Consider the following 144,179-nt stretch of genomic DNA (forward strand, 5'->3'; position numbering starts at 1 on the left):
GAGAAACACTAACAGTGATCACAGGCTGCACTGCTGTCTATAGGAGAGAGAAACACTAACAGTGATCACAGGCTGCACTGCTGTCTATGGAAGAAGAAAGACTAACAGTGATCATAGGCTGCACTGCTGTCTATGGGAGAGAGAAACACTAACAGTGATCACAGGCTGCACTGCTGTCTATGGGAGAGAGAAACACTAACAGTGATAACAGGCTGCACTGCTGTCTATGGGAGAGAGAAATACTAACAGTGATCACAGGCTGCACTGCTGTCTATGGAGGAAGAAAGACTAACAGTGATCATAGGCTGCACTGCTGTTTATGGGAGAGAGAAACACTAACAGTGATCATAGGCTGCACTGCCGTCTATGGGAGAGAGAAACACTAACAGTGATCACAGGCTGCGCTGCTGTCTATGGTAGAGAGAAACACTAACAGTGATCACAGGCTGCACTGCTGTCTATGGTAGAGAGAAACACTAACAGTGATCACAGGCTGCACTGCTGTCTATGGGAGAGAAACACTAACAGTGATCACAGGCTGCACTGCTGTCTATGGGAGAGAGAAACACTAACAGTGATCACAGGCTGCACTGCTGTTTATGGGAGAGAAACACTAACAGTGATCACAGGCTGCACTGCTGTCTATGGGAGAGAGAAATACTAACAGTGATCACAGACTGCACTGCTGTCTATGGGAGAGAGAAACACTAACAGTGATCACAGGCTGCACTGCTGTCTATGGGAGAGAGAAACACTAACAGTGATCACTGGCTGCACTGCTGTCTATGGGAGAGAGAAACACTAACAGTGATCACAGGCTGCACTGCTGTCTATGGAGGAAGAAAGACTAACAATGATCACAGGCTGCACTGCTGTCTATGGGAGAGAGAAACACTAACAGTGATCACAGGCTGCACTGCTGTCTATGGGAGAGAGAAACACTAACAGTGATCACAGGCTGCACTGCTGTCTTTAGGAGAGAGAAACACTAACAGTGATCACAGGCTGCACTGCTGTCTATGGTAGAGAGAAACACTAACAGTGATCACAGGCTGCACTGCTGTCTATGGAGGAAGAAATACTAACAGTGATCACAGGCTGCACTGCTGTCTATGGGAGAGAGAAATACTAACAGTGATCACAGGCTGCACTGCTGTCTATGGGAGAGAAACACTAACAGTGATCACAGGCTGCACTGCTGTCTATGGAGGAAGAAAGACTAACAGTGATCACAGGCTGCACTGCTGTCTATGGTAGAGAGAAACACTAACAGTGATCACAGGCTGCACTGCTGTCTATGGGAGAGAGAAACACTAACAGTGATAACAGGCTGCACTGCTGTCTATGGGAGAGAGAAATACTAACAGTGATCACAGGCTGCACTGCTGTCTATGGAGGAAGAAAGACTAACAGTGATCATAGGCTGCACTGCTGTCTATGGGAGAGAGAAACACTAACAGTGATCACAGGCTGCACTGCTGTCTATGGTAGAGAGAAACACTAACAGTGATCACAGGCTGCACTGCTGTCTATGGGAGAGAGAAACACTAACAGTGATAACAGGCTGCACTGCTGTCTATGGGAGAGAGAAACACTAACAGTGATCACAGGCTGCACTGCTGTCTATGGTAGAGAGAAACACTAACAGTGATCACAGGCTGCACTGCTGTCTATGGGAGAGAGAAACACTAACAGTGATCACAGGCTGCACTGATGTCTATGGTAGAGAGAAACACTAACAGTGATCACAGGCTGCACTACTGTCTATGGAGGAAGAAATACTAACAGTGATCACAGGCTGCACTGCTGTCTATGGGAGAGAGAAACACTAACAGTGATCACAGGCTGCACTGCTGTCTATGGAAGAAGAAAGACTAACAGTGATCATAGACTGCACTGCTGTCTATGGGAGAGAGAAACACTAACAGTGATCACAGGCTGCACTGCTGTCTATGGTAGAGAGAAACACTAACAGTGATCACAGGCTGCACTGCTGTCTATGGTATAGAGAAAGACTAACAGTGATCACAGGCTGCACTGCTGTCTATGGTAGAGAGAGAAACACTAACAGTGATCACAGGCTGCACTGCTGTCTATAGGAGAGAGAAACACTAACAGTGATCACAGGCTGCACTGCTGTCTATGGAGGAAGAAATACTAACAGTGATCATAGGCTGCACTGCTGTCTATGGGAGAGAGAAACACTAACAGTGATCACAGGCTGCACTGCTGTCTATGGTAGAGAGAAACACTAACAGTGATCACAGGCTGCACTGCTGTCTATGGTAGAGAGAAAGACTAACAGTGATCACAGGCTGCACTGCTGTCTATGGTAGAGAGAGAAACACTAACAGTGATCACAGGCTGCACTGCTGTCTATAGGAGAGAGAAACACTAACAGTGATCACAGGCTGCACTGCTGTCTATGGAAGAAGAAAGACTAACAGTGATCATAGGCTGCACTGCTGTCTATGGGAGAGAGAAACACTAACAGTGATCACAGGCTGCACTGCTGTATATGGGAGAGAGAAACACTAACAGTGATCACAGGCTGCGCTGCTGTCTATGGGAGAAAGAAACACTAACAGTTATCACGGGCTGCACTGCTGTCTATGGGAGAGAGGAACACTTACAGTGATCACAGGCTGCACTGCTGTCTATGGGAGAGAGAAACACTAACAGTGATCACAGGCTGCACTGCTGTCTATGGGAGAGAAACACTAACAGTGATCACAGGCTGCACTGCTGTCTATGGTAGAGAGAAACACTAACAGTGATCACAGGCTGCGCTGCTGTCTATGGGAGAAAGAAACACTAACAGTTATCACGGGCTGCACTGCTGTCTATGGGAGAGAGAAACACTTACAGTGATCACAGGCTGCACTGCTGTCTATGGGAGAAAGAAACACTAACAGTTATCACGGGCTGCACTGCTGTCTATGGGAGAGAGAAACACTTACAGTGATCACAGGCTGCACTGCTGTCTATGGGAGAAAGAAACACTAACAGTGATCACAGGCTGCACTGCTGTCTATGGGAGAGAAACACTAACAGTGATCACAGGCTGCACTGCTGTCTATGGGAGAGAGAAACACTAACAGTGATCACAGGCTGCACTGCTGTTTATGGGAGAGAAACACTAACAGTGATCACAGGCTGCACTGCTGTCTATGGGAGGGAGAAATACTAACAGTGATCACAGACTGCACTGCTGTCTATGGGAGAGAGAAATACTAACAGTGATCACAGACTGCACTGCTGTCTATGGGAGAGAGAAACACTAACAGTGATCACAGGCTGCACTGCTGTCTATGGGAGAGAGAAACACTAACAGTGATCACTGGCTGCACTGCTGTCTATGGGAGAGAGAAACACTAACAGTGATCACAGGCTGCACTGCTGTCTATGGAGGAAGAAAGACTAACAATGATCACAGGCTGCACTGCTGTCTATGGGAGAGAGAAACACTAACAGTGATCACAGGCTGCACTGCTGTCTATGGGAGAGAGAAACACTAACAGTGATCACAGGCTGCACTGCTGTCTTTAGGAGAGAGAAACACTAACAGTGATCACAGGCTGCACTGCTGTCTATGGTAGAGAGAAACACTAACAGTGATCACAGGCTGCACTGCTGTCTATGGAGGAAGAAATACTAACAGTGATCACAGGCTGCACTGCTGTCTATGGGAGACAGAAACACTGACAGTGATCACAGGCTGCACTGCTGTCTATGGGAGAGAGAAACACTAACAGTGATCACTGGCTGCACTGCTGTCTATGGGAGAGAGAAACACTAACAGTGATCACAGGCTGCACTGCTGTCTATGGGAGAGAGAGAAACACTAACAGTGATCACAGGCTGCACTGCTTTCTATGGGAGAGAGAAATACTAACAGTGATCACAGGCTGCACTGCTGTCTATGGGAGAGAGAAACACTAACAGTGATCACAGGCTGCACTGCTGTCTATGGGGGTGAGAAACACTTAACAGTGATCACAGGCTGCACTGCTGTCTATGGGGGTGAGAAACACTAACAGTGATCACAGGCTGCACTGCTGTCTATGGTAGAGAGAGAAACACTAACAGTGATCACAGGCTGCACTGCTGTCTATGGTAGAGAGAGAAACACTTACAGTGATCACAGGCTGCACTGCTGTCTATGGGAGAGAAACACTAACAGTGATCACAGGCTGCACTGCTGTCTATGGGAGAGAGAAACACTAACAGTGATCACAGGCTGCACTGCTGTCTATGGTAGAGAGAGAAACACTAACAGTGATCACAGGCTGCACTGCTGTCTATGGTAGAGAGAGAAACACTAACAGTGATCACAGGCTGCACTGCTGTCTTTAGGAGAGAGAAACACTAACAGTGATCACAGGCTGCACTGCTGTCTATGGTAGAGAGAAACACTAACAGTGATCACAGGCTGCACTGCTGTCTATGGGAGAGAAACACTAACAGTGATCAAAGGCTGCACTGCTGTCTATGGTAGAGAGAAACACTAACAGTGATCACAGGCTGCGCTGCTGTCTATGGGAGAAAGAAACACTAACAGTTATCACGGGCTGCACTGCTGTCTATGGGAGAGAGAAACACTTACAGTGATCACAGGCTGCACTGCTGTCTATGGGAGAAAGAAACACTAACAGTTATCACGGGCTGCACTGCTGTCTATGGGAGAGAGAAACACTTACAGTGATCACAGGCTGCACTGCTGTCTATGGGAGAAAGAAACACTAACAGTGATCACAGGCTGCACTGCTGTCTATGGGAGAGAAACACTAACAGTGATCACAGGCTGCACTGCTGTCTATGGGAGAGAGAAACACTAACAGTGATCACAGGCTGCACTGCTGTTTATGGGAGAGAAACACTAACAGTGATCACAGGCTGCACTGCTGTCTATGGGAGGGAGAAATACTAACAGTGATCACAGACTGCACTGCTGTCTATGGGAGAGAGAAATACTAACAGTGATCACAGACTGCACTGCTGTCTATGGGAGAGAGAAACACTAACAGTGATCACAGGCTGCACTGCTGTCTATGGGAGAGAGAAACACTAACAGTGATCACTGGCTGCACTGCTGTCTATGGGAGAGAGAAACACTAACAGTGATCACAGGCTGCACTGCTGTCTATGGAGGAAGAAAGACTAACAATGATCACAGGCTGCACTGCTGTCTATGGGAGAGAGAAACACTAACAGTGATCACAGGCTGCACTGCTGTCTATGGGAGAGAGAAACACTAACAGTGATCACAGGCTGCACTGCTGTCTTTAGGAGAGAGAAACACTAACAGTGATCACAGGCTGCACTGCTGTCTATGGAGGAAGAAAGACTAACAATGATCACAGGCTGCACTGCTGTCTATGGGAGAGAGAAACACTAACAGTGATCACAGGCTGCACTGCTGTCTATGGGAGAGAGAAACACTAACAGTGATCACAGGCTGCACTGCTGTCTATGGTAGAGAGAAACACTAACAGTGATCACAGGCTGCACTGCTGTCTATGGAGGAAGAAATACTAACAGTGATCACAGGCTGCACTGCTGTCTATGGGAGACAGAAACACTGACAGTGATCACAGGCTGCACTGCTGTCTATGGGAGAGAGAAACACTAACAGTGATCACTGGCTGCACTGCTGTCTATGGGAGAGAGAAACACTAACAGTGATCACAGGCTGCACTGCTGTCTATGGGAGAGAGAGAAACACTAACAGTGATCACAGGCTGCACTGCTTTCTATGGGAGAGAGAAATACTAACAGTGATCACAGGCTGCACTGCTGTCTATGGGAGAGAGAAACACTAACAGTGATCACAGGCTGCACTGCTGTCTATGGGGGTGAGAAACACTTAACAGTGATCACAGGCTGCACTGCTGTCTATGGGGGTGAGAAACACTAACAGTGATCACAGGCTGCACTGCTGTCTATGGTAGAGAGAGAAACACTAACAGTGATCACAGGCTGCACTGCTGTCTATGGTAGAGAGAGAAACACTTACAGTGATCACAGGCTGCACTGCTGTCTATGGGAGAGAAACACTAACAGTGATCACAGGCTGCACTGCTGTCTATGGGAGAGAGAAACACTAACAGTGATCACAGGCTGCACTGCTGTCTATGGTAGAGAGAGAAACACTAACAGTGATCACAGGCTGCACTGCTGTCTATGGTAGAGAGAGAAACACTAACAGTGATCACAGGCTGCACTGCTGTCTTTAGGAGAGAGAAACACTAACAGTGATCACAGGCTGCACTGCTGTCTATGGTAGAGAGAAACACTAACAGTGATCACAGGCTGCACTGCTGTCTATGGAGGAAGAAATACTAACAGTGATCACAGGCTGCACTGCTGTCTATGGGAGACAGAAACACTGACAGTGATCACAGGCTGCACTGCTGTCTATGGGAGAGAGAAACACTAACAGTGATCACTGGCTGCACTGCTGTCTATGGGAGAGAGAAACACTAACAGTGATCACAGGCTGCACTGCTGTCTATGGGGGTGAGAAACACTTAACAGTGATCACAGGCTGCACTGCTGTCTATGGGGGTGAGAAACACTAACAGTGATCACAGGCTGCACTGCTGTCTATGGTAGAGAGAGAAACACTAACAGTGATCACAGGCTGCACTGCTGTCTATGGTAGAGAGAGAAACACTAACAGTGATCACAGGCTGCACTGCTGTCTATGGGAGAGAGAAACACTTACAGTGATCACAGGCTGCACTGCTGTCTATGGAGGAAGAAAGACTAACAGTGATCATAGGCTGCACTGCTGTCTATGGGAGAGAGAAACATTAACAGTGATCACAGGCTGCACTGCTGTCTATGGTAGAGAGAGAAACACTAACAGTGATCACAGGCTGCACTGCCGTCTATAGGAGAGAGAAACACTAACAGTGATCACAGGCTGCACTGATGTCTATGGTAGAGAGAAACACTAACAGTGATCACAGGCTGCACTACTGTCTATGGAGGAAGAAATACTAACAGTGATCACAGGCTGCACTGCTGTCTATGGGAGAGAGAAACACTAACAGTGATCACAGGCTGCACTGCTGTCTATGGAAGAAGAAAGACTAACAGTGATCATAGACTGCACTGCTGTCTATGGGAGAGAGAAACACTAACAGTGATCACAGGCTGCACTGCTGTCTATGGTAGAGAGAAACACTAACAGTGATCACAGGCTGCACTGCTGTCTATGGTATAGAGAAAGACTAACAGTGATCACAGGCTGCACTGCTGTCTATGGTAGAGAGAGAAACACTAACAGTGATCACAGGCTGCACTGCTGTCTATAGGAGAGAGAAACACTAACAGTGATCACAGGCTGCACTGCTGTCTATGGAGGAAGAAATACTAACAGTGATCATAGGCTGCACTGCTGTCTATGGGAGAGAGAAACACTAACAGTGATCACAGGCTGCACTGCTGTCTATGGTAGAGAGAAACACTAACAGTGATCACAGGCTGCACTGCTGTCTATGGTAGAGAGAAAGACTAACAGTGATCACAGGCTGCACTGCTGTCTATGGTAGAGAGAGAAACACTAACAGTGATCACAGGCTGCACTGCTGTCTATAGGAGAGAGAAACACTAACAGTGATCACAGGCTGCACTGCTGTCTATGGAAGAAGAAAGACTAACAGTGATCATAGGCTGCACTGCTGTCTATGGGAGAGAGAAACACTAACAGTGATCACAGGCTGCACTGCTGTCTATGGGAGAGAGAAACACTAACAGTGATAACAGGCTGCACTGCTGTCTATGGGAGAGAGAAATACTAACAGTGATCACAGGCTGCACTGCTGTCTATGGAGGAAGAAAGACTAACAGTGATCATAGGCTGCACTGCTGTTTATGGGAGAGAGAAACACTAACAGTGATCATAGGCTGCACTGCCGTCTATGGGAGAGAGAAACACTAACAGTGATCACAGGCTGCGCTGCTGTCTATGGTAGAGAGAAACACTAACAGTGATCACAGGCTGCACTGCTGTCTATGGTAGAGAGAAACACTAACAGTGATCACAGGCTGCACTGCTGTCTATGGGAGAGAAACACTAACAGTGATCACAGGCTGCACTGCTGTCTATGGGAGAGAGAAACACTAACAGTGATCACAGGCTGCACTGCTGTTTATGGGAGAGAAACACTAACAGTGATCACAGGCTGCACTGCTGTCTATGGGAGAGAGAAATACTAACAGTGATCACAGACTGCACTGCTGTCTATGGGAGAGAGAAACACTAACAGTGATCACAGGCTGCACTGCTGTCTATGGGAGAGAGAAACACTAACAGTGATCACTGGCTGCACTGCTGTCTATGGGAGAGAGAAACACTAACAGTGATCACAGGCTGCACTGCTGTCTATGGAGGAAGAAAGACTAACAATGATCACAGGCTGCACTGCTGTCTATGGGAGAGAGAAACACTAACAGTGATCACAGGCTGCACTGCTGTCTATGGGAGAGAGAAACACTAACAGTGATCACAGGCTGCACTGCTGTCTTTAGGAGAGAGAAACACTAACAGTGATCACAGGCTGCACTGCTGTCTATGGTAGAGAGAAACACTAACAGTGATCACAGGCTGCACTGCTGTCTATGGAGGAAGAAATACTAACAGTGATCACAGGCTGCACTGCTGTCTATGGGAGAGAGAAATACTAACAGTGATCACAGGCTGCACTGCTGTCTATGGAGGAAGAAAGACTAACAGTGATCACAGGCTGCACTGCTGTCTATGGTAGAGAGAAACACTAACAGTGATCACAGGCTGCACTGCTGTCTATGGGAGAGAGAAACACTAACAGTGATAACAGGCTGCACTGCTGTCTATGGGAGAGAGAAATACTAACAGTGATCACAGGCTGCACTGCTGTCTATGGAGGAAGAAAGACTAACAGTGATCATAGGCTGCACTGCTGTCTATGGGAGAGAGAAACACTAACAGTGATCACAGGCTGCACTGCTGTCTATGGTAGAGAGAAACACTAACAGTGATCACAGGCTGCACTGCTGTCTATGGGAGAGAGAAACACTAACAGTGATAACAGGCTGCACTGCTGTCTATGGGAGAGAGAAATACTAACAGTGATCATAGGCTACACTGCTGTCTATGGAGGAAGAAAGACTGACAGTGATCATAGGCTGCACTGCTGTCTATGGGAGAGAGAAACACTAACAGTGATCACAGGCTGCACTGCTGTCTATGGTAGAGAGAAACACTAACAGTGATCACAGGCTGCACTGCTGTCTATGGTAGAGGGAAACACTAACAGTGATCACAGGCTGCACTGCTGTCTATGGGAGAGAGAAACACTAACAGTGATCACAGGCTGCACTGCTGTCTATGGGAGAGAGAAACACTAACAGTGATCACAGGCTGCACTGCTGTCTTTAGGAGAGTGAAACACTAACAGTGATCACAGGCTGCACTGCTGTCTATGGTAGAGAGAAACACTAACAGTGATCACAGGCTGCACTGCTGTCTATGGGAGAGAGAAACACTAACAGTGATCACAGGCTGCACTGCTGTCTATGGAGGAAGAAATACTAACAGTGATCACAGGCTGCACTGCTGTCTATGGGAGACAGAAACACTGACAGTGATCACAGGCTGCACTGCTGTCTATGGGAGAGAGAAACACTAACAGTGATCACTGGCTGCACTGCTGTCTATGGGAGAGAGAAACACTAACAGTGATCACAGGCTGCACTGCTGTCTATGGGAGAGAGAAACACTAACAGTGATCACAGGCTGCACTGCTGTCTATGGGGGTGAGAAACACTTAACAGTGATCACAGGCTGCACTGCTGTCTATGGGGGTGAGAAACACTAACAGTGATCACAGGCTGCACTGCTGTCTATGGTAGAGAGAGAAACACTAACAGTGATCACAGGCTGCACTGCTGTCTATGGTAGAGAGAGAAACACTTACAGTGATCACAGGCTGCACTGCTGTCTATGGGAGAGAAACACTAACAGTGATCACAGGCTGCACTGCTGTCTATGGGAGAGAGAAACACTAACAGTGATCACAGGCTGCACTGCTGTCTATGATAGAGAGAGAAACACTAACAGTGATCACAGGCTGCACTGCTGTCTATGGTAGAGAGAGAAACACTAACAGTGATCACAGGCTGCACTGCTGTCTATGGTAGAGAGAGAAACACTAACAGTGATCACAGGCTGCACTGCTGTCTATGGGAGAGGGAAACACTAAAAGTGATCACAGGCTGCACTGCTGTCTATGGAGGAAGAAAGACTAACAGTGATCATAGGCTGCACTGCTGTCTATGGGAGAGAGAAACACTAACAGTGATCACAGGCTGCACTGCTGTCTATGGTAAAGAGAGAAACACTAACAGTGATCACAGGCTGCACTGCCGTCTATAGGAGAGAGAAACACTAACAGTGATCACAGGCTGCACTGCTGTCTATGGTAGAGAGAGAAACACTAACAGTGATCACAGGCTGCACTGCTGTCTATGGAGGAAGAAATACTAACAGTGATCACAGGCTGCACTGCTGTCTATGGGAGAGAGAAACACTAACAGTGATCACAGGCTGCACTGCTGTCTATGGAAGAAGAAAGACTAACAGTGATCATAGACTGCACTGCTGTCTATGGGAGAGAGAAACACTAACAGTGATCACAGGCTGCACTGCTGTCTATGGAGGAAGAAATACTAACAGTGATCATAGGCTGCACTGCTGTCTATGGGAGAGAGAAACACTAACAGTGATCACAGGCTGCACTGCTGTCTATGGTAGAGAGAAACACTAACAGTGATCACAGGCTGCACTGCTGTCTATAGAGGAAGAAATACTAACAGTGATCATAGGCTGCACTGCTGTCTTTGGGAGAGAGAAACACTAACAGTGATCACAGGCTGCACTGCTGTCTATGGTAGAGAGAAACACTAACAGTGATCACAGGCTGCACTGCTGTCTATGGTAGAGAGAAACACTACCAGTGATCACAGGCTGCACTGCTGTCTATGGAGGAAGAAAGACTAACAGTGATCATTGGCTGCACTGCTGTCTATGGGAGAGAAACACTAACGGTGATCACAGGCTGCACTGCTGTCTATAAGAGAGAGAAACAGAACAAATTTCCATCCAAAATGTAGAAAAGGAGGTAAAGTTCTAGGGGTCAGACCCTCTAATCCCAATGGTAAATTCCAGGAAACAGATGAGAAGCAGTGATCCTCCTCTCCAATTAGATGTTGAATAAATATTTTCAGCCATAAGTGTAAAAGCAAAGCTTCAGGTCTTCAGCAGAGAAAGGTTTTATTTAAGAACTGAAATGTCGCTGTCACACTGATGTGCGAAGACATTTCTCCATGTTTTAATTAAGAGATGAAGTGCTGCTTTTTATCTGTTTGCTAGTGAATATATATATATATACAGGATCAGTATTTTCCTCGGGGAGAGGACGCCACTCCTGACGTGAGACGGAGATTTAAGTAGGCACTCCGCGGGCACCTGGGTAAAAAAATATTCAAATGAGCTCACCACACTCCCTATACAGGTAGTGTGTCCTGCAACCAGCTCCGACTCCAGTTAAGAAGTCTCAGAACTGATTGGGATTTTATGCACAGCCAGAACTCTCTCCAGAAGGAAAGAGAACCCATCTGCAGAACGGTTCTCTTTCCTTCTGGAGAGAGTTCTGGCTTGGCATAAAATCCCAATCAGTTCTGAGACTTCTTAACTGGAGTCGGAGCTGGTTGCAGGACACACTACCTGTATAGGGGGCGTGGTGAGCTCATTTGAATATATATATATATATATATATATATATATATATATTCAAATGGAAAAGGGGATAAGTATTCTCCTTAGGGAGGAGCATCACTGCTATTGTATGGAGATTCCAAAAAGGGCATTAGCATTCCACGGACTAATGGCCTTTTTTTTTTTAAGCTTAATTTAACTTTCCTGTAATTTTTCTACCTATAATGAACTGGTATACCAATACATTATAGATAGAAAAATTACAGGAAAGTCACATTTTGTATATGCAAATAAATGACAGCACAAAAACATTAGCAAAATAAAGCATTTAAAAAAAAAAAATTTACTAAACAAAACATAACAGGGGATATTCATGAAAAGCGGAGTAAGTGAACGTCTTTTTCTCCATGAATTCATTTGGTGGAAGCTGTTTACCTGCACAAAATGTGCGACATGGTGCAGGGCGTGTGATCAATCTGGTGCTGATCACATTTTCATACATCAGTAATCCACTTTGTATTGTGTTTTTGTGCGACTTTTAACCCGTGTGACAATTACGGTCATCATGGCTGTAAATGTTGGCACCCCTGAAATTTTTCAAGTAAAATGAAGTATTTATCACAGGAAAGGATTGCAGTAACACATGTTTTGCTATACACATGTTTATTCCCTTTGTGTGTATTGGAACTAAACCAAAAAAGGGAGGAAAAAAAGCTAAATTTTCAAAATTTTCAAAATTGTGGAAAAATAAGATTGTTTCAAGCATGTGATGCTCCTTTAACCCCTTAAGGACTAATCCCTTTTTGGCAATTCTGACCACTGTCACTTTATGCATTAATAACTCTGGGATGCTTTTACGAGATTTTTTTTCGAGACATATTCTACTTTAACATAGTGGTAAATTTTCGTTGTTACTTGCATCCTTTCTTGGTGAAAAATCCCAAAATGTTTGCATTTTTCTAACTTTGAAACTCTTTACCTGTAAGGAATATGGATATTTCAAATACATCATATATTGATTCACATATACAATATGTCTACTTTATATTTGCATCATAAAGTTGACAAGTTTTTACTTTTGGAAGACATCAGAGGGCTTCAAAGTTCAGAAGCAATTTTCCAATTTTCCACAAAATTTTCAAAATCTTAATTTTTCAGGGACCAGTTCAGGTTTGAAGTGGATTTGAGGGGGTCTTCATATTAGAAATACCTCATAAATGATTCCATTATAAAAACTGCACCCCCCCCCAAAATATTCAAAATGACATTCAAAAGGTTTGTTAACCCTTCAGGTGTTTCACAGGAATAGCAGCAAGGTAAAGAAGAAAATTCTAAATATTCGTTTTTACACTCGCATGTTCTTGTAGACCCAGTTTTTGAAATTTTACAAGGGTTAAAAGGAGAAAAAGCCCCCCAAAATTTGTAACCCAATTTCTCTCGAGTAAGAAAATACCTCATATGTGGATGTAAAGTGTTCGGCGGGCGCAGTAGAGGGCTCAGAAGGGAAGGAGCAACAATGGGATTTTGGAGAGTGAGTTTTTCTGAAATGGCTATTGGGGGGCATGTCCCATTTAGGAAACCCCTATGGTGTCAGAACAGGGAAAAAAAAAAAACAACATGGCATACTATTTAGGTAACTACACCCCTCAAGGAACGTAACAAGGGGTCCGCTGAGCCTTAACACCTCACAGGTGTTTGACGACTTTTCATTAAATTCGGATGTGTAAATGAAAATCTTTTTTTTTTTTTCACTAAAATGCTGCTTTTACAAGGGGTTATTCGAGAAAATGCCCCCAAAATTTGTAACCCCATCTCTTCTGAGTATGGAAATACCCCATGTGTGGACGTCAAGTGCACTGCGGGGGCACTCTAATGCTCAGAAGAGAAGGAGTTACATTTGGCTTTTGGAAAGCAAATTTTGCTGAAATGGTTTTTGGGGGGCATGTCACATTTAGGAAGCCCCAATGATGCCAGGACAAAAAAAATAAACACATGGCATTGTATTTTAGAAACTACACCCCTCAAGGAACGTAACAAGGGGGACAATGAACCTTAACACCCCACTTGTGTTTGACCACTTTTCGTTAAAGTTGGATGTGTAAATGATTTTTTTTTCACTAAAATGCGGGTTTTCCCCCAAATTTTACATGTTTACAAGGGGTAATAGAATAAAATGCCCCCCAAAATGTGTCACCCCATCTCATCTGAGTATGGAAATACCTCGTGTGTGGACGTCAAGTGCACTGCGGGCGCACTACAATGCTCAGAAGAGAAGAAGTCACATCTGGCTTTTGGAAAGCAAATTTTGCTGAAACAGTATTTTGGGGACATGTCGCATTTCGGAAGCCCCTATGGTGCCAGAACAGCAAAAAAAAACATGGCATACTATTTTGGAAACTACACCCCTCAAGGAACGTAACAAGGGGTACAGTGAGCCTTAACACCCCACAGGTGCTTGACAAATGGACGTGAAAATTTTTACTAAAATGCTGGTTTTTCCCAAAATTTTTCATTTTCACAAGGCGTAATAGGAGAAAAAGCTTCCCAGAATTTGTAACCCCATTTCTTCTGAGTATGGAAATACCCCATATGTGGATGTAAAATGCTTTGCGGGCACACTACAATGCTCAGAAGAGAAGGAGCGACTTTGAGCTTTTGGTGAGAGAATTTGGTTGGAATGGAAGTCAGGGGCCATGTGCATTTACAAAGCCCCCCGTGGTGCCAGAACAGTAAACCCCCCAGATGTGACCCCATTTTGGAAACTACACACCTAACGGAATGTAATAAGGGGTGCAGTGAGTATTTACACCCCACTGGCGTTTGACATATCTTTGGAACAGTGGGCTGTGCAAATAGGCAAACCTCCAGCTGTAGCAAAACTACAACTCCCAGCATGTACTGACAGACCATACATTCTGAGACAACAGAAAGAGGAGAAGAGAACTGTCTCAGGACTTGAGAACCAAAATTGTGGAAAAATATCAACAATCTCAAGGTTACAAGTCCATCTCCAGAGATCTAGATTTGCCTTTGTCCACAGTGCGCAACATTATCAAGAAGTTTGCAACCCATGGTAATCTCCATGGGCGTAGATGAAAGAGAAAAATTGATGAAAGGTGTCAACGCAGGATAGTCCGGATGGTGGGTAAGCAGCACCAAACAAGTTCCAAAGATATTCAAGCTGTCCTGCAGGCTCAGGGAGCATCAGTGTCAGCGCAAACTATCTGACGACATTTAAATGAAATGAAACGCTATGGAGGAGACCAAGGAGGACCCCACTATGGAGGAGACCCAGGAGGACCCCACTATGGAGGAGACCCAGGAGGACCCCACTATGGAGGAGACCCAGGAGGACCCCACTATGGAGGAGACCCAGGAGGACCCCACTATGGAGGAGACCCAGGAGGACCCCACTATGGAGGAGACCCAGGACCCCACTATGGAGGAGACCCAGGAGGACCCCACTGCTGACACACAGACATAAAAAAGCAAGACTACATTTTACCAAAATGAACTTGAGTAACCAAAATCCTTCTGGGAAAACGTCTTGTGGACAGATGAGACCAAGATAGAGCTTTTTGGTAAAGCCCATCATTCTACTGTTTACCGAAAACAGAATGAGGCCTACAAAGAAAAGAGCACAGAACCTACAGTGACATATGGTGGAGGTCAGTGATGTTTTGGGTTGTTTTGCTGCCTCTGGCACTGGGGGCCTTGAATGTGTACAAGACATCATGAAATCTGAGGATTACCAACGGATTTTGGGTCACACTGTACAGCCCAGTGTCAGAAAGCTGGGTTTGCGTCCAAGATCTTGGGTCTTCCAGCAGGACAATGACCCCAAACATACATCAAAAAGCACCAGAAATGGACGGCAACAAAGCGCTGGAGAGTTCTGAAGTGTCAGCAATGAGTCCAGATCTAAATCCCATTGATCACCTGTGGAGAGATCTTATAATTACTGTTGGGAAAAGGCGCCTTCCAATAAGAGAGACCTGGAGCAGTTTGTAAAGGAAGAGTCCAACATTCCGGCTGAGAGGTGTAAGAAGCTTATTGATGGTTATAGAAAGAGTTATCCAACATTCCGGCTGAGAGGTGTAAGAAGCTTATTGATGGTTATTGGAAGCCACTGATTTCACTTATTTTTTTCCAAAGGGTGCGCAACCAAATATTAAGTTAAGGGTGCAAATAATTTTGTCCAGCCCATTTTTGGAGTTTGGTGACATTATGTCCAATTTGCTTTTTTTCCTCTTTTTTTTTGGTTTAGTTCAAATACACACAAAGGGAATAAACATGTGTATAGCAAAACGTGTTACTGCAATCCTTTCCTGTGAGAAATACTTCATTTCTTGAAAAATTTCAGAGGTTCAAACATTTATGGCCATGACTGTATGCTACATTTTAATCATGCTGTCCACAGTTAGTTTGCATGCATTTTTTTTTTCTTTTTTGTGGTGATTTGTACCCTTCTTGGGTGCTTTGTGCCAAAGTATGCAACTTTATTAAAAAGTCGCAGTTTCATAAATCCCTGACCACTGCAAAAAGTCAACTTAAAACAAAAAACACTTAAAGGGGTATTCCAGGCCAAAACTTTTTTTTATATATCAACTAGCTCCGGAAAGTTAAACAGATTTGTAAATTACTTCTATTAAAAAATCTTAATCCTTCCAATAGTTATCAGCTTCTGAACTTGAGTTGTTGTTTTCTGTCTAACTGCTCTCTGATGACTCACGTCCCGGGAGCTGTGCAGTTCCTATGGGGATATTCTCCCATCATGCACAGCTCCCGGGACGTGACATCATCATTGAGCAGTTAGACCGAAAACTTCAGAAGCTAATAACTATTGGAAGGATTAAGATTTTAATTTACAAATCTGTTTAACTTTCCAGAGCCAGTTGATATATATAAAAAAAGTTTTTTCCTGGAATACCCCTTTAAATGAAAAGTCACACAAAAAAAGCCAAAATATTGCGACAAATTTACCCAGGAAAACCTGAGTAAAAAGGCTTCATAAATACCCCCCAGCAAATATACTGGTGCAGAGAGTCCAAGAGAGCGGCTGCTCTTACCAGACGTAGTGAAGGCTCTATAAAAGTCACTGCATGGATCCCTATAATGTCCTGTATTACTTTGATTACCTCCTGATGAAGGTTGCATACCGAAACTCACGTCGTGGTGGCATTATTCCAGACCTCACATCTTTTTGATGGGTGTATGTTGATTATTTGCACTTTTCTTGTATTTTTATCCTCTTGTATTGGTCAAGCTATTGCTACTTATTGCATTAAGAACTTTATGTAGAAATAAAGATTGTATTTCCATTGTACAGTGGTCCCTCAACATACGATGGTAATTCGTTCCAAACGAGCCATCGTTTGTCGAATCCATCGTATGTTGAGGGATTCGTGCAATGTAAAGTATAGGAAGCTGTACTCACCTGTCCCCACCGCTCCCAATGGTGACCCCGGGCCTCCGCTGGCCTCTCCTGGTCTTCTCCGGTCCTCTGCTGTCTTCTCCTGTCCTCTGCTGTCTTCTCCGGTCCTCTGCTGTCTTCTCCGGTCCTCTGCTGTCTTCTCCGGTCCTCTGCTGTCTTCTCCGGTCCTCCGCTCCTCTGCTGTCTTCTGCAAGGCCTTACTGGGCCTGCGTAGCGACGTCATTACGCCGCTGCGTACGCCATTCCTATTGGATGACGTGCGCAGCAGCGTATTGACGTCATCGGAGAGGGCCGAGAAGACACCGGAAGACCAGCGCTGGATCCGGAGGGCACCCCGGAGCATCGTGGAGGGGTAAGTAATACTTACCGCACCACACAGGGAACATTAAGCTGCTATTCGGCAGCAGCTTAAGCATTTATGCTATACTTATGCTATACTGCCGGATAGCACTTAATGCGATGGCCCCGACATAAAAAAGCATCGTATGTCGATTTCATCATATGTCGGGGCCATCGTAGGTCGGGGGGGTCACTGTATTACTGATGTTACCTGCATGAAATACTGATAGTAAACCGTATACTCTTTTCTATTGACTATTTCCTGTCTGGTGGGGCCAGTGATGCTGCACTATTTTTCCTTGTTATGCAGCCAGATGGCTTTACTGTCCATAATATGGTGCCCTGTGGAGGATTAGGTTACCATAATGTCCCTCAACCTTCACCACTGCACTAGTTTCTTGCAATGCATAACTATGGAGGAGGCTGAGCGACATCATGGTCCCACAGACCCGGGAGAGCCATCTAGCCACACAGCAAGGACAGGTGACCAACATGGGCCAGAATGAGCCAAAGCTCTTATATTGGACAGTACTTAAGTGACATAACATTATCAATTATACAAGTTTCATTAAAGTGACAGAAGTAGTCATCCCCTTTAAAGACAAGCTCTTTTTAAAGGGATATTCTGCTGCCCCAAAGTTCAGAACATTTTGTTCTGAATGCTTGGACGGGTGGCAAGGGTCGTGATTACAGATAGGCACATTTTTCACAAATTCGATTCGGGCGATTTGCTGAATTTTCCGAAAAAATCTGTTAGATACAAATAAATTTTCAGCAAATTGCTATTAAAAACATCTATTTCTGGGCTACAGAGAGCCTCAATAGTAGTGTTGAGCGGCATAGGCCATATTCGAATTTGCGATATTTCGCGAATATATGGATGAATATTCGTCATATATTCGCTAAATTCGCATATTCGTAATATTCACATTTTATTTTCGCATATGCGAAAATTTGCGTATGCGAAAATTACCATATGCAAAAATTTACACAGACAAAAATTTGCACGCCAGTCTCACACAGTAGTATTAGAGTCTTCTTTACACCACACAAGCTGGAAGCAAAGAGGGATGATCACTGTCATGTGTACTGTGAAAAAAAAAAAAAAAAATTAATATTCGTAATTACGAATATATAGTGCTATATTCGCGAATATTCGCGAATTCACGAATATGCGATATTCGCATGCAACGCTACTCAATAGGAGTGTAGAGTCTGGATGTGGCAGCAGGGTCAGGAGACCATATGGCGTCACAATGGTTGCTTGCAGTCTTTGAATGGGGAGTGCTTCCTGTGATGATCTCAATTGGCAGTGTTATGCCGAGCGCTCCGGGTCCCCGCTCCTCCCCGGAGCGCTCGCTTCTCTCTCGCTACCGCAGCGCTCCGGGCAGCTCCACTGACCCGGTGCGCTGCGATACCGTCTCCAGCAGGGATGCGATTCGCGATGCGGGTAGCGCCCGCTCGCGATGCGCATCCCGGCTCCCGTACCTGACTCGCTCTCCGTCTGTCCTGTCCCGGCGCGCGCGGCCCCGCTCCCTAGGGCGCGCGCGCGCCGGGTCTCTGCGATTTAAAGGGCCACTGCGCCGCTGATTGGCGCAGTGGTTCCAATTAGTGTGTTCACCTGTGCACTCCCTATTTATACCTCACTTCCCCTTCACTCCCTCGCCGGATCTTGTTGCCATTGTGCCAGTGAAAGCGTTTCCTTGTGTGTTCCTAGCCTGTGTTCCAGACCTCCTGCCGTTGCCCCCGACTACGATCCTTGCTGCCTGCCCCGACCTTCTGCTACGTCCGACCTTGCTTCTGTCTACTCCCTTGTACCGCGCCTATCTTCAGCAGTCAGAGAGGTTGAGCCGTTGCTAGTGGATACGACCTGGTCACTACCGCCGCAGCAAGACCATCCCGCTTTGCGGCGGGCTCTGGTGAAAACCAGTAGTGACTTAGAACCGATCCACTAGCACGGTCCACGCCAATCCCTCTCTGGCACAGAGGATCCACTACCTGCCAGCCGGCATCGTGACAGTAGATCCGGCCATGGATCCCGCTGAAGTTCCTCTGCCAGTTGTCGCCGACCTCACCACGGTGGTCGCCCAGCAGTCACAACAGATAGCGCAACAAGGCCAACAGCTGTCTCAATTGACCGTGATGCTACAGCAGCTACTACCACAGCTTCAGCAATCATCTCCTCCGCCAGCTCCTGCACCTCCTCCGCAGCGAGTGGCCGCTTCTGGTCTACGACTATCCTTGCCGGATAAATTTGATGGGGACTCTAAATTCTGCCGTGGCTTTCTTTCCCAATGTTCCCTGCACTTGGAGATGATGTCGGACCAGTTCCCTACTGAAAGGTCTAAGGTGGCTTTCGTAGTCAGCCTTCTGTCTGGAAAAGCTCTGTCATGGGCCACACCGCTCTGGGACCGCAATGACCCCGTCACTGCCTCTATACACTCCTTCTTCTCGGAAATTCGAAGTGTCTTTGAGGAACCTGCCCGAGCCTCTTCTGCTGAGACTGCCCTGTTGAACCTGGTCCAGGGTAATTCTTCCGTTGGCGAGTACGCCGTACAATTCCGTACTCTTGCTTCAGAATTATCCTGGAATAATGAGGCCCTCTGCGCGACCTTTAAAAAAGGCCTATCCAGCAACATTAAAGATGTTCTGGCCGCACGAGAAATCCCTGCTAACCTACATGAACTCATCCATCTTGCCACTCGCATTGACATGCGTTTTTCCGAAAGGCGTCAGGAGCTCCGCCAGGATATGGACTTTGTTCGCACAAGGCGTTTTTTCTCCCCGGCTCCTCTCTCCTCTGGTCCCCTGCAATCCGTTCCTGTGCCTCCCGCCGTGGAGGCTATGCAGGTCGACCGGTCTCGCCTGACACCTCAAGAGAGGACACGACGCCGCATGGAGAATCTCTGCCTGTACTGTGCCAGTACCGAACACTTCCTGAAGGATTGTCCTATCCGTCCTCCCCGCCTGGAAAGACGTACGCTGACTCCGCACAAAGGTGAGACAGTCCTTGATGTCTACTCTGCTTCTCCACGTCTTACTGTGCCTGTGCGGATATCTGCCTCTGCCTTCTCCTTCTCTACTATGGCCTTCCTGGATTCCGGATCTGCAGGAAATTTTATTTTGGCCTCTCTCGTCAACAGGTTCAACATCCCAGTGACCAGTCTCGCCAGACCCCTCTACATCAATTGTGTAAACAATGAAAGATTGGACTGTACCATACGTTTCCGCACGGAGCCCCTTCTAATGTGCATCGGACCTCATCACGAGAAGATTGAATTTTTGGTCCTCCCCAATTGCACTTCCGAAATCCTCCTTGGACTACCCTGGCTTCAACTCCATTCCCCAACCCTGGATTGGTCCTCTGGGGAGATCAAGAGTTGGGGGCCCTCTTGTTTAAAGGACTGCCTAAAACCGGTTCCCAGTACCCCTTGCCGTGACTCTGTGGTTCCCCCTGTAACCGGTCTCCCTAAGGCCTATATGGACTTTGCGGATGTTTTTTGCAAAAAACAAGCTGAGACTCTACCTCCTCACAGGCCTTATGATTGTCCTATTGACCTCCTCCCGGGCACTACTCCACCCCGGGGCAGAATCTATCCTCTGTCCGCCCCAGAGACTCTTGCTATGTCGGAGTACATCCAGGAAAATTTAAAAAAAGGCTTTATCCGTAAATCCTCCTCTCCTGCCGGAGCCGGATTTTTCTTTGTGTCCAAAAAAGATGGCTCTCTACGTCCTTGCATTGACTACCGCGGTCTTAATAAAATCACGGTAAAGAACCGCTACCCCCTACCCCTCATCTCTGAACTCTTTGATCGCCTCCAAGGTGCCCACATCTTTACCAAACTGGACTTAAGAGGTGCTTATAATCTCATCCGCATCAGAGAGGGGGATGAATGGAAAACGGCATTTAACACTAGAGATGGACACTTTGAGTATCTGGTCATGCCCTTTGGCCTGTGCAACGCCCCTGCCGTCTTCCAAGACTTTGTTAATGAAATTTTTCGTGATCTCTTATACTCCTGTGTTGTTGTATATCTGGACGATATCCTGATTTTTTCTGCCAATCTAGAAGAACACCGCCAGCATGTCCGTATGGTTCTTCAGAGACTTCGTGACAATCAACTTTATGCCAAGATAGAGAAATGTCTGTTTGAATGCCAATCTCTTCCTTTCCTAGGATACTTGGTCTCTGGCCAGGGACTACAAATGGATCCTGACAAACTCTCTGCCGTCTTAGATTGGCCACGCCCCTCCGGACTCCGTGCTATCCAACGTTTTTTGGGGTTCGCCAATTATTACAGGCAATTTATTCCACATTTTTCTACCGTTGTGGCCCCTATCGTGGCTTTAACCAAAAAAAATGCCAATCCCAAGTCTTGGCCTCCTCAAGCGGAAGACGCCTTTAAACGGCTCAAGTCTGCCTTTTCTTCGACTCCCGTGCTCTCCAGACCTGACCCATCTAAACCCTTCCTATTGGAGGTTGATGCCTCCTCTGTAGGAGCTGGAGCGGTCCTTCTACAAAAAAATTCTTCCGGGCATGCTGTTACTTGTGGTTTTTTTTCTAGGACCTTCTCTCCGGCGGAGAGGAACTACTCCATCGGGGATCGAGAGCTTCTAGCCTTTAAATTAGCACTTGAGGAATGGAGGCATCTGCTGGAGGGATCAAGATTTCCAGTTATTATTTACACCGATCACAAGAACCTCTCCTATCTCCAGTCTGCCCAACGGCTGAATCCTCGCCAGGCCAGGTGGTCTCTGTTCTTTGCCCGATTTAACTTTGAAATTCACTTTCGGCCTGCCGATAAGAACATTAGGGCCGATGCTCTCTCTCGTTCCTCGGATGCCTCGGAAGTTGAACTCTCTCCGCAACACATCATTCCTCCTGACTGCCTGATTTCCACTTCTCCAGCCTCCATCAGGCAAACTCCTCCAGGAAAGACCTTCGTCTCTCCACGCCAACGCCTCGGAATCCTCAAATGGGGTCACTCCTCCCATCTCGCAGGTCATGCAGGCATCAAGAAATCTGTGCAACTCATCTCTCGCTTCTATTGGTGGCCGACTCTGGAGACGGATGTCGTGGACTTTGTGCGAGCCTGCACTGTCTGTGCCCGGGATAAGACTCCTCGCCAGAAGCCCGCTGGTTTTCTTCATCCTCTGCCTGTCCCTGAACAGCCTTGGTCTCTGATTGGTATGGATTTTATTACAGACCTACCCCCATCCCGTGGCAACACTGTTGTTTGGGTGGTCGTTGATCGATTCTCCAAGATGGCACATTTCATCCCTCTTCCTGGTCTTCCTTCAGCGCCTCAGTTGGCTAAACAATTTTTTGTACACATTTTTCGTCTTCACGGGTTGCCCACACAGATAGTCTCGGATAGAGGCGTCCAATTCGTGTCAAAATTCTGGAGGGCTCTCTGTAAACAACTCAAGATTAAATTAAACTTTTCTTCTGCATATCATCCTCAATCCAATGGACAAGTAGAAAGAATTAACCAGGTCTTGGGTGATTATTTACGACATTTTGTTTCCTCCCGCCAGAATGATTGGGCAGATCTTCTACCATGGGCCGAATTCTCGTATAACTTTAGAGTCTCTGAATCTTCCTCCAAATCCCCATTTTTCGTGGTGTACGGCCGTCACCCTCTTCCCCCCCTCCCTACTCCCTTGCCCTCTGGTTTGCCCGCTGTAGATGAAGTGACTCGTGATCTTTCCACCATATGGAAAGAGACCCAAGATTCTCTTTTACAGGCTTCATCTCGCATGAAAAAGTTTGCCGATAAGAAAAGAAGAGCTCCCCCCATTTTTGCTCCCGGAGACAAGGTATGGCTCTCCGCTAAATATGTCCGCTTTCGTGTCCCCAGTTACAAACTGGGTCCACGCTATCTTGGTCCTTTCAAAGTCTTGTGCCAAATTAATCCCGTCTCTTACAAACTTCTTCTTCCTCCTTCTCTCCGTATTCCTAATGCCTTTCATGTCTCTCTTCTTAAACCACTCATCATCAACCGTTTCTCTCCCAAATTAGTTTCTCCCACTCCTGTCTCCGGTTCTTCTGACGTCTTCTCAGTGAAAGAGATACTGGCCTCCAAGACGGTCAGAGGAAAAAGGTTCTTTTTGGTGGATTGGGAGGGCTGTGGACCTGAAGAGAGATCCTGGGAACCTGAGGACAACATCCTAGACAAAAGTCTGCTCCTCAGGTTCTCAGGCTCTAAGAAGAGGGGGAGACCCAAGGGGGGGGGTACTGTTACGCCGAGCGCTCCGGGTCCCCACTCCTCCCCGGAGCGCTCGCTTCTCTCTCGCTACCGCAGCGCTCCGGGCAGCTCCACTGACCCGGTGCGCTGCGATACCGTCTCCAGCCGGGATGCGATTCGCGATGCGGGTAGCGCCCGCTCGCGATGCGCATCCCGGCTCCCGTACCTGACTCGCTCTCCGTCTGTCCTGTTCCGGCGCGCGCGGCCCCGCTCCCTAGGGCGCGCGCGCGCCGGGTCTCTGCGATTTAAAGGGCCACTGCGCCGCTGATTGGCGCAGTGGTTCCAATTAGTGTGTTCACCTGTGCACTCCCTATTTATACCTCACTTCCCCTTCACTCCCTCGCCGGATCTTGTTGCCATTGTGCCAGTGAAAGCGTTTCCTTGTGTGTTCCTAGCCTGTGTTCCAGACCTCCTGCCGTTGCCCCCGACTACGATCCTTGCTGCCTGCCCCGACCTTCTGCTACGTCCGACCTTGCTTCTGTCTACTCCCTTGTACCGCGCCTATCTTCAGCAGTCAGAGAGGTTGAGCCGTTGCTAGTGGATACGACCTGGTCACTACCGCCGCAGCAAGACCATCCCGCTTTGCGGCGGGCTCTGGTGAAAACCAGTAGTGACTTAGAACCGATCCACTAGCACGGTCCACGCCAATCCCTCTCTGGCACAGAGGATCCACTACCTGCCAGCCGGCATCGTGACAGGCAGACTATGAAACAACTTCTAAACTCTCCCTGCCTGCCTGCCTGCAGTGATGCGGGCTTGAGGTCAATGGATTATGAATTGTCAGTAACGGTGATTAGTGTGCACACACAGTCTCTGCTCTCCAACACTTATGGGATACAGATGGATAGCTGAGGGCAAGGCGATCCAGTGTCTAGTACTACTGTATGGTCTTTTTCAAAACAGATTCAATTAGTGAATAACATTTTAAGTATAAGCGAGACATTTTAAAAGCAATTTGCCATTCCTCTGTGGTAAAAGAAGTGTTACGCCGAGCGCTCCAGGTCCCTGCTCCTCCCTGGAGCGCTCACGGCGCCTCTCTCCCTGCAGCGCCCCGGTCGGTCCCGCTGACCGGGAGCGCTGCACTGACATGGCCGTCGGGGATGCGATTCACACAGCGGGACGCGCCCGCTCGCGAATCGCATCCCAAGTCACTTACCCGTCCCGGTCCCCTGCTGTCATGTGCTGGCGCGCGCGGCTCCGCTCTCTAGGGCGCGCGCGCGCCAGCTCTCTGAGACTTAAAGGGCCAGTGCACCAATGATTGGTGCCTGGCCCAATTAGCTTAATTGGCTTCCACCTGCTCCCTGGCTATATCTGCTCACTGCCCCTGCACTCCCTTGCCGGATCTTGTTGCCTTGTGCCAGTGAAAGCGTTTAGTGTTGTCCAAAGCCTGTGTTACCTGAACTCCTGCTATCCATCTTGACTACGAACCTTGCCGCCTGCCCCGACCTTCTGCTACGTCTGACCTTGCCTCTGCCTAGTCCTTCTGTCCCACGCCTTCTCAGCAGTCAGCGAGGTTGAGCCGTTGCTAGTGGATACGACCTGGTTGCTACCGCCGCAGCAAGACCATCCCGCTTTGCGGCGGGCTCTGGTGAACACCAGTAGCCTCTTAGAACCGGTCCACCAGCACGGTCCACGCCAATCCCTCGCTGACACAGAGGATCCACTACCTGTAAGCCGAATCGTGACAAGAAGATTGCAAGTCCCTGTACCCAACTGCGTAGTGGATGGGATTTCACAAAGTTGGTGTGTTGAAGTAGGGCAGTATAGAAAGGTTTCAAACCCTTACAGGCATTAGATATGTGGAGGAGAGCAAATTTATTAAGCTTGAGTCCTGAGAGCACCGTTCCCTTCAGCAGGTGACAAACTTTTAAATATTAAAAAAAAAATCAATGGTAGGCAGTGAAAATTTGGTACATATATCTTGGAAAGGTAGAAGTGAGTTAGAAAAGATGTCCTCTATTGAGTTTACACCACTCGCTATCCTCCCACTCAAGTCAGTTTGTGGTTGCAATGCTTGAAGGAGAGTAGTTGAGAGACATGAGATATTGGGTGGAGCGCCTGAATATGATATCTTATGAAATGTCGACCATGCCTTAAGTGAAGGTGTGATGTCCCTGTACAGGACATGGTACTGTATAACCCTAAGGTCCTGTCAGGTTGAGTCCCTCAGTGACCTGGGGGCTCCCCTGCAAGGTCTCCCCCTGCTGTTCCATAATGTTGTGTATATCACTTTGATGCCCAGACAGTCTCCTAATGTATAGGTAGTACAAAGGACCTGTGAGACAGTCATATGTTATGTTGTCACATGATTTGTTGTCTCGTGTTCTCCCTGAGGGCACCAACTTGACCTGTGACCCACAGCTTGACCAATGGGCTTCTCTTAGGAGATTCCATCTGTTACTGAGCACAGGGCAAAACTGTCAGATAATCCACCATTTACAAAGGTCCTAGCATTGGGGTTACGATATAACGATTGAATGGTAGTGACCATTGAGCCCTCAAATCCCATGCACCGGAGAACGGAGAAGGCGAACGACCACCGGAGGTGGTCAAACGCCTTCTCCACATCCAAGGTCAAAGCCAACATGGGTGTCCAGTGGACAGAGACATGATGAAAAACCCCCAACATCCTTCTCGTGTTGAAGTATGTTTGTCTGGATGGGACAAAACCAACATGGTCCATGTGGACCAGGTGAGGGAGTATCTTAGCTATGCGGGATGCCAATATTTTGGCATATATTTTGATGTCTTGGTTAAGCAGCCAGATGGGCTTAAAATTTTGGGGAACATCTGGGGACTTACAAGGCTTGGGGAGTGTAATGTTTAGAGCCTGAGAGTTCTCCTCAGGGAAGGAGCCTGTCTCTAGAGCTGTTTGAAAAAGAAAATTCTTAGAGGGGTACACCTCTGTCTGTGTCAGGAACTGTGCAGAGTAGCATAGGTTTGCAATGGGAATTTTCTTTGGCTCTGGACGGGCATCAGGTGTCAGCAGAGAGCACTGTGGACAAGACAAAAAAAGAATTAAAAAAGAAAAGCATTTCCTCTGTAGCATACAGCTGCTAAAAAGTACTGGAAGGGTAAAGATTTTTTTTAATAGAAGTCATTTACATTTCTGTTTAACTTTCTGGCACCAGTTGATTTAAAAAAAAAAATGTTTTGCACCGGAGTACCCCTTTAAGGATGGAGAAAGGATTGACCTAAACTGCTTATAATAGTGACTAGCAAAGCCGTCGGGCCCGGCGCTTTGTCTCTCGGGAGGGATTTTATTGTCATCTCCACTTCGGAGTTTGTTATAGGGGAGTTAAGTTCTTGCAAACTTGTGAGTTGTGGGTTCTTGTGAGTTAAGTTCGTACAATGCAAACTTTTTGGATAGTATGCAGAGTTACTGAAGATGATCCTGTGTGCAGAAGTGCTGGCGTGGCCACGTGAGGACTTCTGCACACAGGATCATCTCCAGCAACTCTTCATACTATCCAAGAAGTTTGAATTGTTCGTTTTGGACCTGAGGAAGGCACTTTGTATGTGCTGAAACGCGTTGTCCGCTTTTTTTTTACAAAATAAACAAGCTTGTCCTGTGCTGGTCTGAGTCTCTCTATTCTTTCACTTATGCGAGCAGCGCCTCCTAAAGACCGGTTTTTGTAGCTCCTAGTTGCCTATCTTGAAAAGTGTGAATAGTACAATTGAAACTCATTTGCTATATCTGTGGGTGCTTGGAGTTTAAGATTAGTAGATGGTGGATAAGGTACGAAATTCTACTTTTTAAGTGTTGGGTTTTGAGGCGGGCTGCCAGTAATTTTCCTGCTTTGTTATTTTGTGAATAATAGGTCGCTTTAGTTTTGTGAAAAACTCGTTCGTAGGAGTCCAAAAGAAGTCCTCTAAGTTCCAAGTGGAGATTCCTAAGTGAATCCGCTAAAATGGGGGAAGGAGAGGATTTATTTTGTGATTTCACCTGTTGGATACTGTGTAACAGTTCCATAATCCTTCTGTCTTTTTGTCTTTTTAGTATCGCACCCTGCTTAATGAAGGATCCTCTGCTGCTAGCTTTGTGTGCATTCCACAGGGTCAGGAGAGGAAGGAGCGTTGAAAAGGAAAAAATCCTTAAAAGGGTACTCCGCTGCTCAGCGTTTGGAACAAACTGTTCCGAACGCTGGAGCCGGGAGCTCGTGGCGTCATAGCACCGCCTCCTCATGATGTCACGCCCCGCCCCCTCAATGCAAGTCTATGGGAGGGATCGTAGCTGGAAGCCCCACTTATAGGGTATCTTCGCTTGTCGTTGAGCACTGGTGATAGAGGATAAGTCCCGGCTTAGTTGCAAAGTCACTGCCGACAAATCTGCAAACAATAACACCCCACGGTAGGGGGCAGGGAGACCTCCATTCTTCCTGGAGAAAGTCATGAGGGCTTCTTTCACCCTAAAGAAGGGTACTCTAGCTAATATGTCGTGAGGGACTGTATCAGCCAGATGTCTGGGACGGGGTACCCGATGTGCTCGGTCTATTTCAAGGTCACTTTCAGAGCACTCTGGTAAAGGGGTTTTGATTAGTGCACGGACATAGGCATGGATGTCTTGAGGCAGATGGTCACAGGGACTTCATGTAGGTTGGAGTCCCTGGTCGGCCATTTTTGCTCTGAGATAGGTCACTTCATCTTCCAGAGTATTGTGTGCATCAATTAGAGTATTATGGGAATTTGCAAAGTCCCCAAATTTTCTTTCCATGTGGTCAACTCTGCTCCCCAAATTAGTTATATCTGCACGCATGGGGTTAATCGGGCTGGCATGTCCAGCAACATGGAGGGGTGTTGCAGGAGCAGCAGATCTTCCATAGCTGTGTCCGTTGGAGTGACAATTGATACTGATAGGGCTAGAAGAGCTGCTTCTCCTGAAGTATCGGAGATTTGTCGGTCAGCTCGGGACGGGGAGAAATGCGCCGTCACTAATGAATCTAGACGCAACCTCTGCTTAAGCGGGCTTTGAGATGGAGTGGAGGCAGATGAATGCGAAGCCTCCTTGCGGCAGGGCAAGGCTCCACTCACCGCTAAGTCTCTGGACATGGAGAAAGCCAAAGGGTATGTTGGTCTTCCGATGTAATTTTCCCGTGCAGTCCCTGTCGGCAAGGTAGGGTCCGAGGTTGATATGCGCAGTGATGCTGCTTGGGAGCTGCGAGGTGAGTCTGAGGAAGGAGTGCGGCTGAGAGACTCCTTGTGGCCCTGCCCAGCGCCATCTTGAAAATTCTTCGCTCTTCTTGTGAAGTATAATTTGGATAGTTTTGCTTGCTACAAGCTTCTTTTTTCTAGTTGTTGGAATTCCAGAAGTGTTCCGACACCCCGGGGTGTGAAAATCTTGGTGCTGGTCGCTGAATAAGTCGCTTATTGTCGGTGCTGAAACTGGAGCTCAGCGCTCATGCATACAGCTAGGCAGACAGACCCCCCCTGCCTTTATTTTTTTATTATTTTTTAGTTTTCTACCTTGATATTGCTCTGTATTTTCTGCTCAGTCTCAGTCACATTCACAGACTGGGAAGGGGCGTTCCCCAGCAGATGTGACATCATTTGAAGCCATACAGGGGAGAACTTCCTCCCTCACTCTGCTACACACAGCCCAGAGCAGTTCAGTGTGAGATGAGCTATGATTGGCTAAGGCTGCACACACACCCCTCAGCATTTCCTTATTTTGGACTTCTGCCAGGCCAGCAGGAGTCCAAAGTCTGTGCAAAAATGGGGGGAAATATTCCTGTTCCTGCTCTGAGAGAGAGAATCACATGATCGTCTTTATGTCCTGTGATAGGGAATCGTAATACCGGTATAATGATCGTGCCTGGCCAGGCTGTGCATGTTGCCCCTTGGTCAGGTAAGAGTTACAGTCCTTGTCCAATCAGCCGTGGTTGCTGCTGATCTTAATTGACTTTATGTTTCACTTTACGCTCTGTCTTTGTCCACATGTATCCTTTTTTTAAGCATGGCCTCTGTAGTTCACCTGTTTGAGTTGCTTTTGCCTTGTCCAGCTTTCCAGATATCCGTCTGCACAATGGTCGGTGTTTTTATATCTAGCTTTGTATCTGTTTTGTGAACCTGTGTCTAGGTTAGTGTTCAGACCTGTTTTGTACTTTGTATTCCTCCATGTTTGAAGTTTGGTTTTGAAGTTAAAAGGGTACTCCGGTAAAAAAACATTATTTTCTTTTTTTAAATCAACTGGTGCCAGAAAGTTAAACAGAATTGTAATTCACTTCTATTTAAAAATCTTAATCCTTCCAGTACTTATCAGCTGCTTTATGCTCCACAGGAAGTTCTTTTCTTTCTAAATGTCTTTTTGTCTGACCACAGTGCTCTCTGCTGACACCTCTGTCTTTCTCAGGAACTCTCTAGAGTAGGAGCAGATCCTCAAAGCAAACTTCTCCTGCTTTGGACAGTTCCTGAGACAGACAGAGGTGTCAGCAGAGAGCCCTGTGGTCAGACAGAAAATACATTTAGAAAGAAAATAACTTTCTGTGGAACATACAGCAGCTGATAAGTGCTGGAAGGATTAAGATTTTTAAATAGAAGTGAATTACAAATCTGTTTAACTTTCTGGCACCAGTTGATTTAAAAAAAATAGTTTTTCACTAGAGTACCCCTTTAATCCTGTTCCTCCTATGGTTAGTAGTGTTGCTCGCGAATATTCGCAATTCGAATATTATTCGCGAATATCGCATATTCGCGAATTCGCGAATTTCGCGAATATAGCGCTATATATTCGTAATTACGAATATTCGTTTATTTTTTTTATTTTTTTTCACAGTACACATCACAGTGATCACCCCTCTCTGCTTCCAGCTTGTGTGGTGTAAAGAAGGCTCTAATACTACTGCGTGAGACTGCCGAACAAACATTCGCATATGCGAAAATTAGCATATGCTAATTTTCGCATAAGCGAATTCTCACGTATGATAATTTTGTATATGATAATTTTCGCATATGCGAATTTACGCATATGCGAAAATAAAACGAGAATATTACGACTATGCGAATATTCGCGAATATATGACGAATATTCGCCCATATATTCGCGAATATTCGCGAATTCGAATATGGCCTATGCCGCTCAACACTAATGGTTAGTTCAGTGCTTGAGCTTTGCCAGTTTTCTAACCTAGGAGTCAGTTTGGCCCTTGTTCAGACCTGTTGGTGTTTGTGCGTTTTTGTATCTGTTGTTATTATCTAGTATTTTCCTATCCTTGATCTATATAGTGTCTGACTGTTTGCCTGTTCATCCCCTGCATTCCTGGTTATTTTCCCCGTTATATCTTTTGGTATCTTGTCTTGTTTATATTCTCATGTCTGCTGGTTAATCTTGCTTTGGTTCTTAGGCTGTTGTCTGTTCGCTATATACCTGCCACTATGTTTCTCTAATATCTGTTTGCAACTACTTTGCATCCCTGCCGCTATTTAGCATCCTGGTTCCTTGTCTGTGTTATATTGTTACGTTTTGTATCCTGACTTGTTTTGCCGACCGAGTACAGTTCCTGTGTATTATTTTGACCATGATGCCCCTGCACTTCTGTCCAGCGTATGGACTGTCTTCAAGTTGTAGAGCCACTATTTAGGGTGACTATGCAAGTAAGCAGAGAAAGGGGGCACACTCTTCCTCTACCCTGCCCTATGTGACGCTATCGTGATGACTAGTAACCATAAGTAAACATTTTCATGTATACTCACCATTAGGCAGACCTTCCTCAGTAGAAATTATGGTTTTTGGACTGTGTATATCTCCCTTAGCAACGTTTAAGTGTTAATAACATCTTCAAATACTTTTCTTCTAAATTTCTGCTCTTAAAGGGGTACTCCGGCCCTAGACATCTTATCCCGTATACAAAGGATAGGGGATAAGATGTCTGATCGCGTGGGACCCCCACGATCTCCCTGCGGCACCCGGCGATTGTTTAGAATGTCAGGTGCAGCGCTGGAGGCTCGTGACATCACGGCCATGTCCCTCGTGACATCACGGCCACGCCCCCTCAATGCAAGTCTATGGAAGGGGGCATGATGGCTGTCACGAGCAGGGGCATGACCATGATGTCACGAGCCTCTGCCCCGCATTGCCAGTCATCCAGAATGGAGCGAAATTCGCTCCGTGCACCAGATGTCTGGGGTGCCGCAGCCGAGATCGTGGGGGTCCCCAGCGGAGGGATCCCTGCAATGGTAAGATGTCTAGGGGCAGATTACCCTTTTAAGTATATCTGAACGTTCACATAATATTTGCCATATCCTAGAGACGTACCAGAAGTTATGATTGGTGGGGGGTCCAGTCTGGTGCTCCCCCGACTATAGCGCCAAAGGTGATCAGGTGACCAGAGCATTTAAGAGACACATTTTGTAACAAGTTGACAATTAATTTGGTTCTCATTGGACTCAATGTGATCATCTTCCCTTGAATTCCCATAATTCCCTTTGTTTACCCAGATGAGCCGCTGTAAGACGGAGATTATTATTATATTGTATTCTCTGTGTGTATAATTTGTGTGTTTGCGTTGCTGGAGGATATTGTTCTCCTGCTTTCCTTAATCCTATCATTTATTTTCTCAGTGTGTTTTCACGCAGCTTATTTGTCTGTTGTCGGCGCCGTAGAAGCCGCGTCTTCCGCCTGCTCTTTACTCTCGCCGATAAGCCTTAAAACATCCTTCAACTTCTTCCTTTTTTAGTTTAACTTTTCCTTTTCTTCTCGCAACACTTTATATTTTTTTAAAGGATTTAACTTTTTGCCACTTAAAAATTAAGAAAGTTATGCATGTTGAGAGCTAATATCGTACTTTGTAGCCCTGCAGGATACGGAAAATATCAGATACAAAAGGCTTGCAGCTGCTATGAGATACAGCGTGGATGTGGGGCGGCAGGATAAGCTGCTGAAGGTTAACACATGTTAATATCTGGGCCCAGCCAGAAGATCTAATCTTGGAATCTTAATTGGAGCCAGCGGGGGCGCTATTCTAGGTGGAGATGTCTAATCAGATGGCGGAAGTTTTAGTTTTGTTTCTGTATGGGCGGCATAAGAAAATAAAGAGTGGAGGAGATAGCATGACATAGCGGAGATAGCGTGTCATTATACCGTGGTGCCAGCGCCTGAGGGAAGTCTACTGGAGAAAGAATGGGGGAGGGATCGCGCAAAACATATGTACAGGAACTTACATACTGTAAGTGAATCCACTATATATATATATATATATATATATATATATATATATATATATAACCAAAGAATAAGTTGGCCAGCACTATTAATTCCAAACTATTGTAAAAACCTGGCTTGCAGGTGCAGGCTGCATTACAGCTGTATAGCTTTTCATGTTCTATCTATATACTCATGTTTTATCTATATACTCATGTTTCATCTATATCTTTGTGCTAGCAGTGTGCTGCTGTATTCTCCTGTTGCTGTATATTTAGCCCAGCAGCCTGCACCTGCAAGTCAGGTCTTTACAATCGTTTGGAATTAATAGTGCTGTCCAACTTATTCTTTGGTTATATTACACATACGGGGGAGTGGCTACCTCCATGTTGGCTCCTGCACCCCACCCACCTCTATTAGGTGTATATAAGGTGCCTTGGATGTCTCAGACCTTGCATGCCTGTTGTACTGTTCACACAGAGGCATATTCATAGTGTAGGGTTGGTCCCAGAGTGAGGTCACCTTACCGTGGTGGGACGGTCCACACTATTTGGTGCCAAATTTGCAAGCTAAGTACCTCAAAATTTCATAGTTTCATATCTTCATTTATTGCATTACAGCTGTATAGCTTTTCATGTTTTATCTATATACTCATGTTTTACCTATATACTCATGTTTCATCTATATCTTTGTGCTAGCAGTGAGCTGCTGTATTCTCCTGTTGCTGTATATATATATACATACACACAGTATATTCCATAAGTCAATCCACCCCATACATACATATATATATATATATATATATATATATATATATATGTATATATATATATATGCAGTATCTCCCATAAGTAACTCCACCCCTCACATTTTTGTAAATTTCATCTTTTTCATATGACAACATTAAAGAAATGCTCCTCTGCTACAAGGTGACGTAGTGAGTGCACGGCCTGTATGACAGGGGCGAATGTTGTGTCCCCTCAAAATAACTCAGCACAGCTATTAATGTCTAAACCTTGGCAACAAAAGTGGAAATGTCCAAATTTGGCCCAAAGTGTCTATTATATTTTGTGTGGATGCCATTATTTCCCAGCACTGCCTTAAAGGGGTACTCCGGTGCTGAGCGTTCGAAACAAATAGTACCCAAAGCTGTAAGCCAGCGTTGGGGCTCGTGATGTCACAGCCCCGCCCCTCGATATGTTGTGCCCCGCCCTTAATGTAAGTCTATGGGAGGGGGCATGGCGACCGCCACACCCCCCTCCCATAGACTTACATTGAGGGGGCAGGGCATGATGTCACGAAGGGGCAGGGCCGTGACATCACGAGCCCCGACACCAGCTCACAGCTTTGGGAACTATTTGTTTCGAACGCTCAGCCTCGGAGTACCCCTTTAAGCCTCTTGGACATGTAGTTCACCAGATCTTCACAGGTTGTCCCTGGAGTCCTCTTCCCTCCTCCATGATGACATTATAGAGCTGGTGGATGTTAGAGACCTTGGAACCCCCCCCCCCCCCTACTTCCAGTTGAGGATGTCCCACAGATGCAGAATAAGGTTTAGGTCTGGAGAAATGCTTGGCCCGTCCGTCACCTTTACCCTCAGCTTCTGTGTTAACCGTTTGTATCTGCTTGAATTCTCTATTGTTTAGTTAATAAACCATAAAACATTTTTTTCTTTTTTTGTTCTGAGCATGCTCAGAAGTAAAAACAGATTAAAAAAATGGATTGAAAAAAACGGATGCAAACAGATGACATTAAAGGTTCATCCGTTTTCCATGGACTTCAATGTTAAATTTACTGTATCCGTTTTTTCTTGTGCATGTGCCGGAAATGAGTGCAGACCGGTACAAACAGATGTAAATGGATTGCAAACAAATCCCATTGACATGAATAATTAAAATCGTTTTTAATCCGTTTACAGCCTGCAAGAACGGAACCGAAACGGGGATAAAAAAAACGGGGACAGACGGCCGTGTGAATGCACCATAACCCTCAAAATGATGTTAAAATTTAGACTTTATCCAGTATGTCCGTATATCAGTATAATTGCCCACTGGCCCCTGGTATTGCCCATACGGCACAGGTAGGTTTAGGTCCCGTGCCACTTGAGAAACCTTAGTATGTAGGGGAGAAAAAAGACAGATGTAGCGCTAATATAGTGCCGGTTATCCGTGGTTAACGGATGGTTGGTAGATAGATAAGAGCCTGCTCACCTTTAGGTGTTGTGCTAATTTCAGGTGCAACACTGATGTAAGCCTTGAGCAGGTGTCTGTCCGCAGGTACGTCGGGAGCACCTGGCTGTCCGTCCCGTCGGAGACGGTGGATAGGATACTGTAGCAGATGTGGGACGTAGGAATCCCGGCACGGGTCTCCTAAACCTTCCTGTGAGAGAGACCCTCTCCGATTGCTAATTTTACCCCGCCGGTGTAGCGCTGCAGCGCCGAAGTGGTCACCCACGGGAAGGTTTAGGAGACCCGTGCCGGGATTCCTACCTCCCACATCTGCTACAGTAACTTGAGAAACCTTGGAGTAGGTGTGCGGGCTCAGGTATGTCCTTCATATAAGGATATACTGGGTAATGTCACTGTTTACATCTACCCCAGTAGTGCACCTAAATGTATGTATTATTCTGCTTCAGTATGTCAGTATGTCACAGTGGCATTCATGGTTCCCTCAATGAACTGTAGCCCCCAGTACCAGCGGCATCATACAGCCCCAGACCATGACACTCCCAACACTATGTATGACTATAGACAGGATACACTCGCCTTTGTCCTCCTCATCTGGTTGTCACCACACACGCCTAACACCACCTGAACCAAATAAGTTTATCTTGGTCTCATTGGACCTCAGGAGATGGTCCCAGTAATCCATGTCCTTATTCTGCTTGTCTTCATTAAACTGTTTTTGGGTTTTCTTGTGCTTCATCTTTAGACCAGTTTGATGCAGTGTGCGGCGTATGGTCTGAGCACTGACAGGCTGACTCTCTCCACCTCTTCAACCTCTGCAGTAATGCTGGCAGCACTCATATGTCTATTACCCAAACACAACCTCTGGATATGATGCTGAGCATGTACACTCAACTTCTTTGGATGATCATGGCGAGGCCTGTTCTGAGTGGAACCTGTCCTGTGAAACCACTGTATGATCTTGCCCACCATGCTGCAGCTTAATTTTAGGGTCTTTACATTCTTATTATAGCCTAGCACCAAATTCATGACACCTGCTCACCATTCACACCTAAAACTTTGTAACACCAATGAGTCACATGACACACACACAATAGGGTGGATTCACTTATGTCAGATACTCAGATACTGTATATTGAGGACATGTATTGAGGGGGCCAAGGTCAACTAGTCTGTTCTACACTACACACATTTTCGTACACTTTTGTAATATGTCAAAGACATAGATACCCCACCAGGGCCTTATCCTCTGAGATCTCCTGCCACAGAGATGGCTCTCACATGACTGTATTACATGTATCTATACACACTACCGTAGTCTTAGATTTCCTAAAAATAGTTGTCATGGATAATAACCCCCCATCCCCCTGCCCAGACATGTATGAAATTGATTCTCACAGATGTTCCCATACAAGGCTCCAGTTTGATTCTCCTCATAGTATTTGCCATTGATGCCCTTCCCAAAGTGAAACACATATATAAACCCATACAGTGTAAAGTGTCAGATGTCTTCCAGAATGCCTGCCACTGATATCCCTAGAATGCCTGCCACTGATATCCCTAGAATGCCTGCCACTGATATCCCTAGAGTGCCTGCCACTGATGTCCCTAGAGTGCCTGCCACTGATGTCCCTAGAGTGCCTGCCACTGATATCCCTAGAATGTCTGCCACTGATGGCCTTAGAATGCCTGCCACTGATGTCCCTAGAGTGCCTGCCACTGATGTCCCTAGAATGCCTGCTACTGATGTCCCTAGAATGCCTGCCACTGATATCCTTAGAATGCCTGCTTCTGATGTCCCTAGAATGCCTGCTACTGATGTCCCTAGAATGCCTGCTACTGATGTCCCTAGACTGCCTGCTACTGATGTCCCTAGATTGCCTGCTACTGATGTCCCTAGAATGCCTGCTACTGACGTCCCTAGACTGCCTGCCACTGTTATCCCTAAATGCATGCCACTGATATCCCTAGAATGCCTGCTACTGATATCGCTAAATGCCTGCCACTGATATCCCTAGAATGCCTGCTACTGATATCGCTAAATGCCTGCCACTGATATCCCTAGAATGCCTGCCACTGATGGCCTTAAAATGTCTACTACTGATGTCCCTAGAATGCCTACTACTGATGTCCCTAGAATGCCTGCTACTGATGTCCCTAGACTGCCTGCCACTGTTATCCCTAAATGCCTGCCACTGATATCCCTAGAATGCCTGCCACTGATATCCCTAAATGCCTGCCACTGATATCCCTAGAATGTCTGCCACTGATGGCCTTAGAATGCCTGCCACTGATGTCCCTAGAATGCCTGCTTCTGATGTCCCTAGAATGCCTGCTACTGATGTCCCTAGAATGCCTGCTTCTGATGTCCCTAGAATGCCTGCTACTGATGTCCCTAGAATGCCTGCTACTGATTTCCCTAGAATGCCTGCTACTGATGTCCCTAGATTGCCTGCTACTGATGTCCCTAGAATGCCTGCCACTGATATCCCTAGAATGCCTGCTACTGATGTCCCTAGACTGCCTGCCACTGTTATCCCTAAATGCCTGCCACTGATATCCCTAGAATGCCTGCCACTGATGGCCTTTGAATGCCTGTGTTACATCGAGCCCTCCGGGTCCCTGCTCCTCCCAGGAGCGCTCGCGGCGTTCTCCTCTCTGCAGCACCCCGATCAGACCCGCTGACCGGGAGCGCTGCACTAACACTCACGACGGGGATGCGATTCGCATAGCGGGACGCGCCCGCTCGCCAATCGCATCCCAAGCCACTTATCTGTCCCGGTCCCCGGCTGTCACGTTCTGGCGCGTGCGGCTCCGCTCTCCAGGGCGCGCGCGCGCCAGCTCTCTAAGATTTAATGGGCCAGTGCACCAATGATTGGTGCCTGGCCCAATCAGTCTAATTAGCCTCCACCTGCTCATATAACCTCACTTCCCCCTTCACTGCTTTGCCGGATCTTGTTGCAATTGTGCCAGTGAAAGCGTTCCTTGTATGTCCCAAGCCAGTGTTCCAGACCTCTTGCCGTTGCCCCTGACTACGATTCTTGCTGCCTGCCCTGACCTTCTGCTACGTCCGACCTTGCTCTTGCCTAATCCCTTGTACCGCGCCTATCTCAGCAGTCAGAGAGGTTGAGCCGTTGCCGGTGGATACGACCTGGTTGCTACCGCCGCTGCAAGACCATCCCGCTTTGCGTCGGGCTCTGGTGAATACAAGTAGCAACTTAGAACCGGTCCGCCGGCACGGTCCACACCAATTCCTCTCTAACACAGAGGATCCACCTCCAGCCTGCCGAATCCTGACAGCCTGCTACTGATGTCCCTAGAATGCCTGCTACTGATGTCCCTAGAATGCCTGCTACTGATGTCCCTAGAATGCCTGCTACTGATGTCCCTAGAATGCCTGCTACTGATGTCCCTAGACTGCCTGCCGCTGTTATCCCTAAATGCCTGCCACTGATATCCCTAGAATGCCTGCCACTGATATCCCTAGAATGCCTGCCACTGATGTCCCTAGAATGCCTGCTACTGATGTCCCTAGAATGCCTGCCACTGATGTCCCTAGAATGCCTGCTACTGATGTCCCTAGAATGCCTGCCACTGATGTCCCTAGAATGCCTGCTACTGATGTCCCTAGAATGCCTGCTACTGATGTCCCTAGAATGCCTGCCACTGATGTCCCTAGAATGCCTGCTACTGATGTCCCTAGACTGCCTGCCACTGTTATCCCTAAATGCCTACCACTGATGTCCCTAGACTGCCTGTCACTGATATCCCTAGAATGCCTGCCATTGATGGCCTTAGAATGCCTGCTACTGATGTCCCTAGAATGCCTGCTACTGATGTCCCTAGAATGCCTACCACTGATATCCCTAGAATGCCTGCCACTGATATCCCTAGAATGCCTACCACTGATATCCCTAGAATGCCTGCCACTGTTATCCCTAAATGCCTGCCACTGATATCCCTAGAATGCCTGCCACCGATGTCCCTAGAATGCCTGCCACCGATCTCCCTAGTAGACATGTGCACAACCAAAAATGTTGCTTTGTTTCGTTTTTTTTTCCGGTTCTGTTAAACCTTCGGGATACAGTAATTTGTTTTCTTCTGTTTTCGGATGCATTCGTATATTTTTTTTTCGGTTCTATTCGAATGAATTTGTTATTTTGTATCTATTCGTTATACACGTCGTTAGTTTTATTTTAGTTTTCGGACAATTTCATTATTCATTTTTATGGTTATAGGAGATGGAGATTCCTTAATAAAATTTCATAGGGTACCATTAAAAAACTAAAATAAAAAAGATTCAGTAGTGAAGGAAAAAAATATATCTAACGAAATTTATCTTTTTCATAACAAATTTTTTATTCATTTTTCAACAAGGATCAATTTATGTGGGCGAGCAGGGCACTAACAATGTAGCCAACAATAATAAAAATGTAGTGTGTGTGTTTTTCACTTATTTTTTCAATTTTTTTTTAGGTAGAACTACTACTCCCAGCATGGAACACACTGTTCCATTATGGGAGTAGTAGTACCTGTACTAATTGACAGATTGCCAGGGTTCGTTGCGATCCCCCTGTATAATGTATAGATGCGGCGGCCGCTCTTCTATTGTCCTCTACACTGACATATATATAAACCTATTCATATTTCCCGCAGAGCTGTGATTGGCCAGATGGTTCCAGCCAATCACAACTCTCTGCGGGCAATATGAATATATCTATATATACGTCAGTGCAAGGGACCATAGAAGAGCGCCGGCCGCATCTATACATTATACAGGAGGATCACAGCGGGTGTCAGGAGTGACATCCACTGTGATCTTTCCTTAACTGCAGGTAATACTACACCCAACATGGAGCACACTCTTCTCCATGCTAGGAGCTTTAGTACCTGCATTAATAGATTGTAACAGGTGTCAGAAGTTACACTCGCTGCGATCTGTCTATTAATGCAGGTACTACAGCTCCCAGCATGGAGAAGAGTGTGCTCCATGTTGGGAGTAGTAGTACCTGCAGGTAAGAACAGATCACAGCGGATCTCTGCACTATACTCTGTGCAGTTATGTGAATAAAAAACCACTCATTCATATTTCCCTCAGAGCTGTGATTGGCTGCAACCATCCGTCCAATCACAGCTCTGGGTGGAAAATATAAATTAATGATGTTCAATTCACATCACTAGCCGGAGTACAGAGCAGATATGGGGAGCGCTGTATAGAGCCGCTCTGCATCTCTACTATATTATGGACGATCGTATTAGTACAGGTACTACTACACCCATCATGGAACAGTCTGTACCGTGCTGAGAGTAGTAGTACTACCTAAAAATTTTTTAAAAATAGAGCAAAAAAGTGAAACACACACACTTTATTAAATGGTCCCCTGCTTCTAAATGAAAACAAATTTTGCTTTAACAAAAATAAAAAATAAAATCACAATTTCGTAGGCATGTACAATTCGTTTAGTTACGAATTCGGATTCATTCAGATGTAAATATTTCGTACATTTGGATCAATCCGAATGTACAAAATATGAACAATTCGGACAAAAACTAATTACGTCCGAAACGATTTGCACAAGCCTACTCTCTAGAATATCTGCCACTTAAGTCCCTAGAGTTCCTGCCACTGATATCCCAAGAATGCCTGCCACTGATGTCTCTAGAATGCCTGCCACTGATGTCCCCATAATGCCTGCCACTGATGTCCCTTGAATGCCTGCCACTGATGTCCCTAGAATGCCTGTCACCGATGTCCCTAGAATGCCTGCCACTGATATCCCTAGAATGCCTGCCACTATGCGCTTGTTCTTACACAAAGGTATTTCTTTAAAAAATTTCTAACATTTTGTTGTTTTTTGGAGGGGATTGTGAAGCCCGGGTGTGTACTGGTGCATCAGCCAACTCCAGGCTGTGTCCTTCAGGCAATATATGAGTTCCTGGTGCCGCAGAGGTGGGCCGACATGGCCAATTGCCAAAAGATCGGACCTTCGGGTTGCAGGCACCTTTCAACAATTTCCCGCAGGTTTCCCAAGGTTGGGTGTCAGAGCATCTGTCACGATCCCGGCTGGTAGGAGGTGGATCCTCTGTGCCAGAGAGGGATTGGCGTGGACCGTGCTAGTGGACCGGTTCTAAGTCACTACTGGTTTTCACCAGAGCCCGCCGCAAGGCGGGATGGTCTTGCTGCGGCGGTAGTGACCAGGTCGTATCCACTAGCAACGGCTCAACCTCTCTGGCTGCTGAAGATAGGCACGGTACAAGGGAGTAGACAGAAGCAAGGTCGGACGTAGCAGAAGGTCGGGGCAGGCAGCAAGGTTCGTAGTCAGGGTGGATAGCAGAAGTTCTGGTACACAGGCTTTGGACACACAAAACGCTTTCACTAGGCACAAGGGCAACAAGATCCGGCAAGGGAGTGCATGGGAGGAGGTCAGATATAGTCAGGGACCAGGTGGAAGCCAATTAAGCTAATTGGGCCAGGCACCAATCATTGGTGCACTGGCCCTTTAAGTCTCAGGGAGCTGGCGCGCGCGCGCCCTAGAGAGCGGAGCCGCGCGCGCCAGCACATGACAGCAGGGGACGGGAACGGGTAAGTGACCTGGGATGCGATTCGCGAGCGGGCGCGTCCCGCTGTGCGAATCGCATCCCCGACGGCCATGACAGTGCAGCGCTCCCGGTCAGCGGGACCGACCGGGGCGCTGCGGAGAGAGAGACGCAGTACGCGCTCCGGGGAGGAGCGGGGACCCGGAGCGCTAGGCGTAACAGCATCAACAAAGAATAGAGGAGGCCAAGGACATTGTTGAGAAGAAAATGGGTGAAGTTCATGAGCGCCAGCAGAAAGATTATAATCGACATGCTTCGGCTCAGCCCTTACAGCTTGGAGATAAGGTGTGGCTCCGAAAGTTCCCTAGAACCCATAAATTGGACTCATTGTGGGAAGCGGAACCATATACCATTACTGCAGTCCCTTACCCTGAAAGATGTATATGAGATACAGAAATAAGGGTTCGAGCCGCAGGTGGTCCACAGAAACAGAATAAAAGTGTGCCTGAAAGAAGACATGCTTGGCCCACCTCCTTCTGCTCCACCTCCAGCAAGGCCAGTGAGAGAATACGTGCCAGGAGAAGGAATTCATCCCACTATGGACGTTCCTTTGTTCCCATCTCAGCAGCCTACCATGTATTGGGGTATACCGTTTCCAGCTCCATCCAGCCAGCCGCCATTTGTTGCTCCGCCCAGTCAAGTGCCAGTAGCCGTTCCACCCAGCCAGTTACCAATAGCTGTTACTCCCCATCAACCACCATTGGTTGTTACACCAAACATCAGTACTGCTCCTGTGGCTGCTCCAAGTCTTGATGCGCCTCTCCCCCTGACTTCAGGGAACCTCCCAGTCCAACCGAAGATGTTGCTTCCGTTTCCAGCCCTCCAGCTGGTCCCTCGGGAACTGAAGTTCTTGCAGAATCGCCAAGTGAAGAGACTCCTGATGACTCAGAGGTGGTGTTGCGGTGGTCTCAAAGGACTACACAGGGTAAACTACCCTTAAGGTACCAAGATTAACATTCAGTAACTGCACACATAGTACCTTTGATAACCCACTTCAATGCCCTACCTATAACTTTTCAGTACTCTAGACTACTCACTTAAATGTACTACTTCAGTCTACTTCCGTACATACACAAAAACAAAATATATCTCACATTTAAAAAAAAACATTGTAGCCTATTGATACCCAATTCCTGCCACTGTTAGGTACACTCATATTTCTCTTCTCTGTAGTATGTGTGTGAGATGCTCTACCTGGCCAGTAGGTGCTCTTGCGAGTATAGAATTAAAAACGTAGCTCTAAAGGTAACCTAGGAAGCTTATTTTGAAGTGCTCTAGGGGTAAGTAGCGTGTAGCCGATAGACCCTTGCAGCCAATCTTACTGTGACCTAGCTTCCGGCTAGCCAGTATACCTTTCATGTACTAACAGGTAACTCATTGTTGGCAAAAAAGAAAAATGGTGTAAGATTTCAAAATGTTTAGACAGCTTGAGACTCAAGGATATAGGGAGCTGTACTAATGTCTAGTTAGCCTCATAAAATGTGTAAGAGAGCTAAAACAAAATGTCTTAGGAGCTAGCTACTAAATGTCAGATAGCTGTCTAATTGTTTAGTAAGCTTAGAATGTATAGTAAGCTTAATTAAAATGTCTTAGAAGCTAGAAACTAAAGGTCTAGATAGCTTCATAATTGTCCAGGAAGCCTTTATAATTGTCTAGTAGGATTACTAGTCTAAAAATGTTTAAAATGCCTAGAAAAATATCTAGTAGGTTTAAGTATCTAATGTGTATGAAAGTTTTGTCAGGAGATAGATTCTGTCTAGTTAGCAATCCTGTTCTACCTGCCCTAGTCCCTCTGACTTAGGGGACAGGTGTCGGGGTCAGCTTGTTTTAAGTAAGGGGGTTTGTGGTGTCCCGGTACCGGATTGCATCCGTTACCTTGTGGTGAGGTCCCCAAAGTCAGAGTCCCTAGGTACCGGTGGGGTCTTCATCAATAGTTAGCCCCTTGTCACCCCTTTAATAGTTAAAATTATTCAAATTCAATGGTGAATATGTAAATAAAGTGTACTTACCTTGTTGTTGCGTCGCAGGACCTGCGGGTCAAGTGATGCGTTCCAAAAACTCTATGGTTTCTGGTTCAAGGACCTTTGGAGGAAGTCAGGTGATCGCCCACCATGCATTTTAACGGTGAGTGACAGCTGGCACGGACCGATCCAAAACGGCCCTGCCCATATAAGGGAGCGGCGGCCATTAATCTCTCTCTTTCCTCGTGGGCTGCTGATAGAGGAGGATCTGCGCAGCTGTCATCAGCAGTGACTAGGCCCAAGCCTTGCGGCAACGGCCATCATTACAAAACTGTAAGTTATCTCAATCCCTATTAACTTCGCAAGATCACCGGACATAAATAGACCCCTAAATCCGGACGGATCTCTGCATCAATCCTAATTCTAATAATCCTTTGGATAAATCAATGGTCCGCGGCATCTGTCAATCACTGCCGTGCTATATAGAGACTGTATTGCTAAGACTGTTGCTGTTAATTGGATGTACCGCAAGTACCTCAGTAAAGTTTATACAAGTTCAAGTTCATCCCTATTGTGGACCTTCATTCATTTAAAGGGGTACTCCGGTGAAAACCTTTTTTTCTTTTAAATCAACTGGTGGCAGAAAGTTAAACATATTTGTAAATTACTTCTATTAAAAAATCTTAATCCTTCCTGTACTTATTAGCTGCTGAATACTACAGAGGAAATTCTTTTATTTTTGGAACGCTCTCTGATGACATCACGAGCACAGTGCTCTCTGCTGATGTTACTATAATAATAATAACGCTTTATTTATTGTTGTCCTTAGTGGGATTTGAACCCAAGTCCCCAGCACTGCAAGGCAGCAGTGCTAACCACTAAGCCACCATGATGCCCTTAGCATTAATCTGCTATGCACGGTTGCTAAAATGGACAGAGATGTCAGCAGAGAGCACTGTGCTCGTGATGTCATCAGTGTTCCAAAAAGAAAGGAATTTCCTCTGTAGCATTCAGCAGCTAATAAGTTCTGGAAGGATTAAGATTTTTTAATAGAAGTAATTTACAAATATGTTTAACTTTCTGCCAACAGTTGATTTAAAAGAAAAAAGGTTTTCACCGGAGTACCCCTTTAAGCACGCACCTATCGTTTTTGGGAAGGGTGGCGATAGGCCGAAGATTTACCTCAGCGTATTAACCCTCACCCTGGCATCACGAATGACAGGGGTTAAATTAACCCCTCACATACCGAAGCAACACCCCAACTACACTACACCCCAAGGCAGTTACCACAGATAGATAGATAGATAGATAGATAGATAGGAGATAGAGAGATAGATAGGAGATAGAGAGATATATAGATATGAGATAGAAAGATGCGATAGATAGATAGATAGATAGATAGATATGAGATAGATGTATAGATATGAGATAGATAGAGATATAGATAGATAGATAGATAGATAGATAGATAGATAGATAGATAGATAGATAGATGGATAGGAGATAGATAGATGTGAGAAAGATATGCGATAGATAGATATGAGATAGATATGAGATAGATAGATATAGATAGACAGATAGGTATGAGATAGATAGATAGATAGATAGATAGATAGATAGATAGATACAACCAAAGAATAAGTTGGTCAGCACTATTGATTCCAAACTATTGTAAAGACCTGGCTTACAGGTGCAGGCTGCTGGGCTAAATATACAGCAACAGGAGAATACAGAAGCACACTGCTAGCACAAAGATATAGATAAAACATGAGTATATAGATAAAACATGAGTATATAGATAGAACATGAAAAGCTATACAGCTGTAGTGCAATAAATGAAAATATGAAACTATGAAATTATGAGGTACTTAGCTTGCAAATTTGTCGCCAAATAGCGTGGACCGTCCCACCACGGTAAGGTGACCTCATTCTGGGACGGACCCTACACTGTGTATATGCCTCTGTGTGAACAGTACAGCAGGCATTGCAGGATCTGAAACATCCAAGGCACCTTATATACACCTAATAGAGGTGGGTGGGGTGCAAGAGCCAACATGGAGGTGGCCACTCCCCCGTATGTGTAATACAACCAAAGAATAAGTTGGCCAGCACTATTAATTCCAAACTATTGTAAAGACCTGACTTGCAGGTGCAGGCTGCTGGGCTAAATATACAGCAACAGGAGAATACAGCAGCACACTGCTAGCACAAAGATATAGATGAAACATGAGTATATAGATAAAAAATTTGTATATAGATAGAACATGAAAAGCTATACAGCTGTAGTGCAATAAATGAAAATATGAAACTAGATATATAGATAGATATGAGATAGATAGATAGATAGATAGATATGAGATAGATAGATAGATAGATAGATATGAGATAGATAGATAGATAGATAGATATGAGATAGATAGATAGATAGATAGATATGATATAGATAGATATGAGATAGATAGATATGAGATAGATAGATAGATAGATATGAGATAGATAGATAGATAGATAGATAAATAGATAGATAGATAGATAGATATGAGATAGATAGATATGAGATAGATAGATAGATAGATATGAGATAGATAGATAGATAGATAGATAGATTGATATGAGATAGATAGATATGATATAGATAGATATGAGATAGATAGATAGATAGATAGATAGATAGATAGATATGAGATAGATAGATAGATAGATAGATATGAGATAGATAGATATGAGATAGATAGATAGATAGATAGATATGAGATAGATAGATAGATAGATAGATAGATAGATAGATAGATATGAGATAGATATGAGATAGATAGATGGATAGGAGATAGAAAGATATGCGATAGATAGATATGAGATAGATAGATATGAGATAGATAGATATGAAATAGATAGATATGAGATAGATAGATAGATAGATATGAGATAGATATGAGATAGATAGATAGATAGATAGATAGATATGAGATAGATAGATATGAGATAGATAGATATGAGATAGATAGATATGAGATAGATAGATATGAGATAGATAGATATGAGATACATAGATATGAGATAGATAGATATGAGATAGATAGATAGATATGAGATAGATAGATAGATAGATATGAGATAGATAGGTGGATATATATACTCATCCCTCTGTATTACATCCTCAGGGGACCTGGTTACATTTCTGCTCGCTCTGGACCGTGTACATGAAGACTGATATAATTGCATTGTAAAAATTGACATAAATAAAATATATTATTAAAAAAAGAAATAAGAAATGTGAATGATAAATGAAGACGCGTTGATCAGTGAGCGGAGCGGCCGCGGTGTAGGTGTTAGACAAGTGCCGCACGCAAGGGACCGAAAATTAGTTGCTATGGAAAAAAAGTCAGAGGCAAAGCACAAATGAGGCTCACGTGTCTGGAAATTCTCTAATAAAGAGAAAAAACAAACGCTGAGGCTCTGAGTCTATAGAAATCCGTCTTTTCGGCGGCGCTGTCCCCTGGGTCCGGGGGTAATTTTCACTTTATGATTATATGATTGTGAGTCATAATTTATTTGACAGTCTCCGTGGATTGTTGCGGAGCTGCCGATCTCTCCGCCTGCATTTTAAGTGATGACTAATACAGATGTGAATAGCGCTGATGTGCGGTGGCGACAATTTGTCACCGTGGAGTCCGATCGTTTGGTCTTACGGAGTTTAGATTCAGACGTTGATGTGAGGAAATTACATTTAAGAGGGGACATCATGTTTGATGAAAAGGCTTTGGACATGAGTTTTTTTTTTTATTTAATTTTTTTTACAAAGATCTTAAAGGGGTACTCCGGCACCATAGCGAGTTGAGCACTTTTGTAATTCACATTTTATACGTGTCTGTTTTTTACTGACCTATTTTCTGTGACGGAAGTTTAGTCGTTTTCCTGGTTGCTTTTGATTGTCGTCCGCACTTGCGGCCATGTTTGTTCACTCTCGTGGACAAGACGTCGGTGCTGCAGGCGTTGCCGTTTTTTTTTCTCCTGAAATGGTTCCGCCCCTTTTACACCCCCGTAATGAATATTCATTGAATTGTTGTTGTTCCGTGATTGGTTGGGAGTTCCGTTCTCTCCCTTCCTTTTTCACACAGTATAAGATGACAGCGGGAGGATGGATGTTTCCTCTTGCGGTCAGCCAGCCCTGCGCCCGTGGCTCACAGTGTACAGTTGTTGAGGGATCCGTGCAATATAAAGTATAGGACAGTGGTCTACAACCTGCGGACCTCCAGATGTTGCAAAACTACAACACCCAGCATGCCCGGACAGCCAACGGCTGTCCGGGCATGCTGGGAGTTGTAGTTTTGCAACATCTGGAGGTCCGCAGGTTGAAGACCACTGGTATTGGAGGTTATACTCACGTGTCCCCGCCGCTCCGGACCGTCACCGCTCATCACCGCTGCCCTGGATGTCGCCTTCCATCGCTGTCGCCGCGTCCCTGAGGTGTCCCCGACGCTCCGGCAAGGCCTCTGCTTCCCCGGCATCCTCGCTCTCCGTCGCCGCCATCACATCGCTATGCACGCCGCTCCTATTGGATGATGGGACAGCGTGTGCAGCGGCGTGATGACGACGATGGAGAGCGCCGAGGATGCAGGGGATCCCGAGGAGGACGCGCCGGAGCCCCAAGAACAGGTAAGTGATCATCGGCGGACCACACATCGTATGTTGAAATGATCGTATGTTGGGGCCATCGTAGGTCGGGGGGTCACTGTACTAACCAAGCCCATTGTGACCTTAAGGACCAGAGCATTTTTTTGCACATCTGACCTCTGTCACTTTAAGCACTAACAACTCTGATGCTTTTACTTATTAATTTGATTCCGAGATTGTTATTTCGTGACATATTCTACTTTAACATAGTGGTAAACTTTCGTCTATACTTGCATTTTTAAAATTTTGAAGCTCTCTGCTTATAAGGAAAATGGACATCCCAAATAAATTATATTTTAATTCACATATACAATATGTCTACTTTCTATTTGCATCATAAAATTGATGAGTTTTTACTTTTGGAAGACATCAGAGGGCTTCAAAGTTCAGCAGCAATTTTCCAATTTTTCACAAAATTTTCAAAATCTGAATTTTTCAGGGACCAGTTCAGGTTTGAAGTGGATTTGAAGGGTCTTCATCTTAGAAATACCCCACAAATGACCCCATTATAAAAACTACACCCCCCAAAGTATTCAAAATGAGATTCAGCAAGTGTGTTAACCCTTTAGGTGTTTCACGGGAATAGCAGCAAAGTGAAGGAGGAAATTTAAAATCTTCATTTTTAACACTCGTATGTTCTTGTAGACCATTTTTTTTTACAACGGGTAAAAGGAGAAAAAGCCCCCCAAAATTTGTGACCCAATTTCTCTCGAGAATGAAATTCCTCCTATGCGGATGTAAAGTGTTCTGTGGGCGCAGTAGAGGGCTCAGAAGGGAAGGAGCGACAATGGGTTTTGGAGAAGGAATTTTGCTGAAATGGTTTTTGGGGGGCATGTCGTATTTAGGAAGCCCCTATGGTGCCAGAAAAAAAAAAAACATGGCATACTATTTGGGAAACTACACCCCTCAAGGATCGTAACAAGGGGTACAGTAAGCCTTAACACCCCATAGGTGTTTGATGACTTTTCGTTAAAGTCGGATGTGTAAATGAATTTTTTTTTATCACTAAAATTATGTAATAGGAGGTAATAGGAGAAAATGCCCCCAATATTTGTAACCCCATCTCTTCTGAATATGGAAATACCCTATGTGTGGACGTAAAGTGCTCTGCGGGCGCACTACAATGCTCAGAAGAGAAAGAGCCACATTTGGCTTTTGGAAAGCAAATTTTGCTGAAATGGTTTTTGGGGGGCATGTCGCATTTAGGAAGCCCCTATGGTGCCAGGACAACAACAAAAAAAACACATGGCATAGTATTTAGGAAACAACACCCCTCAAGGAACGTAACAAGGGGTACAGTGAGCCTTTACACCCCACATGTGTATCAGTTTGACTGCAAACCTCATGCATGCCACATCAGTTAAAACAGGTAAACACAAGGCATAAACAAGAACCTCTACATTATTCTCTTATAATAGCCTATAGTGTAGTATATATAATCAAAAAATATGTTCTGGCCCCCTCTTCTTTCAAAGTGACTATTCTATTCACACAGAGCTGGGTGTGTGGACCAGAAGTACCTTTCTTCTCATAGAGTAAAACTGAGAAAGTGATCTCTAGTCCACACACCAAGCACTATGGGAATTGGCTAGTCAGTTTAAGAGCAACGGGGACCAGAACCAGCATCAAATGAGGGAAAGACGGGCGGAACAACAATGGAAAGATAAAGAGGAAAAACATGGGAACCCGGCTTGATCATATTGAGAGGGAGTTTTCACCAACTAGGAACCAAAGGTATTCCTCCATGGGGCCATTTGGTGATCCCATCAAGGTGAGAAGAGATAAGGTGCTGATGTATAGGGCAAACTGTCTAAAGCCTAAAGGGGTCACTGGCTCAACTGTGAACATAACTGAGATAAACTTATATGGATAAGGCAGCTTAGGTGGCAAATGAATCCTTAGGGAGCTTAGGTGGGAAATGAATCCTTAGGGAGCTTAGGTGGGAAATGAATCCTTAGGGAGATTAGGTAGGAAATGGGTCCCTAGGGAGCTTAGGTAGGAAATGGCTCCTTAAGGAACATAGGTGGGAAATGGATCCTTAGGGAACTTTGGTGGGAAATTGGTCCTTAGGGAGCAAAGGTGGGGAATACATCCCTATAGAACTTAGATGGGAAATGGGTCTTTAGGGAGCTTAGGTGTGAAATAGGTCCCTAGGGAGCATAGGTGGGAAATGGCTTCTTAGGGAGCTTAGGTGGGAAATGAGTCCTTAGGGAGCTTAGGTGGGAAACGGTCCTTCAGGAACTTAAGTGGGAAATGAGTCCTTAGGGAGCTTAGGTGGGAAACGGTCCTTCAGGAACTTAAGTGGGAAATGGGTCCTTAGGGAGCTTAGGCGAGAAATGGGTCCTTGAGGACCCCACAAAATATTTTACTCCAAGTCCTTTAATAATTGCCATTAATCTCCAATAACTAAAATAGACTAGCAGTACCACTAGGCCAGAGGTCTCCAAACTGAGCACCTCCAGATGTTGCAAAACTACGACACCCAGCATGCCCGGACAGCCGTTGGCTGTCTGGGCATACTAGAAGTTGTAGTTTTGTAAAATCTGGAGGTGCACAATTTGGAGATCACTGCACTAGGTAGTTTCCGTAACAGCATTGCCATCCATTGACTACATGGCTATGTTGGTTGGTGGGATACACAGTGGCGGACCCCCATCGTTGGAGATGTGAGAAGTCATGTGATGGACGCGTCTTGGACAGAAGTCTTTGGCACAGTATGTAGTCACCGGTGGAATTGGGCAGAGCTTTAGTCTCTGTTACAATGAGACTTGAGCCTGCGGAGGAAAAACTTTGCGGATCATTATTACATAAGAAAACATTTTATTTAATCATTGAAACATGAACTTTTTTTGTTTTCTCAGCAAAGTGGATTAGATAAATACTTAATGAGTCGTAATTAGGATTGTGGAGATGAAGTGGAGGCAGCGGCTCCGTTCTAGGAGACACGAGATCATTACAACATCTCGGTTCGTAGTCAGAAACATTTGTTTATTGTTTTTTTTTTTTTAAATATTAAAATTAAAAATTTAAATTCGTTCAGGGTATTATGGATAGATAAGTGACAATTCTCAAGTTTTCTCTTCTCCATGATGGGAAGCTCTGAGATATTCTGCAAATCGAGAACCAGGCAACTCGATTGTACCACAAAATTATTTTATTATGACCAGGGCTCAAATCTTGCAGGAAAGTGTGGGAACTAAGTTCCTGCACTTTTTCCAGAACAGGAACTCCATTCCCATTAGCAGGAGTCCTTAATGTGGTACCCTGCCCCTAGACATCTTATCCCCTATCCAAAGATGTCTGGTCCCAGCGGCGGGACCCCCGCAATTGCTGCTGCGGCACCCCAGTCATCCGGTACACGGCGAACTATGATCCGTGCCGGATGACTAGTGATGCGGCGCCGGAAGCTTGTGATGTCAAAGCCACTCCCCCTCTCTATGTCATGCCCTCCCTCTCAATACAAGTTCATGGAATTGCATTGAGGGGAGGGGGCGTGGCTGAACCCTACTTTGCAAGCGGAATGACAAGCAGGAGAAAGCCGCCGTTCACATAATAGTTTTGCTTAGACTTGACTTAGACAATCTGGTGGTTTTCTGGGGTTGGTGGGATCTTGGTACTCCTCTCATGGTTCTTCTATTGGGTTGCTAAGGAGACTGCGAAGAGGCTATCTTTAACCCTTCAGTCAACTGTTCCATCATTTTTAACTCATATCTAATGGTGGAACAGGAGGGGGCGCTCACTCTGCTTGGAGACAAAAAAGGTTTAGTACCAGGGATGACAAGACTACTTTACTGTAGGAACAATTAATCTGTGGAACAGTCTACCTCAGAAACTAGTCACAGCAAAAACATTTGAAGGCTACAAAAGGGGCTTAGATACATTCCTAGGACAAAATAACATAGATGCGTAAGTAGAAATATATCATCACATCCCATCCCCTTCATTCACCCATGCCCCCCCTTCATTCATCCATCCATACTTCTTTCCTTCATCTTCCCATACCCCTTCCCTTCTTCCTTCCATACCACTCCCCTTCATCCACCCTTACCCCTCCATTTTATCCACCCATACCCCTTCACTTCACCCACTCATGCCCCTTCCCTTCATCCACCTCTACCCCTTCCCTTAATCTATCCATACCCCCTTCCCTTCACCCACTCATACCCCTTCTATTCATCCACCAACACCCATCCCCTTCATCCACCCATCCCCCTCCCCTATCCACCTATACCCCTCCTCTTCACCCACTCATATCCCTTCCCTTCATCCACCCATTCCCCTCCCCCTATCCACCTATACCCCTCCCCTTCACCCACTCATACCCCTTTCCTTCATCCACCTATACCCCTTCCGTAATCGATCCATACCCCTTCCCTTCACCCACTCATACCCCTTCTCTTCTTCCACCAACACCCATCCCCTTCATCCACCCATCCCCCTCCCTCTATCCATCTATACCCCCCCTCTTCATCCATCCATACCCCTCAACTTATCCATCCATATACCCTTCCCTTCATCCACCCATCCCCCTCCCATTATCCACCCATCCCCCTCCCCTTATCCACCCATACCTCTTTCCTTCATCCTCCCATCCCTCTCCCCCATCCACCTATACCCCTCCTCTTCATCCATTCATACCCCTCCCCTTCATCCATCCATCCCCCTCTGCTTATCCATCCATACCCCTCTACTTCTCCACCCATACCCCTCCCCTCATCTACCCATACCCCTCCCCTCATCTACTCATACCCCTCCCCTCATCTACCCATACCCCTCCCCTCATCTACCCATACCCCTCCCCTCATCTACCCATACCCCTCCCCTCATCTACCCATACCCCTCCCCTCATCTACCCATACCCCTCCCCTCATCTACCCATACCCCTCCCCTCATCTACTCATACCCCTCCCCTCATCTTCTCATACCCCTCCCCTCATCTACCCATACCCCTATTCTTAATCCTCCCATACCTATTCCCTTCATCTATCTCTTCCGCCCATTGGTTGAACTTGATGGACATGTGTCATTTTTTAACCCTTATTTCTAGTATAGTATCCACTATTAAGGTTTTAGTTCTCGCACTTCAAATTAGGAACCTATGGGATCATTTGTTATGTAACATTGTAATTCAAGATCTGTAAGTAAAACAAAATATCTATAAAGTTTCCCAACACGTTATTCCAAAGGTGAACCTGCCCTTTCCTTGGTAAGTATTGCTCGTAGGGTCCCGGCGGCCCCGGGCTCCCTCTCCGTGTTATTCTCATTTATTCTCTATTACAAAGTTCAGATATTTTAATTTATCACTTGGATAACTGAGTCACAAACAGAGGAAAAAGCTTCCATTCCATCTCATGTGATTTATTTTATTCTTGTAGGAGAGAAAGTCTTGAATGAAAGGGAAAAAAAAGCAGCGGTGGCGGCGAAGTCCCCGAATTCTGCCGCTCGGCCTCAATACACACAGGAGGGAGAAAACTTAATTAATATTAGCAACTTAATTCCTCTTTTCTCTGCACGCTGAAGTGTCAGGGCCCATGTGAGCGACGGGAAACCGCGTAATTATTTCTTAATGCTAAACAGGAATACGCTTTTTACATTTCTGAAATAATACAGCGTCGACAGCTGTATACTGATGAATGCGATCGTCTACATGGCAGATGTTTAAAGGGGGAATTCTGCCCCCAACCTAAAATCAAAAAGCACAAGCTGTGCTGGAAAATTTTTAAATAAATAAACAATTAAATAAATAAATAATTAATTAATTAATTAATTAATTAATTAAATAAATAAATTAATAAATAATTAAAAATAATTAAATAAATAAATAAACCATTAAATAAATAGATAAATAAATAAATAAATAATTAAATAAATAAATAAGCAATTAAATAAATAGATAAATAAATAATTAAATAAATAAATAAATGAATAAATAATTTAATTAATTAATTAATACATGCTGTGTTGTCCCTAATGTTTGCAATGCAAACAGCTGCATGTTAGGGGCAGATAGAAATGTGATTGACAATTTTGCTCTTAAAGGGGTACTCTACTGGCCAGCCTTCGGAACATTTAGTTCCGAACGCTATGTGCGCGCGGCAGGAGTCGGCCACGCCCCTTGTGACATCACGTCCCCTCAATGCAAGTCTATGGGAGGGGGCGTGACTGCCGTCCCGCCCCCTCCCATAGACTTGCATTGAGGGGACGTGATGTCACGAGGGGCGTGGCCGACCCCCGCAGCGCGCACACATCGTTTGGAACTAAATGTTACGGAGGCTGTCCAGTGGAGTACCCCTTTAAAGGGCTATTCCCATGTTAACGGAATATGGCTAGAATATAGCATCACTTTATAATTGGTGGAGGTCTGACTTCTAAGATCAATGATCCCAGATATCTGATCACGGGGGTCCGACGGCTGGGACCCCAGAGAACTCCAGACAAGAGTCTACCCTGAGAGTGGAGCGGTGGTCTTGCGTGTGCCCCACCGCTCCATTCATTCTCTATGGGAGCCGCAGAAGATAGCCAAACACCATACATGGCTATCTTTGGCAGTTCTCATAGAGAATTAATGGAACAGCAATGGGCACGTGTGACCCCCCCCCCCCACTCCATTCTTAAAGGGAAGACTTGGTTCCTCAAGATAGGGGATAACTTGTGTTCATAGGCCAACCCCCTATAAGAGCAGAACTGTCAATCATATTTTAGCCCTCACAACATTCCGCTGCTCACATAATGGACAGAGGTGGCAGCAGAGAGCACTGAGTATAACTGGAAAGACTACATGACTTCCTGTGGAGCATACAGCTGGTAAGTACTTGACACTTTTAGATACATGTAATTTACAAATCTTCTGTCACCAGTTGATTTGAAGAAAAAGTAAAATTATTCTGAAGAAACGGCTGCCCAGACATGCTGTGAGTTTTAGTTTTGCAACAGCTAAAGGACTGCAGTTTGAAGACCACTGCACAAAATGTGATGAGATGAGAGGAAAGCCTTGATTTACCTTTCAGGGACAGTGTAGACCCTCTGGAGAAGGCAGACAGGTTTTTCGCAGTCCGGGCATGCTGGGAGTTGTAGTTTTGCAATAGCTGGAGGACTGAAGTTTGAAGACCACTGCACAAAATGTGATGAGATGAGAGGAAAGCCTTGATGTACCTTTCAGGGACAGTGTGGAGCCTCTGGAGAAGGCAGACAGGCTTTTGGCAGTCCGGGCCTGCTGGGAGTTGTAGTTTTGTAACAGGTGGAGGACTGCAGTTTGAAGACTACTGCACAAAATGTGATGAGATGAGAGGAAAGCCTTGATTTACCTTTCAGGGACAGTGTGGACCCTCTGGAGAAGGCAGACAGGCTTTTTGCTTTCCGGCATGCTGGGAGTTGAATTTTTGCAATATTTGGAGTTCCACAGTTTGAGACCACTGTTATTGAGGCTGTTTATGTCCAGAGATCAGCAGTGGTTCACACCACCAGACGTTTAGCAACATCTGGAGGGCCACAGTTTCAGACCACTAGTGTACACAATGGTTGCCTATATCTGTAACCTATAGAAGACAATCGCTTCCTCTCCTTTTGTTCTTGTCCGCCACTCATCGCCTCTCCACAAATCCCGTCTAACGGAGAATATTAAAATGCCATTCACCGCCGTCATCTTGGCCGTGTTTATGTTTGGCGTCTCCGACACGCCAGGCGTTTCCTTTACTCCCTTTCAATCAACTTTACGTCCGTTACCAAAGCAATATATATATATATATATATATATATATATTCTCTGATTACATTTGGAGGTTTTCTTTGTATCCGAACAGAGCGGCGGAAATGTCTGATGTTTCCCGGAGCACCGGGTCTCGTACCGCCGGTGAGTGACAGCCACGAATTGGAAATATGCAAATGAATAGCGAACCACATCTGACAATAATCAAAAAGATGTTGGCGCTTATAATTAAACTCGTCATAATCCCTTTATCTGAACATCAAAGCCTCCTCACGAAAAATGGGGGAAGATCAGAAAACAAAATCTTGTACTTTGCTTTGTTTCTTGTTATAAAATCTCAGGAGAACGGGAAAGAAAATAAAGAAGTTATGGAGTTTGCTGTAATGTTAATGAAGAGAGAAGCTGGAGGGGAATTGGGTTTTGTCTTTACAATTGTTAGAAAATTAATGGGAATTTAAAGGGGACGTTCACTTTAAACCTGTTACGCCAAGCGCTCACGGTGTCTCTCTCTCTGCAGCGCCCCGGTCAGACCCGCTGACCGGGAGCGCTGCACTGACATTGCCGGCGGGGATGCGATTCGTATAGCGGGACGCGCCCGCTCGCGAATCGCATCCCAAGTCACTTACCCGTCCCGGTCCCCGGCTGTCATGTGCTGGCACGCGCGGCTCCGCTCTCTAGGGCGCGCGCGCCAGCTCTCTAAGACTTAAAGGGCCAGTGCACCAATGATTGGTGCCTGGCCCAATTAGCCTAATTAGCTTCCACCTGCTCCCTGGCTATATGACCTCACTTCCCCTGCACTTCCTTGCCGGATCTTGTAGCCTTGTGCCAGAGATAGCGTTTAGTGTTGTCCAAAGCCTGTGTTTCCAGATCTCCTGCTATCCTTATTGACTACGAACCTTGCCGCCTGCCCCGACCTTCTGCTACGTCTGACCTTGTCTCTGCCTAGTCCTTCTGTCCCACGCCTTCTCAGCAGTCAGCGAGGTTGAGCCGTTGCCAGTGGATACGACCTGGTTGCTACCGCCGCAGCAAGACCATCCCGCTCTGCGGTGGGCTCTTAGAACCGGTCCACCGGCACGGTCCACGCCAATCCCTCGCTGACACAGTGGATCCACATCCAGCTAGCCGAATCGTGACAGTAGATCCGGCCATGGATCCCGCTGATGTGCCGCTGCCAAGTCTCGCTGACCTACCCACTGTGGTCGCCCAGCAATCGCAGCAAATTGCCCAACAAGGACAGCAGCTGTCGCAGCTGACCGCCACGTTAGAGCAACTTCTGCCACTGTTACAGCAGCAACCATCTCCTCCGCCAGCTCCTGCACCTCCTCCGCAGCGAGTGGCCGCTCCCACCCTCCGCTTGTCCCTGCCGGACAAATTTGATGGGGACTCTAGACTCTGCCGTGGCTTCCTGTCTCAATGTTCCCTATATGTGGAGATGTTGTCGGACCAATTTCCTACAGAACGGTCTAAGGTGGCTTTCGTAGTGAGTCTTCTGTCTGGAAAGGCCTTGTCTTGGGCCACACCGCTCTGGGACCGCAATGATCCTGCCACAGCCACAGTCCAGTCCTTCTTCGCTGAAGTCCGTAGTGTCTTCGAGGAACCAGCCCGAGCTTCTTCTGCCGAGACTGCCCTGCTGAACCTGGTCCAGGGTAATTCTTCAGTAGGCGAGTACGCCATCCAGTTTCGTACTCTCGCTTCCGAATTATCTTGGAATAACGAGGCTCTCTGCGCGACCTTTAAAAAAATCAAGGATGTGCTGGCCGCACGAGAGATTCCTGCCAACCTGCAAGAACTTATCCATTTGGCCACCCGCATTGACATGCGTTTTTCTGAGAGACACCAGGAGCTCCGCCAGGAAAAAGACCTAGATCTCTGGGCACCTCTCTCACAGTATCCTCTGCAATCTACGCCTGTGCCTCCCGCCGAGGAGGCCATGCAAGTGGATCGGTCTCGTCTGACCCAGGAAGAGAGGAATCGCCGTAGGGAAGAAAATCTTTGTCTGTACTGCGCCAGTACCGAACATTTCTTGGTGGATTGCCCTATTCGTCCTCCACGTCTAGGAAACGCACGCACGCACCCAGCTCACGTGGGTGTGGCGTCTCTTGGTACGAAGTCTGCTTCTCCACGTCTCACGGTGCCCGTGCGGATTTCTCCTTCTGCCAACTCCTCCCTCTCAGCCGTGGCCTGCTTGGACTCTGGTGCTTCTGGAAATTTTATTCTGGACTCTTTGGTGAATAAGTTCTGCATCCCGGTGACCCTTCTCGTCAAGCCGCTCTATATTTCCGCGGTCAACGGAGTTAAATTGGATTGCACTGTGTGTTACCGCACAAAACCCCTCTTAATGTGCATTGGACCCCATCACGAAAGATTGAATTTTTCGTCCTTCCCAATTGCACCTCTGAAGTCCTCCTCGGTCTGCCATGGCTCCAGCTTCATTCTCCCACCCTTGACTGGACCACCGGGGAGATCAAGAATTGGGGCTCTGCTTGCCACAAGAAATGCCTCTCCTCTGCTCCCAGTCCCGTCTGTCGGGCCTCAGTGTCTCCTCCTGTGCCTGGTCTCCCCAAGGCCTATCGGGACTGTGCCGTGCCTCCTCATAACCCCCGTCCTGGTGACACCCTGCCCCGTGCCAAGCTTCACCCTCTGCCCTCCCGTCCCATTCCCACTCCTGCTGTACTGCCTGCCTTTGAGGAAACCCTACAATCACTCCCGGTGTCCTCGTCCCATGTGAAGCAGTTGCCGGACAAAGAAAGGGGGAGACCTAAGGGGGGGGGGGGGTACTGTTACGCCGAGCGCTCCGGGTCCCTGCTCCTCCCCGGAGCGCTCACGGCGTCTCTCTCTCTGCAGCGCCCCGGTCAGACCCGCTGACCGGGAGCGCTGCACTGACATTGCCGGCGGGGATGCGATTCGCATAGCAGGACGCGCCCGCTCGCGAATCGCAGCCCAAGTCACTTACCCGTCCCGATCCCCGGCTGTCATGTGCTGGCGCGCGCGGCTCCGCTCTCTAGGGCGCGCGCGCGCCAGCTCTCTGAGACTTAAAGGGCCAGTGCACCAATGATTGGTGCCTGGCCCAATTAGCCTAATTAGCTTCCACCTGCTACCTGGCTATAATACCTCACTTCCCCTGCACTTCCTTGCCGGATCTTGTTGCCTTGTGCCAGTGAAAGCGTTTAGTGTTGTCCAAAGCCTGTGTTTCCAGATCTCCTGCTAACCCTATTGACTACGAACCTTGCCGCCTGCCCCGACCTTCTGCTACGTCTGACCTTGCCTCTGCCTAGTCCTTCTGTCCCACGCCTTCTCAGCAGTCAGCGAGGTTGAGCCATTGCCGGTGGATACGACCTGGTTACTACTGCCGCAGCAAGACCATCCCGCTTTGCGGCGGGCTCTGGTGAATACCAGTAGCATCTTAGAACCGGTCCACCGGCACGGTCCACGCCAATCCCTCGCTGACACAGAGGATCCACAACCAGCTAGCCGAATTGTGACAAAAGCATATACTCCTATTTGTTACTCCGTAGGTCATGCTGATTCTTTACATCTTTTTTTTATATGTATTTTTTCTGTATTTCGCTCACAAATCCCTCTGTTCTGCTGCTTACTCCTTGTGACATCCACTGCTCGGGAAGGGGCGTGTGCACTGAGCCCATCCTCACTCGCCATGCATTCACTTCCTCCCTGAGTCTGCTGTGCTGTGCTGGGTCTCTTCATCCGATAACTATAAATACAATAAAGAGTGCTCCATAGCGTAAAACCAACTGGGTGTAAAATGGCCAAGAAATGATTTTTTGGAGCCTCTTACCCCCAGGTGGTTGTGTGAACGAACTCACACACAACAATGAACAGCGTGGATGAGTCGTTTGGGCCCGGTCTGCAGCCTCCCAACCAAGTAGATAGAGACAAAAGGACTTCCAGAGTGCGGTGGGTCTTTTGCGGTGGGTCTTTTGAAGTCCTTTTTGTCTTCATCCGATCACGGCAGGCTGCTCTGTTACCCCCTCTGCTCTGTTTTTATGCTGCAGTCTGATAGGACAGGAGTGAGCGCAGATTAGTGCTAGGCCTGTACTGCCATCTTGGACTTTGTCCCTGCCTGTGCAGGACAAAGATGATGCTGCGGCCGGGCAGGGTTATGTTCTGGATGATATGGGGACACCTAGTGGTGTTATTTATAAGCCATGATTTCAAGTATAATAGAAAGGTTAAAGGGGTATTCCAGGGAAAAACTTTTTTTTATATATGTCAACTGGCTCCAGAAAGTTAAACAGATTTGTAAATTACTTCTATTAAAAATCTTAATCCTTTCAGTACTTATGAGCTTCTGAAGTTAAAGGGGTACTCCGCACCCCTAGACATCTTATCCCCTATCCAAAGGATAGGGGATAAGATGTCAGATCGCCGGGGTCCCGCTGCTGTGGGCCCCCGGGATCTCAGCTGCTGCACCCACCTGTACGGCTGCCACCTCACACCGGGAACGCTGAAGGCTTCGGAGACCGAGCGTGACATCATGACTCCGCCTCGTGTAACGTCACCCCCCCCCCCCCTCAATGCAAGTCTATGGGAGGTCCGTCACGCCCCCTCACAGCAGCGGGACCCCCGCAATCTGACATCATATCACCTATCCTTTGGATAGGGAATAAGATATCTAGGGGTGCGGAGTACCACTTTAAGATTGTTCTTTTCTGTCTAAGTGCTCTTTGATGACACGTGTCTCAGGAACTGCCCAGTTTAGAAGCAAATCCCCATAGCAAACCTCTTCTAAACTGGGCGTTTCCCGAGACAGGTGTCATCAGAGAGCACTTAGACAGAAAAGAACAACTCAACTTCAGAAGCTCATAAGTACTCAAAGGATTAAGATTTTTAAATAGAAGTAATTTACAAATCTGTTTAACTTTCTGGAGCCAGTTGATATATAAAAATAAGTTTTTTCCTGAATAACCCCTTTAATGTTTTGCCGAGAGGCACAAAATCTGACAATGCCCATTTAGGGTGCGTTCCCACAGGGCGTATACGCAGCGTATTTGACGCTGTGCAAAATTTATGGCAGCAGCGGGAAATACGCTGCGTATTCCTTGCTCACTATACACACATGGCTTTCCGTCGGCAGCCCTATGTGTGCAGTGAGTTTTGGAGGCGGAGCCGCGTGTCACAGACACGCCGGCACTGGGCTCCGCCTCTAAAACTCACTGCACACATAGGGCTGCCGACGGAAAGCCCTGTGTGTATAGTGAGCAAGGAATATGCAGCGTATTTCCCGCTGCTGCCGTAAATTTTGCGCAGCGTCAAATACGCTGCGTATACGCCCTGTGGGAACGCACTCTTAAGCGCAATTCCGGCTACCGGTCAGGTGATATTAAAGGGATATTCCAGGCAAAAACTTTTTTATATATATCAACTGGCTCCAGGAAGTTAAACAGATTTGAAAATTGCTTCTATTAAAAAATCTTAATCCTTCCAATAGTTATTAGCTTCTGAAGTTTTCTGTCTAACTGCTCTATGAGGATGTCACGTCCCGGGAGCTGTGCATGATGGGAAAATTTCCCCATAGGAACTGCACAGCTCCCGGGACGTGAGTCATCATTGAGCAGTTAGACAGAAAACAACAACTTAACTTCAGAAGCTAATAACTATTGGAAGGATTAACATTTTTTAATAGAAGTAATTTACAAATCTGTTTAACTTTCCGGAGCCAGTTGATATATAAAAAAAAGTTTTTGCCTGGATTACCCCTTTAAGAAACTCCTTCATGGGCATGTCTGGTTTGGATATCCTCTGTCTAAATATATACTTGGAGAGCAGCTGTGTGAACATAGCATTAGAACAATGTTTCCCAACCAGGGTACCTCCGGCTGTTGCAAAACTACAAATCCCAGCCAACGGCTGTCCGGGCATGTTGGAATTTGTAGTTTGGCAACATCTGGATGCACCCTGGTTGGGAAACCGTCAAGAAATAAATTCTTAAATTCCAAAATATTGGGTAACCTAAAGGATAGGGGATAAGTGTGATGATTATGCGGGTGGTCTGCGTTGGTAGACTATGCGTGTTGTGTCTGTGATAAGAGTTTGTGACGCCAGAGTAGTGTTAACCACCACACAGCCAAGGATAAGCAGTTGCCTGTGCCAGGTGCCGGGTGAGAAACACCTCAAGTGCCAGGTTAGGGAAACCACTTTAACTTCACTTCAGGAATTTGCAACATTACACAGACAGGAACAGTTCACTAGTGTTGAGCGGCATAGACCAAATCCGAATTTGTGATATTTTGCGAATATATGGACGAATATTGGTCATATATTCACAAAATTCGTATATTCGCTGCCTTTTTTTACTATGCGCCATAAAATTCCCATGACCATTCACCATAAAATTCACAATATCACGTGATAAAAGAGCTAAAAGAAGGGAGGGATTAATATGCGTGAAAATTTGTGCATATGCAAATTTTCGGACGCCCGCCAGTCTGACACAGTATCTAGTATTGGAGCCTTGTTTACACCACAAGCTGGAAGCAGGGAGGGAGGAGATCACTGTGATGTGTCCTGTGAAAAAAAATGTGAATATACATAAGTGCGAATATTTAGCGATATATTTGCAATATTCGCGATCTCGTGCATATGCGATATTCGCGGTAAATATTCGCATTGCAAATATTCGCGCCCAACACTACAGTTCACTTTAGTGCAATATTCACTGAAGAATGCAGAAAAGAACCATACTTGCTTCTTGGCACTATGTGACTTGTAGTCCTTGCAGATTAACTTGTGACTTAAATTTGTGACTGGTCTGAGCTTGAATTGGACTGACTGACTGAATTGGACTGACTGACTGACTGAATTGGACTGACTGACTGAATTGGACTGACTGACTGACTGAATTGGACTGACTGACTGAATTGGACTGACTGACTGAATTGGACTGACTGACTGAATTGGACTGACTGACTGACTTGAGGACTTGGAGAGCTTGACGAGACTTTAGACTTGATTGAAGAAAGCTTAGAAGATATAGAATTAGAGACAAAGAACGGACTGCCACCGGCCTAGACTATCAACACTTCTGGGCCCCGAAGCACAATCAGCAACAGGGACCCATATGCCAATGATAATACTGGTCTCTTATGGAGCAGATGTGCTTTGGGGCTCCCTTAGGCACCAGGGCCCCAGAGCGACTGCTACTTCTGCTAACTCTATAGCTATGCCCCGCCTCAGGCTTACTGCCAGGATGAACCTATTTGGACCGGAGCTGCCTGAGGCTTTCTCTTACGCTATCCATTCGGACAGACCTGACTAAAGAAGGACCTGGTTGACGGGAATCTATATGCGAGCAGTCAGGTAGACAAAGAAGACATAGCACCCGTCCCCATTAGAGGTATGGGGCTGGTATACTGCAGAGATGCATTGAGAGGGCGGGGTATGACGTCACACAGGGGCGGAGTCGTGACATCACGATAGGCTTCACACTTGCAGCCTCCAGCGCTGCGGAGAGCTCACAAAGGTGGGTGCAGAATGACAGATGGCGGGCGTCCACAGAGGCGGGACCCCCACGATCAGACATCTTATCCCCTATCCTTTGGACAGGGGATAAGATGTCTAGGGGCGGAGTACCCCTTTAAGTGCTTACTGCCGAGATCTTCACGGGAGCAGTCCGAGGTAACAAGACAAGTCCCTCACTGATGTTATCTTGGGTATAGTGAAGACGCCACTGACTGGAGAGCATCCGACAGAGGGACCCTAAACACTAGTCCATCACAGGGGTAACCCGTACCTCATCCAAAAGCTATAGGGCCCGTCAGCAATGCTATCTGTCCCTTATCTCCTCTTGGGTTGGGGTACTGTCTCGGCCGCGGGATCCGACAGAGAGGAATTTGTTAATTTCGTCCTCCCCATCTCTTACCCTCTAGGAATGATGTACAGGTCATGTCCCTACACGTCTTTGTCTTCATGTGGCCTTGAATGTCTCCTTCATGACCCGCTCCGCTCCCGATTTACATTATATCGAATTTTCTGTCTATTTTTGATTAGACGTCCTGGAGAATCAGTTGTCCCTCTATCAGGTGCAGGAGCAGGGACCACAAGAGGGACAACTCATTCTCCAGGACGTCTAATCAAAAATAGACAGAAAATTCAGGGCTCTACTTACAGGCGTCTCTATGTGATCTTATATACAGGCGTCTCTTTGTGATCTTATATACAGGCGTCTCCTTGTGATGTTATATACAGGTGTCTCTATGTGATCTTATATACAGGTGTCTCTATGTGATCTTATATACAGGCGTCTCCTTGTGATATTATATACAGGCGTCTCCTTGTGATCTTATATACAGGTGTCTCTTTGTGATCTTATATACAGGCGTCTCCTTGTGATCTTATATACAGGCGTCTCCTTGTGATGTTATATACAGGTGTCTCTATGTGATCTTATATACATGCGTCTCCTTGTGATCTTATATACAGGCAGGCGTCTCTATGTGATCTTATATACAGGCGTCTCCTTGTGATCTTATATACAGGCGTCTCCTTGTGATCTTATATACAGGTGTCTCTTTGTGATCTTATGTAGAGGCGTCTCTATGTGATCTTATATACAGGCGTCTCCTTGTAATCTTATATACAGGTGTCTCTTTGTGATCTTATATACACGCGTGTTTTTGTGATCTTATATACACGCGTGTCTTTGTGATCTTACTGTATATACAGGTGTCTCTTTGTGATCTTACTGTATATACGGGCGTGTCTTTGTGATCTTACTGTATATACAGGCGTGTCTTTGTGAACTTACTGTATATACAGGCGTGTCTTTGTGATCTTACTGTATATACACGAGTGTCTTTGTGATCTTACTGTATATACAGGCGTGTCTTTGTGAACTTACTGTATATACAGGCGTGTCTTTGTGATCTTACTGTATATACACGAGTGTCTTTGTGATCTTACTGTATATACAGGCGTGTCTTTGTGATCTTATATACACGCGTGTTTTGTGATCTTATATACACGCGTGTCTTTGTGATCTTACTGTATATACAGGTGTCTCTTTGTGATCTTACTGTATATACGGGCGTGTCTTTGTGATCTTACTGTATATACGGGCGTGTCTTTGTGATCTTACTGTATATACAGGCGTGTCTTTGTGAACTTACTGTATATACAGGCGTGTCTTTGTGATCTTACTGTATATACAGGCGTGTCTTTGTGATCTTACTGTATATACAGGCGTGTCTTTGTGATCTTACTGTATATACACGAGTGTCTTTGTGATCTTACTGTATATACAGGCGTGTCTTTGTGATCTTACTGTATATACGGGCGTGTCTTTGTGATCTTACTGTATATACAGGCGTCTCTTTGTGATCTTACTGTATATACACGCGTGTCTTTGTGATCTTACTGTATATACGGGCGTGTCTTTGTGATCTTACTGTATATACGGGCGTCTCTTTGTGATCTTACTGTATATACAGGTGTCTCTTTGTGATCTTACTGTATATACACGCGTGTCTTTGTGATCTTACTGTATATACACGCGTGTCTTTGTGATCTTACTGTATATACAGGCGTGTCTTTGTGATCTTACTGTATATACACGCATGTCTTTGTGATCTTACTGTATATACGGGCGTGTCTTTGTGATCTTACTGTATATACGGGCGTGTCTTTGTGATCTTACTGTATATACGGGCGTGTCTTTGTGATCTTACTGTATATACGGGCGTGTCTTTGTGATCTTACTGTATATACAGGCGTGTCTTTGTGATCTTACTGTATATACAGGCGTGTCTTTGTGATCTTACTGTATATACGGGCGTGTCTTTGTGATCTTACTGTATATACGGGCGTGTCTTTGTGATCTTACTGTATATACGGGCGTGTCTTTGTGATCTTACTGTATATACGGGCGTGTCTTTGTGATCTTACTGTATATACACGCGTGTCTTTGTGATCTTACTGTATATACGGGCGTGTCTTTGTGATCTTACTGTATATACACGCGTGTCTTTGTGATCTTACTGTATATACACGCGTCTCTTTGTGATCTTACTGTATATACAGGCGTGTCTTTGTGATCTTACTGTATATACAGGTGTCTCTTTGTGATCTTACTGTATATACGGGCGTGTCTTTGTGATCTTACTGTATATACGGGTGTCTCTTTGTGATCTTACTGTATATACACGCGTGTCTTTGTGATCTTACTGTATATACACGCGTGTCTTTGTGATCTTACTGTATATACGGGCGTGTCTTTGTGATCTTATATACACGCGTGTCTTTGTGATCTTACTGTATATACACGCGTGTCTTTGTGACCTTACTGTATATACGGGCGTGTCTTTGTGATCTTACTGTATATACACGCGTGTCTTTGTGATCTTACTGTATATACAGGCGTGTCTTTGTGATCTTACTGTATATACGGGTGTCTCTTTGTGATCTTACTGTATATACGGGCGTGTCTTTGTGATCTTACTGTATATACACGCGTGTCTTTGTGATCTTACTGTATATACGGGCGTGTCTTTGTGATCTTACTGTATATACGGGTGTGTCTGTGATCTTACTGTATATACGGGCGTGTCTTTGTGATCTTACTGTATATACACGCGTGTCTTTGTGATCTTACTGTATATACGGGCGTCTCTTTGTGATCTTACTGTATATACAGGCGTGTCTTTGTGATCTTACTGTATATACAGGCGTGTCTTTGTGATCTTACTGTATATACAGGCGTGTCTTTGTGATCTTACTGTATATACAGGCGTGTCTTTGTGATCTTACTGTATATACAGGCGTGTCTTTGTGATCTTACTGTATATACAGGCGTGTCTTTGTGATCTTACTGTATATACGGGCGTGTCTTTGTGATCTTACTGTATATACAGGCGTGTCTTAGTGATCTTACTGTATATACAGGCGTGTCTTTGTGATCTTACTGTATATACGGGTGTCTCTTTGTGATCTTACTGTATATACACGCGTGTCTTTGTGATCTTACTGTATATACACGCGTGTCTTTGTGATCTTACTGTATATACAGGTGTCTCTTTGTGATCTTACTGTATATACACGCGTGTCTTTGTGATCTTACTGTATATACACGCGTGTCTTTGTGATCTTACTGTATATACAGGCGTGTCTTTGTGATCTTACTGTATATACGGGCGTGTCTTTGTGATCTTACTGTATATACGGGCGTGTCTTTGTGATCTTACTGTATAAACAGGCGTGTCTTTGTGATCTTACTGTATATACAGGCGTGTCTTTGTGATCTTACTGTATATACAGGCGTGTCTTTGTGATCTTACTGTATATACTGGCGTGTCTTTGTGATCTTACTGTATATACACGCGTGTCTTTGTGATCTTACTGTATATACAGGAGTGTCTTTGTGATCTTACTGTATATACGGGCGTGTCTTTGTGATCTTACTGTATATACAGGTGTCTCTTTGTGATCTTACTGTATATACACGCATGTCTTTGTGATCTTACTGTATATACAGGCGTGTCTTTGTGATCTTACTGTATATACGGGTGTCTCTTTGTGATCTTACTGTATATACGGGCGTGTCTTTGTGATCTTACTGTATATACGGGCGTGTCTTTGTGATCTTACTGTATATACACGCGTGTCTTTGTGATCTTACTGTATATACACGCGTGTCTTTGTGATCTTACTGTATATACAGGCGTGTCTTTGTGATCTTACTGTATATACGGGTGTCTCTTTGTGATCTTACTGTATATACACGCGTGTCTTTGTGATCTTACTGTATATACAGGCGTGTCTTTGTGATCTTACTGTATATACAGGCGTCTCTTTGTGATCTTACTGTATATACAGGCGTGTCTTTGTGATCTTACTGTATATACAGGCGTGTCTTTGTGATCTTACTGTATATACGGGCGTGTCTTTGTGATCTTATTGTATATACACGCGTGTCTTTGTGATCTTACTGTATATACACGCGTGTCTTTGTGATCTTACTGTATATACAGGTGTCTCTTTGTGATCTTACTGTATATACGGGCGTGTCTTTGTGATCTTACTGTATATACGGGCGTGTCTTTGTGATCTTACTGTATATACACGCGTGTCTTTGTGATCTTACTGTATATACGGGCGTGTCTTTGTGATCTTACTGTATATACGGGCGTGTCTTTGTGATCTTACTGTATATACGGGCGTGTCTTTGTGATCTTACTGTATATACGGGCGTGTCTTTGTGATCTTACTGTATATACGGGCGTGTCTTTGTGATCTTACTGTATATACGGGCGTGTCTTTGTGATCTTACTGTATATACACGCGTGTCTTTGTGATCTTACTGTATATACAGGCGTTTCTTTGAGATCTTACTGTATATACGGGCGTGTCTTTGTGATCTTACTGTATATACACGCGTGTCTTTGTGATCTTACTGTATATACGGGCGTGTCTTTGTGATCTTACTGTATATACGGGCGTGTCTTTGTGATCTTACTGTATATACGGGCGTGTCTTTGTGATCTTACTGTATGTACAGGCGTGTCTTTGTGATCTTACTGTATATACACGCGTGTCTTTGTGATCTTACTGTATATACAGGCGTGTCTTTGTGATCTTACTGTATATACACGCGTGTCTTTGTGATCTTACTGTATATACGGGCGTGTCTTTGTGATCTTACTGTATATACGGGCGTGTCTTTGTGATCTTACTGTATATACACGCGTGTCTTTGTGATCTTACTGTATATACACGCGTGTCTTTGTGATCTTACTGTATATACACGCGTGTCTTTGTGATCTTACTGTATGTACAGGCGTGTCTTTGTGATCTTACTGTATATACACGCGTGTCTTTGTGATCTTACTGTATATACACGCGTGTCTTTGTGATCTTACTGTATATACACGCGTGTCTTTGTGATCTTATATACACGCGTGTCTTTGTGATCTTACTGTATATACAGGCGTGTCTTTGTGATCTTACTGTATATACGCGCGTGTCTTTGTGATCTTACTGTATATACAGGTGTCTCTTTGTGATCTTACTGTATATACAGGCGTGTCTTTGTGATCTTACTGTATATACGGGCGTGTCTTTGTGACCTTACTGTATATACAGGCGTGTCTTTGTGATCTTACTGTATATACACGCGTGTCTTTGTGATCTTACTGTATATACACGCGTGTCTTTGTGATCTTACTGTATATACGGGCGTGTCTTTGTGATCTTACTGTATATACGGGCGTGTCTTTGTGATCTTACTGTATATACAGGTGTCTCTTTGTGATCTTACTGTATGTACAGGCGTGTCTTTGTGATCTTACTGTATATACAGGCGTGTCTTTGTGATCTTACTGTATATACGGGCGTGTCTTTGTGATCTTACTGTATATACGGGCGTGTCTTTGTGATCTTACTGTATATACGGGCGTGTCTTTGTGATCTTACTGTATATACGGGCGTGTCTTTGTGATCTTACTGTATATACGGGCGTGTCTTTGTGATCTTACTGTATATACAGGCGTGTCTTTGTGATCTTACTGTATATACAGGCGTGTCTTTGTGATCTTACTGTATATACAGGCGTGTCTTTGTGATCTTACTGTATATACGGGTGTCTCTTTGTGATCTTACTGTATATACGGGCGTGTCTTTGTGATCTTACTGTATATACAGGCGTGTCTTTGTGATCTTACTGTATATACGGGCGTGTCTTTGTGATCTTACTGTATATACACGCGTGTCTTTGTGATCTTACTGTATATACGGGCGTGTCTTTGTGATCTTACTGTATATACGGGCGTCTCTTTGTGATCTTACTGTATATACAGGCGTGTCTTTGTGATCTTACTGTATATACAGGCGTGTCTTTGTGATCTTACTGTATATACAGGCGTGTCTTTGTGATCTTACTGTATATACAGGCGTGTCTTTGTGATCTTACTGTATATACACGCGTGTCTTTGTGATCTTACTGTATATACACGCGTCTCTTTGTGATCTTACTGTATATACACGCGTCTCTTTGTGATCTTACTGTATATACAGGCGTGTCTTTGTGATCTTACTATATATACAGGCGTGTCTTTGTGATCTTACTGTATATACAGGCGTGTCTTTGTGATCTTACTGTATATACACGAGTGTCTTTGTGATCTTACTGTATATACACGAGTGTCTTTGTGATCTTACTGTATATACACGCGTGTCTTTGTGATCTTACTGTATATACAGGCGTGTCTTTGTGATCTTACTGTATATACACGCGTGTCTTTGTGATCTTACTGTATATACACGCGTGTCTTTACAGTCTGTGTCTGTATATACAGTCTGTGTATATACAGTCTGTGTCTGTATATACACGCGTGTCTTTGTGATCTTACTGTATATACACGCGTGTCTTTGTGATCTTACTGTATATACGGGCGTGTCTTTGTGATCTTATATACACGCGTGTCTTTGTGATCTTACTGTATATACACGCGTGTCTTTGTGACCTTACTGTATATACGGGCGTGTCTTTGTGATCTTACTGTATATACACGCGTGTCTTTGTGATCTTACTGTATATACAGGCGTGTCTTTGTGATCTTACTGTATATACGGGTGTCTCTTTGTGATCTTACTGTATATACGGGCGTGTCTTTGTGATCTTACTGTATATACACGCGTGTCTTTGTGATCTTACTGTATATACGGGCGTGTCTTTGTGATCTTACTGTATATACGGGTGTGTCTGTGATCTTACTGTATATACGGGCGTGTCTTTGTGATCTTACTGTATATACACGCGTGTCTTTGTGATCTTACTGTATATACGGGCGTCTCTTTGTGATCTTACTGTATATACAGGCGTGTCTTTGTGATCTTACTGTATATACAGGCGTGTCTTTGTGATCTTACTGTATATACAGGCGTGTCTTTGTGATCTTACTGTATATACAGGCGTGTCTTTGTGATCTTACTGTATATACAGGCGTGTCTTTGTGATCTTACTGTATATACAGGTGTCTCTTTGTGATCTTACTGTATATACGGGCGTGTCTTTGTTATCTTACTGTATATACGGGCGTGTCTTTGTGATCTTACTGTATATACAGGCGTGTCTTTGTGATCTTACTGTATATACGGGCGTCTCTTTGTGATCTTACTGTATGTACACGCGTGTCTTTGTGATCTTACTGTATATACAGGCGTGTCTTTGTGATCTTACTGTATATACAGGTGTCTCTTTGTGATCTTACTGTATATACACGCGTGTCTTTGTGATCTTACTGTATATACGGGCGTGTCTTTGTGATCTTACTGTATATACAGGCGTGTCTTTGTGATCTTACTGTATATACGGGCGTGTCTTTGTGATCTTACTGTATATACGGGCGTGTCTTTGTGATCTTACTGTATAAACAGGCGTGTCTTTGTGATCTTACTGTATATACAGGCGTGTCTTTGTGATCTTACTGTATATACAGGCGTGTCTTTGTGATCTTACTGTATATACTGGCGTGTCTTTGTGATCTTACTGTATATACACGCGTGTCTTTGTGATCTTACTGTATATACAGGAGTGTCTTTGTGATCTTACTGTATATACGGGCGTGTCTTTGTGATCTTACTGTATATACAGGTGTCTCTTTGTGATCTTACTGTATATACACGCATGTCTTTGTGATCTTACTGTATATACAGGCGTGTCTTTGTGATCTTACTGTATATACGGGTGTCTCTTTGTGATCTTACTGTATATACGGGCGTGTCTTTGTGATCTTACTGTATATACGGGCGTGTCTTTGTGATCTTACTGTATATACACGCGTGTCTTTGTGATCTTACTGTATATACACGCGTGTCTTTGTGATCTTACTGTATATACAGGCGTGTCTTTGTGATCTTACTGTATATACGGGTGTCTCTTTGTGATCTTACTGTATATACACGCGTGTCTTTGTGATCTTACTGTATATACAGGCGTGTCTTTGTGATCTTACTGTATATACAGGCGTCTCTTTGTGATCTTACTGTATATACGGGCGTGTCTTTGTGATCTTACTGTATATACAGGCGTGTCTTTGTGATCTTACTGTATATACAGGCGTGTCTTTGTGATCTTACTGTATATACGGGCGTGTCTTTGTGATCTTATTGTATATACACGCGTGTCTTTGTGATCTTACTGTATATACACGCGTGTCTTTGTGATCTTACTGTATATACAGGTGTCTCTTTGTGATCTTACTGTATATACGGGCGTGTCTTTGTGATCTTACTGTATATACGGGCGTGTCTTTGTGATCTTACTGTATATACACGCGTGTCTTTGTGATCTTACTGTATATACGGGCGTGTCTTTGTGATCTTACTGTATATACGGGCGTGTCTTTGTGATCTTACTGTATATACGGGCGTGTCTTTGTGATCTTACTGTATATACGGGCGTGTCTTTGTGATCTTACTGTATATACGGGCGTGTCTTTGTGATCTTACTGTATATACGGGCGTGTCTTTGTGATCTTACTGTATATACACGCGTGTCTTTGTGATCTTACTGTATATACAGGCGTTTCTTTGAGATCTTACTGTATATACGGGCGTGTCTTTGTGATCTTACTGTATATACACGCGTGTCTTTGTGATCTTACTGTATATACGGGCGTGTCTTTGTGATCTTACTGTATATACGGGCGTGTCTTTGTGATCTTACTGTATATACGGGCGTGTCTTTGTGATCTTACTGTATGTACAGGCGTGTCTTTGTGATCTTACTGTATATACACGCGTGTCTTTGTGATCTTACTGTATATACAGGCGTGTCTTTGTGATCTTACTGTATATACACGCGTGTCTTTGTGATCTTACTGTATATACGGGCGTGTCTTTGTGATCTTACTGTATATACGGGCGTGTCTTTGTGATCTTACTGTATATACACGCGTGTCTTTGTGATCTTACTGTATATACACGCGTGTCTTTGTGATCTTACTGTATATACACGCGTGTCTTTGTGATCTTACTGTATGTACAGGCGTGTCTTTGTGATCTTACTGTATATACACGCGTGTCTTTGTGATCTTACTGTATATACACGCGTGTCTTTGTGATCTTACTGTATATACACGCGTGTCTTTGTGATCTTATATACACGCGTGTCTTTGTGATCTTACTGTATATACAGGCGTGTCTTTGTGATCTTACTGTATATACGCGCGTGTCTTTGTGATCTTACTGTATATACAGGTGTCTCTTTGTGATCTTACTGTATATACAGGCGTGTCTTTGTGATCTTACTGTATATACGGGCGTGTCTTTGTGACCTTACTGTATATACAGGCGTGTCTTTGTGATCTTACTGTATATACACGCGTGTCTTTGTGATCTTACTGTATATACACGCGTGTCTTTGTGATCTTACTGTATATACGGGCGTGTCTTTGTGATCTTACTGTATATACGGGCGTGTCTTTGTGATCTTACTGTATATACAGGTGTCTCTTTGTGATCTTACTGTATGTACAGGCGTGTCTTTGTGATCTTACTGTATATACAGGCGTGTCTTTGTGATCTTACTGTATATACGGGCGTGTCTTTGTGATCTTACTGTATATACGGGCGTGTCTTTGTGATCTTACTGTATATACGGGCGTGTCTTTGTGATCTTACTGTATATACGGGCGTGTCTTTGTGATCTTACTGTATATACGGGCGTGTCTTTGTGATCTTACTGTATATACAGGCGTGTCTTTGTGATCTTACTGTATATACAGGCGTGTCTTTGTGATCTTACTGTATATACAGGCGTGTCTTTGTGATCTTACTGTATATACGGGTGTCTCTTTGTGATCTTACTGTATATACGGGCGTGTCTTTGTGATCTTACTGTATATACAGGCGTGTCTTTGTGATCTTACTGTATATACGGGCGTGTCTTTGTGATCTTACTGTATATACACGCGTGTCTTTGTGATCTTACTGTATATACGGGCGTGTCTTTGTGATCTTACTGTATATACGGGCGTCTCTTTGTGATCTTACTGTATATACAGGCGTGTCTTTGTGATCTTACTGTATATACAGGCGTGTCTTTGTGATCTTACTGTATATACAGGCGTGTCTTTGTGATCTTACTGTATATACAGGCGTGTCTTTGTGATCTTACTGTATATACACGCGTGTCTTTGTGATCTTACTGTATATACACGCGTCTCTTTGTGATCTTACTGTATATACACGCGTCTCTTTGTGATCTTACTGTATATACAGGCGTGTCTTTGTGATCTTACTGTATATACAGGCGTGTCTTTGTGATCTTACTGTATATACAGGCGTGTCTTTGTGATCTTACTGTATATACACGAGTGTCTTTGTGATCTTACTGTATATACACGAGTGTCTTTGTGATCTTACTGTATATACACGCGTGTCTTTGTGATCTTACTGTATATACAGGCGTGTCTTTGTGATCTTACTGTATATACACGCGTGTCTTTGTGATCTTACTGTATATACACGCGTGTCTTTGTGATCTTACTGTATATACGGGCGTGTCTTTGTGATCTTACTGTATATACACGCGTGTCTTTGTGATCTTACTGTATATACACGCGTGTCTTTGTGATCTTACTGTATATACACGCGTGTCTTTGTGATCTTACTGTATATACGGGCGTGTCTTTGTGATCTTACTGTATATACAGGTGTCTCTTTGTGATCTTACTGTATATACGGGCGTGTCTTTGTTATCTTACTGTATATACGGGCGTGTCTTTGTGATCTTACTGTATATACAGGCGTGTCTTTGTGATCTTACTGTATATACGGGCGTCTCTTTGTGATCTTACTGTTTGTACAGGCGTGTCTTTGTGATCTTACTGTACATACAGGCGTGTCTTTGTGATCTTACTGTATATACGGGCGTGTCTTTGTGATCTTACTGTATATACGGGCGTGTCTTTGTGATCTTACTGTATATACGGGCGTGTCTTTGTGATCTTACTGTATATACGGGCGTGTCTTTGTGATCTTACTGTATATACGGGCGTGTCTTTGTGATCTTACTGTATATACAGGCGTGTCTTTGTGATCTTACTGTATATACAGGCGTGTCTTTGTGATCTTACTGTATATACGGGTGTCTCTTTGTGATCTTACTGTATATACGGGCGTGTCTTTGTGATCTTACTGTATATACAGGCGTGTCTTTGTGATCTTACTGTATATACGGGCGTGTCTTTGTGATCTTACTGTATATACACGCATGTCTTTGTGATCTTACTGTATATACGGGCGTGTCTTTGTGATCTTACTGTATATACGGGCGTCTCTTTGTGATCTTACTGTATATACAGGCGTGTCTTTGTGATCTCACTGTATATACAGGCGTGTCTTTGTGATCTTACTGTATATACAGGCGTGTCTTTGTGATCTTACTGTATATACAGGTGTCTCTTTGTGATCTTACTGTATATACACGCGTGTCTTTGTGATCTTACTGTATATACACGCGTCTCTTTGTGATCTTACATACAGGCAGGTGTCTCTATGTGATCTTATATACAGGCGTCTCTATGAGATCTTATATACAGGCGTCTCTATGAGATCTTATATACAGGCAGGTGTCTCTCTGTGATCTTATATACAGGCGTCTCTATGTGATCTTATATACAGGCAGGCGTCTCTATGTGATCTTACATACAGGTGTGTCTCTCTGTGATCTTATATACAGGCGTCTCTATGTGATCTTATATACAGGCGTCTCTATGAGATCTTATATACAGGCAGGTGTCTATATGTGATCTTATATACAGGCGTCTCTATGAGATCTTATATACAGGCAGGTGTCTCTATGTGATCTTATATACAGGCGTCTATGAGATCTTATATACAGGCAGGTGTCTCTCTGTGATCTTATATACAGGCGTCTCTATGTGATCTTATATACAGGCAGGCGTCTCTATGTGATCTTATATACAGGCGTCTCTATGAGATCTTATATACAGGCAGGTGTCTCTATGTGATCTTATATACAGGCGTCTCTATGTGATCTTATATACAGGCGTCTCTATGCGATCTTATACACAGGCGTCTCTTTGAGATCTTATACACAGGCGTCTCTATGTGATCTTATATACAGGCGTCTCTATGAGATCTTATATACAGGCAGGTGTCTCTATGTGATCTTATATACAGGCGTCTCTATGAGATCTTATATACAGGCAGGTGTCTCTCTGTGATCTTATATACAGGCGTCTCTCTGTGATCTTATATACAGGCGTCTCTATGTGATCTTATATACAGGCAGGTGTCTCTCTGTGATCTTATATACAGGCGTCTCTATGTGATCTTATATACAGGCGTCTCTATGTGATCTTATATACAGACGTCTCTATGTGATCTTATATACAGACGTCTCTTTGCGATCTTCTATACAGGCAGGTGTCTCTCTGTGATCTTATATTCAGGCGTCTCTATGTGATCTTATATACAGGCAGGTGTCTCTATGTGATCTTATATACAGGCGTCTCTATGCGATCTTATACACAGGCGTCTCTTTGAGATCTTATACACAGGCGTCTCTATGTGATCTTATAAACAGGCGTCTCTATGAGATCTTATATACAGGCAGGTGTCTCTATGTGATCTTATATACAGGCGTCTCTATGTGATCTTATATACAGGCGTCTCTATGTGATCTTATATACAGACGTCTCTGTGTGATCTTATATACAGGTGTCTCTTTGCGATCTTATATACAGGCGTCTCTATGTGATCTTATATACAGGTGTCTCTATGAGATCTTATATACAGGTGTCTCTATGTGATCTTATATACAGGTGTCTCTATGAGATCTTATATACAGGTGTCTCTATGTGATCTTATATACAGGCAGGTGTCTCTCTGTGATCTTATATACAGGTGTCTCTATGTGATCTTATATACAGGCGTCTCTATGTGATCTTATATACAGGTGTCTCTATGAGATCTTATATACAGGTGTCTCTATGTGATCTTATATACAGGCAGGTGTCTCTCTGTGATCTTATATGCAGGCGTCTCTATGAGATCTTATATACAGGCGTCTCTATGTGATCTTATATACAGGCGTCTCTATGCAATCTTATATACAGGCGTCTCTATGCGATCTTATATACAGGCGTCTCTATGTGATCTTATATACAGGCGTCTCTTTGAGATCTTATATACAGGCAGGTGTCTCTATGTGATCTTATACACAGGCGTCTCTATGTGATCTTATATACAGACGTCTCTATGTGATCTTATATACAGGTGTCTCTTTGCGATCTTATATACAGGCAGGTGTCTCTGTGATCTTATATACAGGCGTCTCTCTGTGATCTTATATACAGGCATCTCTATGTGATCTTATATACAGGCGTCTCTATGAGATCTTATATACAGGCAGGTGTCTCTATGTGATCTTATATACAGGCGTCTCTATGTGATCTTATATACAGGCAGGTGTCTCTATGTGATCTTATATACAGGTGTCTCTATGTGATCTTATATACAGGTGTCTCTATGTGATCTTATATACAGGCGTCTCTATGAGATCTTATACACAGGCGTCTCTATGTGATCTTATATACAGGCGTCTCTATGTGATCTTATATACAGGCAGGTGTCTCTCTGTGATCTTATACACAGGCGTCTCTTTGAGATTTTATATACAGGCAGGTGTCTCTATGTGATCTTATATACAGGCGTCTCTATGTGATCTTATATACAGGCAGGTGTCTCTTTGCGATCTTATATACAGGTGTCTCTATGTGATCTTATATACAGGCAGGTGTCTCTATGTGATCTTATATACAGGTGTCTCTATGTGATCTTATATACAGGCGTCTCTATGTGATCTTATATACAGGTGTCTCTATGTGATCTTATATACAGGCGTCTCTATGTGATCTTATATACAGGCAGGCGTCTCTATGCGATCTTATATACAGGTGTCTCTATGTGATCTTATATACAGGCGTCTCTATGTGATCTTATATACAGGTGTCTCTATGGGATCTTATATACAGGTGACTCTATGCGATCTTATATGCAGGTGTCTCTATGTGATCTTATATACAGGTGTCTCTATGTGATCTTATATACAGGCAGGTGTCTCTATGTGATCTTATATACAGCCGTCTCTATGAGATCTTATACACAGGCGTCTCTATGTGATCTTATATACAGGTGTCTCTATGTGATCTTATATACAGGCGTCTCTATGTGATCTTATATACAGGCAGGCGTCTCTATGTGATCTTATATACAGGTGTCTCTATGTGATCTTATATACAGGTGTCTCTATGTGATCTTATATACAGGTGACTCTATGCGATCTTATATGCAGGCGTCTCTTTGCGATCTTATATACAGGCGTCTCTATGCGATCTTATATACAGGTGTCTCTATGAGATCTTATACACAGGCGTCTCTATGTGATCTTATATACAGGCGTCTCTATGAGATCTTATATACAGGTGTCTCTTTGTGATCTTATATACAGGCGTCTCTATGAGATCTTATATACAGGTGACTCTATGCGATCTTATATGCAGGCGTCTCTATGCGATCTTATATACAGGCGTCTCTATGCGATCTTATATACAGGCGTCTCTATGAGATCTTATATACAGGTGTCTCTATGCGATCTTATACACAGGCGTCTCTATGCAATCCTATACACAGGCGTCTCTATGAGATCTTATATACAGGCGTCTCTATGTGATCTTATATACAGGTGTCTCTATGCGATCCTATACACAGGCGTCTCTATGAGATCTTATATACAGGCATCTCTATGAGATCTTATATACAGGTGTCTCTATGCGATCTTATACACAGGCGTCTCTATGCGATCCTATACACAGGCGTCTCTATGAGATCTTATATGCAGGCGTCTCTATGCGATCTTATATACAGGCGTCTCTATGCGATCTTATATACAGGCGTCTCTATGCGATCTTATATACAGGCGTCTCTATGAGATCTTATATACAGGTGTCTCTATGAGATCTTATACACAGGCTTCTCTATGTGATCTTATATACAGCCGTCTCTATGCGATCTTATACACAGGCGTCTCTATGCGATCCTATACACAGGCGTCTCTATGAGATCTTATATACAGGCGTCTCTATGCGATCTTATATACAGGCAGGTAACCTTGAGAAGATTGGTGGCGGCACATAAAACCTGGCATTTCGGAGCAGTAATACTAAGTATCTGCAGTGAAATGCGAATGAAGCCTCGTCTGGGACTGATTGTAATATGAGCAGAATATATATCACCCAGAATTAATTCCACCAAGCACAAGAATTAAGAATTACAAACAAGACGGCAGCGGCTCGAATACAAATACTCATTAAAGGGAAACCGTGTAATGTATTAACGAACTTTCCAAAGAACTTTTCTCTTCTTATAGTAGTTTTGCATTATTATAGAAGGTGTTAAAGGGGTCCTCCACCGGGAAACATTGTTTATAAATCAACTGGTTAAACAGATTTATAAATTACTTCTATTAAAAATCTTAATCCTTCCAGTACTTATCCGCTGCTGTATGCTCCACAGTGCTCTCTGCTGACACCTCTGTCCGTGTCAGGAACTGTCCAGAGCAGGAGAGGTTTTCTATGGGGATTTGCTCTTACTCTGGACAGTTCCTAAAATGGACAGAGGTGTCAGCAGAGAGCACTGTGGTCAGTGAGAAAGGAAATTCAAAAAGAAAAGAACTTCCTGTTGAGCATATAGTAGGTGAGTTACAATATGGGAGGTATGGAGTGATGCCTGGGGCCTGATACTTCGGTCACTTAATCTTACACTGTCCTGTTTAAGCCACTGTGGCCATAAAGTTTACATACCCTCCACTCCCAACCAGCTTAAATATGATCTGCTCCCGTCTGCTTGAGATCTCTCTACAAATCAGAAAGCTATTCACAAATCACTCTATACCCCTCCTCACACTGATCACATGATCATAGAGTAGAAATGTGTGGCCATACAGTTACAGCTGCACAGTACTCTCTATTCCCTCCCTGCACTCATCTCTATGATTATAGAGGACTGTGTGGCCATACAGTTACAGCTGCACAGTACTCTCTATTCCCTCCCTGCACTCATCTCTATGATCATAGAGAGAACTGTGTGGTCATACAGTTACAGCTGCACAGTTCTCTCTATCACCTCCCTGCACTCATCTGTATACTCAGAGAAAACTATGTGGCCATACAGTTACAGCTGCACAGTACTCTCTATCCCCTCCCTGCTCTCATCTCTATGATCATTGAGAGAACTGTGTGGTCATACAGTTACAGCTGCATAGTCCTCTCTATCACCTCCCTGCACTCATCTGTATACTCAGAGAAAACTATGTGGCCATACAGTTAAAGCTGCACAGTCCTCTCTATCCCCTCCCTGCACTCATCTCTATGATTATAGAGGACTGTATGGTCTTTCAGTTACAGCTGCACAGTCCTTTCTATCCCCTCCCTGCTCTCCTCTCTATGATTATAGAGGACTGTGTGGTCATACAGTTACAGCTGCACAGTCCTCTCTATCCCCTCCCTGCACTCATCTCTATGATTATAGAGGACTCTGTGGTCATACAGTTACAGCTGCACAGTCCTCTCCATCCCCTCCCTGCACTCATCTCTATGATTATAGAGGACTGTGTGGTCATACAGTTACAGCTGCACAGTCCTCTCTATCCCCTCCCTGCACTCATCTCTATGATCATTGAGAGAACTGTGTGGTCATACAGTTACAGCTGCACAGTCCTCTCTATCACTTCCCTGCACTCATCTGTATACTCAGAGAAAACTATGTGGCCATACAGTTAAAGCTGCACAGTCCTCTCTATCCCCTCCCTGCACTCATCTCTATGATTATAGAGGACTGTGTGGTCTTTCAGTTACAGCTGCACAGTCCTCTCTATCCCCTCCCTGCTCTCATCTCTATGATTATAGAGGACTGTGTGGTCATACAGTTACAGCTGCACAGTCCTCTCTATCCCCTCCCTGCACTCATCTCTATGATAATAGAGGACAGTGTGGCCATACAGTTACAGCTGCACAGTTCTCTCTATCACCTCCCTGCACTCATCTGTATACTCAGAGAAAACTATGTGGCCATACAGTTACAGCTGCACAGTACTCTCTATCCCCTCCCTGCTCTCATCTCTATGATCATTGAGAGAACTGTGTGGTCATACAGTTACAGCTGCATAGTCCTCTCTATCACCTCCCTGCACTCATCTGTATACTCAGAGAAAACTATGTGGCCATACAGTTAAAGCTGCACAGTCCTCTCTATCCCCTCCCTGCACTCATCTCTATGATTATAGAGGACTGTATGGTCTTTCAGTTACAGCTGCACAGTCCTTTCTATCCCCTCCCTGCTCTCCTCTCTATGATTATAGAGGACTGTGTGGTCATACAGTTACAGCTGCACAGTCCTCTCTATCCCCTCCCTGCACTCATCTCTATGATTATAGAGGACTCTGTGGTCATACAGTTACAGCTGCACAGTCCTCTCCATCCCCTCCCTGCACTCATCTCTATGATTATAGAGGACTGTGTGGTCATACAGTTACAGCTGCACAGTCCTCTCTATCCCCTCCCTGCACTCATCTCTATGATCATTGAGAGAACTGTGTGGTCATACAGTTACAGCTGCACAGTCCTCTCTATCACTTCCCTGCACTCATCTGTATACTCAGAGAAAACTATGTGGCCATACAGTTAAAGCTGCACAGTCCTCTCTATCCCCTCCCTGCACTCATCTCTATGATTATAGAGGACTGTGTGGTCTTTCAGTTACAGCTGCACAGTCCTCTTTATCCCCTCCCTGCTCTCCTCTCTATGATTATAGAGGACTGTGTGGTCATACAGTTACAGCTGCACAGTCCTCTCTATCTCCTCCCTGTGCTAATCTCTATGATTATAGAGGACTGTGTGGTCATACAGTTACAGCTGCACAGTCCTTTCTATCCCCTCCCTGCTCTCCTCTCTATGATTATAGAGGACTGTGTGGTCATACAGTTACAGCTGCACAGTCCTTTCTATCCCCTCCCTGCTCTCATCTCTATGATTATAGAGGACTGTGTGGTCTTTCAGTTACAGCTGCACAGTCCTCTTTTTCCCCTCCCTGCTCTCCTCTCTATGATTATAGAGGACTGTGTGGTCATACAGTTAAAGCTGCACAGTCCTCTCTATCCCCTCCCTGCACTCATCTCTATGATTATAGAGGACTGTGTGGTCTTTCAGTTACAGCTGCACAGTCCTCTTTATCCCCTCCCTGCTCTCCTCTCTATGATTATAGAGGACTGTGTGGTCATACAGTTACAGCTGCACAGTCCTTTCTATCTCCTCCCTGCTCTCCTCTCTATGATTATAGAGGACTGTGTGGTCATACAGTTACAGCTGCACAGTCCTCTCTATCCCCTCCCTGCACTCATCTCTATGATCATTGAGAGAACTGTGTGGTCATACAGTTACAGCTGCACAGTCCTCTCTATCACTTCCCTGCACTCATCTGTATACTCAGAGAAAACTATGTGGCCATACAGTTACAGCTGCACAGTCCTCTCTATCTCCTCCCTGTGCTAATCTCTATGATTATAGAGGACTGTGTGGTCATACAGTTACAGCTGCACAGTCCTTTCTATCCCCTCCCTGCTCTCCTCTCTATGATTATAGAGGACTGTGTGGTCATACAGTTACAGCTGCACAGTCCTCTCTATCCCCTCCCTGCACTCATCTCTATGATTATAGAGGACTGTGTGGTCTTTCAGTTACAGCTGCACAGTCCTTTCTATCCCCTCCCTGCTCTCCTCTCTATGATTATAGAGGACTGTGTGGTCATACAGTTACAGCTGCACAGTCCTCTCTATCCCCTCCCTGCACTCATCTCTATGATTATAGAGCACTGTGTGGTCTTTCAGTTACAGCTGCACAGTCCTTTCTATCCCCTCCCTGCTCTCCTCTCTATGATTATAGAGGACTGTGTGGTCATACAGTTACAGCTGCACAGTCCTCTCTATCCCCTCCCTGCACTCATCTCTATGATTATAGAGCACTGTGTGGTCTTTCAGTTACAGCTGCACAGTCCTTTCTATCCCCTCCCTGCTCTCCTCTCTATGATTATAGAGGACTGTGTGGTCATACAGTTACAGCTGCACAGTCCTCTCTATCCCCTCCCTGCACTCATCTGTATTCTCAGAGAAAACTATGTGGCCATAAAGTTAAAGCTGCACAGTCCTCTCTATCCCCTCCCTGCTCTCATTTCTATGATTATAGAGGACTGTGTGGTCATACAGTTACAGCTGCACAGTCCTCTCTATCACCTCCCTGCACTCATCAGTATACTCAGAGAAAACTATGTGGCCATACAGTTACAGCTGCACAGTCCTCTCTATCTCCTCCCTGTGCTAATCTCTATGATTATAGAGGACTGTGTTGTCTTTCAGTTACAGCTGCACAGTCCTCTCTATCCCCTCCCTTCTCTCCTCTCTATGATTATAGAGGACTGTGGGGTCATACAGTTACAGCTGCACAGTCCTCTCTATCCCCTCCCTGCACTCATCTGTATACTCAGAGAAAACTATGTGGCCATACAGTTACAGCTGCACAGTCCTCTCTATCTCCTCCCTGTGCTAATCTCTATGATTATAGAGGACTGTGTGGTCTTTCAGTTACAGCTGCACAGTCCTCTCTATCCCCTCCCTGCACTCATCTCTATGATTATAGAGGACCGTGTGGTCTTTCAGTTACAGCTGCACAGTCCTCTCTATCCCCTCCCTGCACTCATCTCTATGATTATAGAGGACTGTGTGGTCATACAGTTACAGCTGCACAGTCCTCTCTATCCCCTCCCTGCTCTCATCTCTATGATTATAGAGGACTGTGTGGTCTTTCAGTTACAGCTGCACAGAGGACATGAAGTTGAATGCAGCCAGAGCAACACTAAAGCCTAAAGAGGTGATTAATACAGGAGTCCCCAAGTACAAATGATTAACCCTTCCATTGCCCCAAACCACAAGGAATTAGAATGTTAACCTTTTCTATGCCCTAGATCACCACTAATGCAGATATTTTCTTTCACAATCACTACATCATTGACCTATTTGACGCCTGAGATGTTAATATTAACCCCTAAGAGGTAAAGTACTGTATATAAGTCTGGGGCCTGTAATCCGGGGTCTGGTCTGGTGTCTTGAAGGTTTCCTCATAGATGGTTTGATACGAATATGAGAAACGAGAGATTTTATAAAAAAAAATAAAAAAAAGTATTTTCTGTGATAGTAACAGAACGTACAGAAAGTAAATCCAGGAAAGTTAATTCATCAAATATTCACAAACAAAGTGACAAGACAATTCTTACTCAACATCCAGCGGTAAAATGTCAGCGTGAGAGAGATAAATGTGAGCAATATGCGAAGCTGCCGAGTATCGTCTCCGCATCGTTCTGCTGAATACTGATCGAGTCTGCAGACCCTGCCGCCAAAAGGAGCTTCGAGAAGCGTCGCCGCGCAACTTGGACCCCAAAAACAGATTTAGGGTTCTAGAAGCCTCTATATTTCCTTATGTCTCTTTGAGATTAAATGGTTTAATTATTGGTTTTATTCTGCATATTTTATGCATGCATCTTGGTTAAAGAAATTAACACACTGCAACTTAAAAAAAATAATCTCCTCCTTGAGAGGCAGCATCGGGGGCACTTACTTTCCAGTAGGGATCGACCGATTATCGGTATGGCCGATATTATCAGCCGATAATCACGATTTTGGGCATTATCGGTATCGGCAATTACCCTGCCAATAACCCGATAATGCGCCGCCCCCCGCACCGCCCCCACCGCACCGCGACGCCCCCCCCCTCGACCCACCGCACCGCGTCGCACCCCCCACCGTAGTGCTGGGCGGTGTACCGGTATGAACCGGATACCGTTTTTTTTTCTCCCACGGTATGGATTTTTGCCAAAACCGCCATAACGGTCGGGCCCCTCCCCCACCCTCCGAGTCAATAAAAAAAAATTAAACTTACCCGTAATGGGAGTGGTCCGGGCCATCCTTCCTGTAGTGTCTGGCGGCATTCCGGGTGGAGGGTGAACCGGTCCGGGCTGTCCTTCTTCTCCGGGGGTCCTCTTCTCCACTCCGGGCAGGCTCCGGCCTATTACGCTGCATAGACGCCGCTACGCTGTGACGTCAGGTGCGTCGCTGCGTAGCGGCGTCTATGCAGCGTTACTAGGCCGGAGCCTGCCCGGAGTGGAGAAGAGGACCCCCCGGAGAAGAAGGACAGCCCGGACCGGTTCACCCTCCACCCGGAATGCTGCCGCACACTACAGGAAGGATGGATGGCCCGGACCACCCTCCCCGGACGGTCCCTGCAGCAACTGGGAAGGTGAGTCAGGGTTCTGGGATGGACAGGGGTCTGTATAATATACTATACCTACAGTAGGCCCTCCAGCTGTTGCAAAACAACAACTCCCAGCATGCCCGGACAGCCAACGGCTGTCCGGGCATGCTGGGAGTAGCAGTTTTGCAACAGCTGGAGGCACCCCTAGGCGCAGCGCGGCAGGGGGAGCGGTGGCGGTGATAGGTCTCAGGACCCCCGGACAGGTAGGGGAGAGAAGCGGGTGGTGGTGGCGGCCTATGGCACCGCAAAAGCCACTGCAGTGCATTGATTTAAAGCGCCCGCTTTAAATCAATGATCTGCAGCGGTGTCGCAGGGGGATAAATAGCCGATAACTTATACCGGAAAATCGGTATAAGTTATCGGCTATCGGCCCTAACCTCCACCGATTATCGGTATCGGGCCTAAAAAAAACGATATCGGTCGATCCCTACTTTCCAGCCCGTGTTGATATCAGGTCTCCACCAGCTTATACATGATCAGGGGACACGAGGATCCTGAAGGATCAACTATCGTCAAACAACAAGAGCTGGATTAAGGAATGTTTTCTGAATTGGGGTCTTAAAGGGGAATCCACCCCTAGACATCTTATCCCCTATCCAAAGAATGGGGGTCCCGCCTCTGGGAATCCTCTGCGGTCTCCTGCACGCCACCCCAGCATTCTGGACTTTTCATTCGGAATGCTGCGTTCAGGGCCATGGTCGTGATGTCACACCATGCCCCCCTCCTCCATTCATGTCTATGGGAGGGGGCGGCACTACCCCTCCATAGACATGAATGGAGGGTTGGGACATCACGAAGGGGACTTTGCTCCGTGCCGAATGACTGGCAATGAGGGGCGGAGGCTCATGACATCATGGTCACACCCCCTCAATGCAAGTCTATGGGAAGGGGCGGGATGGCCGTGACATCACGAGCCTCTGGTGCTGAACCCGACGCTCTAAACGAACGCCGGGTGCAGCTGGGGACCCCCACGAATAGACATCTTGTCCCCTATCCTTTGGATAGGGGATACGATGTCTCGGGGCGGATTGCACCTTTAAGGCTTTAAACATCCTTTCATTTGAGCTCTTTTTTCTTAGCTTTCGCTTTCTTATAGCGGTTGTTACTTTGCTGGAACATCTAAGCGGCAGTTCTCTTGCAGACAGCAGAAGGTTTTCCTGCTGCACTTGTTTTAATCTCCTATTTCAGAAAAGCCGGCTAGAGCATCTCCTGTGTACTTTATGGTGGGGAGGGTGGGGCAACCATTGCTTTTTTTTTTTTTAAATAAGTCTCAATTTTTAAGGCGTAGAACCTCTAGAAAAGTCATTAGAAAATCATCCAAAATATTATAACGTTTACGTTTTTGTATAGGAGAAAGAGGAGAAGAAGATAATAAAGAAGCATAAAGAGCAGGAAAATAACAAAGAAGCACAAATAAGAAGAAGAACAGAAAAGCATGAAGAAGACAAATACAAATGAGGAAGAATAAGAAGATGAGGAGGAAGAACAAGAGTAGAAGAAGAAGAGGAGATGAAGAAGAGGAAGAGGAGGAAGAAGGGGAAGAAGAGTAAGAGGTGGTAGAGGAGCGGGAGGAAGAAGAGGAGTTGAAGAAGAAGAGGAGATGATTGTCGCAGGTGGGGAGTTTGACTGGGGCGGTACACCTGTCAAACCGTAATGCAGGTGTCCTAAGGCGAGCCCAGGAAGGACAGAAACCTCCCGTGGAGCAGAAGGGCTAGGAAGAGGAGGAAGAGAAAGAAGGGGAAGAAGAGTGAGAGGTGGTGGAGGAGGAAGAGGAGGAAGAGGAGGAGAAAGAAGGGGAAGAAGAGTGAGAGGTGGTGGAGGAGGAAGAAAGGGAAGAAGAGTGAGAGGTGGTGGAGGAGGAGAAAGAAGGAGAAGAAGAGTGAGAGGTGGTGGAGGAGGAAGAAAGGGAAGAAGAGTGAGAGGTGGTGGAGGAGGAGAAAAAAGGGGAAGAAGAGTGAGAGGTGGTGGAGGAGGAAGAAAGGGAAGAAGAGTGAGAGGTGGTGGAGGAGGAGGAAGAAGGGGAAGAAGAGTGAGAGGTGGTAGAGGAGCGGGAGGAAGAAGAGGAGTTGAAGAAGAAGAGGAGATGATTGTCGCAGGTGGGGAGTTTGACTGGGGCGGTACACCTGTCAAACCGTAATGCAGGTGTCCTAAGGCGAGCCCAGGAAGGACAGAAACCTCCAGTAGAGCAGAAGGGCTAGGAAGAGGAGGAAGAGAAAGAAGGGGAAGAAGAGTGAGAGGTGGTGGAGGAGGAAGAAAGGGAAGAAGAGTGAGAGGTGGTGGAGGAGGAGAAAGAAGGAGAAGAAGAGTGAGAGGTGGTGGAGGAGGAAGAAAGGGAAGAAGAGTGAGAGGTGGTGGAGGAGGAGAAAAAAGGGGAAGAAGAGTGAGAGGTGGTGGAGGAGGAAGAAAGGGAAGAAGAGTGAGAGGTGGTGGAGGAGGAGGAAGAAGGGGAAGAAGAGTGAGAGGTGGTGGAGGAGGAAGAAAGGGAAGAAGAGTGAGAGGTGGTGGAGGAGGAAGAGGAGGAGAAAGAAGGGGAAGAAGAGTGAGAGGTGGTGGAGGAGGGGGAGGAGGAAGAAGGGGAAGAAGAGTTAGAGGTGGTGGAGGAGGGGGGATAGATTGGAGAAAGAGGAGGAGGAGGAAGAAGGGGAAGAAGAGTTAGAGGTGGTGTAGAAGGGGGGAATTCAAATAAAATTTGACATGGAGGAGCAGAAAGTGAAGAGGAAGACAAAAAATAAGTAAAAAGAAAAGGAGGAAGAGAAAGACGAAGAGAAAGATCATGAAGATCATTGTGCCACATGTATACATCTCTGGAGCAGCAGCTTCAGGGTGAATACCGCTGTGACAAATGTGAGCATGTTGCCCACCTGGAAGCTCGTATTAGAGATCTAGAGGAGCAAATAGCAACATTGAGGGCGATTGACAATCTTACAGAGCAAACAGTTAGTGTGGTAGAAATGGAGGTTGGAGAAACTAGCCAGGAGGCCCAAGTAGGGAGCTGGGTTAATGTAGTTAGAGGGACTGGAAAGGGGGCAAGGAAAAGGAAGGTCACTTCTGCTTCTGATCTCCCAAGTAAAATTGCCAAGTTGAGTGATGATGCGAGGGCCTCAGTAGCAGAGATGGCAACCCTAGTGGATACTGGTCTCCCTAACAGCCGGGGGAACAGCTCAACTAGTAGTGTGGGGGATGGTAACGCAGGTAGGCCAAGACAGTTAGTTGTGGTAGGGGATTCTATAATCAGGAAGACGGATAGAATAATTTGTCGCCAAGACCACCTCAACCGAATGGTTTGCTGTCTCCCTGGTGCCAGGGTTCAGCATGTGGTGGAAAGGGTGGACAAATTACTAGGGGGGGCTGGGGATGACCCAGCTGTCGTGGTCCATGTGGGAACCAACGACAGAATACATGGTAGGTGGAGGTCCTTGAAGAATAATTATAAGGAACTAGGTGCCAAGCTGAAGGGAAGGACCTCTAAGGTTGTGTTCTCTGGAATACTTCCTGTGCCATGCGCATCGCAGGAAAGACAGCGGGAGCTTAGGGAGTTAAATGCATGGCTTAAGTCGTGGTGTGAGGGGGAAGGGTATTGGTTTTTAGAGCACTGGGCTGACTTTTCATTGGGGTACAAACTCTATTCTACGGATAATTTGCACCTGAATGGAAGGGGGTCCGCTGTGCTGGGGGAGAGAATCCTGGAAGGGGTGGCTGAGTATTTAAACTAGGTGAGTGGGGGGAGGATAATAAAGCAAAGAAAGCAGACAGTGGGATGGATAGGTTAGAGAGGGGTCAGGACATAATGGCGGGTGGAGAGGAGTCCTGTGGGGGGAGGTTAAGAACAGTGGATAAGGAGATTCATGCGTTACAAACCAGCTGTAAAAATAAATGTAGCCCGAAAAATTGTAATCCCAATAATTAAAAAAATTCCATTAGCCCCAATAACTCAATAACTACAATAAGCCCCATTAACTCAAAAAATACCATTAGCCCCAATAACTTAAATAACAACGTTAGACGCAATAACGCAAAAAATCCCATTAGCCCAAATAACTTAAATAATAACGTTAGACCCAATAACGCAAAAAATCCCATTAGCCCCAATAACTTAAATTGTACATTTAACCCTTATAACTCAAATAATAACATTAACCCCAATAACTCTGAAAATCCCATTAGTGAGACTATATGTGTAAAACTTAATGGAAATGTAAAGTGTATGTTCACAAATGCCAGAAGCCTAGCAAATAAAATGGGGGAGCTTGAGGCCTTGATACTGGAGGAACATATTGATATAGTTGGGGTCACTGAGACATGGCTGGTGATATAGTTGGGGTCACTGAGACATGGCTGGTGATATAGTTGGGGTCACTGAGACATGGCTGGTGATATAGTTGGGGTCACTAAGACATGGCTGGTGATATAGTTGGGGTCACTGAGACATGGCTGGTGATATAGTTGGGGTCACTAAGACATGGCTGGTGATATAGTTGGGGTCACTGAGACATGGCTGGACTCCTCACATGACTGGGCCGTTAATCTGCAGGGTTTACATTGTTTCGCAAGGATAGAATGAACAGAAAAGGTGGTGGAGTCTGTCTGTATGTAAGAAGTGGTATGAAAGTCAATGTGAACGATGCCATATTGTGTGATGATTCTGAGGATGTGGAATCACTGTGGGTAGAATTACAAAAGGAGGGAAATACTGAAAAAATAATATTTGGGGTAATCTACAGACCCCCTAATATCACTGAAGAGATAGAAGGTCGGCTGTATAAACAAATAGAGAGGGCCGCCCGGGCAGGTACAGTGGTAATAATGGGAGATTGTAACTATCCAGATATAGATTGGGGTCCGGGGTTGGCTAAAACTACAAAGGGGCGACAATTCCTAAATTTATTGCAGGATAATTTTATGAGCCAGTTTGTGGAGGACCCAACAAGAAGTGATGCCTTGTGGGATCTGATCATTTCCAACAACGCAGAGCTGGTTGGTAATGTAACTGTGCGGGAAAATCTTGGTAATAGCGACCACAATATAGTTACTTTTGACTTAAAATGTAGAAAACAAAGACAGGCGGGGAAGGCAAAAACATATAACTTTAAAAAGGCAAATTTCCCTGGGCTGAGATCTGCACTACAGGATATAGACTGGGGGGAGGTGTTCTCAAATACTGATACAGAAGGTAAATGGGACATCTTTATATCAACTCTAAATAACTATACAGCTAAATATATACCAAAGGGGAACAAATATAAACGATTAAAACTAAATCCTACATGGCTGACACATGATGTTAAAAGAGCAATAAACAACAAAAAAATAGCCTTCAAAAAATACAAATCTGATGGGTCAGTGATAACATTTAAACAGTACAAGGAGCTTAATAAAATCTGTAAAAATGTAATAAAAACAGCAAAAGTTCAAAATGAGAGACAGGTGGCCAAAGAAAGCAAAACTAATCCTAAATATTTTTTTAGATATATAAATACAAAAAAACCAAGGACAGAGCATTTAGGACCCCTTAATAATGATAATGGGGAGGTTGTCACAGGCGATCAAGAGAAGACGGAGCTACTGAATGGGTTCTTTAGTTCTGTATATACTATGGAAAAAGGAGCTGACATTGGCCAGGTCAGTGCTGGTAACACATCATGTACAGGTCTGTGCTGGTAACACATCATGTACAGGTCAGTGCTGGTAACACATCATGTAATGTACTGAACTGGCTTAATGTAGAGATGGTACAAGGTAAGTTAAGTAATTTAAATGTAAGCAAATCTCCAGGGCCGGATGGACTACACCCAAGAGTTCTTAGAGAGGTAAGTTCAGTAATATCTGTACCCCTGTTCATGATATTTAGAGATTCTCTGGTGTCTGGTATTGTGCCAAGGGACTGGCGCAAGGCGAATGTGGTGCCAATCTTCAAAAAGGGCTCTAGGTCTTCGCCAGGCAATTATAGACCGGTAAGTCTAACGTGCATTGTGGGTAAATTGTTTGAAGGACTTATAAGGGATTACATACAGGAATACATAGGGGATAATTGTATTATAAGTGATAGCCAGCATGGGTTTACTAAGGATAGAAGTTGTCAAACCAATCTAATTTGCTTTTATGAAGAGGTGAGTAGAAGCCTTGACAGAGGAATGGCTGTGTATATAGAGGGGGGGCTGTGTATATAGAGGGGGGGGGCTGTGTATATAGAGGGGGGCTGTGGATATAGAGGGGGGGCTGTGTATATAGAGGGGGGCTGTGTATATAGAGGGGGGGCTGTGTATATAGAGGGGGGGCTGTGTATATAGAGGGGGGCTGTGTATATAGAGGGGGGGCTGTGTATATAGAGGGGGGGCTGTGTATATAGAGGGGGGGGCTGTGTATATAGAGGGGGGGCTGTGTATATAGAGGGGGTCTGTGAATATAGAGGGGGGCTGTGTATATAGAGGGGGGGCTGTGTATATAGAGGGGGGCTGTGTATATAGAGGGGGGCTGTGTATATAGAGGGGGGCTGTGGATATAAAGGGGGGCTGTGTATATAGAGGGGGGGCTGTGTATATAGAGGGGGGGCTGTGTATATAGAGGGGGGCTGTATATATAGAGGGGGGGCTGTGTATATAGAGGGGGGCTGTGTATATAGAGGGGGCTGTGTATATAGAGGGGGGCTGTGTATATAGAGGGGGGCTGTGTATACTAATAACCTGCAGCGTCGTATGTCTTAGGGGGGATTAAACTGTCAGAGTCACTGGTAGAGAAGGATCTGGGTGACTTGTAGATCACAGACTACAGAATAGCACAATGTCAGGCTGCTGCTTCCAAAGCCGGCAGGATATTGTCATGTATCAAAAGAGGCATGGACTCAAGGGACAGGGACATAATACTCCCTCTTTATAAAGCATTGGTACAGTCTATAGTGTATAATACTCCCCCTTTATAAAGCATTGGTACAGTCTATAGTGTATAATACTCCCCCTTTATAAATCATTGGTACGGCCTCACCTGGAATATGCTGTTCAGTTTTGGTCGCCTGTCCATAAAAGGGACACTGCGGAGCTGGAAAGGGGGCAGAGACGCGCGACTAAACTAATATGGGGCATGGAACATCTTAGCTATGAGGAGCGATTAAAGGAGTTACAATTGTTTAGTCTTGAGAAGAGACGTTTAAGGGGGGATATGATAAACGTATATAAGTATATTAATGGCCCATACAAAATATATGGAGAAAAACTGTTCCAGGTTAAACCCCCCCAAAGGACGAGGGGGCACTCCCTCCGTCTGGAGAAGAAAAAGTTTAGTCTCAAGGGGCGACACGTCTTCTTTACCGTGAGGACTGTGAATTTATGGAACGGTCTACCTCAGGAACTGGTCTCAGCAGGAACAATTAACAGCTTTAAAACAGGGTTAGATACATTCCTGGAACAAAATAACATTAATGCTTATGAAGAAATATAAAATCTCATCCCTTCCCCAATATCGCGCTACACCCCTACCCCTTAATTCCCTGGTTGGACCTGATGGACGTATGTCTTTTTTCAACCATACTAACTATGTAACTATGTAAGAAGAGAATGCCCCGAGTGCCCCTCCCCCATGACTCAGTTCACCGTTACTGAGAGATAAGCTCTCCCAACTACTCCCCTCCTCTCACCTCCCCACATGTGCACATGACCCAATCCCATCCCACCTCATCCCCAGCCTAACTACAGTATTCATCCCGGCCCAACCTGATATCTACCCAACGCCCAAATGACCTTCACAACAAGAAAACAAATGCCCGAAAAACTCATTGTGGGATTATATAATAATGTACAGGAACTGAATAGAGATTGAATTATTATTATTATTATTATTATTATTATTGTACTATGGTGCCCGAGGGACACATGAGCCTCTACGGCACATCAGGTGGTATACATAGACACCGGAGTACCCCTTTAATCCTTGTAGAACAGTGGTCTCAAACTGTGGCCTTCCAGATGTTGCAAAACTTTAATTCCCAGCATGCCTGGATAGCCAACGGCCAAGGATTAAAGGGGTACTCCGCTGGAAAACATTTTTTTCTTTATAAGAACTGGCTCCAGAAAGTTAAACAGATTTGTAAATTACTTCTGTTAAAAAAAAAAATCTAAATCCTTCCAGTACTTATCAGCTGCCATATGCTCCATAGGAAGTTATTTCCAGTCTGACCATAGTGCTCTCTGCTGACACCTCTGTCTGCGTCAGGAATTGTCCAGAGCAGGAGCAAATCCCCCCATAGCAAACCTTTCCTGCTCTGGACAGTTACTGACACGGACAGAGGTGTGAGCAGAGAGCACTGTGGTCAGGCTGGAAAGATCCACACAACTTCCTGTGGAGCATACAGCAGCTGATAAGTACTGGAAGGATTCATATTTTTTAATAGAAGTAATTTGAATTTTTTTCCCCACCAGAGTACCCCTTTAATGGTCTATATTATGGTTTCAATAATTCTAAGTTGCGTGTTTGAGGATGACATGTTTTTAATAACATAGACCCCCACCGGACTCTGCAAGAATACAGTGTGATAAGAACCTAACACCTACTGAAACCATGTAGCAGAGAAGAGTTTGTCAATGCACTAGAGATCGGCTTGTCATTGTTTTGTCATTTTTTATATAATACACTGAGGTACTCCGCTGGAAAACATTTTTTTTTTTTTTTTTTTATCAACTGGTGCCAGAAAGTTAAACAGATTTGTAAATTACTTCTATTTAAAAATATCAGTCCTTCCAGTACTTATCAGCTGCTGTATGCTCTACAGGAAGTTATTTTCTTTTTTGAATTTCCTTTCTGTCTGACCACAGTGCTCTCTGCTGACACCTCTGTCCATGTCAGGAACTGTCCAGAGCAGGAGAGGTTTTCTATGGGGATTTGCTCTTGCTCTGGACAGTTCTTAAAATGGACAGAGGCGTCAGCAGAGAGCACTGGGGTCAGACAGAAAGGAAGTTCAAAAAGTATACAGCAGCTGATAAGTATTGAGTTAAAGGAAAACTGTCAGTTTTATCTTTTATTTTTATTAATAATAATATTATTATTATTATTATTTATTTTATTTTATTTTATTTCCACTCTATTATCAAAACTTGGGCTTTTAAAGTTTTATTTATTTTTTTATTTTTTTTAAATCAACTGATGCCAGAAAGTTAAACAAATTAGTAAATTACTACTATTTAAAAATCTTAAAGGAAAACTGTCAGCTTTCTCCCCCCGCACTAACCAGTGGTACTGGCTGGTAGTGCGGGGGATGCTAATAAGTTTGATGCTTACCGTGTCCGGATCCAGCGCGCCGTTGACTGTTATCTTCTTTCTTCTTGAGATGCAAATTAGCTGCTAACTGGCACGGGCGGGGTTACTGCTTTCATTTGGCACTGTGACGTAACCGCCACCCAGCCCGCAGCACCGCCCGGTTTATGAATATTCATAAGCTGACAGTTTACCTTTAGGGTGCATTCACACGCTTTTAGTTTTCGCGGGTTTTCCGCTGCATATTTGAAAGGGGGCGGGCTCTTCTCGGCTGTCCAAAGCAGATTTTCCACGGCGGAAATTACGCTGCGGAATATCCGCCGCAGTCCCTACTGACTTCAATGGGGCTTGCGTCGGATTTTTCCGCGGCGTATATTCCTCCGTGGAAAATCTGCTGCGGACAGCTGAGAAGAGCCCGCCCCCTTTCAAATACGCAGCGGAAAGCCCGCAAAAACTAAAAGCATGTGAACGCACCCTTAAAGGGGTATTCAAGGAAAATACTTTTTTTTTTTTTTAAATCAACCGGCTCCAGAAAGTTAAACAGATTTGTGTCACGATGCCGGCTGGCAGGTAGTGGACCCTCTGTGCCAGAGAGGGATTGGCGTGGACCGTGCTAGTGGACCGGTTCTAAGCCACTACTGGTTTTCACCAGAGCCCGCCGCAAAGCGGGATGGTCTTGCTGCGGCGGTAGTGACCAGGTCGTATCCACTAGCAACGGCTCACCTCTCTGGCTGCTGAAGATAGGCGCGGTACAAGGGAGTAGACAGAAGCAAGGTCGGACGTAGCAGAAGGTCGGGGCAGGCAGCAAGGATCGTAGTCAGGGGCAACGGCAGAAGGTCTGGAAACACAGGCAAGGAACACACAAGGAACGCTTTCACTGGCACTAAGGCAACAAGATCCGGCAAGGGAGTGCAAGGGAAGTGAGGTAATATAGGGAAGTGCACAGGTGAAAACCCTAATTGGAACCACTGCGCCAATCAGCGGCGCAGTGGCCCTTTAAATCGCAGAGACCCGGCGCGCGCGCGCCCTAGGGAGCGGGGCCGCGCGCGCCGGGACAGAACAGACGGGGAGCGAGTCAGGTAGGGGAGCCGGGGTGCGCATCGCGAGCGGGCGCTACCCGCATCGCGAATCGCATCCCGGCTGGCAGCGGGATCGCAGCGCCCCGAGTCAGAGGACGTGACCGGAGCGCTGCAGCGGAGGGAGTGAAGCGAGCGCTCCGGGGAGGAGCGGGGACCCGGAGCGCTCGGCGTAACAGTACCCCCCCCCTTGGGTCTCCCCCTCTTCTTGGAGCCTGAGAACCTGAGGAGCAGACTTTTGTCAAGGATGTTGTCCTCAGGTTCCCAGGATCTCTCTTCAGGACCACAACCCTCCCAGTCTACTAAAAAAAAATTTTTCCCTCTGACCTTTTTGGCAGCCAAAATTTCCTTGACCGAGAAGACGTCCGAGGAGCCGGAAACAGGAGTGGGAGGAACAGATTTGGGAGAAAAACGGTTGAGGATGAGTGGTTTGAGAAGAGAGACGTGAAAGGCATTAGGGATACGAAGAGAAGGAGGAAGAAGAAGTTTATAAGAGACAGGATTAATTTGACACAAAATTTTGAAAGGACCAAGATAGCGTGGTCCCAACTTGTAGCTAGGGACACGGAAGCGGACATATTTAGCGGAGAGCCATACCTTGTCTCCAGGGGAAAAAACGGGGGGAGCTCTTCTTTTCTTATCCGCGAACCTCTTCATGCGTGAAGAAGCCTGTAAGAGAGAATTTTGGGTCTCTCTCCATATAATGGAAAGGTCACGAGAAATTTCATCCACAGCGGGCAGACCAGAGGGCAAGGGGGTAGGGAGGGGGGGAAGAGGGTGACGGCCGTACACCACGAAAAATGGGGATTTGGAGGAAGATTCAGAGACCCTGAAGTTATACGAGAATTCGGCCCATGGAAGGAGATCTGCCCAGTCATCCTGGCGGGAGGAAACAAAATGTCGCAAATAATCACCCAGGATCTGGTTAATTCTTTCTACTTGTCCATTGGACTGGGGATGATATGCAGAGGAAAAATTTAATTTAATCTTGAGTTGTTTACAGAGAGCCCTCCAGAATTTAGACACGAATTGGACCCCTCTATCCGAGACAATCTGCGTAGGCAACCCGTGAAGACGAAAAATGTGTACAAAAAATTGTTTAGCCAACTGAGGCGCAGAAGGAAGACCAGGAAGAGGGATGAAATGTGCCATTTTGGAGAATCGATCAACGACCACCCAAATAACGGTGTTGCCACGGGAAGGGGGTAAATCAGTAATAAAATCCATACCAATCAGAGACCAAGGCTGTTCGGGGACAGGCAGAGGATGAAGAAAACCAGCGGGCTTCTGGCGAGGAGTCTTATCCCGGGCACAGATAGTGCAGGCTCGCACAAAGTCCCCAACATCCGTCTCCAGAGTCGGCCACCAATAGAAGCGGGAGATGAGTTGCACAGATTTCTTGATGCCCGCATGACCTGCGAGATGGGAGGAGTGACCCCATTTGAGGATTCCGAGGCGTTGGCGTGGAGAAACAAAGGTCTTTCCTGGAGGAGTCTGCCTGATGGAGGCAGGAGAAGTGGAGATCAGGCAGTCAGGTGGAATGATGTGTTGCGGAGGGAGATCAACTTCTGAGGCATCCGAGGAACGAGAGAGAGCATCGGCCCTAATGTTCTTATCGGCAGGACGAAAGTGAATCTCAAAATTAAATCGGGCAAAGAACAGAGACCACCGGGCCTGGCGAGGATTCAGCCGTTGGGCAGACTGGAGGTAGGAGAGGTTCTTGTGGTCGGTGTAGATAATAACAGGAAATCTTGATCCCTCCAGCAGATGCCTCCATTCCTCAAGTGCTAATTTAATGGCTAGAAGCTCTCGATCCCCGATGGAGTAGTTCCTCTCCGCTGGAGAGAAGGTCCTAGAGAAAAAACCACAAGTGACAGCATGCCCGGAAGAATTTTTTTGTAGAAGAACAGCTCCAGCTCCCACTGAGGAGGCATCAACCTCCAATAGGAAGGGTTTGGAAGGGTCAGGTCTGGAGAGCACGGGAGCCGAAGAAAAGGCAGACTTGAGTCGTTTAAAGGAGTCTTCTGCTTGAGGAGGCCAGGACTTGGGATCAGCATTTTTTTTGGTTAAAGCCACGATAGGAGCCACAATGGTAGAAAAATGTGGAATAAATTGCCTGTAATAATTGGCGAACCCCAAAAAGCGTTGGATAGCACGGAGTCCGGAGGGGCGTGGCCAATCTAAGACGGCAGAGAGTTTGTCTGGATCCATCTGTAGTCCCTGGCCAGAGACCAAATATCCTAGAAAAGGAAGAGATTGGCATTCAAACAGACATTTCTCAATTTTGGCATAGAGTTGGTTGTCACGAAGTCTCTGAAGAACCATACGGACATGCTGGCGGTGTTCTTCTAGATTGGCAGAAAAAATTAGGATATCGTCCAGATATACAACAACACAGGAGTATAACAGATCACGAAAAATTTCATTGACAAAGTCTTGGAAGACGGCAGGGGCATTGCACAGTCCAAAGGGCATGACCAGATACTCAAAGTGTCCATCTCTGGTGTTAAATGCCGTTTTCCACTCGTCCCCCTCTCTGATGCGGATGAGGTTATAGGCGCCTCTTAAGTCCAATTTAGTGAAGATGTGGGCACCTTGGAGGCGATCAAAGAGTTCAGAGATGAGGGGTAAGGGGTAGCGGTTCTTAACCGTGATTTTATTAAGACCGCGGTAGTCAATGCAAGGACGTAGGGAGCCATCTTTTTTGGACACAAAGAAAAATCCGGCTCCGGCAGGAGAGGAGGATTTACGGATAAAGCCCTTTTTTAGATTCTCCTGGACGTATTCGGACATGGCAAGAGTCTCTGGGGCAGAGAGAGGATAAATTCTGCCCCGGGGTGGAGTAGTACCCGGGAGGAGGTCGATAGGGCAATCATAAGGCCTGTGAGGAGGTAGAGTCTCAGCTTGTTTTTTGCAGAAAACATCCGCGAAGTCCATATAGGCCTTAGGGAGACCGGTTACTGGAGGAACCACAGAGTTACGGCAAGGGTTACTGGGAACCGGTTTTAGACAGTTCTTGGAACAAGAGGACCCCCAACTCTTGATCTCCCCAGTGGACCAATCCAGGGTTGGGGAATGAAGTTGAAGCCAGGGAAGTCCAAGGAGAATCTCCGAGGTGCAATTAGGGAGGACCAAAAGTTCAATCCTCTCATGATGAGATCCGATGCTCATAAGAAGGGGCTCCGTGCGGAAACGTATGGTACAGTCCAATCTTTCATTATTTACACAATTGATGTAGAGGGGTCTGGCGAGACTGGTCACCGGGATGTTGAACCTGTTGACGAGAGAGGCCAAAATAAAATTTCCTGCAGATCCAGAGTCCAAGAAGGCCACTGTAGAGAAGGAGAAGGCAGAGGCAGACATCCGCACAGGCACAGTAAGACGTGGAGAAGCAGAGTAGACATCAAGGACTGTCTCACCTTTGTGCGGAGTCAGCGTACGTCTTTCCAGGCGGGGAGGACGGATAGGACAATCCCTCAGGAAGTGTTCGGTACTAGCACAGTACAGGCAGAGGTTCTCCATACGGCGTCGTGTCCTCTCTTGAGGTGTCAGGCGAGACCGGTCGACCTGCATAGCCTCCACGGCGGGAGGCACAGGAACAGATTGCAGGGGACCAGAGGAGAGAGGAGCCGAGGAGACGAAACGCCTCGTGCGAACAGAGTCCATATCTTGGCGGAGTTCCTGACGCCTTTCAGAAAAACGCATGTCAATGCGAGTGGCTAGGTGAATAAGTTCATGTAGATTAGCAGGAATTTCTCGTGCGGCCAGAACATCTTTAATGTTGCTGGATAGGCCTTTTTTGAAGGTCGCGCAGAGGGCCTCATTATTCCAGGACAATTCTGAAGCAAGTGTACGGAATTGTACGGCATACTCGCCAACGGAAGAATTACCCTGGACCAGGTTCAACAGGGCAGTCTCAGCAGAAGAGGCTCGGGCAGGTTCCTCAAAGACACTTCGGATTTCCGAGAAGAAGGAGTGTACAGAGGCAGTGACGGGGTCATTGCGGTCCCAGAGCGGTGTGGCCCATGACAGGGCTTTTCCGGACAGAAGACTGACTACGAAAGCCACCTTAGACCTTTCAGTGGGAAACAGGTCCGACATCATCTCCAGATGCAGGGAACATTGGGAAAGAAAGCCACGGCAAAACTTAGAGTCCCCATCAAATTTATCCGGCAAGGATAAGCGTATCCCAGGAGCGGCCACTCGCTGCGGAGGAGGTGCAGGAGCTGGCGGAGGAGATGACTGCTGAAGCTGTGGTAGCAACTGTTGTAGCATAACGGTCAGTTGAGACAGCTGTTGGCCTTGTTGCGCTATCTGTTGTGACTGCTGGGCGACCACCGTGGTGAGGTCAGCGACAACTGGCAGAGGAACTTCAGCGGGATCCATGGCCGGATCTACTGTCACGATGCCGGCTGGCAGGTAGTGGACCCTCTGTGCCAGAGAGGGATTGGCGTGGACCGTGCTAGTGGACCGGTTCTAAGCCACTACTGGTTTTCACCAGAGCCCGCCGCAAAGCGGGATGGTCTTGCTGCGGCGGTAGTGACCAGGTCGTATCCACTAGCAACGGCTCACCTCTCTGGCTGCTGAAGATAGGCGCGGTACAAGGGAGTAGGCAGAAGCAAGGTCGGACGTAGCAGAAGGTCGGGGCAGGCAGCAAGGATCGTAGTCAGGGGCAACGGCAGAAGGTCTGGAAACACAGGCAAGGAACACACAAGGAACGCTTTCACTGGCACTAAGGCAACAAGATCCGGCAAGGGAGTGCAAGGGAAGTGAGGTAATATAGGGAAGTGCACAGGTGAAAACCCTAATTGGAACCACTGCGCCAATCAGCGGCGCAGTGGCCCTTTAAATCGCAGAGACCCGGCGCGCGCGCGCCCTAGGGAGCGGGGCCGCGCGCGCCGGGACAGAACAGACGGGGAGCGAGTCAGGTAGGGGAGCCGGGGTGCGCATCGCGAGCGGGCGCTACCCGCATCGCGAATCGCATCCCGGCTGGCAGCGGGATCGCAGCGCCCCGAGTCAGAGGACGTGACCGGAGCGCTGCAGCGGAGGGAGTGAAGCGAGCGCTCCGGGGAGGAGCGGGGACCCGGAGCGCTCGGCGTAACAATTTGTAAATGACTTCTATTAAAAAATCTTAATCCTTTCAGTACTTATGAGCTTGTGAAGTTAAGGATGTTCTTCTCTGTCTAAGTGCTCTCTGATGACACCTGTCTCAGGAACCACCCAGTTTAGAAGCAAATCCCCATAGCAAACCTCTTCTAAACTGGGCGGTTCCCGAGACACATGTCATCAGAGAGCACTTAGACAGAAAATAACAACCTTAACTTCAGAAGCACATAAGTACTGAAAGGATTAAGATTTTTTAATAGACGTAATTTACAAATCTGTTTGAATTTCTGGAGCCAGTTGATATATATATATATATATATATATATATATATATATATATATATATATATATATATATATATATAAAAGTTTTTTTTCCTGGATAACCCCTTTAAGGTTTTTAAATAGAAGTAATTTAAAAATCTGTTTAACTTTCTGGCATAAGTTGATTTAAAAAAAATAAATAAATAAATAAATAAAAATCTAGAGTGGAAGTAAAATAAAAAAAATAAGGTTTACGGTTTTTAAATAGAAGTAATTTAAAAATATGTTTAACTTTCTGGCATAAGTTGATTTAAAAAAAAAAAATACAAAATAAAAAATTAAAATCTAGAGTGGAAGTAAAATTAAAAAAATAATAATAATTATTATAATAATAATATTATTAATAAAAATAAAAGATAAAAATAATAATAAAATATAATAGAGTGGATTCACCTCTCTCTAGGACAGTGGTCTCCAACCTGCGGACCTCCAGATGTTGCAAAACTACAACTCCCAGCATGCCCGGACAGCCATCGGCTGTCCGGGCATGCTGGGAGTTGTAGTTTTGAAACATCTGGAGGTCCGCAGGTTGAAGACCACTGCTCTAGGACATTGTGAAATGACAAACTCAGCACTGCTACATCTGTACAAAAGGCAAAAAAAAAAAAATAATTCAGCAAATATTTGCTCGGTCCCGGTCACAGAGATTAATGAGACACTTAGAATCGCGGCCAATCACAAATCCCCGAGAGACCCGAACAACAACACCTCCCCGACATTTACTGCGACGGGACACATCGCGTCTGTTCAGCGCAGCGAAAGTGATGGAAGCGTCTGGCGGAGGAGCCTGGAGGTGACAGACTCCATTCTACCGAGCACAAGACACCATCATTAGGAACTTTCCTCTGTCGCCTTCTATGGGCCTCGAATTCAATCTGGAGGTGACAACAAGATCTGCGCTGAGCGGCGAGGAGGGAATCACCTGAGGTCTGGAGCCGGAAAAGTATCCACGACGTGCGGACCGGCCGCAGCGTAACCCATTCATGGCCTATACTGAGGCTACAAGACCCAGAATTCTTTTAATTAAAGGGGTACTCTGGTGAAAAACTTTTTTTTTTTTTTAAATCAACTGGTGCCAGAAAGTTAAACAGATTCGTAAATGACTTCTATTAAAAAATCTTAATCCTTCCTGTACTTATTAGCTGCTGAATACTACAGAGGAAATGGTTTTCTTTTTGAAACACAGCGCTCTCTGCTGACATCACGAGCACAGTGCTCTCTGCTGACATCTCTGTCCACTTTAGGAACTGTCCAGAACAGCAAATGTTTGCTATGGGGATTTCCTTTTACTCTGGACAGTTCCTAAAACGGACAGAGATGTCAGCAGAGAGCACTGTGGTCATGATGTCAGCAGAGAGCACTGTGGTCATGATGTCAGCAGAGAGCACTGTGGTCATGATGTCAGCAGAGAGCTCTGTGTTTCAAACGGAAAAGAATTTCCACTGTAGTATTCAGCAAGCTAATAAGTACAGGAAGGATTAAGATTTTTTAATGGAAGTAATTTACAGATCTGTTTAACTTTCTGGCACCAGTTGATTTAAAAAAAAAAAAAAAAAAGTTTTTCACCGGAGTACACCTTTAATGAATTTATTTATTAACCGATTTATTCATTTAATAATTTTATTGTAGTATTTTTTAAGAATTTTTATGCTTCCGTTTATCTCCGGTTAGCTTTTGGGGGCCAGAAAATAATTTTCATGCCATTCCTTTGGGGAACCTATAAGTTGTAGTTTTGCAACAGCTGGAGGCGCATTGGTTGGGAACACTGAAGTTATGGTGCATCGTTCCGGGAGTTGGAGGATTGGTTGGATAAATATCGGCAGCGAGGCCTAAACACTGGTCAGGTGGCGACCCTAATCACGTAACTTGTACCCTGTGGCAAACGCCCTAAAAAAAAAAAGATTAAATAAAATAAAACACAATGGTGAAAGTTCTTTTCATTCCCCCTAAAAATAGAAAATAAAACAAGCAACCGCTGAGACCCTCCGCAGTCTCCAAAAGAAGATTCCGATAGGGGTACCCAAGATTTTAACGACATAGGGGGAGATTTATCAAAACCTGTGTAAAGGAAAAGTTGAACAGTTGCCCATAGCAACCAATCAGATCGCTGCTTTCCTTTTTTTTTTTTAAAAGGCCTCTGTAAAATGAAAGAAGCCATCTGATTGGTTGCTATGGGCAACTGGTCATCATGTCCTCTACATGGATTTTTAATAAATCTCCCCCATATTCTCTATCCACAGGATAGAGGATTAGTGTCTAATCGCAGGAAGTCCGACTTACGGGATCCTCCATGTTGTATATGAAGCGGCGCCTGAATCTTCCCGCTCCGGCTCCACCTTCTCGGCCAATCAGCGTGACATTTTTGCAGTGATTTTTGGTCATTTGATGTAAAACGTGACAAAAACGCACGTGGCACCGCGACCACAAAGCCAGGCATGCCATCAGTTCAGAATAAGCAGCACCAGAGGGTACAGTATGTCGTTCGGACCTCAATTTAAAAAATAAATAAATAATAGTTTGAAAATACTTATAGTAGAATCAGCTGGTGATAGAAAGTTCTACAGATTTGTAAATTATTTCTATATAAAAATCTTAAGTCGCTTCCAGTACTTATCAGCTGCTGTATGCTCCAGAGGAAGTTGTGTAGTTCTTTCCAGTTTGACCACAGTGCTCTCTGCTGACATCTCAGTCTGTGTCAGGAACTGTCCAGAGCAGGAGAAAATCCTCATAGCAAACCTCTCCTGCTCTGGACAGTTCCTGACACGGACAGAGGTGTCAGCAGAGAGCACATCCTGTGGTTTCAGTGTGTGCAGCTGTTGGGTGTGGCTCCATTTGCTCTCCAGACTTCCAGGCAGAGAAGCAGGTTTTTACATCGGGCTTTCCCAGGAGCGTGGCAGGCTCCTTGGGAGGGCTTTCCTGCATGGAGCCTCGGGCTTCTACCTCTCATTCCCGGCTGGCGAGAGGGGGGAAGAAAGTGTCTACAGCCGGATTCAAGGTCGGGGTGAGACGTTCCAGCAGGGCCCGCAGAAATGTGGAGCCCACTCCCCTGACCGGATCAGAGGGACATAAGGCATCAGCAAAGACCAGCGGTCCTTCTGTTACCCCGGAACCCCAGCAATGGGGGGCACGGGGACCAAGGGAGTCATTGGCGACATATGGCTCAAGGATACAAGCAAAGATGGCGGAGTACGAAGAGCTGGGCAGGAAGCTGAGGAGTCTGAGAGAGGACCTGAGATTTGCCCGCTACCAGGCTGACCAGGGCCCTACAGGTAAGAGGCAGAAGTTCACTGCCCAGGTGCGGGCTCTGAAGATAGAGGTGGCGGAGGTGGAGGAGGCCAAAAGAAAAATCTCTGAGGGGGCAGGATTCCTAAAAGAAAAACTGGTTAATGAGGAGAGATTCAAGGAAAGGAAGTATGGTGCATGCTGCCCTCAGGAGAGCAGTGAGGAGGAAGGAGGGGAGGAAGATGGCGGAGAGTCGGCTGTGGGAAGTGAAATGGATGCCACCCCTAGTGTGTGTGAGCCCCAGCCCCCCCAAGATAGCTACCCTGAGCCAGCCAAGGTGGCGCTACCCTCCAGTGATGGGGAGACAGAGGAGAGCGGTGAGGAGGAGCTGGCCAGTGGGGGTTTGCTGCAAGCCATTATACAGCAGGAGTCCCCTACCCGTATGGAGGATTTTACCTTTGGTGAGGATCTCGGTAAAGATGATCTAGTAAAGAAAAGGAAGAAAAGGCAGAAGGTTCAGGAGACTGTGACTTATGTGTTTCGTCCTTTCCAGCAGTCCGGGCCAGCTGTAAAGTTGGTTCAGACTGCTGGGCCCCCCAAACTGCCAGTCCCCGTTTCTGTGGTGAAGCGGGGCCAGAAAGGGGGGTACAGCATGGCGTCCAAGACGGCAGAGGACGCTATAGAGCCAGCAAGTCCTATTGGGCTTAAGGTGAGCAGCCCTGGTGCTGCGGGAGCGCCCCAGGGTGGCGGGGGGCGTGTCCAGGCACCAGGGGCAAGCTATGCTACTGTTTGCTTGGGGAGCGGTTCCCCAGGTGTTGCTGGCACTGAGGGGCACTTCCCTGTGAGGGGGGGGAGTGTCCAGATAAGTGATATGTCTGTGTGCTTGGGGGGCGGTCCCCCGAGTGCCGTGGACATTACCGGCGCTGCAGGGCACTCCTCTGTGAGGGGGGGGAGTGTCCGGGCATCGGGAGTGGAAAACGGTCGGTCTGTGTGTTCTGTGGGTGCTGCGGGGCACTCTCCTGTGAGGGGGGGGAGTGTCCGAGTGCCAGTGCCAGCCTCAGAGCCCGTGCAGTCGGGAAGACATGGTGATGGCGTTGTGGGAGGAGCTGGGGTGCGCTCGAAGGGGCAGCCCCAGGCTCAGGCAGTAACATCGCCCATGGAGGAGGAGCCATCAGAGTCGACCCCAGCAACAGCAAAGCCAGCGAAAAAGACTCTGTTAAAACCGGCAGTACTACAAGTCCCAGCCAGCCCAGGATATGTTAGGCACAACGCGAGTGTAGGGGGTGAGGATGATGGGTGTGGTAGTGTTGTGAATGAGAAGAGTGCATGTGGGAGTGTTAGTGGAGTGAATAATGGTGGGAGTAGTGGTGGTATGAATACAAAGTCTGGTATGGATGATGAGAATTGTGGTGTGAATGTTGGTGGGTGTAGTGGTGTGAATGGTGGTCCTGGGTCTGAGTCTGGGTCTGGTTCGGCTGCCCCCCCGGTAGTGACTGCTCCTAGGAGCTATGCTCATGTCGCTGCCGGGGGGTCCCCCTCTCCATCCGGCCCCGGGGGTCACTTGCAGCAGCGCCTCCTGGAGGCTCTACATAGGGGCGACAGGTCAATCGAGGTAGAGGGAAGGGGTGAGGTCGACCTGTCTTTCTGGATAGAGAGGCACGGTTTGGGGGCATTCCGAGAGCAGAATGGGGAGGTGGTCTGGTCCCTCCCGACACCCGGGCAGGACAATAACCGTAGGAACGTGGTCCGTCTGATTTGGAGGGGCAAGGATGTGTGCCCGCCTCGCGCTAAAGTGGTTGAGCTCCTCCTCCAGATGGAATTCAGGGCGAGTGACATCTTTGCCCTGATTCACCCCTATGGTTCGTCCGAATTTGACGTCAGTTTTGTTCGACCGGAGGGTCTCGAACTCTTCTGGTCGAACTACGAAGTGGCGAAGAATGAGCCCGGCTGGCGGGATTTTGCTGTAAAGGCAATTTCCCGTCAGAACTCGGTCAAGAAGGTGACCGTTTTGACCCGTAACGAGTCACTCTCCTGCTATGACATCATGACCTGGCTGGGACGGTATGGGGATGTGACGGACATGCCCAAGAAAAATCTAGATGAGCACGGGATCTGGTCTGGGGCCTGGACGTTTTCCGTCAAACTCAAGCGTTCAGGTAGTACAGTTGCCCACATTCCGTCAGCTGCCTTCCTTGGACGTGACAGAATCCAGGTCTTTTACCAGGGGCAGCCTAAGGTCTGTCACAGGTGCGGTAGCCCCACCCATTTTAGTGCAGCCTGTACTTTACAGGTTTGTGCTTTGTGTGGTGGGGTGGGTCATCTGGCTGCATCCTGCAGACAGATCCGGTGCCACCTGTGTGGTGTCCTCGGGCACCCTTTCAGCCGTTGTCCAAGCGCCTTCGCCCGTGCTGGGGCCGCTCCGGCCGGGGAGAGCTGTGAAGTTGCCCCGGCTGGGGAGGGTACGAGCAGGGATGGGGGCATAACAGGGCTAGTGACGAGGAAAAAGGGCCCTGCCAAACTAAGGCGGGAGGAAAATCGTAGGAGGAGTAGGGAGCTGGAGAGTGCCCAGGTGAGTGGGGTAGCTCCGGCCCCTGCTCCTGAAGCTGGCCCTGTAACCACTGAAGCCCTGGGGGAGAACGTGCTGGATGAGGAGATCAGGAGGCTGCGCAGAGAGGAAGGCAAAATGGCCGACCCTTCTGATTCCTCCCACTATGAAAGTGTGGATGAGGAGAGTGGGGAAAGGCCAAAAAAGAAAGACAAGGGCAAAAGGAAAGGGAGAAAGAAGAGGTCGGAGCCCTCTGTTAAGCCTTGTACTACGGACCAGGTCCAAAACGGAAGCCTGACTGCCCCCCCTCTGATTGACCTGTCAAACCGGTACCTCGTCCTCGATACCATCTCCTCCCCCTCCTTGGAGGGGGAAGGTGAGGGCGGGGTGCCTAGGATGAGAGAGCCTCTGGGGGGAACTGGGCCCTGTCCTGCGGAGGCATCTTCCTCGGAGGGCAAGGCTAGACTGGGGCCGGATGGAGACGGGGACCACATGGACCAATCAGAATCTAAGAAAAGGTCCAAAAGTGGTCCTGCCCTTTCCTCTTCTTCAGGGGATGAGGGGGCAAAAAAGAAGGGGAAGCAGAAGTAAAGGTGTGGCCGTCTAACTCAATCACCCATGATGGCGGCACTCACCCCACTGACGCTGGCATCTATTAATTGTGCCAGTATAAAGTCTGATACGGCTAGATTCGCAGCCTTCGATTTTCTTGGCCGTGTTGAAGCCGATATTTTCTTTTTACAGGAGACCAGGTTGTCAGATCTAGCCTCTCTGGTGAAAGCCAGAAGAGAGTGGAGGCGCGGGCCCTCCCACTGGTCTCTTGCGGCTGAGCCGTATAGTGGGGTGGCGGTCCTTTTTACCGCTCCGGTTGAATGCAGACGGGTTATTGAGTTAGAAATGGGGAGGTGCCTGATCTTAGATGTCCTCATGAAGGGACAAGAGCTCCGGCTCATAAACATCTATGCCCCACAAACTAAGCTGGGCCGTAAAAATCTTTTTATGAGGATTAAGCCCTTCATTTTTACAAGCTGGCAGGTGATCTTTGGAGGGGACTTCAATAATGTCACGAGGTCCCAAGATAGGAGAGGCTCCAATGGTCCGCTGGATTGCTGTTACGCCGAGCGCTCCGGGTCCCCGCTCCTCCCCGGAGCGCTCGCTACACTCTCCCCGCTGCAGCGCTCCGGTCAGATCCACTGACCCGGGGCGCTGCGATTCCGCTTCCAGCCGGGATGCGATTCGCGATGCGGGTAGCGCCCGCTCGCGATGCGCACCCCGGCTCCCATACCTGACTCGCTCTCCCTCGGTCCTGTCCCGGCGCGCGCGGCCCCGCTCCCTAGGGCGCGCGCGCGCCGGGTCTTTGCGATTTAAAGGGCCACTGCGCCGCTGATTGGCGCAGTGATTCCAATTAGTGTCTTCACCTGTGCACTTCCCTATATCACCTCACTTCCCCTGCACTTCCTTGCCGGATCTTGTTGCCATCGTGCCAGTGAAAGCGTTTCCTTGTGTGTTCCTAGCCTGTGTTCCAGACCTCCTGCCGTTGCCCCTGACTACGATCCTTGCTGCCTGCCCCGACCTTCTGCTACGTCCGACCTTGCTTCTGTCTACTCCCTTGTACCGCGCCTATCTTCAGCAGCCAGAGAGGTGAGCCGTTGCTAGTGGATACGACCTGGTCACTACCGCCGCAGCAAGACCATCCCGCTTTGCGGCGGGCTCTGGTGAAAACCAGTAGTGACTTAGAACCGATCCACTAGCACGGTCCACGCCAATCCCTCTCTGGCACAGAGGATCCACTACCTGCCAGCCGGCATCGTGACAGTAGATCCGGCCATGGATCCCGCTGAAGTTCCTCTGCCAGTTGTCGCTGACCTTACCCCGGTGGTCGCCCAGCAGTCACAACAGATAGCGCAACAAGGCCAACAGCTGTCTCAACTGACCGTTATGCTACAGCAGTTACTACCACAGCTTCAGCAGTCATCTCCTCCGCCAGCTCCTGCATCTCCTCCGCAGCGAGTGGCCGCTCCTGGTCTACGCCTATCCTTGCCGGATAAATTTGATGGGGACTCTAAGTTTTGCCGTGGCTTTCTTTCCCAATGTTCCCTGCATCTGGAGATGATGTCGGACTTGTTTCCCACTGAAAGGTCTAAGGTGGCTTTCGTAGTCAGCCTTCTGTCTGGAAAAGCCCTGTCTTGGGCCACACCGCTCTGGGACCGCAATGACCCCGTCACTGCCTCTGTACACTCCTTCTTCTCGGAAATCCGAAGTGTCTTTGAGGAACCTGCCCGAGCCTCTTCTGCTGAGACTGCCCTGTTGAACCTGGTCCAGGGTAATTCTTCCGTTGGCGAGTATGCCGTACAATTCCGTACTCTTGCTTCAGAATTATTCTGGAATAATGAGGCCCTCTGCGCGACCTTTAAAAAAGGCCTATCCAGCAACATTAAAGATGTTCTGGCCGCACGAGAAATTCCTGCTAATCTACATGAACTCATTCACCTAGCCACTCGCATTGACATGCGTTTTTCCAAAAGGCGTCAGGAGCTCCGCCAAGATATGGACTCTGTTCGCACGAGGCGTTTCTTCTCCTCGGCTCCTCTCTCCTCTGGTCCCCTGCAATCCGTTCCTGTGCCTCCCGCCGTGGAGGCTATGCAGGTCGACCGGTCTCGCCTGACACCTCAAGAGAGGACACGACGCCGCATGGAGAACCTCTGCCTGTACTGTGCTAGTACCGAACACTTCCTGAGGGATTGTCCTATCCGTCCTCCCCGCCTGGAAAGACGTACGCTGACTCCGCACAAAGGTGAGACAGTCCTTGATGTCTACTCTGCTTCTCCACGTCTTACTGTGCCTGTGCGGATGTCTGCCTCTGCCTTCTCCTTCTCTACTGTGGCCTTCTTGGACTCTGGATCTGCAGGAAATTTTGTTTTGGCCTCTCTCGTCAACAGGTTCAACATCCCAGTGACCAGTCTCGCCAGACCCCTTTACATCAATTGTGTAAACAATGAAAGATTGGACTGTACCATACGTTTCCGCACGGAGCCCCTTCTAATGAGCATCGGATCTCATCACGAGAGGATTGAACTTTTGGTCCTCCCCAATTGCACCTCGGAAATTCTCCTTGGACTTCCCTGGCTTCAACTTCATTCCCCAACCCTGGATTGGTCCACTGGGGAGATCAAGAGTTGGGGGCCCTCTTGTTCCAAGGACTGTCTAAAACCGGTTCCCAGTAACCCTTGCCGTGACTCTGTGGTTCCTCCAGTAACCGGTCTCCCTAAGGCCTATATGGACTTCGCGGATGTTTTCTGCAAAAAACAAGCTGAGACTCTACCTCCTCACAGGCCTTATGATTGTCCTATCGACCTCCTCCCGGGCACTACTCCACCCCGGGGCAGAATTTATCCTCTCTCTGCCCCAGAGACTCTTGCCATGTCTGAATACGTCCAGGAAAATTTAAAAAAGGGCTTTATCCGTAAATCCTCCTCTCCTGCCGGAGCCGGATTTTTCTTTGTGTCCAAAAAAGATGGCTCCCTACGTCCTTGCATTGACTACCGCGGTCTTAATAAAATCACGGTTAAGAACCGCTACCCCCTACCCCTCATCTCTGAACTCTTTGATCGCCTCCAAGGTGCCCACATCTTTACTAAACTGGACTTAAGAGGTGCCTATAACCTCATCCGCATCAGAGAGGGGGATGAGTGGAAAACGGCATTTAACACCAGAGATGGACACTTTGAGTATCTGGTCATGCCCTTTGGCCTGTGCAACGCCCCTGCTGTTTTCCAAGACTTTGTTAATGAAATTTTTCGTGATCTGTTATACTCCTGTGTTGTTGTTTATCTGGACGATATCCTAATTTTTTCTGCCAATCTAGAAGAACACCGCCAGCATGTCCGTATGGTTCTTCAGAGACTTCGTGACAATCAACTCTATGCCAAAATTGAGAAATGTCTGTTTGAATGCCAATCTCTTCCTTTTCTAGGATATTTGGTCTCTGGCCAGGGACTACAAATGGATCCAGACAAACTCTCTGCCGTCTTAGATTGGCCACGCCCCTCCGGACTCCGTGCTATCCAACGCTTTTTGGGGTTCGCCAATTATTACAGGCAATTTATTCCACATTTTTCTACCGTTGTGGCTCCTATCGTGGCTTTAACCAAAAAAAATGCCGATCCCAAGTCTTGGCCTCCTCAAGCGGAAGACGCCTTTAAACGACTCAAGTCTGCCTTTTCTTCGGCTCCCGTGCTCTCCAGACCTGACCCTTCCAAACCCTTCCTATTGGAGGTTGATGCCTCCTCAGTGGGAGCTGGAGCTGTTCTCCTACAAAAAAATTCTTCCGGGCATGCTGTCACTTGTGGTTTTTTCTCTAGGACCTTCTCTCCGGCGGAGAGGAACTACTCCATCGGGGATCGAGAGCTTCTAGCCATTAAATTAGCACTTGAGGAATGGAGGCATCTGCTGGAGGGATCAAGATTTCCAGTTATTATTTACACCGACCACAAGAACCTCTCCTACCTCCAGTCTGCCCAACGGCTGAATCCTCGCCAGGCCCGGTGGTCTCTGTTCTTTGCCCGATTTAATTTTGAGATTCACTTTCGTCCTGCCGATAAGAACATTAGGGCCGATGCTCTCTCTCGTTCCTCGGATGCCTCAGAAGTTGAACTCTCTCCGCAACACATCATTCCACCTGACTGCCTGATCTCCACTTCTCCAGCCTCCATCAGGCAAACTCCTCCAGGAAAGACCTTTGTTTCTCCACGCCAACGCCTCGGAATCCTCAAATGGGGTCACTCCTCCCATCTCGCAGGTCATGTGGGCATCAAGAAATCTGTGCAACTCATCTCCCGCTTCTATTGGTGGCCGACTCTGGAGACGGATGTTGTGGACTTTGTGCGAGCCTGCACTATCTGTGCCCGGGATAAGACTCCTCGCCAGAAGCCCGCTGGTTTTCTTCATCCCCTGCCTGTCCCCGAACAGCCTTGGTCTCTGATTGGTATGGATTTTATTACTGATTTACCCCCTTCCCGTGGCAACACTGTTATTTGGGTGGTCGTTGATCGATTCTCCAAAATGGCACATTTCATCCCTCTTCCTGGTCTTCCTTCAGCGCCTCAGTTGGCTAAACAATTTTTTGTACACATTTTTCGTCTTCACGGGTTGCCTACGCAGATCGTCTCGGATAGAGGCGTCCAATTCGTGTCTAAATTCTGGAGGGCTCTCTGTAAACAACTCAAGATTAAATTAAATTTTTCTTCTGCATATCATCCCCAGTCCAATGGACAAGTAGAAAGAATTAACCAGGTCTTGGGTGATTATTTGCGACATTTTGTTTCCTCCCGCCAGGATGACTGGGCAGATCTCCTTCCATGGGCCGAATTCTCGTATAACTTCAGAGTCTCTGAATCTTCCTCCAAATCCCCATTTTTCGTGGTGTACGGCCGTCACCCTCTTCCCCCCCTCCCTACCCCCTTGCCCTCTGGTCTGCCCGCTGTGGATGAAATTTCTCGTGACCTTTCCATCATATGGAGAGAGACCCAAAATTCTCTCTTACAGGCTTCAACACGCATGAAGAAGTTCGCGGATAAGAAAAGAAGAGCTCCTCCCGTTTTTTCCCCTGGAGACAAGGTATGGCTCTCCGCTAAATATGTCCGCTTCCGTGTCCCTAGCTACAAGTTGGGACCACGCTATCTTGGTCCTTTCAAAATTTTGTGTCAAATTAATCCTGTCTCTTACAAACTTCTTCTTCCTCCTTCTCTTCGTATCCCTAATGCCTTTCACGTTTCTCTTCTTAAACCACTCATCCTCAACCGTTTTTCTCCCAAATCTGTTCCTCCCACTCCTGTTTCCGGCTCCTCGGACATCTTCTCTGTCAAAGAGATCTTAGCTTCTAAAAAGGTCAGAGGGAAAACCTTTTTTTTAGTGGACTGGGAGGGTTGTGGTCCTGAAGAGAGATCCTGGGAACCTGAGGACAACATCCTAGATAAAAGTCTGCTCCTCAGGTTCTCAGGCTCTAAGAAGAGGGGGAGACCCAAGGGGGGGGGTACTGTTACGCCGAGCGCTCCGGGTCCCCGCTCCTCCCCGGAGCGCTCGCTACACTCTCCCCGCTGCAGCGCTCCGGTCAGATCCACTGACCCGGGGCGCTGCGATTCCGCTTCCAGCCGGGATGCGATTCGCGATGCGGGTAGCGCCCGCTCGCGATGCGCACCCCGGCTCCCATACCTGACTCGCTCTCCCTCGGTCCTGTCCCGGCGCGCGCGGCCCCGCTCCCTAGGGCGCGCGCGCGCCGGGTCTTTGCGATTTAAAGGGCCACTGCGCCGCTGATTGGCGCAGTGGTTCCAATTAGTGTGTTCACCTGTGCACTTCCCTATATCACCTCACTTCCCCTGCACTTCCTTGCCGGATCTTGTTGCCATCGTGCCAGTGAAAGCGTTTCCTTGTGTGTTCCTAGCCTGTGTTCCAGACCTCCTGCCGTTGCCCCTGACTACGATCCTTGCTGCCTGCCCCGACCTTCTGCTACGTCCGACCTTGCTTCTGTCTACTCCCTTGTACCGCGCCTATCTTCAGCAGCCAGAGAGGTGAGCCGTTGCTAGTGGATACGACCTGGTCACTACCGCCGCAGCAAGACCATCCCGCTTTGCGGCGGGCTCTGGTGAAAACCAGTAGTGACTTAGAACCGATCCACTAGCACGGTCCACGCCAATCCCTCTCTGGCACAGAGGATCCACTACCTGCCAGCCGGCATCGTGACAATTGCGATAGTGTGGTCCTTAATAATATCGCAGGTCTAGGATAGATAGGTTTTATTTGAAGGAGGAAGCAGTCTCTTCCGCATTGTCAGTGGTTGAGGTGGAGTTCTCCGATCACTGTATGATTTTGTTTTCCTTGAATGTTTCAGAGACCCCCCGGATGGGTAAAGGTTATTGGAAGCTGAATTCGTCCCTCCTGGAGGAAGCAGAGATAAGACAGTCCTTTGAGGATTTTCTTCAGAGTCAGGTACCTTTACTGGGCCTTTGTAGTAGTAAGTCAGAGTGGTGGGAGATATTCAAGAAGCGGGTTGCGGGGTTCTTCCGCCAGCTCTCGAGCCTCAGGTCCCTGAACAGGTATCGCTTGTATCAGGGTCTGAGGAGGAAACTCGAGCTCCTTGTCTCGACTGGAGGTAGTCGGGAGGATATCTCTAGAGTGAAGTCCTTGCTGATGAGGTGTCAGTACGATAGGCACGCATCTTTGGTTTTTGAGAGGGATTTCGGGAAGTACCGCTCGCCCGACCCTTACAGGAACTGCAAGATGTCAGTGAGTAGTAAAGTAGTCTCAGGACTGGTTGATAGTACGGGATCCCTGAATCGGTCCAGATCAGGGATCCTGGAGGTCGTCAGATCTTTCTACTTGCACCTCTTGGGGAGGAAGGATCTAGATCGAGACAGGATGTCGGCTTTCCTGAGCCAGGGGTAGACCCCTCTCTTGATGTTTTGGCAGAAGATATCAGGGAAGAGGAAGTGAGACTGGCGATTGAGGGGCTCGCCCCCAAGAAGTCGCCAGGTCCGGATGGCTTAACATCCGAGTGGTATAAGACCTTTAAGGAGTCTTTAGCTCCCCTCTTGACCAAGGTATTCAATGAGTGTCTCTCCTCGGGCACTCTGCCAAAGTCAATGAGGAGGTCGGCCCTGATTCTTCTCTCAAAAGGTAAAGATCCTAGCCGTATTGAGAACTGGAGGCCCATAGCTCTTCTCAATACGGACAGGAAGCTTCTGGCCAAGATACTGTTTAATCGGCTGGTGAAGTTTGCACCCCGGCTCCTTTCGGGGGCTCAGCACTGCTCTGTTCCAGGCCGAAGCACTTTAAGTGCTGTCCTCAGTGTCAGGGAGGCAGTGGAGCGGAGTAGTGCGGGTCTCTGGAAGGGGTACTTACTGTCCTTGGATCAGGCCAAAGCATTTGATCGGGTGAACCACGAGTACCTCTGGTCCGTCCTCCTGAGGTATGGCTTACCGTGTACTTTTGTTAATTGGCTTAAGATCTTGTATGCCGGGGCAGAGAGTTTCCCACTGGTGAACGGGTGGTCTGGCCGCTCTTTTGAGGTGGGGTCCGGAGTCCGTCAGGGTTGTCCTTTGAGCCCGCTTTTATACGTATTCGCGATTGATCCCTTCGTCCGGAGGGTAGATCGTGGGCCGTTGGCGGGAGTCGGGATGAGTCTGGTGGAGCTGGATGTCACCCAGAGAGTGGTGGCGTACGCTGATGATGTCACTATTTTCGTCTCCTCGAGGGAGGAGGTCGATGTGGTGATGTCAGAAGTGGAGCGCTACTCGGAGGCATCCGGGTCCAAGATCAACCGGGAAAAGTGTGAAAGTCTCTGGCTGGGAGGGGGGGATCCCACGTTTGATCTCCCGCACACCCTCCCAGGGCCCCAAGACTCAGCAAAAATTCTAGGCATCACATTTGGCCAGGATGATTATTCCACCAAAAACTGGGACGGTAAGCTCCATGATGCCACTCAGAGGGTGAACCAGTGGAAGGGTTGGTCTATGACCCTCAGGGAAAGGGTGCACCTGATCAAATCATACCTGCTCCCCTTGTTTATCTATCTGGGCAGTGTATGTATCTTGCCAGATGCTTACTACACTAGGGTCTACAGCCTGTTTTTCCAACTGTTATGGGGGAACAGGTTGAATCTAGTCAAGAGGGAGGTTACGTACCGTACGAGGAGACTAGGGGGTTTATCTATGGTAAACCCTGTGGTGTTCTTAACCAACACCTTCTTGAAAGCTAACATCTCGAACCTCTGGAAAGAGAGGGCTTCTCCGTGGGTACTCTCCTGCAGGGAATGGTTTCGGCCTTTCTTCCAGGAATGGGAGAGAGGAGGGCAAGTGAAGGACCTCCGTACACCACATGGATATCTTCCGGCTTACGCTACCCCGACTCTGAAGGCGATACGTCGGTGGGGTCTGGGAGTGTGGGAAATCAGGACCCAGTCAAGGCAGTTCCTTGACAAACGGGTTCTGTTGACCCACTTCCAGAAGCCTCTGGCGCTCAGGGACTGCCCAGGTCGGGATCTGAGGGTGGGGTTGTATCTTTTAAACTTGAAAAGGATCCCCCAGAAGTTTTGGGACTTGGCCTGGCGCTGCTTTCAGGGGAAGCTAGGTGTAAGGGACAACCTGAAGTACAGGAACTCTGATGACCGGGGGTGTCCCCGAGAAGAGTGTGTGGACACGCTGGAAAGCATGGACCACTTCCTGCTTCATTGTCCCTTTAACGTAGGGGTCTACAACCGGGTGGGCGCTTCCATCGGCTGGAGTCAACTTGCCGGCCTTACCTATCCAGAGTGGGCTTATGGGGCATTCAGGACCCTCGGTGGCCGAGATCGGGGCACTTTATTTTTAGTCAGCTTAGTGGTTAAGTATCACACGTGGAATGCACGGTGTTTAGTGTCCACCCAGCAGAAAGTCCTCTCCGAGGTGGAGGTCTGTAGTAACATCACCGGTGACCTCGGGAAGATCAGGTCTTTGGAGTATGGCAGTCTTGGTACCAGTAGGGCTTCTCTCCTATGGAGAGGGTTTTCTTTTCATGTGCCCTAGGTACTAGACCTTTTTGGTAGAGTACCTTTATTTTGGTTAGGGACAGGCATACAGGGATAGAGATAGGGTGATAGTAGGGTCAGTTTTAATGAAGGGATAGAATTAGGGAGAATAGTAGGGGGAATTAGGGAAAGAGTTTAAATTTCTTCAGCGTATCAGATCTGCCATCCTTCTCCCTGGTGGTGGGCTGTTGCATGTGCACCATAGCTTTTTGTTTTGTTTACAGCTGATATGGTATGAAGGGCTTACAGGCACTGAACTTGGGCCTAAATTGGGTTGTGGTCTTGTATATAAGGTTGTATTTAGTTGGTTGGTTGGAGTGGTAGGTGGGGAGGGGGTATTTGTGTGTTTTTTTTTTATGTTTTTTTTTACTTTTTTTTTTTTTTTTTTTTTCTCCTTAGGGGATCTGACATGGGTCAGTTAAGGATTGGACTTAAGAACTGTACGAACGGTTATGGACTGACCCATGTACAGGAGGGGTGGTGTGGGAGAGGGCACAGTTTTAGTGTAGGATTTATTTTAGGGTTTTTGTAGGTATTTTTGTGAGGCACATTTATTATATTTGTATGTATACTGTGCTATGTATATTGTTTTATATTATTTATTTGTTGGTATATTGTGTCATGTATTTTGTTTTATATTGTTGCATTAGCTATAAGAAAAGGGCAGTCGGACCAGTTGTAGTTCTGTATAATTATTATTATTATTATATGTAGGTGTTTTTGTCTGTGTATAACTTATTTAAAAACCTTTTTTTTTTGTTTTTTTTATTTTTTTTTATTTATTTGTTAATTTTTTTTAATAATTTTTTTTTGTATGTATGTATATATATATATATATGTATATATATATATGTATATATGTATTTATATATATATTTATATATAGAAATTTTTTTTTTTTTTTTTTTTTTTTTGATAAGCCAAGTTGTGCTGTTGTTATGTTCATTCTCAATATGTGTGTGTGTGTGTGTGTGTGTGTGTGTGTGTTTGTTAGTTTTGGAGATTATGCGTGTGTTATGTTTTCTGTTGCTTGATTTATTTATTTATTTATTTTCCCAAGTATGGATCATTTTGAGTTATAGCCAGGTGGTGCTGAATTTTATGTTGGTTTATTTATTTCATTTAATTAGCCAAGTTGAGCTAATTAAATTTTTGTATATATAAATGTTTTTTTTTTTATGTTATGTGTGTGAGTTTGAATTTCATAGTTTGCTTAGGTGTATAGGTATAGTATAGTTGTAGTTTGGTATATTTTAGAATTTATTAAAGCTGGGCTGGCCGGTTAGGCAGGGTTTTATTTTATTTTGCATTTCTGTTGTAGCTGGTTAAGCTTGTTTTGTGTTTTTGTTTTTTGGAATTGTTTTGTATTTTTATAATAAAAAAGAGTGTCAGCAGAGAGCACTGTGGTCAGACTGGAAAGAACTACACAACTTCCTCTGGAGCATACAACAGCTGATAAGTACTGGAAGGATTAAGATTTTTATATAGAAGTAATTTACAAATCTGTAGAACTTTCTGCCATCATTTTATTATATATATATATATATATATATATATATATATATATATATATAGATATAGATATATTGTGTTCTGAATGCTGGGTGCAGGCTGTGGGGGTCGTGATGTCACGTCACGCCCCCTCAAGTAAGTCTATGGGAGGGGGCGTGGCAGTCACCACGCCCCCTCCCATAGACTTACATTGAGAGGGCATGGTGTGATGTCATGAGGGGCGTGTTTATAACATCACAACCCCCGCAGCCCGCACCAAGCGTTCGGAACACAATGTTCCGAATGCTGAGGCAGGGGAGTACCCCTTTAAAGGAGAGGTTGACCCATCTGTGAGAATTAGTTTCTAGCTCCTATTGACTATAAATTATAGTTTTATGTAAAACCTCAAAGTACTGGATCTCCGTACTCTTTTCTAGCTGGATAGTGTTTTCTATTTTATTTTTTATTTTTATTTTTTTTGGTCATTCTTGGTCATGGAGAATTTTCCGGAATATACAGATTCTATTTCACCTGGAGGAAGGCAGCAATAAGACGTCTTCTATATAATAGATTAGAAGACCCCAGTGCATACATGGTAACATAATTCCTGCATTTTATATTGATTTGCCTAGAAAATATGAAATTCATCATCTGTTCCCCCTGGCGCACGTTTCCTTTCTTTGCACATTTTTTTATTTTATTTTTTATTTTGCGTTAAAGGGCGAAACAGAAATCATTTACAAAATTGTAGCCTCTAAGGATTTTGTTATTAAGCGTCACTCCGGAACAATTAGCTGCAGGAGGAGGAGGTCATACATATTTATAGGGTAACCATTGGGATTGTTTCCACTTTATGCATTTTTTGAGGTTTCGATATCGGCTGTCGGTGGAGCGGCGGTCACTGTCATTGTGTAACTCAACGGCCCAAATGTCTTATGTAACTTGCACCATATTTATCATAAGTTTTAGACACTTTTTAGATACTTTTCTGCTGGGTTTGACCTAGGGGCTTGACTTTGGTATAAAAGGGGAGTGACCAAAATGCAGAACAAGAGCTGAGGCGAGTGCTCTCTATCACCCAAAGTGCAAGAAAAAGTGCAAACGTGTCACACTAAAAAAACGTGCACAAAGGATGCGGTCTATCGCTAAGCCCTTCTCCAACAAGAGAGAGGCCCCCCAACAAACCTACCCTTCACCTCCGGGCCAAAAGGCACCTGCAAGGATCCAGGTTCGATGCCCCTTTTCACCGAAGCTACTAAGGGGCCGAAAATGCTCCTGGCTTCAACATAGGCGTTAGCAAAGGTATCAGCCAAGGAGCCATATACTGGTGGCATCTTGACCGAAGCCAAGATGTCCAGGGATTGCAGGGAGGTGAGGAACCTGATGGCCACACACACCTCCCCTAGACCGCCAGGAGGGACACCCAGAAGGGCTACCGCATCCGGACAATCCTGTGTACAAACAAACACATAAAAGTGGCACAGTGACAAACAAAAATAATAAATAAGTGCAGATATACTGGCCGGTCATCATGCTGGGTCTACAAAAAATTTCCCTGATCCTAGCCAGAAGGCCGGGATACCAAGGGCGAAGAGTATGGTTCAGTGCGTTCACTCAGTGAGTTATAACACCCAGTGAGTTTCGGCACCTCAGGGTCACCACTCCCCGAGGCACAGAAGTACCTCGGCTCTACACCCCCCAACCTCTTGGTGAGACCCAGAGGACACAGGTCACATCAGGGCAGCCGTTGAGCTGGTTGCGTGGCACCAGCCCTGGTACACCTGCCCCCTCCATGCAGCATCCATCCTACATCAATGGCAGAGACTAAACCACAGATAAGAACAGATACTGCACTACACTTGATCTTAGCCAAGAGGCCGAGAAGCGATGGATAGGGTCAGGAGTGCAGCAGTTACCCAACATATGCATCTCCAGTAGAGTCGTGTCTGTCTTCCTGCATAACCACCACAGGTGGGTACATACCTAAGGTGAGGTGATGGGAAACCAGTCGGCCTTTTTACTATCACATGCGGGAGCGCCCCTCCCTTTTTTGCTTTCCCCTCTCAATAAGAAAAAGAGAAAAATGGAAACATGCAGGGATCCAAAACAGAGAAGTGACTAAGAAAAGCTGTACAGAGGGCTGTAACCAAGGAAACGCACAAGACAAAAACAAGACAAAGAGAAGGAGAGACAGGAGGGTGGGGAAGAGTAGGGGGAGGAATAAATGAACTGCTGGGCTTAAAGGGGTATCCTCATGATGTCACAAGGGGTGAGGTCATGACATCACAACCCCCGCAGCCTGCACCCAGCGTTCAGAACAAAATGAAATGAAAGGGGTTGTACCTCTAAAGAAAACATGGCTACTTTGACCAAAAACAGTGTGACCATGTCTTCAGCGTTAGGCTAGGTTCAGACTACGGAATCTCCGGGCAGAAAATTTCCGCCCGGAGATTCCGAGTTCCGCCTGCGCCGACTGAATTAGTTGGCACTAGGACCGCGCGGACACTGCAGTCTCCTATAGACTGCTATGTGTTCCGCTAGGATTTCTGCCTGAAGAAAGAGCAACCCCTTTCTGCAGGCGGAAATTTTCTAGCGGATTTTTCATCCAGATTTTCCGCTTCACAAATTCCGAAGTGTGAATTTGTGAACGGAAAACCATTCGCTACACTATGCATTATAGTAAGCAGAATTTCTGCCGGAAATTTCAAAGCGAAAATTCCGGCGGAAATTCCGTAGTCTGAACCTAGCCTTATGGGTCTATTCACACGGCAGTATTTCTGCTTGTGGAATTCCATCCCAAATTACAGCCCATAGACTTCTATGGGATTCCGCCCTTCCATTCACACTTCTTAATTTCTGCTTACGGAATTCCACCCCAAATTGAAGCCTATAGACTTCTCTGGGATTCCGCACTCCCATTTACACTTCTGAATTTCCGCTTGCAGAATTCCGCCCCAAATTGAAGCCCATAGACTTCTATGGGATTCCCCGCTCCCATTCACACTTCTTAATTTCCGCTTGCGGAATTCCGGCTCAAATTAAAACACATGAACTTCTATGGGATTCTGCAATCCCATTCACACTTCTGAATTTCTGCCTCAAATTAAAGCCCATAGACATCTATGGGATTCTGCACTCCCATTCGCACTTCTAGATTTTCGCTTGCGGAATTCCACCTCAAATTAAAGCCCATAGACTTCTATGGGATTCCGCACTCCTAGGCTAGATTCACGCTGTGGAATTTCTGGGCAGAATTTCTACAGGAGATAAAGCCGGCGGCACTAGGACCGTGAGGACTACATTGCCGTCCCTATAGATGGCAATGCATTTCTGAGCATTGCAGTCTATGGGGGCAGCATGGCAGTCTGCCCGGTCCTAGCGCCGCCGGCTCGATCTCCAGCAGAAATTCTGCCCACAAATTGTGCAGTGTGATCCCAGCCTTATTCACACTTCTGAATTTCCACTTGCGGAATTCCGCCCCAAATTAAAGCCCATAGACTTCTATGGGATTCGGCACTCCCATTCACACTTCTGAATTTCCGCTTGCTCAGAGACAGGATTTTGTGGAGCCACAGATCTGGAGAAGAGGACAAAACATTTCTGCGGCACTGAAAGTTCCCAAGAGCTCAGTGGTCTCCTGGTCTCCATAATTCATACATGGAAGAAGAAGGAACAAACACGACTCTTCTTAAAGCTGCTGCCCCCCCAAACAAAGTAATCAGGGGGGGAGACCTTGGTAAGAGAGGAGACCAAGAACCTAAAAGGTGGCTATGGCCGAGCTCCAAAGATCCTGTGTGCAGATTGATAGAAACTTCCAGAAGGTCCAGAACCATCACTGCAGCCTCCACAATCTGGTCTTCCTGGCAGAAAGAAGCCTCCTCAGAAATAACATATGGAAGATGCCTGGAGGTTACAAAACCCAATGGAATATCTCTGGAGAGACCTGAAAATGGCTTCAACCGATGGTCTCCATCCAACCTGACAGAGCTGAGAGGATCGGCAGAGAAGAATGGCCGAAAACCCCCAAATCCAGGTGTGTAAACCTTGTGGCCTCATCGCCAAGAAGACTGGAGGCTGAAATCACTGCCAAAGTCCTGAGTAAAGGGAATAAATATGTATGTCACATGTTAAAGTAAAGGGTATGAATACTTATGTCACTCCTAATTAGTGAAGATTTCTTACGCTGCAACATAACAAAATGTGAAAAAATGAAATCAATTTTCTCCTTTCTGTTTAAGACAAATAAAGTTATAAGCTTAATATGAAATACAATGAACCCAGGAATTCTGAAGACTGTGTTCACGCTGCAGGGGTCGGCCACGCCCTCCATGCCCTCATGACCACGCCCCCTCAATGCAAGACTATGGGAGGGGGCGTGACGTCCGTCACGCCCCCTCCCACAGACTTGCATTGAGGGGGCGTGGTCATGAGGTCATGAGGGGCGTTGCCAACCCCCGTCAGCATGAAAACAGCGTTTGGAACATTTCATTCTGAATGCTGGCCAGTGGACTACCCCTTTAATCTTCCTCTTTGCTACTCAATGTTTTTGCGTGAATAAGTAACATTTATGAAATAGAATACGTACGTGGCCTGCAGAGGTAACGGGATTGGTATGGCCTTCAGCTTATAGCAGGTATGGATTATGCACCAAGATCTTTAAAAAGTTGTCAATAATTTTCTTACGCTTTCATTTGGATTTATTCCAACCCCCTCTATCTCTAGATTCCCACATTCTTATGGGATAAGTGTCAATGATAATATTGGTAAATGGATGTGGACCTCCTGGGGCACCGAACTGGTTTTGCTTTAGCCACTCTCAAGGGTGATGTCTAAGTAGCCCACCTTGTATTCTTCATTTAACCCTGTATTGATGCGTTTTTTTTGTGAAAAAGAAAAATAAACAGAAAAAAGCGCAATCATTGGGCCGTTAATCCTTTAAATCAATGAATGGTGTGCTGTGGTGAAATGTTCTCACCTGGGTGTGTTGTGCTGTGGGCACAACACCGATTCCCGTATATCGCCAGCAAGCAGTGGCTCAACAAGTCTAGAGTGCAGTCGACATCAATCCCGTCCTTTGGGCGGTCACAACGATCAAGTTTAAACTGGTGCAGATGCAGCAGGCAAAAGAAGATGTCTTTGCGGCGTTCTACAACGGTTAAGAATAATTATTAACGGTGTCTCCGGACAGGTAAAATAACAAACATTTATTAGTCATGAAAGGTGCACAGACTGCACATTTCGAGGGGCGGGACCCCCTCTTCGTCAGGTCCTTCGTTTAACCCTGTATAGGGATTTGGACTGCAGGGGGCTACCAAGTACCTACCACTGAGAGTGGTCATAGTGGATGGTGGCTGGCCCAGCAGACCAAGAGACACTGGTATGAAGCACTGAGGGGTCAGACTGGTCATGGTTCTAGTCCAGGTCTTGGGCAGGAATAATAATAGTTTTGTCAGAAACAGGTAAAATGGCTGTGGTAGGCCGCTCAGGTTTATGTTGAACAATCCTGGTCATACATCAGAGAGGCAACGAGGTACAGAGGTTCAGGCAGAGGTGGAGTTGGGAACACAGGCAGAGGTCACATTCTGGGTATCACACACCTTCACTATGGACACCAGGAAACCTATTGTTCAGGCAAAGGTAGAGCAGGTGCGACTACATCTAAATATGTGGTGCAGGAAGGCATTTGTCCGGGCAAAGGTTCTGGGTGTGTATGGCCGGGGTTGACAGAGAGACAGCAACAGAAACAGAGGAAGGAGAGGGAAGAGCACAAGAGGAGGAGATCCAGGCCGGGGCCCAGCATTGAGAGGCAACAGGTAGGTGTGTCTGCCAGAAGGTGCCTCACACCCATAGGAACAAGACCCCAGTGTTACAATGGTATAGACATGTCAATGGGAATGACCTTAGGATCCGTCTGTAATGTCCGTTTATCAGTATTTTGCATTTTTCTGCTTTGGGTCCTGTTCAGACATTATGTTTATGTCTAAACAGTGTCTGTGTTTATTTTCCCCAGTTTGGGAAGAGTTAACCTTCCAGCCATTCAGCACTGGGAGAATATATAAGACCTTTTCAGGTTATATATATATATATATATATATATATATATATATATATATATATATATAAAACTCAATGTGTATGTATGTATGTGTGTATGTTCCACAAAAACGTCCAAACGGCTAAAGATATTAACATGAAACTTGGCCACATGTTACTTATATGTCAACAACAAACATAGGATAGGTAATTTAACCCTTACTCACCCCCATTTGCCAGGGGCGGGGATTATGTTTAAAGTCCCATACAAGTCATTGGGAAATATATGTTACTGCACAACTTCCATACGGCTGGAGATATTTCGATAATACTTGGTCACATGTTACTTATATGTCCACTTAAAATATAGGATAGTTAATTTAACCCTTAACTACCCTCATTTGTGAGTGTCTGGGTTTTTGTTTAAAGTCCCATGCAAATCAATGGGAAATGTATGTTCTCACATAACTTCTGTACGGCTGGAGATATTTCAATACCTGGTACACATATTATGGCTTAGGATAGGAGGTCGGGATAGGAGATCGGGATAGGAGGACCGGGATAGGAGTACCAGGATAGGAGGACGGGATAGGAGGTCGGTATAAAGGAGGCCGGATAGGAGGTCGGGATAGGAGGTCGAGATAGGAGGTTTGGATAGATGGACGGGATAGGAAGATCGTGATAGGAGGATGGGATAGGAGGTCGGAAAAAGGAGGTCGGGATAGGAGGATGGGATAGGAGGTCGGGATAGGAGGTCGAGATAGAAGGTTGGGATAGATGAACAGGATAGGAGGACCATGATAGGAGGATGGGATAGGAGGTCGGGAAAAGGAGGTCAGGAAAAGGAGTTCGGGATAGGAGGATGGGATAGGAGAACGGGATAGGAGGACGGGATACAAGGTCGGGATAGGAGGTCGGAATATGAGGATGGGACATGAGGACGGAATATGAGCTCAAGATATGATGACGGGATAGGAGGTCGGGATATGAGGACAGGATATGGGGTTGGGATATGACAACAATATATGAGGAGGGGATATGAAGTCAAAAGCTTCCTCCTTTGTTTATTTTCCTCCCCATCAAGGATTAGGAAGGAAAAACCGGGCAACACCGGGTATTAAGCAAATTTATATATATATATATATATATATATATATATATATATATATATATATATATATAAATATATCTGCTCTGGGCTGGTGAATAATCCTGTACTCTGACCATGTTTCTACTATGTTCACTATGTTTGTCTGAACACATGTATCCTGAGTTTTAACCATGGGTATCTGTCCTGACTGATATATAGATTTTAGCTTGCTTTGTTTTAATACCTTTGTCAGGTTTTAGTATTCTTGTATTGTTCGTTCTGCATATTCTTTGTGTTGCCTAAGTCCATATTCACACTGTGTGTTTGTCAGTCCTGTTTTTACCTTGTTTGATCCTGGATGTCCTAAGATAGAATTCTGTTCTGAGCCTTGTGCTAATCTGAGTATCTAGGAGTGAGTGAGTCTTGTGCCCGTACCCATGTTTGCTTGTATTTAGGATTTTTGTTTCCTAGGCCAGTATCCTGATCACTCTGTGGAATGTGCCCGCTGGCTAGGAGCCTATTTGGCTTTAGTATTGTTGCCATCCTTGTCGTTGTCCATCCGTTGTTTAGGGCAGATGGGCAATAGGAATGGACAGCGGTTGTAAGGACATTTAGGGCTCTCTATCTCCCTGTTCCCTGCCCCCCTATCATGACACAGTCTCACAATTTTCAGATTTGCAAAATGTCTCCAAACAATTGTCCTTATTGTTAAATGTCCTTATCTATAACTTACATCAAAATTATGTGACTTCCTTCAGTCTTCAGGATGGGTCCTAACCCCACGATGTCATGTCAACTGGGTTGGCATAAAAATTAACATTAACTTACCTAGTTGATGGTTGATGTTCAAATGTCCTAAATTATTATTTGCTGCTTCAGACTTTCCAGAGTTTACACAATACAAACTGTATAAACTTTGTAACCTGGAGAGGCTGGGACTAAACCTAAATGAGAATTGTAAAACAACAACACAAGGGCCACTAGACGTCCTCTCGGAGCTGAATCATATGAAAATATAAAATCCAGCCGAGCATTGAGAGTTCCATTGAGTTCTTCTTCAGATTGATGACGTTCCTGCTTCCTATCTGACAATTTCATTAGCTCGCCCAAGTGCCGTGTACACTAATTCTTACTTATCTTTCCCGCTTGATAGACACAGCGCCTTGTCATTTCTCGGAGTTCTCCCATGTGTCTTGTGCTGAAATCACAGCGTCCCGAACAGCTGGCAGACACAAGGAGGGTCCTTACCTTCCTCCTGTGTCGCCGATCTCCGAATGAGTGCTCCTTACCTGAGATCCAGGCACGAGCAGTCAAGCGGCAGAATAATTGATCAATGTTATCCTATGAGGTAACAAAGCTCAATGTAAAAGATCAGTTAGTGCAGTATTATAGCCACTGCTATACGTCATGTCTGTATTGGTCTGTGTTCACACATAGCCTATTGGTTTTGCTGTGTGTGAACAGTTTTATGTTTCGTGGTCAAGGAAGAATTAATGTCTCTGGCTTTTTCAGCTTCAGCCTCTATTAGCCAATAGCCTTTTGTGTGTCTCTATTTATAATCTGCCCAGCCTAGCCTCAGTGCTGGTGATTATCCTCATTATATCTTGACATGCTGCTAATGAAGGCTAGGTGAAACTCTTCTTATTTGAGCTTTTAATCTACCATCTCTGTTTTAGCATGAACTTTGTATATTATAGTTTTAGCCATGTTAGGTGGCATGCTCTTAGTGGATTTTAAGCTGTGTTTGTTTAATCGGTTTAGGATTTATTTATCCTTTCTGCTATGTGTTATGTGGTTCTTATTTTTGTTGTGTGGTTTTTATTTTTGGTGTGTGGTTCTTATTTTTGTTGTTTGGTCCTTATTTTTGTTGAATTGTCCTTATTTTTGCTGAGTGGTCCTTATTTTAGTCGTGTGGTCCTTATTTTAGTCGTGTGGTCCTTATTTTAGTCATGTGGTCCTTATTTTTGTTGTGTGGTTCTTATTTTTGTTGTGTGGTCTTTTTTTGTTGTGTGGTCTTTATTTTTGTTGTGTGGTTCTCGTTGTGTGGTTCTTATTTTTGTTATGTGGTTCTTATTTTTGTTGTGTGGTTCTTATTTTTGTTGTTTGGTCCTTATTTTTGTTGAATGGTCTTTATTTTTGTTGTGGGGTTCTTATTTTTGTTGTGTGATTTTTGTTTTTGTTGTTAGGTTCTTATTTTTTTAGTGTGGTTCTCGTTGTGTGGTTTTTATTTTTGTTATGTGGTTTTTATTTTTGTTGTGTGGTTCTTATTTTTGTTGTTTGGTCCTTATTTTTGTTGACTGGTCCTTATTTTTGTTGAGTGGTCCTTATTTTAGTTGTGTGATCCTTATTTTAGTCATTTGGTTCTTATTTTTGTTGTGTGTTTTTTATTTTTGTTGTGTGGTTCTCATTGTGTGGTTCTTATTTTTGTTATGTGGTTCTTATTTTTGTTATGTGGTTCTTATTTTTGTTGTGTGGTTCTTATTTTTGTTGTTTGGTCCTTATTTTTGTTGTGTGGTTCTTATTTTTGTTGTGTGGTCTTTATTTTTGTTGGGGGTTCTTATTTTTGTTTTGTGATTTTTGTTTTTGTTGTTTGGTTCTTATTTTTGTAGTGTGGTTCTCGTTGTGTGGTTCTTATTTTTGTTATGTGGTTTTAATTTTTGTTATGTGGTTTTTATTTTTAAGTGGTTTTTATTTTTGTTATGTGGTTCTTATTTTTGTTGTTTGGACCTTATTTTTTGTTGCGTGGTTCTTATTTTTGTTGTGTGGTCTTTATTTTTGTTGTGGGGTTCTTATTTTTGTTGTGTGATTTTTGTTTTTGTTGTTTGGTTCTTATTTTTGTAGTGTGGTTCTCGTTGTGTGGTTCTTATTTTTGTTATGTGGTTTTTATTTTTGTTATGTGGTTCTTATTTTTGTTATGTGGTTCTTATTTTTGTTATGGGGTTTTTATTTTTGTTATGTGGTTCTTATTTTTGTTATGTGGTTTTTATTTTTGTTGTGTGGTTCTTATTTTTGTTGTTTGGTCCTTATTTTTGCTGAATGGTCCTTATTTTAGTTGTGTGGTCCTTATTTTAGTCATGTGGTCCTTATTTTTGTTGTTTGGTCCTTATTTTTGTTGAATGGTCTTTATTTTTGTTGAGTGGTCCTTATTTTTGTTGAATGGTTCTTATTTTTGTTGTGTGGTTTTTATTTTTGTTTGTTTTGTGGTCCTTGTGGACACATTGCCTTTGCTCTTTCGATCAATATTGTCACTCAGTGGTATCTGGTGTAAAGGTTAATGTTTGAGTATAGATCTGGGAGAAGCTATATAGTGTCAGCTTTTGTAGTTTGTTCCTGTTGTTTGTCTGCTTCATTCCTGACTACCATATTTATCATTGATGTGTGCCATCATCCATCTCCATCACATTCTGTACATGAGTTCTTGGCATGCTTTGCCTACTTGTGTTTCTTCCGTAAAGTTTTATTGCTACTTTTTTATCTTTTTTTTTGCATAATTTGACCTACTGTAAGTCCTGGGGGTATCTCAGTACTACTTTTAAGATTTATGTTAAAGAGAATCTGACAACAGGGTCACTTGCACTAACCTGAATATATACTTACATGCTGAGGAAGAGGGAATGGATATTAATGAGAGGGTGGAGTTATCAGAAGAAGGGGCGAGGCTATTTCCAGAGTGGATGGAAGAAGGCTCCACATACAACAGCTGCTGCTTCCAATGCACATAGGAAGAAATAACCATATTATCAACAAGATGAATATCCCCTGAACGGTACATTTAGGACGGTATATCCCCATACAGCTGCGTCCTGACATTTAGAACTTGAGCTCATTTTATAGGTGGTATCATTTAACCCCTTAAATGTGATTGTGGCATTTAAAAGGCTGTGAAAAGTGATTGGTGCTAATCCTGTCCAGTGCCCGATTGGCACCCCCACAATGTAATCACAAGGTGCTGATCGTCTACTATGGAAGCAGGGTTGCCTTTGCTAGACCTCTGTGACTACTACTGTAGATCTGCTGATACAGATTGCCTCAGGCAGGCCATACCAGCAGAGCACCGATCTAACCAATCAATATTATGCAATAGCATAGCACTGATAAGAAATCCAATCATTGCTTATAAAAAAAATCCCCTAGAGGGACTAAAAAAGTGTATATCTAAAAAATATATAAATAAATAAATAAAAAAAATGTAACAAAATAAAAAAAATAACATTCTTGCTGCACAATGAAGTGTCCAAACTATAAAATATAACCAAAAAAAAATATGCCAGAATAGCTGATTTTTGATGTATCAGAAAAAAATTAATAAAAAAAAGACCAATAAGTCCCATTTATGCCATATTGATACCACGTAACATGGCACAAAAATGATTCCTAATGCAGCCTTATAGACTGAAAAAAAAAATGCTATAGGGGTCAGAATTCAGCGATTAATCTTTCAATTTCAATTTACTCCCCCAAATAAAGACTAGTCAAATAATAAGAGTCAATAGGAATGTATGAAACACCAGCACAAGTTAGCTTTTCTTTTTTCTTTGTCGTTTTTGGTCTCAAAGGAGGTTTTTAAAAATTGCAGCATGCTGGGACTGTGGCTTTTTTTTTTTCGCCGTTTTTCATGATTTCTAATGAAAAAAAAATTAAAAAGAGAAAAACATCAAGATTCAAATGCACTATTAAAATAAATTCAATAAATAGATATAAAGACATATATATATATATATATATATATATATATATATATATATGTGTGTATATAATATATATATATATATATATATATATATATATATCCAAAAAGAGATGGCGCAGCACTCCAAAGTATTCAAAAACAAAGTGAATTTATTCACCACATGTTACCAACAGCAATGTTTCAGCTCAACACTAGAGCCTTTTTCAAGCATAGCGACAATCATCAAGTAAGGGGATTTTATATTTAAGTGCAAAACATCAAAAATCAAACCATATAGTGATATACATAGTGCATATAATAATTAGGATTTAAGACTACTGATAAGTACATATAATATAAAGTGATGCATACATACAAAATATTAAAAACAGTGCTTGAAAAATAACAATACTATACAATTGATCATCAATATTCATCAATATCACCTGTAAACTTATTGATTTGTGCCATGTGTATATGGAGAGGACTTACCGTATATACTCGAGTATAAGCCGACACGAGTATAAGCCGAGACCCCTAATTTCAACCCAAAATCCTAGGAAAAGTTATTGACTCGAGTATAAGCCTAGGGTGGGAAATACATCATCCCCCCCTGTCATCATCCAAACCCGTCATTAACATCCTCATCATCATCCCCTTTTCATCATCCCACACATCCCCCCTTCATCATCCCCTTGTCATCATCCCACACATCCCCCCTTCATCATCCCCTTGTCATCATCCCACACATCCCCCCTTCATCATCCCCTTGTCATCATCCCACACATCCCCCCTTCATCATCCCCTTGTCATCATCCCACACATCCCCCCTTCATCATCCCACCCACCCCCCTTCATCATCCTCTTGTCATCATCCCACACCCCCCCCCTTCATCATCCTCTTCTCATCATTCGCCCTCAGTGGTCTTCAACCTGCGGACCTCCAGAGGTTTCAAAACTACAACTCCCAGCAAGCCCGGGCAGCCATCGGCTGTCCGGGCTTGCTGGGAGTTGTAGTTTTGAAACCTCCGGAGGTCCGCAGGTTGAAGACCACTGCGGCCTTCAACATCATCCAGCCCCCTCTCACCCCCTTTAGTTCTGAGTACTCACCTCCGCTCGGCGCTGGTCCGGTCCTGCAGGAATGTCCGGAGAGGAGGTGGTCCGGTGGCATAGTGGTTCCGGGCTGCTATCTTCACCGGGGGCGCCTCTTCTCCGCGCTTCCGGCCCGGAATAGAGGCGTTGCCTTGACAATGATGCAGAAGTACGTTGGCAATGAACGCACCTCTGCGTCGTTGTCAAGGCAACGTGACTATTCTGAGGCCGGGCCCGAAGCGCTTAGAAGAGGCCTCCCCGGTGAAGATAGCAGCCCGGAACCACTATCCCACCGGACCACCTCCTCTCCGGACAGCCCTGCAGGACCGGACCAGCGCCGAGCGGAGGTGAGTACTCAGAACTAAAGGGGGGTGAGAGGGGGCTGGATGATGTCGAAGGCCGCAGTGGTCTTCAACCTGCGGACCTCCGGAGGTTTCAAAACTACAACTCCCAGCAAGCCCGGACAGCCGATGGCTGTCCGGGCTTGCTGGGAGTGGTAGTTTTGAAACCTCTGGAGGTCCGCAGGTTGAAGACCACTGCGGGTGGGGGAGTTCACTCGAGTATAAGCCGAGGGGGGTGTTTTCAGCACGAAAAATCGTGCTGAAAAACTCGGCTTATACTCGAGTATATACGGTACATGCTCCGTAGCTGTCATGGCGCCGGCGGCTTGTAAATAATCGCCATATGCATGCGCCAGATCTCACGTTCACGTGACACAGTCACGTCAACATCTGGTCCCATGACCAGTCTCCTGGGAAACCGCCGACGCTTACAAGCATCGGCGCTTTCCTATAGCTATATATCAGAGACTAGTTACAAGTCATGGGACCTGTTACCCCGGATACCACCGACGCTCGCAAACTGTCAATGGTATATCAAGGTAAGATCTACGTGATCAGTTTGACCCATACTCAATTTATATTCATGTAAACGAGATAGAATTTGGGGCCACTCGCTAGGCAAACCCATTTTTAAATAAATTACAAAAATTTTTAACTTTCTAAAAAAAAAATGTATTTTGATATTTTTACAAAAAAACGTGTTGTTACTCAATAACACTATAAATCAATAGGAGGTCACCTGATCCGTGCATCACCCTCTCCCCTATACCAATAGGTTGCTAAAGGAAAATGCATAAAATAATAAACAACAAAAAAAATATTCAGGGACACAATTTTAGTGTCCTTGGATATCGCCAGCCTTTACACATCTATTAGCCATGAAAATGGCATGGCTGCAATTCAGAAGGTATTATCTAATTCGACATACTCAATGGCGGCCCAAGACTTTATGCTGCAGCTTTTGTTACTTATTTTGACCAATAATTATTTTGTTTTTGAAGATCAATTTTTCTTGCAGCGAGTCGGGACCGCCATGGGGTCTAATGTCACGCCCATGTATGCCAATCTCTTTATGGCCACCATGGAGGAAGATGTCATCTATCCCTCCCCACATTTTGAATGATGTAGGGGTTGGTGGCGTTTTATAGATGACATCTTCCTCCTGTGGAATGGTACAGATGCAGTGTTGGATGATTTCCATGAATTTTTGAATAACATTGATACTAACATACAGTTTACCATGACACGGTCTATCGAACACATCAGCTTTTTAGATGTTATGATTTATAAACAGGGTAACACATTAAGTACTCAGTTATATACTAAACCAACTGATAAAAATACTTTAGTACATTATTGTAGTTGCCACCCTAGGCGTATGATCGAATCATTGCCCTTTAGCCAGATGCTGAGGGCAAGGAGGGTGGTTGACAACGATGATTCCTTAAAAACAACTTTGGATAAAATGACTGCTGATTTTCGAGCACTTGGTTACCCTAATAAGATTATTGAGGAACATAGACTCACAGTTGAGACCATTGATAGAGATACTACACTCAAACCTAGACCAAAGAAGCAAAATAAGAGGATACCATTTACATCAGAATATTGTACACATAGTGGCTCCATCTCACGTGTAATAAATAAATATTGGTACATCATGAAAAACAGTTACAATGAAATTGAAGAGTTTGAGGTAAGTCCTTTAATGTCGTACAGGAGGGGTCCAAGCTTGAGAGACAAATTAGTCAGAACGCAGGTAAAGACCAATAAAGTGACAGGACAAACTTACCTTTCCAGTAAGAGATTAGGATCCTTTCCCTGTTTGTCCTGTATTAATTGTAGACGGATGGTGAAAGGTACCAGCTTTGTCCATCCCGTGACCAAGTTGAAATATTTTATGACATGTGATTCAACATGGGTTATTTATGCATTCATTTGCCCATCTGACTTTCTATATGTAGGACAAACAACATGGATCCTTAAGACCAGAGACAACAACCATAGGTACAGCATTAGGTGTAAGAAATTAGATCTGCCGGTCTCGAAACACTTTAGTGAAAAAGGCCATAGCGAGAAATATCTTCACTTTCTAGCTCTTGACCTTGTACCTATTCCTAAACGCGGGGGTGATGGATTATCGATACTTCGTAAAAGAGAATTGTGGTGGATCCACAGATTAAATTCTTTAAGACCGAATGGCCTTAATGTGGATTTCAATGCTGTATAAGGTTGTTGACTCCTCCATTTGAACCGACCAGGTATCTGAATTATTTTGTTGGATGTATAATAAGTGATAATTGTCTGTTATAAGACTTTGATTCTGTTTTTTTATTAGATTTTTTATTTTTCTGCCATGTGTTGAAGATGGGAGGAAGCTTGCGAGCTCCGAAGTTTTTTTTTTTCACATTGTTTGTAAAATTTTGAATCAATAAAACGTTAATTTTATTTGTGATCACTCGCATTTTGGGCATAAGGCAGATTAATGTAATTTATTATTATTTTTAATTTTCTTAGTTATTGTTGGGTGGGTGTTATTTATGCACACCTTTTTTATATATTTATGGTGTTTAACAATTTGGGATGTCACCAGGAGTATCATCACCGACTTCCCTTGCGAGAGGAAAAAAAAAAAAAATTTGGGTGTTTTGTTTATGTTATTTTTTTTAAACAGAAAATTTTCTTTGGGAAATGAAGCCATATGTGTGGACACATAATAGGGACGGGTATATGATGCTAATGTCTGTGGATGCTGCTGGAAAGCGGGCGCACTCCCGTATAGGCTGTAGTTGGTTATAACCCCGCTGAGATGTACTTTGTGACATCAGATGTGGTTTTCTACTAGTGACTGTAGTGGGTGTCATTTCAGAGGAAGGAAACATAGAAACATAGAAGGTGTCGGCAGATAAGAACCATTTGGCCCATCTAGTCTGCCCAATAATCTGAATACTATGAATAGTCCCTGGCCCTATCTTATATAAAGGATAGCCTTATGCTTATCCCTATCTTATATGAAGGATAACCTTATGTCTATCCCTATCTTATATGAAGAATAGCCTTATGCTTATATCGATCTTATATAAAGGATAGCCTTATGCTTATCCCTATCTTATATGAAGGATAGCCTTATGCTTATACCGATATTATATGAAGGATAGCCTTATGCTTATACCTATCTTATATGAAGGATACCCTTATTCCTATCCCTAGCTTATATGGACGATAGCCTTATGCTTATCCCTATCTTATATGAAGGATAGCCTTATGCTTATCCCTATCTTATATGAAGGATAGCCTTATGCTTATCCCTATCTTATATGAAGGATAGCCTTATGCTTATCCCTATCTTATATGAAGGATAGCCTTATGCTTATCCCTATCTTATATGAAGGATAGCCTTATGCTTATACCTATCTTATATGAAGGATACCCTTATTCCTATCCCTAGCTTATATGGACGATAGCCTTATGCTTATCCCTATCTTATATGAAGGATAGCCTTATGCTTATCCCTATCTTATATGAAGGATAGCCTTATGCTTATCCCTATCTTATATGAAGGATAGCCTTATGCTTATCCCTATCTTATATGAAGGATAGCCTTATGCTTATCCCTATCTTATATGAAGGATAGCCTTATGCTTATCCCTATCTTATATGAAGGATAGTCTTATGTCCATACCTATATTATATGGAGGCAGTGGCGTTGCTAGAGTTGGTGTCACCCGGTGCGGTAGAAAATGGTGTCACCCCCCATACGTACCCCCTCCCCCCAGTAAGTTTTTAGCCTGTTGTGACAGACACCACTGTTGTAGCGCATTGTGAGAAATCCCAGTATAATAATCAGATATACCAGTTGCCACAGAATGGGACAGTGTTAAAGAAGTTTTCACCATTGAAATATACAGCTCCCAGAATTACTTAAAGGGGTACTCCACTGGAAAACGTTTATTTTTATATCAACTGGTGCCAGAAAGTTAAACAGATTTTTAAATTACTTCTATTTAAAATCTTAATACTTACAGTACTTATAAGCTGGTGTGTGCTCCACAGGAAGTTGTGTAGTTCTTTCCAGTCTGACCACAGTGCTATTTGCTGACACCTCTGTCCATGTCAGGAACTGTCCATGTCAGGAACTGTCCAGAGGTGTCAGCACAGAGCACTGTGGTCAGACAGAAAAGAAATTAAAAAAGAAAATAACTTCCTGTGAATCGCTTATACAGCAGCTAATAAGTACTGGAAGGATTAAGATTTTTAACCCCTTAAGGACCAGGCCATTTTACACCTTAAGGACCAGAGCGTTTTTTGCAATTCTGACCACTGTCACTTTAAACATTAATAACTCTGGAATGCTTTTAGTTATCATTCTGATTCCGAGATTGTTTTTTCGTGACATATTCTACTTTAACTTAGTGGTAAAATTTTATGGTAACTTGCATCCTTTCTTGGTGAAAAATCCCAAAATTTGATGAAAAAAATGAAAATTTTGCATTTTTCTAACTTTGAAGCTCTCTGATTGTAAAGAAAATGGATATTCAAAATAAAACATTTTTGGGTTCACATATACAATATGTCTACTTTATGTTTGCATCATAAAATTTATGAGTATTTACTTTTGGAAGACACCAGAGGGCTTCAAAGTTCAGCAGCAATTTGGAAATTTTTCACAAAATTTTCAAACTCCCTATTTTTCATGGACCAGTTCAGGTTTGAAGTGGATTTGAAGGGTCTTCATATTAGAAATACCCCATAAATTACCCCATTATAAAAACTACACCCCCCAAAGTATTCAAAATGACATTCAATAAGTGTATTAACCCTTTAGGTGTTTCACAGGAATAGCAGAAAAGTGAAGGAGAAAATTCACAATCTTCATTTTTTACACTCGCATGTTCTTGTAAACCCAATTTTTGAATTTTTGCAAGGGGTAAAAAGGAGAAAATTTTTACTTGTATTTGTAGCCCAATTTCTCTCGAGTAAGCACATACCTCATATGTCTATGTTAATTGTTCAGCGGGCGCAGTAGAGGGCTCAGAAGGGAAGGAGCGACAAATGGTTTTTGGGGGGCATGTCACCTTTAGGAAGCCCCTATGGTGCCAGGACAGCAAAAAAAAAACACATGGCATACCATTTTGGAAACTAGACCCCTCGGGGAACATAACAAGGGGTAAAGTGAACCTTAATACCCCACAGGTGATTCACGACTTTTGCATATGTAAAAAATAAAAAAAAATGTTTTACCTAAAATGCTTGGTTTCCCAAAAATGTTACATTTTTAAAAAGGATAATAGCAGAAAATAGCCCCCAAAATTTGAAGCCCAATTTCTCCCGATTCAGAAAACACCCCATATGGGGGTGAAAAGTGCTCTGCTGGCGCACTACAGGTCTCAGAAGAGAAGGAGTCACATTTGGCTTTTTGAAAGCAAATTTTGCTCTGGGGGCATGCCGCATTTAGGAAGCCCCTATGGTGCCAGAACCGCAAAAAAAACCCACATGGCATACCATTTTGGAAACCAGACCCCTCGGGGAACGTAACAAGGGGTAATGTGAACCTTAATACCCTACAGGTGTTTCACGACTTTTGCATCTGTTAAAAAAAAAAAAAATTCTTACCTAAAATGCTTGGTTTCCCAAAATTTTTACATTTTTAAAAAGGGTAATAGCAGAAAATACCCCCCAAAATTTGAAGCCCAATTTCTCCCGATTCAGAAAACACCCCATATGGGGGTGAGAAGTGCTCTGCTGGCGCACTACAGGTCTCAGAAGAGAAGGAGTCACATTTGGCTTTTTGAAAGCAAATTTTGCTCTGGGGGCATGCCGCATTTAGGAAGCCCCTATGGTGCCAGGACAGCAAAAAAAAAACACATGGCATACCATTTTGGAAACTAGACCCCTCGGGGAACGTAACAAGGGGTAATGTGAACCTTAATACCCCACAGGTGATTCACAACTTTTGCATATGTAAAAAAAAAAAAAAAAATTTTTACCTAAAATGTTGGTTTCCCAAAAATTTTAGATTTTTAAAAAGGGTAATAGCAGAAAATACCCCCCATAATTTGTAACACAATTTCTCCCGAGTACGGCGATACCCCATATGTGACCCTAAACTGTTGCCTTGAAATACGACAGGGCTCCAAAGTGAGAGCGCCATGCGCATTTGAGGCCTAAATTAGGGATTGCATAGGGGTGGACATAGGGGTATTCTACGCCAGTGATTCCCAAATAGGGTGCCTCCAGCTGTTGTAAAAGTCCCAGCATGCCTGGACAGTCAGTGGCTATCTGGCAATACTGGGAGTAGTTGTTTTGCAACAGCTGGAGGCTCCGTTTTGGAAACAGTGGCGTACCAGACGTTTTTCATTTTTATTGGGGAGGGGAGGGGGGCTGTGTAGGGGTATGTGTATATGTAGTGTTTTTTACTTTTTATTTTATTTTTTGTGGTAGTGTAGTGTTTTTAGGGTACAGTCGCACGGGCGGGGGGTTCACAGTAGTTTCTCGCTGGCAGTTTGAGCAGCGGCAGAAAATTTGCCTCAGCTCAAACTTGCAGCCGGATACTTACTGTAATCCTCCGCCCATGTGAGTGTACCCTGTACATTCACATTGGGGGGGGGGAACATCCAGCTGTTGCAAAACTACAACTCCCAGCATGTACGGTCTATCAGTGCATGTTGGGAGTTGTAGTTTTGCAACAGCTGGAGGCTCCGTTTTGGAAACGGTGGCGTACCAGACGTTTTTCATTTTTATTGTAGGAGTATGTGTATATGTAGTGTTTTTTTACTTTTTATTTTATTGTGTGTTAGTGTAGTGTTTTTAGGGTACAGTCGCACGGGCGGGGGGTTCACAGTAGTTTCTCGCTGGCAGCTTGAGCTGCAGCAGAAAATTTGCTGCAGCTCAAACTTGCAGCCGGATACTTACTGTAATCCTCCGCCCATGTGAGTGTACCCTGTACATTCACATTGGGGGGGGGGGGGGAACATCCAGCTGTTGCAAAACTACAACTCCCAGCATGTACGGTCTATCAGTGCATGCTGGGAGTTGTAGTTTTGCAACAGCTGGAGACACACAGGTTGTGAAACACCGAGTTTGGCAACAAACTCAGTCTTTTGCAACCAGTGTGCCTTCAGCTGTTGCAAAAGCTACAACCCCCAGCATGTACGGACAGCGGAAGGGCATGCTGGGTGTTGTAGTTATGCAACAGCGGGAGGCATACTACTTTGGCTGGGGATGCTGGGGATTGTAGTTATGCAACAGCTGGAGACACACTGGTTTGCTACTTAACTCAGTGTGCCTTCAGCTGTTGCAAAACTACAACTCTCAGCAGTCACCGACAGCCAACGGGCATGCTGGGAGTTGTAGTTATGCAACCACCAGATGCACCACTACAACTCCCAGCATGCACTTAAGCTGTTTGTGCAAGCTGGGAGTTGTAGTTACACAACAGCTGAAGGTACATTTTTCCATAGAAAGAATGTGCCTCCAGCTGTTGCAAAACCATAAGTCCCAGCATGCCCATAAGTGCATGCTGGGAGTTGTGGTGGTCTGCCTCCTCCTGTTGCATAACTACAGCTCCCAGCATGCCCTTTTTGCATGCTGGGAGCTGTTGCTAAGCAACAGCAGGAGGCTGTCACTCACCTCCTGCTGCTGCTTGATCGCCGCACAGGTCAGTCCCGCTGCCGCCGCCGTCGTCGCTCCTGGGGCCCCGATCCCAACATTAACGCCGGGGATCGGGGTCCCCAGCACCAGGGGTGCACGTCCCGCACCCGCTCACGTTCTCCGGAAGAGGGGCGGAGCGGGTGCGGGAGTGACACCCGCAGCAGGCGCCCTGATTGGTCGGCCGGTAATCCGGCCGACGAATCAGGGCGATCGTGAGGTGGCACCAGTGCCACCTCACCCCTGCAGGCTCTGGCTGTTCGGGGCCGTCTCTGACGGCCCCGATCAGCCAGTAATTCCGGGTCACCGGGTCACTGGAGACCCGATTGACCCGGAATCGCCGCAGATCGCTGGACTGAATTGTCCAGCGATCTGCGGCCATCGCCGACATGGGGGGGCATAATGACCCCCCTGGGCGATATGCCGCGATGCCTGCTGAACGATTTCAGCAGGCATCGGGCACCGGCTCCCCTCCGGCTAGCGGCAGGGGGCCGGGAAAGGACAGGACGTACTCCTACGTCCTCGGTCCTTAAGGACTCGGAAACGGGGGCGTAGGAGTACGTCCATTGTCCTTAAGGGGTTAAATAGAAGTAATTTACAAATCTGTTTAACTTTGTAGCACCAGCTGATTAAAAAAAATGTTTTCCAGTAGAGTACCCCTTTGAGCAGTGGTGAGGTTATGCTGGGAGTTGTAGTTTCACTGACCTAACTGTAGAACTGACAAGTGACTACAGCTCTGATAGGACATAGAGAGGAGAATGTACAAAGATATCAGTGACTACAGGTGACGTCTTCTCTATAGTGAGGAGAATACACAATGATATCAGTGACTACAGGTGACGTCTTCTCTATTGTGAGGAGAATACACAATGATATCAGTGACTACAGGTGACGCCTTCTCTATAGTGAGGAGAATACACAATGATATCAGTGATTACAGGTGACCTCTTCTCTATAGAGAGGAGAATGTACAATGATATCAGTGACGTCTTCTCTATAGTGAGGGGAATACACAATGATATCAGTGATTACAGGTGACGTCTTCTCTATAGTGAGGAGAATACACAATGATATCAGTGACTACTGGTGACGTCTTCTCTATAGTGAGGAGAATACACAATGATATCAGTGATTACAGGTGACGTCTTCTCTATAGTGAGGAGAATACACAATGATATCAGTGACTACAGGTGATGTCTTCTCTATAGTGAGGAGAATACACAATGATATCAGTGATTACAGGTGATGTCTTCTCTATAGTGAGGAGAATACACAATGATATCAGTGACTACAGGTGACGTCTTCTCTATAGTCTTCCCTTATCTAATTCAGATGGTACATACCGCCAGGACTTGTTCCAGCTAAAACTTCTCCCTGCAGAATGTGACGCCCAGACGTCTCCTCACTATGTCAGCGGATTCTCATCCTCTATATGAAAACAATTATTATTATAAACCTGACAGACACTGTATCCTCTAAATATAATACTACTATACACTACACTCTTTGATTATAAACCTTCCATACACCATACCCACTGAATATAATACTACCACACACTGTACATTCTGAATATAATACCAACACATACTGTACCCTCTGAATATAAATCTGCCACATACTGTACCCACTGAATATAATACTACCACATACTGTACCCTCTGAATATAATACTACCACAAACTGCGCCCTCTGAATATAATACTACCACAAACTGCGCCCTCTGAATATAAATCTGCCACATACTGTACCCTCTGAATATAAATCTGCCACATACTGTACCCCTGAATATAATACCGCCACATACTGTACCCTCTGAATATAAATCTGCCACATACTGTACCCTCTGAATATAAATCTGCCACATACTGTACCCTCTGAATATAAATCTGCCACATACTGTACTACTGAATATAATACTGCCACATACTGTACCCTCTGAATATAATACTTAGAGATGAGCGAACTTACAGTAAATTCAACTCATCACAAACTTCTCTGCTCAGCAGTTGATGACTTTTCCTGCATAAATTAGTTCAGCTTTCAGGTGCTCCCGTGGGCTGGAAAAGGTGGATACATTCCTAGAAGACTCTTTCCTAGGACTGTATCCACCTTTTCCAGCCCACCGGAGCACCTGAAAGCTGAACTAATTTACGCAGGATAAGTCATCAACTGCCGAGCCGAGAAGCTCGTGACGAATCGAATTTACTGTAAGTTCACTCATCTCTAATAATACTACCACAAACTGCGCCCTCTGAATATAACGTTGCCATACAGTGCACCCTCTGAATATAATACCACAACCGCAGTAACACACCTCAACATCCGTTAGCTGATGTAATTACCACGGGAGGGGGGTATTGGTGGTGTTGCTAGTGGATGATGGGGGTGCTACTACTGGGGGGGGGGTGTTGCTGGAGGATGATGAGGGTGCTACTGGCCATCCCCCCTAGCAGTATCACCCCCATCATCCATCCGCAGGATCATCCTCCTGACAGGAGCACCTCCATCATCCACCATCAGGATCTGCTGATGGAGGTGCTGCTGGGGGGGGGGGGGGGGTTGCTGGTGGATGATGAGGGTGCTACTGCCTGGGGGGGAGCATTAGGTAGGCAGCAGTGCCCCCACATTAGGTCGGTCGCAGTTTCCCCACATTAGGCAGCATAGATTCCCCACATTTGGTACCAGTTCCCCCACATTAGGTATGTACCAATTACCCCACATTAGGTAGCAATTTCCCCACATTAGGTAGCACAGATTCCCCACATTAGGTAGCAATTTCCCCACATTAGGTTGCATAGACTCCCCACATAAGGTAGCATAGACTCCCCACATAAGGTAGCACAGATTCCCCATATTAGGTAGCAATTTCCCCACATTAGGTTGCATAGACTCCCCACATAAGGTAGCACAGATTCCCCATATTAGGTAGCAATTTCCCCACATTAGGTAGCATAGACTCCCCACATTAGGAAGCATAGACTCCGCACATCTGGTAGTAGTTTCCCCACATTAGGCCGCAGGTTTCCTTGCAGGTTCCCCACAATGGGTCAAAGTCTCCCCACAATAGATCGCTGGTTATACACCCCCCCCCCCCCCCCCCACACACACACACACAAAAAACACATACAACACAGAGACAAACACAAACACACACACACAGTCAGAGAGACAGACACACACACACACAGAGTCACATACACACACACACAGTCACACACACAGTCTCACACACACAAGCATAGATAGAGACAGACAGACAGAGAGACAGACATACACACTCACCCATCCAGCGCAGCGCTCCTCCTCACCGGGCGCCGTGCGAGTGACGTAACTCACGTCCTGCTGCGCGGCCATGCGGTGTGACGTCAGGCCGGCGCAGACGTGGGAGCGGAGGACGGGCACAGTGCTGGTAAAGGTGAGGGGGGGGTGGTGACGCGGACGGGCGCACAGTGAAGGTGAAAGAGGGGGGGTTGCTGGTGGACGGGCGCACCGCACACACAGCTCAGGGGGGGGGGTGCTGACGGATGGGAGGCCGGTCGGGCACAGATGGGGGGGGTCGGGTTGTGATGTCTGTGTAGCTGGGGAGGGGGGTTCTGCGGAGCATCTTGGTGTCACCCCATTAGGTTGGTGTCACCCGGTGCGGGCCGCACCCCCCGCACCCGGGTCGCAACGCCACTGTATGGAGGATAGCCTTATGCTTATCCCATGCATGTTTAAACTCCTTCACTGTATTTGCAGCGACCACTTCTGCAGCAAGGCTATTCCATGCATTCACTACTCTCTCAGTAAAGTAATACTTCCTGATATTACTTTTAAAGGACACAAACATGGTCCTACAAACCAGGGAGGTTTTAGACACATGTACCCTGACCAGTGTCATAACACTGGAAAGATCCCCATATTAATATTTATAGTTTCATTTTCCACATTCTTTATATTTATTTTTACTTATTTATATAAAAAACTAAAATTTTTATTCATTTTTTATTATTTTATATATATTTTTTTATATTTACATTTTTATTCTTAATTTTTTGATATTTTTTTTATTTTTATTTTTTTATCATGTTTTATAAAAAAAATGTTTGTTATTTATTTTTTTGTTGTTTATTATTTTATGCATTTTCCTTTAGCAACCTATTGGTATAGGGGAGATTGTGATGCACAGATCTGGTGACCTATTGATTTATAGTGTTATGGGGTAACAACACGTTTTTTGTAAAAATATCAAAGGAAAAACTTTTTTTAGAGAGTAAAAATTTTTTGTAATTAATTCATTTATTTAAAAATGGGTTTGCCTAGCGAGTGGGCCGAAATTCTATCTCGTTTACATGAATATAAATTGAGTATGGGTCAAACTGCTCACGTAGATCTTACCTTGATATACCATTGACAGTTTGTGAGCGTCGGTGGTATCCGGGGTAACAGGTCACATGACTTGTAACTAGTCTCTGATATACAGCTATAGGAAAGTGCCGATGCTTGTAAGCGTCGGCGGTTTCCCAGGAGACTGGTCATGTGAACGTGAGATCTGGCGCATGCGTATTGCGATTATTTACAAGCCGCCGACGCAAAGACAGCTATAGAGCAAGTAAGTCCTCTCCATATACACATGGCACAAATCAATAAGTTTACAGGTGATATTGATGAATATTGATGATCAATTGTATAGTATTGTTTTTTTTCAAGTGCTGTTTTTAATATTTTGTATGTATATATCACTTTATATTATATGTACTTATCAGTAGTCTTAAATCATGATTATTATATGCACTATGTATATCACTATATGGTTTGATTTCTGATGTTTTGCACTTTATTGATATTTATTGATTGTATTGGAAGTAGTTTTGTGATTGGGTATAAAATCCCCTTACTTGATGATTGTCACTATGCTTGAAAAAGGCTCCAGTGTTGAGCTGAAACGTTGCTGTTGGTAACATTTGGTGAATAAATTCACTTTGCTGCATCATCTCTTTTTGGATATCTAATAAGATCTTGATCGGACCTAGGACGCTTGACACCCACATGCATGGTATTTTTTCTTTTTAAGGTCATAAAAAAACCAAAATTAAGTTGTGTTGAAAAGTCGCCTTATGGCTTTTAGGCCCCTTTCACACTGCTGTTGCTCCCCATTGAGAATGGCTGTTAAAGGGGTACTCTGCTCCTAGACATCTTATCCCCTAGCTTGGGACCCCATAATCTCCCTTTGTTTAGAGCATCTGGTGCAGCGCCGGAGGCTTGTGATGTCATGGTCACACCCCACTCGCAACATCATGGCCATGCCCCCTCAATGAAAGTCTA

The sequence above is a fragment of the Hyla sarda genome, chromosome 5 (assembly GCF_029499605.1).
Source record: "Hyla sarda isolate aHylSar1 chromosome 5, aHylSar1.hap1, whole genome shotgun sequence".
NCBI classification, from domain to species: domain Eukaryota; kingdom Metazoa; phylum Chordata; class Amphibia; order Anura; family Hylidae; genus Hyla; species Hyla sarda.